This window comes from Calliphora vicina, chromosome 4, assembly GCF_958450345.1.
Source record: "Calliphora vicina chromosome 4, idCalVici1.1, whole genome shotgun sequence".
NCBI classification, from domain to species: Eukaryota; Metazoa; Arthropoda; class Insecta; order Diptera; family Calliphoridae; genus Calliphora; species Calliphora vicina.
The window spans coordinates 8,001,698-8,127,136 of NC_088783.1; the positions used below are offsets into that span (position 1 = coordinate 8,001,698).

At 29.3% G+C, this 125,439-nt stretch overlaps 3 protein-coding genes across 6 annotated transcripts; 1 reads left to right on the top strand and 2 right to left on the bottom strand.

Moving 5' to 3' along the window:
• The first annotated feature begins 19,882 nt into the window (after nucleotides 1-19,882).
• Nucleotides 19,883-110,426, top strand: Nt5b (5' nucleotidase B). Of its 4 annotated transcripts, none has more exons than XM_065506673.1 (9): nucleotides 19,883-20,146; nucleotides 20,288-20,391; nucleotides 101,554-101,627; nucleotides 101,689-101,902; nucleotides 101,975-102,121; nucleotides 108,453-108,573; nucleotides 108,644-109,197; nucleotides 109,342-109,786; nucleotides 109,852-110,426. In XM_065506673.1, the coding sequence occupies exons 1-9, from the start codon at nucleotides 19,898-19,900 to the stop codon at nucleotides 109,999-110,001; spliced, it is 2,058 nt and encodes a 685-aa protein (XP_065362745.1). In that variant the 5' UTR covers nucleotides 19,883-19,897; the 3' UTR covers nucleotides 110,002-110,426. The 4 variants fall into 4 exon arrangements, with proteins under 4 accessions (XP_065362745.1, XP_065362747.1, XP_065362746.1 ...); XM_065506675.1 differs by lacking the exons at nucleotides 19,883-20,146; nucleotides 20,288-20,391 and adding exons at nucleotides 36,106-36,236; nucleotides 44,126-44,342; XM_065506674.1 differs by lacking the exons at nucleotides 19,883-20,146; nucleotides 20,288-20,391 and adding an exon at nucleotides 43,864-44,342.
• LOC135956961 (uncharacterized) lies at nucleotides 89,431-91,002 on the bottom strand. The gene is made up of 2 exons (XM_065507597.1): nucleotides 90,588-91,002; nucleotides 89,431-89,719 (listed from the first exon to the last, which is right to left on the bottom strand). The coding sequence occupies exons 1-2, from the start codon at nucleotides 90,844-90,846 to the stop codon at nucleotides 89,463-89,465; spliced, it is 516 nt and encodes a 171-aa protein (XP_065363669.1). The 5' UTR covers nucleotides 90,847-91,002; the 3' UTR covers nucleotides 89,431-89,462.
• A 3,020-nt stretch (nucleotides 110,427-113,446) lies between the features above and the next one.
• On the bottom strand, nucleotides 113,447-118,576 carry Tsf1 (Transferrin 1). Its single transcript, XM_065510056.1, has 7 exons — nucleotides 118,406-118,576; nucleotides 118,076-118,318; nucleotides 115,125-115,403; nucleotides 114,894-115,051; nucleotides 114,434-114,795; nucleotides 114,090-114,374; nucleotides 113,447-114,018 (listed from the first exon to the last, which is right to left on the bottom strand). The coding sequence occupies exons 1-7, from the start codon at nucleotides 118,485-118,487 to the stop codon at nucleotides 113,532-113,534; spliced, it is 1,896 nt and encodes a 631-aa protein (XP_065366128.1). The 5' UTR covers nucleotides 118,488-118,576; the 3' UTR covers nucleotides 113,447-113,531.
• Between the last annotated feature and the right edge of the window lie 6,863 nt (nucleotides 118,577-125,439).

The following is a 125,439-nucleotide window of genomic DNA, read 5'->3' on the forward strand; positions in this document are numbered from 1 at the left end:
TTATGTAAAATGTTACGGAGAATATTTTTGTAGAATAACCCTCTAAATCCTCACAGCATGGGTCCTTTTTGTCCTTCTTTTAAAAATGAGAAAAAACACCATTAAAACAGGGATTTAAGGGGTTAAAATGTTCCGCAAAAATATTATCCGTGAAATTTTACTATAAGTCCCTGAATACATCAAAACGGAAAATTCAACCAGAAAATCAGAAATAAGTCATAACAAAAGAGAGCTTACGGTTAATTTCGTACAAAGAACATTTTAGGTATAAAATGTATTCAGCAAATTTATGTAAAATGGATCTAAGGGATTTAATTTATTATCCGTGAAATTTTACTATAAGTCCCTAAATAGAGGATTTGGATTTAGAGGGTTAACTTATTCTACAAAAATATTCTCCGTAACATTTTACATAACTTTGCTGAACACATTTTATACCTAAAATGTAAGGATCACATGGTTTCTTATGACGATTAACAATAAGAATGTGACAGAGTTGGGAAACTTTTTTTTTTGTCTCCTTTATCAAAATTTATTGGTCGGACCTCGTAATTTTTTTTCGGTGTTGTACAGTGTAATTAGCACCACTGAATTTGAAATCAATTCAACTAATCTCCGTTCCCAAAGATGACGCTTTGTATGACCTTTGACCTATAAAATCTGGCGTAGGTTTCAGAAGATTTGTGGTGACTTTTAGAAACATATCTATACAAAGATGTCTATTTGGAACAATTCTAGTTTCACTTTATATATTTCACAGCTGATTTCACAAGAATGAAGATGTATTTTTTACTTTACCAGACTGTATGACTTCAGAATTTTTTGCATCTAGTTGGTTAAGGAGTACTGTATTGAAAAAATATGTAATTACCCAACTATAGCAGTTTCTTATACAACAAAGGTCTAGTCATGCAATACCATCTTTATGGATTTCCTCTCTTCTTATATCCTTCAAAAATTGTTCAGTTAGATTATAATTAGGAAATGGACGTCTTCCGGTCATTCTAGTGTTTTCAATAGAAATGGTGACATGCTGATGTTGTCTGATGGAATGACAGTCTTATTAATTTATGACATAAAAGAACATCCAATTGACTTTCTGTTTTTTTGAAATCGACTTTCCTAAGCGCTCAGATATCTCACTGGAATATATATTTCATAATATTTTAAAATATTCATTCGAGAATTTTAATATTGAAAATCATGAATGAGTTATGACCAGATGATGCAAACAATCTTCAAAAAATAATTACTTTTAGAAATCATTACAAAACATACATTTCCATGATATAATACACAGAAAAGTCATATATAATTTCATTATTATCATTATTGAAATTCAGCTAAATCCAAGATATGTTAAATTCCATACTAAAGGGTGTAAAAGATTCGACTCAGCCGTATATGGCACTCCTACAAGTTTTTTTCGGTTTTTAAGCAACATTTAATGCGTGTTTTTATTGACGTTTAAGTGGTCAAACCTCAATCAAAACAACATGATGTTTGATGTTTGTCGTTAAGATTTCTTTGGGGAATTGTTTAATTTCATGTAATTCTTTCTTTCCCTACCTAATTTACAAACAGTGGTCTCATTGTTAATGGAGATAAAATAAGTCAACTTTTTAAAAATCTACCAAAAAAAATTCTTTAGTTTTTTGACAATAAATAAATAAAATTTTTCTTGAATTTTTCCTTTAAATCTTGAGGATATTTTCAAAGTTTGAACAGAGAGCTAAGGAAGTACTAAACTAGTCCTAAAACCTGTACTTATACTTATACATATGTAAATGTAAATTTATATAATTTCAAATAATTTAACTTTATTCCAATATTTTCTAAGAACTTCTACTGTATTTATTACACTGTTTTTGTTCGATTTATTTATGTTTTTTTTGCGATAGTCGTCATACTAAACCCAATTGTGGCAAGTATTTGTTGTACAAATGAAACACTAAACAGCAATGTATGTTGAAAAGCCAATGACTTGCTGCAAACAAAACTAAACTGCAGGACCACCTTATAAACTACATAAACTGGCAACAAAATCAATAGACTTTCAAAAAAAAAACTAAAATAAAATCAGATCAAATAAACTGTCTACATGGTTAGTAGAATGTCACAAAAATAAGGAAAAACTGAAATAATAACAAAAAAAAATAACTAAAATTGATACAAATATTTACAACACAGGGATAAAAACTGTTGGCAGGCCAACTGACAACTTCAACAAATGCGAACAATTTAATGATGACCAGCCCATGCTGACAGTCATTGTAACAACCAGTTATTGATTTGTTATTATTATTTTGCTTTAAGCATAACGCTTTAATGTTTTTTCAAATGCTTTAGTTGGTTTTATTCAAAAACAAAAAAACAAAAAACATTATACTTGCGGCTCAATATTAAAAAGTAACAACGCATTAATGATCATGCGTCTTATAAGGCAACTTTTGGCTGGTGTTTGTTGACGGATGGATAAAACCAAACAACATTCTTTATATTCCACAAGTTGGTTGGTAGTTTACATAGAGACAACAGACAATTCCAATAAGACATACAAACTTACATAGATGAAGATGAAAAAAAAATAACTTAAAATTAAATCAAAACAAGCCTCCACTGAGTTATTGTTATATAATAATTTAATTTGCAACAAATACAAAAGAAATAGATACAAATACTGATGCATATAGATACAGGAATTACACAGAAACATACATACATATATTATTGGAATGTACATAATCTGAAGGCGATACCCAAACATAGTTGTGAGTTGGTGAAATTACCTTTAGACTATCAGACCATCAGATGATGTTGTTAAATAATTGCATCGCTTTTTAATGGTATACCATCACACTACGCAAAAATCAATTTTTAAACAGGTCCAATTCAAATATTTATCAGATATTCAATTTGTTGTAATAATTTCATAATTGAATCAATTCAATTAAGTGCTCAAAAACGAATACTTAAATTTTAGTATGAACTTGATAATAAAAAAAAGTTATTGAAAATATATTTTTCGTAATTGATAATACTAAAAAACTAAAACCTAGCTGTTTAATGGCTTTGGAAACAGTGTGACGATGAACCTTCAGATCATTCGCTTTGAAAAGGCATTAAGTCTGTTGCTCCTTCCTGCCCGGTATATGCGGGACCAAAAGGCTTTAATCCTGTTGCTCCTTCCTGATCTTAGTTATGCCAGAACGACTATTGTTTTACGCTGCTGAATCATCTCGGCGTCTTCTATCGGTGGTGGGCGACTTCCATGCTACCGTGAATGTCGTCCAAATCTGCAGCGATCAAATGGAACCCGCACATATGTACCTCTGTATGCTTTCCTCGTATTGGCGTAGGTCCTGTCTGACGTGCCTTTGAGGAGACTCTAAATGTGTGATGTTGAAGTTTGTATGACTCCTCCGGTGACATCCCAGAAGGAACGTTGTGTTTCTTGACCGGTACAACATTGCTTTCCTCCTGATGGTGGTGTTCGCAGTTAATTTGAAGGCATCTTGTGACGGTCCTTAAGACAGCGTTTTGACAGCTTTGAATATTTCTCCACTGAGTATCACCGAACGAAGGCGACCACACTGGAACAGCATAGTTTAACACTGACTGACCAATCGTCTTGTAGGTAATAATGTAAAAAATGTAGTTTGTTCATACCCCAAGTACTGCCAGCTAATGCCTTTTGGATCTTGTTCCTATTTCGCAGTTTATGCCTGATTGCAGTGGCGTAAGCTGAGGAGGTACAAAGGCTATCAAAGGTGACACACAAGATTTTCGGGTGGTTCACTGTCGGATTTTGAAAGCCGTCGACCATGATGCCTAAGTTGAGTTTTACCTCCTTCATCCAGGTGGTAAAGAATGTTGCTGATGACTTCATTAGTGATAACTGCGGGTTACTTGCAGTGAAGAAATTGTGGATTTCATTGATATAACCATTTACCATACTGCAAAGCTCATCAACGTTGTGACCTTTTGCCAATATAGTGCATTCGACCGCATATGTGATTACCTCAACGCCCTGTGGGGGCTGTGGGAGTTTAGAGAGGTAGAAGTTAAGCAGGAGCGTCGACAGGACCCCGCCCTGAGGAACTCCTCTCCCCAAACTCTACGGGATTTTGAACATTCGTCCCTAAACTCCACGAACAACTGCCTACCACTCAGATAGTTGACTATCCATCTTTTCGTGTTGTTGGGCATTGTGGACTGCAGAATGTCCTGGAAGAGTGTGGCATAACTAACCATGCAGAAGGTCAAGTGCAACTAGGCCAGTCCGTTTACACGTCATCTGCTGATTTAAGCCCTGTGAGATCTGAGTAACTATGGCGGATAATGCTGTGGTGGTGCTGTTCATCTTACGTATACATGTTTGGTGACGAGCTGCTGTGTGTTGACGGGTCAGCTGGGGGAGAAGCAGAGCTTCGATGTATTCGCTACACGCGAAAGAAGGGTTATCGGCCTGTACGATTGTCCCTCACTCGCGATTTTCCCAAGTTTTAATAACGGGATCACTCTATCCATTTTCCAGGCATTGGGTATTATTACGCTCCTTACTGACAGGTTAAAAACCATTGTCATGTACTCGACTCCCCGCATGCCTTGTTGTTTTAGCATCAGCATGGAAATTCTGTTCTGCAACTTTAGTTGGCCTGTAAAGATGTGATGTGTCCGAGACTGAAATATCATGTAGTTTGCGGACAATACTTCTTTTTGCATTGTCTCTTTCGGGGTACTCAATAAAATGTCTCAATTGTTAGGGTCGGATATGGCTTAATCGCGACCCTATCATCCTTCTTTGTCGGGTTGGAGAGAGACCAAACTGTAGACCATAACATGCCAACTCTAGAACTTTATTTGCAGTTCTTCAAATGATCCAAATGATTACCAACCTGCTGATATCGGGGTTCAGCTGGTACTTCGGATGTCATTACGTTCATCTGAAAGTCCCTCTGCTTCAACTGGGAAGTTCTTTGCTTTTTTCTCTGTCCGCTTTGACCAAAATTAATGATTGAGAAACGATAATCACCTCTATTCTATAAGTCATTGTGGACACAATATCACGTACATATATTTTTGCTATCGATAACGACTTACAGAATAGGGGTGAATATATGATATATTTTTAAAAGCTAACATGATTAAAAAAATTATAATTTGTCCGGCTAAGGATAAGTTATGGCTGTAATATTGTGTATAAGTTTTTTCTGGCTCACTCTGTATTAAAAAAAAACTAAAATTAAAAAATCTATAAAATTAGTGAAAAAACTCTTGTAAGTTTTAAAGCATTTTTTTTCAACGATTCATAAAAATTGTTGATTTTCTTCATATGTATATGTTTTCAGACACTTTGATGAATTTAATAATGATGAAAATTAATTAATTTTAATCGTAAATTTATTATAAACGTAGCATAAGCCTGGATTCCCTGTTGTCAGCTTAATATGTTGGTCCTCTTTTATTTATTGCTGCAATTCAGATTCCATGCAAACCAGAAACCCAACAATGTCTAAACAATTTTGCGCTCGTAATTTCGAAGGCATGTTATGATTGTTTGCATGAGGTTTGGTTTGTTTTTAGCCCCATCTTTTCTGCCACTCAACAAATCTTTGTCGTTATTGTTTGGCAATTTATGTAAAGGAAGGATGGATGAATGGATGTTATGAATGATTTTGAATGGTTGAAACGATGATGGCTTTGGCCACCGACATCAGTGCGTGCTGTTTTGACTTGTGTTATACATAGGTTTGAATGTATGTCTACATAAAACTATGACAGTTTAATCCATATTTGTTGCTATTGAATTGTCAACAAAACAACAATGACAAAAAAAAGTAACAAAGTTTCTCAGAAAAACAACGCAAGAAAAAAGGTAGGAAAGTATAGTAGGGCAAAAACGACCCTGATATACCCTGCAACGATAGTTTCAGATCAACATTATATATTTGAGGATGATTATTAGACCCAACCTGTGGAAATGTGATATCCTTTTAGGTTACTCTGTTAATTTTTGTTAACTCAGGTAGGTCTTTCAGCTTAAGCTTTCAGCTTAATATGGTTACATAGATAACTGGACATTCACAAAGAAGATGAATAACTTTCTCCTCTTTCACAATATCTTGCTAGCTTCCAGAAAAGTTATTAAATTCTGAAATCCAAAAGAAAGTTTCTTAAATATTGGGTTATGACCTAATAATGCGAGATTTATAATATTTTTTGAACGTTTTTTGTTTTGTTTTTTAACGTTTTTTTTGCTACCAAAATGTTGAATTTTGTGCCAACATAGCTTCATATAGGGAAAGTTTAATTTGAATAAAAGGTGTCGCTGAAGCACACCGTTTGATCATCGGGTGATCATTATAGAAAACAGTTGCACATGTGATAAAGTATATTGTGTGTTGGGTATGTTGGATTTGGTCATGACCTATGTGACATGTTGTCATAATATTTCAAATAATATAATGGAAAAACTACAACCCAATATAAAATACAATGCCGCCCATGTATACTACAATTTTAAAGTAGCAATCACGTCTACATTTCTACCATTACCTCTACAGATAGCCCTTCTATCAAGTAATGTAAAGGGTGGTTGGTTCTGTAATAGATAGTTTATGCTGTAGAGATCCATAGAATCTATTGCCTAGAGGTCTTAAATTTCTGTTAAGGCAGGAAACTAAGTGGTCCACTTATTTCTCAAAGATTACCAAATGTCATTTATCACGTACAATTTCAAATTGCTACTACTGTTTAGGGATCTGTAACCTAATATCTGACGCATTGGCTTACAAATCGCGAATTATGAGGTCATCAAACTTCAATTTCTCTAAGAAACCACATAAGTGGTCCACTTATTTTTATTTACCCAAACATAGGGTTTGGGGTATCCCGGATAATTTTATGTCCCGGGAAACGTGAATGAAAAATTTTATTTTTCATTTTCCGGAATTTTCCGGTCGGGAATTTCCGAACCCCGAACACGAAAGGCCAATATCGCCAGGCCAACCAAAAAAGTTTGCAGACCAAGAACTGGAGGAAGTGCTCCATGAAGATTGTTGTCAAACTCAGCAAGAGCTTGCAAAATCATTGGGAGACACTCAAGCAGCAATTTCAAAACGTTTTCGAGCAGCAGGATTCATCGAAAAGCAGGGAAATGGTACGAATTGAAGGCGAGAGACCTCGAAAGACGATTTTGCAAGTTAAATAAAAAAAAACAATTTTTGCACCGAATAATTACTTGCGAAATCATATGTGAAGCCCAGCCTGCCAGCCGAATGGACAGCAAATTCAAATAGCCATGGTAATTATCTGTATTTGGTGGGACCAAAAGGATCCTATACATTATGTGGTGCTGAAATCTGTCCAGACAATTAGATGGAACCTGCAACTGATTCGTTTGAAGCCATCATTGGCCGAAAATTTTCCAGAATATGCGGCCAGACATGAAACCACATGTTGCGATACCTGTTAAAAGGTATTTAGAATGGTTGGGAAGTATTTCATCATCCGCTTTATAGTCCAAACCGTGCACCGTCCGACTACTATTTCTTTCGATTGATGCAGAACGCTCTCTCTGGGATATGCTTCTCTTTGGAACACAGTATCCGAAATTGGGTTGATTCGTTCTTGGACTCAAAATATGAGCAGTACTATTGGCTTGGAATCCAAAAAAATTCCGCATTTTTATACCCTTCACCTTCGTGAGAAGGGTATATATAAGTTTGTCATTCCGTTTGTAATTTCTACGTTTTTCATTTCCGACCCTATAAAGTATATATATTATGGATCCTTATAGATAGCGGAGTCGATTAATCCATGTCCGTTTGACTGTCCATCTGTCTGTCTGTTGAAATAAATTTTCTGAAGACCCCTGATATCTTCGGGATCCAAATCTTCAATAATTCTGTCAGAAATGCTTTCAAGAATTTGCTATTTAAAATCAGCAAAATCGGTCCACAAATGTCTGAGATATGAGGAAAAACAAGGAAATCCTCGATTTTTGACCTATATCTGGATTACTAAGATATAGGTATAGGATTATAGACAATATGGATATCTAATGACCGATATTTCAAAGACCTTTTCAACGACGTATTAAGTTGGTAAGTTGGACCTACAATATGTCAAAATCGGAAAAAATATTTTTTAACCCGAATTTTTTTTCACCTATTTAAATTTAAAAAAAGAAATTTTAAATTTAAAAAAAAAATTTAAATTTAAAAAAAAAACAATTTGAAAATTTTTTTTTTCCAAAAACTGAAAAAAAATGTTGTTCACCTAAAAATATTTAAATTTTTTATTTTGAAGTATAATTTGGTGAAGGGTATATAAGATTCGACAGCCGAATATCTAACTTTGAAGGCAACTAAAAATTTGAATTCGCAACTGGAAAATTCGGGCATTAATACCGAATCATTCGATTGAAAACAACTTCTGTTTCCACAACTTATATGTAAGGGAGGCTTTAGGAAATCATGGACCTATTTTAAACAATTTCAACAGACATCAATCATTCACCCTTATTCTACTTGGCGTAGTCGACATCGTCGTCAATATTGAGTCAAAAAATGGTATATGTTACGCCGATATCGATAACAATTGGTAACTTTTGACAGCGTTTTGTACTTTAACCCGACTTATAAAAGTATAAAATTCTGTCAAAAGTTACCAATTGTTATCGATTTCGGAGAAACATATACCATTTTTTGACTCAATATTGACGACGATGTCGACGACGCTAAGTAGAATAAGGGTGATTATTTAGCGACATTACATCCTGCAGCTGGATTAGAAGTTTTAAATAAGCGAATGGAAGGACCTTAATCAATTCAAAGAAAAATTCATTAAAACGTTACAAACACCTGGAAAAAAGAATACTACTTCATTATGCTAATGTGTACGATATAAATGGTCCATAGGAAATATGTGTATGAACGACTTTATACAAATTCCTTTACACATCATGGGATTGTTTTTGCTATAGCAGCAACAACAAATCTTTTTAGGCCTCATGACATTGATTCACAATTTTTGTTTTTTCATCATTATGTTGTTGTCTAGTCGAATGGATGAATGGAATGAATGAATGAAGACTTCAATCAACAAATAAATGACCAAATGAATGTCATTGTGTTTCAGTCCAGTTTAACATTAGTTGCTCATTTAATAAGCAGGATTTTTTGGTATTTTAGTCTACTTCCACTTGTTTTTTTTTAGTTTTTCTCTGTTTGTTTTGTTGCTTGGAGGGATAAGTTACTAAAAATGGGTCTTGTATCTCCAGTTTTTTTTTATATTTCTTTTATTATAACAAACACAATTTTACCCTTGTTATGACCATACCCAATCATATTTTTGTTCATTTTTTAAATCCAATTAAAGTAATACAGGATTTGATGTTTCTTTGTCACTTTAATTTTTCTTTGCCAACCAGTAAAAACTAAAACTAGTACTAACGGAAATCTCAAAATAATTCAATGAATGTAAAACGGAAATGTAACATTCACCTGAATTTGGCATTTAGTCAGTGTCAACATCCGTTTTAAAATCATTGCCATAACAAAAAAAAATTGCTACTGAAAATGTCTGGATCAACAAATAAAACTCATTAAATTTGTTGAAAATTAGTTTGCTTTCATTCATTCATTAACTTAAATGAGTTACTTAAAAGACATTTTAATACTTAAATATGTAAATAATAAATTATTTTGTTATTAAGAGTTTATTGAATAAATAAGTGCTAAGTTTCGGTCTCCATAAAAAAAATATGTTTAAGTGGGATTAAAGATTAGTATTGGCAAACGAATTTGTCTCCAATCGAATGATTTTGTTGTATAAACAGATGTTTCCGATTGTAGTAACAGAAAGTTAGTTTAGAAAGAAGAATTGCTTTTGAAACAATCAAATTAGTAACATGCCATCTACAATTTTGCAGCCACTACTGGAAAATTCGATCATTAAGACTAATACATTCGAACAGGCGCGGATCCAGGTCAACCATTTTCGGGGGAAAATTAAAATTTGTTCTACATTTCTCTTTGTGGCTCTCTTGCTGAAGAGCAAATAGTTTTAATTTTAGTTATAAGATTTGAATACTTATTGTAAGGTCAAAATAGACAGATTCAATAAATCAATAAAACGTTAAAAAAAAAAAAAATTCTCTTTTTTCATTGTTGGGGGGATTTCTATTTCATTCCATGCATTCGATTGACAAAAAATTCTGTTGCCACAAACAAATCTGCTTTCTCTGTATTACGATCGGACTTTGAGTAGAGGCGCAATACTATATATAACCAAAATAGGCGGCATAAAAACAATTTTCACATCTTTACTAATTTTTTTTCCAAGATTTAGTACACAATTCTTAACACATTTCATATTAGCGTCCACAAATAAAAATAAATGAAAAAGGAGACCTTTTTCATTTATATATGGGGGATTTCATGTCAAGTGAACCAACTTTTGAAATCGATGTCTTCCGATCGGGATGAAATTTGCACCAAGGTTAGCTCTATTGGATAGTAACTCAGACACAATTTTTCAACAACATCGGTCGAGAACTCTCTGAGTTATAGGGGGTAAAATTTTGACAATTTGGTCAAACAGGGGTTTTTTCTTATCCATGTAACTTATTACCTATTGTTCTTAGCAAAATGTGTTCCAAATAGTATAGATAGCTATTTCTTCGATCTTTCGAAAAAAAATATTTAAAAAAAAAAATAAAAAATTTTTAATATTTTTTTTCCGAAATCAAAAACTTTTTTGACTTTTTTTTAAAATACGCTATTTTTTTTTATTTTTTTTTTTTCTTAAAATAAAGTTTAGATATTTTCCTTGAACACCTACTTGGTCGCTTAGTGGGATGCGAGTGGGATATCTATCAAAATAAATATTTTGTAACTCAAAACATAAAATTTTTGACTTTTTTTGCAAAATCAAAAACTTTGTTGACTTTTTTTTTCAAAATGGACCCTTTTTTAATCTTTTTTTTTAGGTCAAACAAAAGCTTAGATATTATCCTTGAAGACCCTTTTGGTCGCTTAGTGGGATGCGAGTGGGATATCTATCAAAATAAATATTTTTTAACTCAAGACTTACAATTTTTGACTTTTTTTTTTGCAAATACGATTTTTTTCCAAATGGGCCCTTTTTTTAAATTTTTTTTGTAGTCAAAAGAAAGCTTAGGTCCATTCCTTTAAGATATTTTTAGTCCCTTAGTGGGATGCGAGTAGGATATCTATCAAAATAAATATTTTGTAACGCAAGACATACAATTTTTTAATTTTTTTTTGCAAAATCAAAATTTTTTTCCAATATGGGCCCTTTTTTAATTTTTTTTTTTTGCTCAAAAGAAAGCCTAGGTCCATTCCTTTAAGATATTTTTAGTCCCTTAGTGGGATGCGAGTGGGATATCTATCAAAATAAATCTTAAAGGAATAGGCCTAAGCTTTCTTTATAGCAAAAAAAAAAATTACAAAAAGGGCCCATTTTAAAAAAAAGTCAAAAAAGTTTTTGATTTTGCCAAAAAATCAAAAATTGTATATCTTGAGTTACAAAATATTTATTTTGATAGATATCCCACTCGTATCCCACTAAGGGACCTAAAATATCTTAAAGGAATGGACCTAAGCTTTCTTTTGACTAAAAAAAAATTTTTTAAAAAGGGCCCATTTTGAAAAAAAATTCGAATTTGCAAAAAAAAAGTCAATAATTGAATGTCTTGAGTTACAACATTTTTATTTTAATAGATATCCTACTCACATCTTCCTAAGTGACAAAATAGGTCTTAAAGGAAAAGACCTAAGCTTTCTTTTGAGCAAAAAAAATTTTTAAAAAAAAGTCCCATATTGGAAAAAAATTTCGATTTTGCAAAAAAAAATTAAAAAATTGTATGTCTTGCGTTACAAAATATTTATTTTGATAGATATCCTACTCGCATCCCACTAAGGGACTAAAAATATCTTAAAGGAATGAACCTAAGCTTTCTTTTGACTACAAACAAAATTTTAAAAAAGGGCCCATTTGGAAAAAAAATCGTATTTGCAAAAAAAAAAGTCAAAAATTGTAAGTCTTGAGTTACAAAATATTTATTTTGATAGATATCCCACTCGCATCCCACTAAGCGACCAAAAGGGTCTTCAAGGATAATATCTAAGCTTTTGTTTGACCTAAAAAAAAAGATTAAAAAAGGGTCCATTTTGAAAAAAAAAAGTCAACAAAGTTTTTGATTTTGCAAAAAAAGTCAAAAATTTTATGTTTTGAGTTACAAAATATTTATTTTGATAGATATCCCACTCGCATCCCACTAAGCGACCAAGTAGGTGTTCAAGGAAAATATCTAAACTTTATTTTAAGAAAAAAAAAAAAATAAAAAAAAATAGCGTATTTTAAAAAAAAGTCAAAAAAGTTTTTGATTTCGGAAAAAAAATATTAAAAATTTTTTATTTTTTTTTTTAAATATTTTTTTTCGACAGATCGAAGAAATAGCTATCTATACTATTTGGAACACATTTTGCTAAGAACAATAGGTAATAAGTTACATGGATAAGAAAAAACCCCTGTTTGACCAAATTGTCAAAATTTTACCCCCTATAACTCAGAGAGTTCTCGACCGATGTTGTTGAAAAATTGTGTCTGAGTTACTATCCAATAGAGCTAACCTTGGTGCAAATTTCATCCCGATCGGAAGACATCGATTTCAAAAGTTGGTTCACTTGACATGAAATCCCCCATATATATAAAAATGAAATGGTCCATGTATGTAATGGCATCACGTGGACGGCAGAACGGCTCGATCAATTTGGCTGATTTTTTATTTGATTTGAAATTTTCAGGAGATGGTTTGTAGAGAATAAGAATTTAAAAATTCCGGGTAAAATTCTGATTTTTTATTTATTTTTTTTTTGAGTCCAGTCAACTGTAATAAAAAAGCTCCCTAAAGTATGCAGTACAAATTTTGATATTTTATTTGCAAATAAATAAGAACAGGCAGGTGTATGTGGGTTGGAGAAATTTGAAGAACTAACATTAGTAAAATGCTACCGGGCGAAGCCGGGGTGGTCAACTAGTATTAAATAAAAATTTAATATAAACCGGTTAATCGGTATTTTGAAGACAAAAACCGAAACCTTTTAACAGGTTTTTTAAAATACAATAATCAAAATCGCTTTTTTCAAAAACACATTTTTACGGTTAAACCGAAAACCGGTTTTTCAAATTTGCCGGTTTTTTGGACACTCTAACGCCAGCCCAAAATCCACACCAAACAGTGACATTTTAGGGATCAATTGCGCGCTCATGGATTGCTATCGTCCCAAGTTCGACAATTCTTTTTATTAACAAAATGGCCTTATCGCTGAAGATGATTTTTTGGAAAAATTAACGGAAAAGAACATAAATTTTTATAAAACTATTTTATCCTATGCACGTGTTATTGAATGATATACATATGTGTCCATGGTGATTTGGCTAATAAACTAAAACATCAACAGATGAAGCTTTACTAATATGTCAACTGTCAAAGTCTCTATTGGAAGTCCATTTACATTTGAATAGATAACCTTTTAAATTTGAATTAATCTTAGAAATATACATTTATACGGAATATATGTATGTAGTTCTCAATAAATGTTACCATTGTATTGTCACTTACTGTATATCAAAAATTTTTATTGTCGAAACTTTTCAAACGGCCCTCCTATATACATATCTTATGATCTTTATAAAACATTTTACTCTAATTCACCACAAAAGCTCACACTGTGTCATGTGCATCAAAAAGGCTTTTTTTTCATGTTTAACACTTCCCTTTCTCATTCTTATGCATATGAGCAGCTGTCATCGTTTGTTTACAAACAGAAAAAAGCTTTTGACATTCGCCGGCTATTTGACAAACCACAATTTGTTTATATCAAGAAAAACAAAAACAAAAACAAAACACACACAGGAAAAATAGAACCGATAAAAGAAAAACAAAATTGGAACTGAAGCGTCTGCGCTAAAATTGTCAATAATTTTATCGAGCAGCAAAGAAAAAGTAGGAAGCAATAAAATAATTAAAATAGAAAGAAGACAGTAGGAAGTTGGAAAATATTGCAAAAATCAGCAAGAGTGAAATTATGAGTGGAAATTTTTAAATAAAATATTAACAATTCAGTTAATAAAGAACAACAAATAACAAAAGTATTAAAATTCTGGTGTTTTAAAATCCCATAAAAATTATAAAGAATAAAAGAAAAAATCAATTAAAAACATTGCCAATTATTTAAAAGTATTTTTCGCGTGTGATAGTGCCACTACAAGCTAAAAACCCATAATATTTAGTTAGAAATTAAATAAATTAAATTTGAGCTACTTGCAACGAACGTCATTGTATTTTTTTATTAACAAATTACGCAAGTAACGTGTGCAAAAACAAAACGTAGTATCGTTAATTAACTTAACAATTTGCATTTTTTTCTCTGTGTTTTAATACGTCGCCATCGATTTTCGATATTAAATTGGTAACAAAAAATTACTAATTCAAAGGTTTTTATTTCTTCAATAGGATTTTACAAGTCTCCAAGGTATTAGTCATCCATATTTAGTTTCATTGTGTTATATTTTTCACATATTTATTACATTAACAGCCGACTAGACAAGAACACACTACTATCTCCATTTACACAGTTTTTGTTTTTTATTTTCACACTCAGGGAATATGTTTAAAGACAGTTTTATAAATTTTTGATTTTAAAAAAGTTTTGGAATTAAATTTGTATGTTCTTTTTTTAATTTAAACATTCAGCAAAAATATGTATATTTCCTAAGAATCAAAACAAATAGATTTATTATTTCTATAATTCTGGAATATGTACCTCAAACTTGGACCATTTCCAATTACACACAGTTACTAAATTTTACGTACGATTTACTTTTTGGGACTTTTTTTAAAAAAATATATATTTAAAAATACAAGGCCTGTCTCATTCATTCACTCACTCACTCATGACTGATGAGTCAGTGAATGAGTGAGTGAGTGAATGAATGAGCCAGGCCTTGTATTTTTAAATATATAGACTTTTAAAAAAAGGCCCAAAAAGTAAATCGTACGTATACTTTAGTAACTGTGTGTATATTTCAGAAATTTCCAATTATATTTCAGAATTTCCTAATTGAATTAATGAATATTCCAATTATATTTCAGAATTTTCCAAATGTATTTAAGAATTTTCTAATTGTATTTCAGAAATTTCCATTTGTATTTCTTTTGTATTCCATTTGTATTCTGAAATACAATTTGAAATTTCTGAAATTCAATTGGAAATTCCTGAAATACAATTGGAAACTTCTCAAATACAATTGGAAATGGTGTAATTGAATTTCAGAATATTCCAATTATATTTTAGAATTTTCCATTTATATTTCAGAAATTTCCATTAGAAATGTATTTCAGAAATTTACATTTATTTTTCAGAAATTTCTAATTGTATTTCAGAATTTTCCAATTGTATTTCAGAATACAAATGGAATACAAAAGAAATACAAATGGAAATTTCTGAAATACAATTACAAAATTCTTACCCTAGGTCTCCACGTAGCAATATTTATTGCTGCAATTGTCAAATTTGATTGCGTCAATGAAATTTGCGAGTGTAGACGGCAAATTGCCATATGTAGCAATCCATTGCGCAATGATTGCTCTACTGATTGCCTGAGCAATTATTGCTAAGCAATAAGCTGTCATTTCAGTTGTCATTAATGTAAAATTTCTTCTTTCTATGATTCGGTGCGATTAATTTATACATATTTAATTTATTTAAGTACCAAAAGTAAAAAAAAACAAAGAAATTAGTGAAAAAAATCATCCAATACAGAATATGGGCAAAATACAACACAGTTTTTCATAGAACTTCTCGCGTTGAAAATTTTGTATTTGTGACGAACGTTTTCTCCACCTAAAGCAATCAGCAATCACTCTGCTGTTGTTCTGCCGACGTTATTGCTTGTGCTTAGCAATAAAAATTGCTACGTGGAGACCTAGGGTTAAATACATTTGGAAAATTCTGAAATCTAATTGGAATTTTCAGAAATATAATGACATATAAATTTTTCAATAACATCTTTAGTAATTTGGACCCACTCTTCCGTTAAAGCAGTTCGGAGTTCGCCTTTAGATGAAATGCTTCGTTTTCTAATATTCCGGTATAAAATTTCCAACAGCTGCTCTATTGGGTTAAGGTCTGGAGATTGAGAAGGTGAATTTAACTGCTTAGCTACTCTATAAAACTTACGGCGGTGTGCTTTGGGTCATTGTCTTGCTGAAAGATCCATGTAGTTACAAGTCCTAAATTTTCAGCACTTACTTTCCAATTGTCCTTTAGTAGTCTCGGCTGTTCATTGTACTTTCAATGAATACAAGATTGCCAGGTCCTGCTGCTGGCAAACGGCCCCACACCATCAAAGATCCACCGCCAAGTTTTACCTTTGCTCTAATGGTTTTCCCTGAAAAACAAATTAATATTGTAGAAATTAGAAACGGAATCACATTTATCCTTCATTATGAGGAATGACAAAAGATGTAAAAATATAATGTGCAGTCAGAGATTCGAGAATTCGAAAATTCTGAAATTTATTCCATAGAACCATTCCCAACCAAAGGAATTATTTAGTTTTATTAAACGAATTTTCTTTGAATAGAATTTATTCAACCTTTGAATGGTTCAACCATAGAGAACTCCGATTTGTCAAACAAAAATACAACAAATCATATGACTGATACAAAAACAAAATACATTGACTAGCATGTATTTTGTTGTTGCCAGAGATAGGGTTTTGACCACAGACTTAGGTTTCTGACAATTATGTTACCCAACTTTAACCCTTTCGGGATGGAGTTTTATTTTGAGAACCAAAATATACATATATGGTAGAAATTTTTGCATATTCTATAATATTATGTTCTGCATACTCAGAAATCCTGAAATCGTCGTTTTATCCTGAGACATATAATCCTAATAAGTGTTCTTGATGGGTGATTCGAAATAAAAAAATTAATAAAACATCAGAATATTATTCGAAATAGATGAAAATGCACATTCGCTTATTTATAGCATTTTATAACTGTAATTAGGGATTTAATTTGTGAAATGGTCCAAAAGACTTGTAAAACACGGTGTTGTTGCAGCTTGAGCATATCATCTTTGTACACTTTTCGATACAAAGTGAAGACCAGATGTTCTTCTGGTATACTGGTCTAATGCAACAAAAATGGAGAAAGTCGAGAAATATTTGGACCCTCTGATATCAAAAAACTCAAGCAATGTGGTTAAAAATGTTGAAAATTTTATTTTCGAATATACGAAATCAGAATCCAAACGAAGAAATAGAATCGTTTTAAAAATTTAACATACCCGAGATGACCAACTTTGGGATCCCCTGGCCGCAGCCCTGGTAGGTCCATGTGGTCCAAACTCAAAACTTGCACTCGACAGGACTTCCTCTTTGCGCATGTCAACTTTCTTTCAAATTGGACTATACGTTTACAAGTTACATATTTATTGCCGTCTTCCAAACTGCTCAAATTTCAACAAGGTTGTGAAATTCATTGTCAAGCTTCATGAATACATGTACCGTTATGTTTTTATTCAAATATTATAATGAACTCTTTAACATGGTTTATGGTTTATTTAGAAAAGAAATTGCATTAAAAATAAAGAAAATACGAAAGTTTGAAAATTGCTGGGACGTATTATCCCATTAGTCCCGAAAGGGTTAAGGGAATGGTTAACATTTTTAAAAATGATTTTAAAAATTTGGATTGAATAATTCTTTCGAACTTTTGCTTTAAATGAATACATATTTTGAAAGTATATAAATTATTCTGGGAACAAATCAAATTTTGTCTGTTCATAATTGTTCTCTGGGGTGTATCTATCGAACACCGGTTTCGCTAAAATCACTTTTTCTGTATATCAAAATTTTCTGAAGTACTATCATATAAATTCAAAAAGGAATTTTTGGTTAATAATGCTAATAAACAGTACCATATTATATATCATATTAAAGGTATTTTGAAGCACTATCAAATGATACCCATAATGATCAAACTATTTTCCAAATATATAAGAAATTTACTATTATATATGTATATTAACTTTAAATTCCTATAAATCTTGAACTAAGAGAGAGCGGGACAAAATTTTAATGTTTTTATAATTATGAGAGCTATCAACACCAAACAAATTATTAAAATTCAAGCTGTTTCGATGATCTTGATTTATGCCTACTTCTGTAATTCTGTTTGTAAAAATTACAAAGTAAAGTTTTAGTTTAATTAATTTCAATTTACACCATATTTTACCTTTAATCGATTGTCCCTGAGTGTGTATTTTATGTGTTTGGTTTTTGTTTTGCTGATTTTATGTTTTTGGTCTTTTCTTCTTTCTCTTTATTAATGGTACCTATTTCTTGTATATTTTATGTTGTTGTTTTACTTTGACACTTCATCCTTCAATCACATGATTGGCCGGTCGGTTTGGTCATGTTATTTTCTCATGTTTTGTTTCCAATTGCGTTTTTTTTTAATGACAATAACAAACTCTTGTTTCTTCATTAAAATTCGAAGGAATGGAAGGTTGTTTGTGGCTGAGATTTGCAAATGTTTGCATTTTGTTAAAAAAAAACAAGAAAATATGAATAAATTTTCCATAAGTTCCATTGATTGTTTATCATATTTTGTTTAAATGACAAGTTTTTTTTCTTGATTTTAGCATGTGTATGAGAGGTTTTGGCCAGTGGCCAAATTGGTATAATTTAGCAAAGTCATCTTCTAATAGATTGTTTACTATTTATTATTAATTTTTAAATATGTATTTTAATAGATAACATCTGTTTGTATTTTTTAACATACATATCGATTTTTGTTTTTTTTAGTAGTTTGTATATTCGTATGTATATGTACTAGATACCTATAAAAAATATTTATTTGTTTAAGTTTATTAATTTTTGTTGTAGGTAGACTATGCAAATAATGTTTAATAAACAATTAATCGTGTTATTTAGTTGTCTTTCTGTTTATTTACACTCATTCATTTAATAAAGTATTTTTAGTTTTAACGGTTTATTATGTGCGAATATTATTGCATATTTTTAGGCTTAAAATAATTACACTGGGAAAAACTTGAAATTATAGGTATAAATCTGAAAAATTAATAAAAGAAAGTATGTACGTCACAGTGGTTTAGAAAAAAAGAGTGAAATAAATCTGTAACTTCTAAACCCTTAGTCCGATTTGAATGCACAAAGAAGAAGTGTTCTCGAGTTTATGTTTTGAATTTTAACCCCATGGGCCAACCAGGGATCCCCAAAGTAGGACACCTCGGGCATGTTAAATTTTTAAAACGATGCCTATTTCTTCGTCTGTGTTCGAATTTCAAAAAAATTACATATCCTCGTCGAGCACTACAAAAAACCCTACTCCACTTTTTTGATAACAGAGCGATCAAATATTTCCCTATTTTCCTCATTTCTCTTTAGGGCAAAATATATGTAAAATTTTGTAAATAAAAAATTCAGTTTATTAATGCAGCCTTTCCTATGTTCTTGATTTTCTATACGAGGTAGATTTCGAGCCTTATAAAACTCTTAAGCTAGACTTACAATTTTCTCTATATTTTTTTTGTATTAACATTTGTAATTATATTTTTATTAATAAAACATTTTATCCCCTTTTTTTAATGTAAATTCAAAATGCTAAAACCTTATTAGTTTGCTTTATTTTTCTTTTTTCCCCCTCAAATTTTACTTACATGTACTCAAACTCCACAACAATCTCAAAAACACTGATCCATACAACACCCATCTCCATCCTTTATGTAAAATATTCTTAAATGCTTTTGATTTGTAATTAAACGAAATGGCTAAACAACTTTATGTTTTTCGTAATGTGCTGCTCTTGAATAATTGTAAAAATCTTAATAACTATTTTCCAAAATTTCCTCTAAAATCTTGCACTCAATTGTATGCTACAAATGTAAAAAAACACAAGCTTTTCTTTAGACCAACCTGTATCAGCACCATCAACGACAACAGAACTCGAAACATCAACAACATTTTCAATACTGAAATCATGTCACAAAAACGTTTTTTCCATGATGCTAATATTGTAAGTACTGGACAATTTTTTTTTTAAATTAAAATCAAGCGTATTTGTAAAATTTATTTCTTTAGTAAAGCAAATATTTTTCTATATATTAAATGAATTAAATTTATTTTGTCATATTAATATCGTATATTTTGTTTCTAGTTTAACTACTCAATGCAGGAACAATCATTTGAATACACCTCACCCACTTCACCTAATGGCAGCAGTATGCCGGTGAAGAAATATTATCGTAAAGCTGCTCATAGGTAAGTGAAAATTCTGAAGAATCTAAGTAACATTTTAAAATAATTATGTTTTATTATTAATATTAAAAGTATCATTTTTTGTATACGATTTTATTAAATATAAAAACAATTGTTCAAATACACCGCCATAATTTCTCCCAGTGTTTGAAACATATGTTTTATACGTTGTTTGAATCATAGAGAAACATAGAGCGGAAACTAGAAAATAACTCAAACAAAAAAATTACTCAAAATAATCCCACATACGAGTGTTGTTTTTGATTTCATATAGTTTTTCTACTAATACATACTCACCACTTAGGTTTTTGACAATTTAGTTAGGTCTTTAACAGGAGAGTTTCCGCTCTATGTCTATTCTCTATGGTTTGAATAATGTCATCGTATGGCAAATTTCTATATCAAAACAAACAACAAAAGAAAACTTTTTTTAATAAAAACAAAAAGAAAATGGGAATAAACGGTGCATACGTGACGACTGCGTCATAGATTATTTAAGTACGTCATACCATCAGTTGTTATTACGACAATAATCGATGCAGTGATCACGTAGCCAGGCATACGTTCATGTTTATATACAAACTAGCTGACCCGGTGCGCTTCGTAATAAAATAAAAAAGTTGCTAACATAAATTTGATTTAGTTTTTAAGGATCAATGTGTTACAACACAAGCCACTTCCAAATTGACTATAAACAGTTATCAATGGGTTGATCCCTCTTTGATAATAAGGGCTTGAATCAGAAACAAGATTATGAAAATTATTTTCCGGTCGTATTTCTGAATTACCGATTGACCTTATTTTTCTTAAAATCGTAGTATTTACAAAGTTATTAACAATTTAAGACATTTGAGTTTTTATACCCTTCATCTTCGAGAGATGGGTCATTCCGTTTGTAATTTTCAAAATATAATTTTCCGAAATATATATTTTGGATCCTTATAGATAGCGGAGTCTGTCTGTTGAAATCAATTTTCTGAAGACCCCTGATATCTTCGGGATCCAAATCTTCAATAATTCTGTCATACATGCTTTCTAGAAGTTTGCTATTTAAAATCAGCAAAATCGATCCACAAATGGCTGAGATATGTGGAAAAAACCAGGTCAACCTCGATTGTTTTACTAAGTCATTAATATAGACAATATGGATATCTATCTAATGATAGATATTTCAAAGACCTATGCAACGACGTATATAAGACCATAGTAGTAGTAGTTAGACCTACAATGGGTCAAAATCGGAAAAAATATTTGTTAAATCGAATTTTTTTCACAAAAATTTTTTTTTTAAATTTAAAAAAAAAAATTTTAAATTTAAAAAAAATTAAATTTCAAAAAAACAATTCGAAAATTTTTTTTTCCAAAAAATTAAAAAATAAATTTTGTTTACCTAAAAATATTTAAAATTTTTATTTTGAAGTATAATTTGGTGAAGGGTATATAAGATTCGGCACAGCCGTATATAGTTCTTTTATTTGTTTATAATAAAAATCGATTTTAGGTATGAGATATGAGTGATAATAGATTCTTAGCTTATTTTCCTTAAAATCGCAGTATTTACAAAGTTATCAACGATTTAAGATATTTGAGTTTTTTATTTAAAAATATCGATTTTTTATATGAAATATCAGTGATCACAGATTGACTTTCTTTTTCTTAAAATCGCAGTATTTACAAAGTTATTAACGATTTAAAATATTTGAGTTTTTTAATACTAAAAATCGATTTTAGGTATGACATATAAGTGTTCACTAGGGTGATTGATTCTGCGACATTTTTTAGAAACCGGTTTTCGGTTTCTTCGAAATATTGCAATTTAATATAAACCAGTTTCCGTTTCTGTTTTTTAATAATAACCGCCTAGAAATAAGAAGAAAATAAGTTTTATTTTATATTAAAGATCTCATACTTATAATAAAGAATATACATGTATTCTAATTACAAAAAACAAGCCTTTTTAAAACGCTTAAATACTTTTTAATTCTAATTTTGATTACTTCTTTTAAAGTTCACAAGGTCTTCGGATCAAATTCAAGAAAAATACGGTTTCTTCGATATTCGAAATGTGAACTTTTCAAAAAAACTGGTTATATCCAGTTATTAAAAACCGGGCCGATTACCCTAGTGTTCAGAGATTGACCTTATTTTCCTTAAAATCGCAGTATTTACAAAGTTATTAACGATTTTCGATATTTGAGTTCTTTATACTAAAAATTGGTTTTTTACAAAGTTATTAACGATTTAAGATATTTGAGTTTTTTATATCGTTTCGAAAATGAGAATTACGCTTTTAGTTTTGAATAGATTCCGATTAACCGAAACGAGAAATAAACAATTTTCAATTCTCTTTTGTTTTAAAAGTTCCCAATAACCAGAGCTACAAGATTTACTCAGGTGTAGTAAAGTGACACCATTACTTTTGTTGCTTTGTTTTCACAGGTGAATTTGTTGTTTTGTTTTTACAAGTGAGTCAGCACACCAATAACTTTGCAAGTATTTCAAAACTATATATTAATATATAACTGTGTATATCTGTGATCATAGGTCCAAAATTGATTTTTAGTTATATGAAGATTTAAAAAAATAGACAATCACTATTTCTAATTTAAAATCCGTTTTTATTTTAAACATTAATCATTATTAATATCTAAATAAGAAAGTTATGTTATGAAATGATCTGTATGATCGATGATCAGCTGGACATTGCCTGATTAATATTTCTGGTAATTTTTAATTGGTAATGGATTAAAATTTACTTTAGTATAACTGTCATACAATTAAACACAAAGTATTTATTTGTTTTTTTATATTTATTTCCTAATTTTTGTCAAATACAGATTTTATTTCATTATTATCAATTATTATCAAGTTCAACGATCCGCTGCTTACTAGGTGGTATTTATTTTTTGTCTGATTAAATATAAATATATAATATTTTCTTAATAATCTTTTTGTAAACAACTGCCATGAGAAAGGAAAAAATCATGAGATTTTTAAATAAGACAAGGTCGATATTTGATGTAAGCTACATTATTTTAGAGATTAAGTTTTACAAATTTCAATAGGGTTATGAAATATTACTTACTTTCTTTACTTATACATATATAATTAATAATTTATAATACATTTTGTAAGGGGAAGAAAGCATAGGGATATCATTGTTTGAATATCCAGCACCTAAGATATGGAGGTCATATAGATTTGGTAACACTTTCAAATATGTATGTGATGATCTTGATATTTAATAATGTGATCTTCTTAATTGCTCAGTTTTAAATGCTTTACAGACCTTATGACACGCTACCATTGTCTACAGTTGCTACAACATGATCATTTAAAATACAAATCTTGCGTCAATTTCTTTGTCTTATCAGCGCATTATTGTTATTGTTGTTATATATTTAAATATATTAAAAACAAATATTGTTTGCTATAAATTATTTATTAAAAAATATAACTTATTTTTACGGTTGATTAAATTCAACTTGTTTTTTAAAGTGCAATTTTTGAATTGAATTGATTATTGTTGTCAATGTTGTTACAAATTCTAATCTATTTTTGAAATACTTAGATTTAATAAAAACTACTTTTTTATGATTTTATTATTATTGAAAAAGAGTTTATTTTGAGACTAAAAATAAATTAGACAGATAAGTAGAACTCACGTATAAACAAAATGTTTTGTACACTAAATAATTAGCTGATGATTTGTCAATAGATTTTATAACCTCTAACACCTTTACTCGTGGTGAATGAGGATATAAGAATTATTAGTGAGTTAAGTCCGCCTGTTTGTATGTGTAAAACACGATCACTTGCAAAATATACAACCGAAATTAATGAGATTCTTACAAACATTTTTGCCATTGTCCTAAGTAGTTTGGTATTAAAAATTAGTGAAATCGTTTTAGTAGAAAAAAAGTTATGAACCAAAATATGAGACAACCTAAACACATTTGATGTATTTTCCCTAAATAATTTCCAACGGATTTATAGGCATCATTTTGTAAACGAACTTAGTTTGCGTAGTTCAAGATTTTGGTGAAGGGCATTTAAGATTCGGTCCAGCCGAATGTAGAATTCTAACATGTTTTATTTTCTTTATTTGGAATTAAATTTTTAATGTATTTATTGTTTTTCCCAACAATTTTATTAAATTGTTTTCAAAATTTATGCAAAATTCATTAATAATAAAAACAAATTATATATTTGTGGGTAAATGCAAGTTGAATGACCAGCTGAAAAGAAAAGTTGAAAGAACACAGAAATGTATTAAGTGAATTATTTTATTTTTAATATTGGGATGTAAATAAAATATTTTTTATATAAAATTTTTAAACATTTAATGATTTAAAATGTTTATTAAGAGTATGGTTTAAAAATGTAGTATTTACAATAGATGACCTATCTTTTGAACGCAGTATTTGTTTTTAATATCTTATATGTAATTTTGAATGCTAATTTTTTAAGTCGTGGAAATATAACCATATAAGGACACCAGCTCAAAAAAAAGACCCGTGTCTCCCAGTTTTGCCCAAAGTCATACACTTTTTTTATGGGCCCCCAAAGATTTAGGGCCTCGCACAGTGGATTATATAAGGTGTATGCATCTCATAATTGATTTTTGCAAATTATTGAAATTAACCATCAAACAACTTGTATCGTAAATTTAAGATGTCAAGCAATAATTATTTGCAGAAATTATAGTTATTATGTCAACAGAAGTATTCGAAAATGGCGACAAAATACACTACTTTCCACTTTAAAGATTTGGGGAGTTAAAATTATACCATATTTAAGGGTGTATTTTTAATATTTATAATTATTTTTTTCAGAATTGTTATACCTTGTTGGAAAGGCTATCTTGTTCAGATTCTATCTTTGTAATGAGTTTTGTATATATTGTTAGCAGATTTGAAATTTATTGATTTAAAATATATAATGTTTTTTGGCTTACCTTCGCAAATTCTACTAGGATTTTAACTATTGGCGCCGTTTGCCACAGATCTAGTTTTAACACAGAATTAAAGCCTAACTTATTGTCTAAAATATATATCAAAATTAGCTGCCTTTTGGTGCCTATAAGCAACTCTGAAGTTTAAGAAAAAAAATTATCAACTCTTTTTGATTTTAGTTACTTTTCATAGCATATGTTGTTATGATAGGTTATACAAATTTATAACTATATATAAAGTAAATTTAGTTCTTAACAAAACAGTGTTTTAATTTTCTTAACCGGATGAAAATGTAAAAGTTATTCAACTTCTCAAAAAAAACAAAGTATAAAAGTAAAGGTAAATTTTTTCGAAAAAGTTAATAATTTTTTTCGAAAAGTTTAATAAACTTGTTTTAAATTAAAATTTTTTGTTTTATATTTAAAATTAAAAAAAAATTTGTTGGTGAAAAAAAATTCTGGTTAAAAAATATTTTTTCCGATTTTGACCCATTGTAGTCCAACTTACTATGGTCTTATATACGTCGTTGCAAAGCTCTTTGAAATATCTATCATTAGATATCCATTTTGTCGATATTAATGTCTTAGTAATCCAGATATAGGTAAACAAGTAAGAGTGCTATATTCGGCTGTGCCGAATCTTATATACCCTTCACCAAATTATACTTCAAAATTTTAAATATTTTTAGGTAAACAAAATTTAATTTTTTTCCAGCTGTTTTTTTCATATTTTGGAAAAACATTTTTTCGATTGTTATTTTAAATTTTTTTTTTAAATTTTAAAATTTTAAATATTTTTTTTTTTGTTTTTTCAATTTTTTTTGTGAAAAAAAAAATTCGGGTTAAAATTTTTTTTTCCGATTTTGACCCATTATAGGTCCATCTTACTATGGTCTTATATACGTCGTTGGAAATGTCTTTGAAATATCTATCATTAGATATCCATATTGTCTATATTAATGTCTTAGTAATCCAGATATACAGTGACGGACAATACAATAGAATCACAACATATGAATTCGATGAAAGCGGTAAAACAAAAAATTTTATTTCAAAATTTAAAATTTGTTTATTATATATTAATGCTCATAACGTAAACAATAAATAGAAAAAAATAAAATAAAAAAATAACACATTCTTATGTTAAAAACGATGTCAAATCTAAAAGACTAAATAAAATATGCGACATTCAAATAGAATCAATCAGTCTTAAAATGATTAAAAATAAAAAATCATCATAAGAATTCGTTGTTTTCTTAATATTTTGTTGCATATCAATTATTTCTAATAACAGCATCAAATCTTTTCGGAATTGAATTTAACAAACTTTCGCATGTAGATCGGGAAATTGCATACCATATTTCCTGAATTTTCTGCCAAAGTTCTTCCTTGTTTTTCAATTTTTCAGGTCCGAGTTTGTCTTTTACTATTTTCCATAGGATTTAAGTCTGGTTATTGAGACGGCCATTCTATAACATGAATTTTCTTATATAAAAACCATTTTTTGGCAAGACCTGACGTGTGCTTTGGGTCATTATCTTGTTGGAAGAGCCATTTAAGGGCATATTCCATTCTGCATGTGGCTTTATAACATTCTCCAAAATATTTACATACAAGTGGTTATCCATATTTTCTTTAAACCAATAAATTGGAAAAACATCCCCATATAATAATATTTCCCCAGCCATGTTTAAAAGTTTTTGGTTTTTGCCATTTTTTGGACGTCTAACCCATGTCTTATCATCACTACCAATTAAATTAATGGTCGTTTCGTCCGTCCACAACACATTTTGCCACTTTTTTATATTTTCTGGAAAATGTCGAAATTACAAACGGAATGACAAACTTATATATATAAGGTAAAGGGTATAAAAATAGGGGGCCCATAAAAAAGTACATGACTTTGGGCAAAACTGGGAGACACGGGTCTTTTTGGTCTTTTATCTCGTTATGTTGTCCGTATATGGTTATATTTTTTCGTGTTGCACAGTGTTATTGAACATTATACTGTAAACAACATAGTTTTTCTGTGCGGTTCAGCAGTTGTGATTTTGATACGGAAGACAAATATCGCACAGGCCAACCAAAAAAGTTTGAAGACCAAGAATTGAAGGCATTACTCCATGAAGAATCATTGGGAGCTACTCAAGCAGGAATTTCAAAACGTTTGCGATTAGCAGGATTCATCCAAAAGCAGGGAAATTGGATACCATTGAAAAACGATTTTGTATGTTTGAAATGCTGCTTGAACGCCATAGAAGAAAATCATTTTTGCACTGAATCATTACTTGCAATGAAAAATGGATCTATTACGATAACCCGAAGCGTAAGAGATCGTATCCATGGCGCTAAGGTAATTCTCTGTATTTGGTGAGACCAAAAGGGTCCTATCTATTATGAGCTGCTAACATCTAGCAAGACCCTCACATGGCAACGATCAGCCACTTGTTGCAATACGTGTTAAAAACTATTTAGAATGAATTGGTGGAGTAGTTTTGCCTCACTCGCATTATAGTCCTGATCATGCCCCATCCGATTACTATTTGTTTCGATCGATGCAGAATGCTCTCTCTCGGATACGCTTCACTTCAGAATAGAGTATCCGAAATGGCTTTATTCGTTCTTGGCCTCAAAAGAGGAGCACTTCTTTTGGCTCGGAATTCATATGTTGCCACAAAAATGGAACAAGGTCATACATAGCTAACAATGACTATTTCGTTGAATAATTTTATATTTTAAAAATGTTTCATAATAAAAGCTACACCCAATACTTAACTTTATTAGTTTATAAATTTAAAGAAAATTTAGCTTAAATCTTCACAAATCCTCTCCCATTATCAAATACTCTGTAACACCATATCCATACACACTTTTCAATTATTTTAAATACAAATTTGTTTTGTTTAGAATAAAGTGCAAATAATAATAAAAAAAATAAAAATAAACAAACTTTCAAACAACTCGTTTATCTCTTGGTAACCATATGTATGTGTTACATACAACTCAACACACAGTTTGTGTTTGAATAAAACTTTTCAATACCAGCTACTTGCAAAGTAATCAATAACCTCAACATTTTGTATATTTGACAGCTTAATACTCGCTAACAAAAGAGACACAAAATTTCTACTCGTATTGGAATTGGGTTTTTATTAAAAATGATAAAATGGTATTTGAAATCAAATAAGGCATACAATAAAATCAATCTTTTTATGGTGTACAAAATCAAATTATTTATTAAATTTTCTAACAATAATGGAATATTTATACATGTTTTCTCTATTTATTTATACCCATATCAGTTAGCGAGTTTTTTTTAAATAAATATTTATAAGAATAATTAACACATTCTTTCACATGGCTGTTTGACATAACAATACAATACAATTTTATATTTTTTGTGTTTCGATAATTTTATTTTTGGGGCCAATGATATTTGGTATTTTTCTGCAAAAAAATGGAATACTAAATTTAGTTTTATAAAAAGATTAAAAAATCCGACAGATTAATTTAAGCGATTAGAATATTTTAGTGACATAGGTTATATATTTTTAGTTTTTACTAACATAAAATACAGATGTCTAGCTCACTGTGTCCCTTATCCTGGTTATATAACTAATGTTTTTAGCGCTTAAAATATGAATTTTTATGCTGAAAAATTCTGCCTGGCTTAAGTAAACTAAGTGCGTTCTCAAAAAATTATAAAAAAAAATCCCTTGTATGAAAATGTCTTTTTAGGTTTGTCGAGACTAAGAACTTCTCAGCTGTATACCCAAATTTGTCCATTCCCCAATCCCTAAGGTCAGTATAAATTAAAAGTATTCATCAGCAGATGACCCATCGTCATACAGACCATTCATTCCTGCTAATTTTAGAAAAACATGTATAAAGGGTTTTCCAATAAGGCCGCCATATTTTTATGGCGGCGCACAGTGCTTTGTTCAATGGACAAAAATCAAAAACAAGATCATGTCATTGATGTTAATGAAATTTATATTTTTGAATAGACAACTCATTCGTGTAAATTTTTTTTTTAAAAATATCTCTTTATGTCAACATAAATTTTATGGAGAAAAATATATTTTTTTATGGTTAACTTAAATAGTTGTTAAAAGTACTATGAATGTGGAATTATGGAAAATTACTGTTTTTGTCAAAAAAGTTTAACTGTTTAATCTGCGCAATTTTTAATAATTAACATTTTCTTTTATTGTAAGCCTGAAATTCAATATTAGTAAAATATGTGTTAATCAATTTTGATTATGTTTTACTAAATAATAGCCTTAAGTATTATATCTAAGAAAATGTAATCATTGTTGTCCTTTCGTATGAAAACTATTAAAACTTTGTTTTTGTTTAAATGTATAAATTCACATTTCGTAAATTTTCAATTTGATGGTTTGGGGAAATAGCTCCAGATTTTTGGTTTTTTATAAAATAATAACGTTTTTTAAATAACTAAGAAATTTTGCGTTATTTAATAAGAGTAGTTTTATGGCATAAAGTGTATTAATAGTTCTATATTTGGTTCTTGATGTTGTATGTTTTTTTTGCTGAAATCAAAAAAAAAAACAAGTAAGAGAGCTATATTCGGCTGTGCCGAATCTTATATACCCTTCACCAAATTATACTTTAAAATAAATTTGTTTAAATATTTTTAGTTAAACAAAATTTATTTTTTTTTAATTGTTTTTAAAATTTTTTTTTTTTATATTTTTTAATTTTTTTAAAAAAAAGTTTTTTCCAAATTTTTTTAAAAAAATTTTTTGATGAAAAAAAAATTCGGGTTAAAAAATAATTTTCCCGATTTTGACCCATTATAGGTCCAAGATACTATAGCCTTATCTACATCGTTGCAATGGACTTTGAAATATCTATCATTAGATATCCATATTGTCTATATTAATGACTTAGTAATTCAGATATAGATCAAAAATAGGTCAAAAATCGAGGTTGTCCCGGTTTTTTGCTCATATCTCCGTTAATTATGGAGCGATTTTGCTGATTTTAAATAGCAAATTATTGAAGATTTGGATCCGGAAGATATCTGGGGTCTTCAGAAAATTGATTTCAACAGACAGACAGATCCAGAATATATACACTTTATAGGGTCGGAAATGAAAAATGTAGAAATTACAAACGGAATGACAAACTTATATATCGTCACCTAAATGCAAAATAACGTAACATCACTTTTCATTAGTTTATAGGAGAAGCAAAAAACGATATAAAATGAAAACTACTTGAGATATTGAAACAAAATTTTCAAATCTGAATTACAGTAACTAGAAATATATTTTATGAAAAAAACTAATTTTTTCAAAGCACACTTTATGTTATGTGGCTTACGTTTTTTTGAATTGTTATTTTCTGAAACAAAAAAACGTATCATCAATATAAATTTTTATGAAAAAATAAAAACTTAAATAAAAATATTTTTTTTATTTTAAATAAAAGCAGTTTATATATACATTTTTATTAGTACATATTATGTTTTTTTAATTTTAATTACTAACAACTACTTTTTTAAACTAAAAAAGTTTCTTCATTAAATTTTCATTAAGACTGCAAAAAATATTCAATTGCAACAAATTTATTAAAAAAAGTTAGGATACTACCTAAAATAAGGTAAAAACGATTTATTAATCAATTACTAAAAGCGTATACGTTATTTTGTTTAAGAAAATCATATACTTGATGATACTTTAGTTTCAATTTTGGTTATAACTTGGTTATTTTTGATAGTAAAAGTTTAAAATTTTGCACACATATGTAATATGATGTAATTAATCGTAATCAATAATAAAATCAATTTCGAATTTTTTGATGATACGTTGTTTTGCATTATAGGTGACGATATACTCACGAAGGTGAAGGGTATAATGACAAAGTTTGATTTAATTTTGCAAAAAAATATTTAATAAATTTTATTTTTAAAATAAAAAAATGTCAAGAAAATATAAAATAAAAATAAAATTTTCTGAAAAATATCAATTAACAAAGAAATAAAATATTTGTAGTACTATATATATACTATATGATATCATATAAACAATAAATTTTTTTTCGAAACGATTTTTTTTGAAATACCGAGTATTGCCGTCTATAAATACCTTAACTAAATTAATGCTTGGTTCCAAAATAAAAAAACGATTATTACGAATTTTTTTAAAAAAATTTGATTTTATACAGGATATTGAAATTTCTGAAAATTAATCATTTTATTCAGGTTTATAGGTTTTTTAAGCAAAAGGATATATGGCAGCCACCCGAATCCTTGCTGCGATTGTAATAAAAATGTTCACAAACAACAATAACTTTATTAAAATTATTATAACCAAAATTTTAAAATGTTAGGAGTTTAACTGTAAATTTTATTCAAAATTATATGTTCAGGATATATGGGAGGTACCCGTGTCCTTGCACGGATTTTTTCAAGAATTTTATTTTTTCTTAATCTTACCAAAAGGTAATATTCTACTAATTTTTATTCGTCTCCAATAACTCCTTCTATTTTTGTCCATTGCCTATATAAAAACAAAGTACTGTGCGGCGTCTTTCAAATTTGAATACTTTTTCATATTTAGACACTGACCTTTTAAAAATAGAAATTCTAGGTACATCCGAAGCTTAAAACAGGTCAAGTATTGAATTTATCCGATTTGAACGCCAAATCTCGCTTCAAACGAATAAGTTGTTTTCGGTACAGGTGCCCCGTGATGATCTGGTCAGATTTCAGCAGTTCATAATACATAGGATCCTTTTGCTTCCATCAACTTTAGAGTATTGGCCAGCTGGTTGTCCGGGCTTCACACACGATCTCTTACAATTCGGCTTATTGTAATGTTTCAATTTTTCATCGCATGTAATTATTCGGTGCAAAAATGATTTTCTTTTAAAGCGTTCTAACATCATTTCAGATATGCAAAATCGTCTTTCAAGGTCTATTGCTTTCAATTCGTATGGTACCCAATTCCCCAGCTTTTGGATGAATGATGGTTCTCGCAAACATTTTGAAAGTGGTGCTTTAGTAGCTCCCAATGATTTTGCAATCCTTCTCTTCCATGTCAAAATCAGCACCGATGGAACACATTCAACATAAGCTTTGGTGACCAATCGGAGTGCTTCAGTGGCACTTTCTTTTCAAATTAAAGAAGTAAAGCAAAACTTCCTACATATAACTTGTTGTTGGCTCAAAATTCGAAGCAAAAAAGTTCGTAAATGATTTCTGGAAATGGGTCTTATGTAGGGATGCCAGATTCAGATTCAGATTCGCAAAAAGCTGGACGTTGGGTTTTAAAAAGATGGACAAATAAAAAAAAAACTGGACATTAAAAAATGACCGAGACAATGTTAATTTTGGTTTTGTGTAAATATTTTTTTAAAAATATATTTATATCCATTGTACACTAGGGTGGCCCTTAATAAACGAAAATTGGATTTTGGCCATTCTCACCCCCCCAGTTTGGTGAACATTAGTAAAAAAAATCATCCTGAAAAAATTTTAGGCAAGCCCTCTGAAGTTTTGAGTTGCATTTACAAGGGGAAAAAATTAATTTTTTTAATTTTTTGTAAAAATTTTGTCATTAAAAAATTACTTTTGCAATTTAATTTAAAAGAATAGAAATGTGTACGTAATTTTCTTTCTAATGTTAAAGTTATTAAAAATTCGCCAGGCCATTAACGTGTCTTAGGCAACTAGAACAAGAAATGTAGGAACAAAATTAACATTTTTTGATAAATATTAAAATAAAATCTAATTTTTACTTAAAACATATCCATATTTACTTGTTTATGAGTTTTGTCTTCGTAGGATACCGTTAACCTATTCGCAGGTATGACCAAAAAAATAAAAATTTTAACGGCAGTTTCAATACTCAATTTTCAAATTTTTAAAAATTTTGTTAAACAAATTTCAGAATTTTTTGATCATCTCATTGGGATTTATTGAGAATATAATAGGGAATAAAAATATGAAATTATAAAAATATCTCTTATAGTTTTTCCGTACCTGCGATTTAAATTTTGAAATTTTCGAGAAAAAACAATTATTTGGCCATTTTTTGGGGAATAAGCTCTATTTCCTTACTATTTACTTACTTAATTTCAATATTTGGAATTTCTAATGGAATGATAGCGAAATGTTATTTATTTTTGAGCCGATTTTGATAAAACTTACGAATATTGGGAAATTGGGCTCATTGCCAAAATATTGCCAACAAATTAGTTTTTCTCGAAAATCGCAAAATTTATATCGCAGGTACGGAAAAACTATAAGAGATAATTTTGTTCCTACATTTCTTGTTCTAGTTGCCCGAGACAAGTTAATGGCCTGGCGAATTTTTAATAACTTTAACATTTTTTGACCAATTTCTGTTTTTTAGGTCTCATTAGAACGACAATTACGTTCACATTTCTATTGTTTTAAAATATATCGCAAAAGTAATTTCTTAATGGCAAAATTTTTACAAAAACTGAAAAAATGCATTTTTTCCCATTGTAAATGCATCTCAAAACTTCAGAGGTCTTAACCCCAACCGATTTACCTAAAATTTTTTCAGGATGATTTTTTTTACCAATGTCCACCAAACTGGGGTTGTGAGAATGGCCAAAATCCAACTTTCGTTTATTAAGGGCCACCCTATTGTACACGGTGCTACAGTAAAAAACTAGGAAAATGAGCGAATTCACTTAATTGTGAAAAAATATTCGAAAAGAATCCATCAATTTTTATGATCGATATCTCATTTTGTTTCTATTACATGTGGCTTTGCGATAAAGCAATAAATCTGAACAATTTCTCCCGTTTTCGATTTTTTTAAAAGAAAAAAAAAAATATTTTCACGCAAAAAAATATAATTTTTGCTTCAACTTGTTATTACAACTCCGAAACTGATTGAAACGCAAGATAGGGAAAATGTTTTCAAAATTCAAGCAATCGAAAGAAGAACATTAGCTACTCAATTTTATGTCATACAAAAAAAAGTAAAATCTTTTGAAAATTATCGAATTTACTTAATTGTGAATAAATTCGAAAAGAATCATTAAAGTAATAAACCTGAACAATTTCTGCCATTTTAGATTTTTCGTGAGTTGTTTAAAACACAAAAATTAGCTTTTTCCACTTAAAAAATATATTTTTTCTATTTTTCTATTTAGCTGGACAAATTCAATTTTAGCTTGAAACTGGACAGGCATCAAAAAAGCTGGACAATCCAGCCAAGTCCAGCCCGGCTGGCAACCCTAGTCTTATGTGAGAGCTATGACCAATTATGGACCGATTGTCATGAAATTAGATGCCTTCATTTCTTTCAATATGAAACTTATTTTAGTCAAATTGAATTTGAATTAAAGCATTTTTATAAGACTTCTGCTCGTTAAAGTGATTTACATTTTTTGTTATCAATTGCCTTTAAATAAAACTTATTTATGGAGGATTCTGTGTGGATACTTATGTAAATCAGTGTTTCGGAAGGAAATGTGTGTCAAATTTAATCGACATATCTTTAAAACTGCGACCTGTACACATCGTCAAATCGGCTCAGAAAATTATTCTGCATCGATCGGTATACATCCTTTAAGGTTTGGGCGTTACAAACGTCAAAACAAACACCCATTATGGTGGTGTAGAGTATAAATGCAAGGGATACCCAACAAAATACTGAGTCACTAAAACGGCCAATTTTTGTATAAGTGAAATACTAAAGATGAAATAAAAATTTCTTTAGATTTGTTTTGGTTTTTTGTTTGTTACCTATTAATTGACTGTTTGGAAAAGTTACTTATTTTAAAAATGTTATGATCTTTCAAACGCATTAATGATTGAAATTATACATAGAAAGAGATTTTTTCGGCTTCGACCCAAATACCTAAGCCCATACCTATTTCCAATCAAAGGAAGTCTTAATCAAAATGAAAAATAAGCGTAGGAAAATATAATTTACGCATTTAGGAATGTTACCAATTTCGAATACAAAAAAAGGTACAATGGAAAATTTTCCATACAAAAATAACCAGCCAGTGGATACTTGAAATATTTTCATGATTTCTGGTTTGTTGTTATGTATGAGCGAGCCCACATAATAAAATGAAAACAAAAGCAAAATAAGGTAGAAAGAAGAAAGAACAAAAACAAAAGGCAAAACTCATGAGCCCCCACATCAACATAAAATTCATATCTGAAATAGGAAATAAAACAAAAACTATAAAAAAAAAAGAAATTAAAAATTATTTTCGTACACGATAGATACAGATACAACTGGCAACAACAAAAACAATAACAAAAAAACGGGTGTTTAACCAAGAGCAAGTGAGTAATTGCAAGAGCAAAGTGAGTGTAGCGGAGAGTCACCCTATAATCCACATTCGAATATAGAAGAAGAGTAGTTACTGTAAACAAAACAAAAGTACTCGTTTACTCTTCTTATTGTTGTTTGTTGTTCTTGTTGTTTTTATTGTTAATTCTTCTTTTTATGCCAAAAATGTACTACAAGTTTGTATCTTGTTTTAAATGTATTTTCATATTGTTGGTTTTGTTTTAATTTTTTTTGTTGTTGTTAAGCAAAAGAGTATTCCAACAAACCACTCACTGGGCTGCTCACGATCAGTTGTACCCAGTACGTTGACTGGTATTGATCACAGACCAAAATACAAAATTTATATACATTTTATTGTAATATTTTTATATTTTATTTAATTATTGTGTGTGTGTGTATTCAACAAAAAAAACCAACAAATCCTATAGTGAAAAACCATAAAAAATTTATTTTTGCAAAAAAAAAAATTACATATTCGGAATTTAGACATACAAAATATAAAAACACATAAATAAATATATATAATTTCTATTTTTAACATTCGGTTTTAATAATTATTTATTTATTCCAACAACAAGGTTGGTTTGGTGGGCTGTTGTTTACACTTACTTTGAAATAAGTGTTGTTGTTATTGCTGCTGCTGTAGTTGTTGTTGTTGTTTTTTGTATTACTAAGTGTGAGCAATTCATCGTTTGCAATTAAAATTTACATTGAATGTTAATGAAAAAAATAACTCAAACAAAAACAAACAATTTATTTTTATTACATGAAATTTTACACAAAAATATTTATTCTAAATATCATCGCCTAAATGTTGATATAAACAAAAACTCATTTTTGTTTTGTTATTGGAGCCTAATTAATTTAATATTTGTATCTCTAATTCGAAACTCATGTCTGTAGAGCTGCTGCAATTATTAGAAAAAGTTGTATGGTTGGTGTATTCTATTCGATTTATTTGATAAAAACCAGTGTTTTGAGGATTTTTATAGAACTAAACAACAAGTATTTTAATTACTACATATGTATTTAAATAATGGAATATTTTGTGAAAACGTTAATAAATTTTATACTTAGTTTAAAGGTTTATAAAATAAAATTGGTGTGATTATTGTGTTTTTTTAAACAAATTTTAAAATTTGTTTACAAGAAACTGTCCCAATATCCAAGAAAATTTCAATATAAAGTGTGTCTCAGTAAGAGTACACTTTTTAAATTTAATGTAAGTTTCTGTTGTGCCTGTCATCAGAGTCCCCACGGCTCTGATTTGACGGATATTTTATTATTTTATTTTAAAATTATGTAAAAGTGCATACTTACTGAGACACTCTTTACCTTTGCTGTTTTTTTCCCTTGAGTAATTCTAACTATTTTTATCTTAATCCTGTAAATTTGTCAAATAATTTTGAAAATATTCAATATTCAAGTTCTGATAATTTATTAAATTTCTTGAAATATTTTAAATTGATTTTCTAAATAATGGAATATTTTAATACTTTTTTCTTCAACTATTAAAAAAATACCCAACGGTTTTAATAATTTTAGAAATTAATTTAGTCGCAACAATATAAAACCGCTGTCAACAATTTAACTTGCTATCTTATCAAAAAAACAAACTAATTTAATCATTGTAACATTTTAAACATTTATCGGGTGACATATGTTCGTACGAAGGTGGCTGATAAAAATTGCTTGCTGTTTGTTAATTAGCATTAGCTGTTTAATATTATTGTAGTATGGAAAGACCTTTCAAAACAATAGAATTTCTGTTACATTGTAAAATGTACACATTTTCCCCAACATACCATTTTCTACCTAAATAAATACTATATCTACAATAGTAATTTAAAAAGAAATCAAATAAGGCTATCATTGAGATTTGAAAATTAAAGTTTTACCAATTCGCACAAGTTTTTTTTTATCGATTATTATCAAAATCCGAAATTGGGCTATTTTAAAAATTTCTAAGTTATGTTGCACTTCGTTAGAAAGACCAATCTTAGACGGCACCGATTAATATTTGTTTGCACTCTCAATATGAAAATTTTATGAAAATCGCTAATATCTCTGTCATTTCAATTAAAAAATTTGGTTAATATTGTTACGAAGTTGCACTAACGATTTGAATTTAACGGTCTGTGACGGGTGTTGTTGTGTACATTGGAATAAATAAAGAGTTGTTAGAATTTTAAACTACTAACACCCATTTTCTCAATATCTGGTTATTTTTTATCGTAACGATAAACTGACAGTTCTCATACAAAACAAAAATTTAATTGGAAGTATATCGTTACGATACACGATAACCAGATATTGAGAAAATGTGGGTAAATTGCTTTTATTTGCAATTAAAAGAATTCAGTTTAAATAAAGGAAATAAATCAACGTTTTTAAAAGGTAAAAACGTAACAATTGACCAATTCACAATTGGTGTCGTAGTGTTGTAGCGTTGTATGTTAAATATTAGTTAAATATTTTTTATATGAACCGGTTATTATTTCAATTTATTCTATAAGAAATGGTTTTTATTTCAATAATAACCATATGAACCTGTTATTATTTTAATGTATTCCTTAAGAACATATTATTATTTAATTTAACAGCTTCTTTTCAATATTTGCTAAAATAACCGTCTGTTATTTAAATATTTTTTATAAGAACTGGTTCTTATTTCAATACTTTGTATATTATCCGGTTGTTATTTTAATTTATTTCATTATGGTCTATTTCAATATTTTCTAAGAAACACCGGTTCCTATTTCATTATTTTCTGTAAGAACTGGTTGTTATTAAATACTTTTTATAAAAACCGTTTATTATTTTAATAATTTATATATATAAACCGGTTATTATTTTAATAAATTCTATAATAACCGGTTTTTATTTCAATATTTAATTATTTTATCTTCTTTATACGAAGCGGTTCTTATTTCAATAATATATATGAACCCGTTATTATTTTAATGAATTCTAAATACAATAACTGCTTCTTATTTCGATAATTCACAACATAAATAATTCGAAAGTATTTCTGACAGATTTCAGTACTATACCTTATCTGGGATCCTCCTCTTTAATTAATTTTTATACCCTCCACCATGAGTGGCAAGGGATATTGTATATAAGTTTGCAATTCTATTTGTAATTTCTACATTTTTCATTTGCGACCCCACAAAGTATTTATATTCTGGATCGCTATAGATAGCGGTGTCGATATAGTCATGTCCGTCTGTATATATTGAAATCAACTTTCCGTTGCATCCAAATAACTTACATACATTCTCTCGGCTCGGTTACTATTTAAAATCGAGACAATCGGGCCACAAATGGTAAGGAACCAGGACAATCTCGATTTTTGATCTATTTTTTATCTATGTATATCTGGATTACTAAGTCATTAATATAGACAATATGGATATCCAATAATAGATATTTCAAAGACATTGCAAAGGTATATTATAAGACCAAAGTGAGTCGGACCTACAATGGCTCAAAATGGGCAACATATTTTTTACCCCTAATTTTTGTTTACCAAAACAAATTTTTTCACTAAGACATTAATTTTCAAATTAAAAAAAAGAAATTTAAAAAAAAAAAAAATTTGCCATAAAATTTTTCTTCGCAAATAAATTTAAAAAAAAAAAATATTTAAAATTTGTATTTTAAAGTATAATTTGGTGAAGGGTATATAAGATTTTGTACAGCAAAAATTTCCGGTAAAAAATTGAGGTCACTTCGAAAAGCAACGGACAATTGCTCAATCGAGATCCAGGGGTGTTATTGTGTAATTCGATTCGAAAACATTCGAATTTTTTATGTTTTATACATGGAAATTCGAAAATGTTTTCTTTCGTATTGAATTATACAATAACCGCCCTGAATTTCTATACTTTTTAGGATCGCAAATGAATGCTGTTGGATTTCAGCAAAATGTGGCCAACGTACTGTCAGAAATCTTATGCAGAACATAAGTCAGATAAGGATGGATAGAAAAGTAATAAATTAGAAACAAATTGCTTTTCAGATCCTAAGAAAAGAAGAGTTTTATTATAATAAATAAAATTTCATACACAACCCTTGGCTGTTTTTAGATCGGAATCACTTAAACTTTAACATATTTAATTTTTGAAACCAGTAGGGTCATACCTAGAGTAAAGGGTACAGACACAGATTAATTCCTCCGGGGAACCGATTATATATCTAATACTTTATATAAAATCCAACTTTAGCATTTCTGTGACATGTCGGGGAACTAACCCAAAAGAACTTGTTCTCCTTTGGATGTTGCTGACTAAATCGAATGTAAAGTAATTTGTAATATTTTCTAAGAATTTTTTAAATTTTATTTTAAATCCTTTTTGACTCAAGTTACATGTGATATGTCCTCTTTTGACATGTCACGGGACTACTGCATTGAAAGCAATTGCACAAATTTCCCACAGGTTTGCAAATCAAGAGTTTTATTGTCTTAATTTAAAGTCTATTAATATTTATTTATTGTTTGAGTGATGGATGAATGCTCAAAATTAGATCAAGATTTTCACTTAAGTGTATAATATTTTATAATTACTTTGCTGATTCATTTAAAATTGACATGTCACGATTTAATGTACGGTTTTTGACCGATATTTTTCAACATTTATTTGTAACAACCAACTGCATTTGTTATACATAGTAGGACAAAGCAAAAAAATCATAAAAAATTTATTTGTCTAAACATAATATTAAACAAAGATATTGTGAAATATTCCATTTCGAAAATTGTCAATCATATGCTGAATAGTATCTAGACTTAAAATTTAAAAACTTTCCACTGATAAAAACTTAAACTGTATAGTATATAGTATATTTTTTTCAAAAATAGATAAACACCATACTAGATAAATGTATTCTACTACTTATTGTACATATTCTGCATTAGTTTACTAAATCTACCTTTATAATTTCACATTAACATTTGTAGTAGACTGTTTTAAGCGTGTACAAGTGTATTTATATTAAAATTATTTAATTTAGCATAATGACATCATACTTTTTTAACAGAATTATTTACGTCAAAGATGTCTAAGATTTTAAGAGCATTATTTCAAATTATACTTTTACTTTTCAACAATAATATAACAAATAACAAAATAATTATTTAACTTAATTGTATCAACTTAAATAAACATATTTCTTGCAAGTGGCATTTAAATTTAAAACTCGTAGATAAAAATAAAAGCAGCAACAGCTGAAACATTTTTATATTCTTTAAACATAAATTAACTTATTTAACTTAAACTTTTGATTACTTAAAATGGCATCATTATTATCGTGATGATAAAACAGCTTGAATATAGAAAATGCATTTGCAAATATTTGTTCTTTCTGTTTTTTTTTGTTTATCATTTCCTTAACTCAAACCTAAAACAATTCATAAAATAAGGAAAAAGAAAAAACGTAGCAAAACAAACTTTAAAAAATATGTCAACTCATAAATAACATTTGAAATGCAAATTTCTTTTATAAGAATGTATCTACATACTTTATATTATTATATACAACATCATTATATTTAACACACTTTGTATTCGAATGCGTTAATGTTCATGTACGTGGTCTGTGTTATAATTTTTGGCTGATCTAAATAATAATAATAAAGAAATTGACAGTGAATTTATTTGGTGGATGATTTCTTAAACGTTAGAAGTTTATTAATTTTATTAGAATTTCAAATAAATATGCTTTGTTCTACTTCCTACAAAAATTAGCATATATTAAGCATTAGAGGGTACTTTTATAAAAGTACTTTTTTTAAAAAGGTACTCTTTTAAAAGGACGTTTTTTTCTAAAAGAGTACTTTTTTAAAAGGGTATTTTTTAAAAAGTGACATTTTTTGAAAGAGTACTTTTTTAAAGTGGCACATTTTAAACATTTTCTTTTTGAAAATAGTAAATTTTTAAAAAAGGTAAAATTTTATAAAAGTAACGAATCAGTTGCGTAGGGTTCAGGTTCCCTGTGGTGATCTGGCCAGATTTCAGCAGCTCATAATAGATAGGACCCTTTTGGTCCCACCAAATACAGAACAATACCTTAGCGCCATGGATATTTGGCTTTGGTGTCGATTCGTCCGGGCTTCACATACGATCTCTTACTCTATCGGGTTATTATAATGGATCCATTTTTCATCGCAAATATCAATTTCAAGGTCTTCAATTCGTATGATACCCAATTTGCCTGCTTTTGGATGACTCCTGCTGCTCGAAAATGTTTTGAAATTGCTGCTTGAGTAGATCCCAATGATTTAGCAAGCTCTTGTTGAGTTTTACAACAATCTTCATGGAGTAATGCCTCCAATTCTTGTTCTTCAAACTTTTTTGGTTGACCTGGGCAATAGTGTCAAAATTACCACTTCTGAACCGAACAAACCATCTCTCGTACGTTGAAGCCGATGAAACACATTCAGCATAAGCTCGGTGGCCGGGCTTCACATACGATCTCTTACGCTTCAGGTTTTTCATCGCAAGTAATGATTCGGTGCAAAAATTATTTTCTTTTATAACGTGCAAGCAACATTTCGGACATGTAAAATCGTCCTGCTGCTCGTAAATATTTTGAAATTGCTGCTTGAGTAGATTCCAATGATTTAGCAAGCTCTTGTTGAGTTTTACAACAATCTTCATGGAGTAATGCCTCCAATTCCAGGTCTTCAAACTTTTTTGGCTGGCCTGGGCGATATCAATTTTGAAGATATTTCGATAAAATTTGGTACATATTATTTTTTCGGCCCAAGGACTATTGAAACTGGCTCAAATCGGTTCATTATTTCACCTAGCCCCCATACAAATGTCCTTCCAAAATTGGACTTTATCGGTCATAAATGTTTAATTTATATATGTATGTATCTCTACAAATTCCGCTCCAAGTAAGTTTTATATATACAAAATTCATGTCACCAAATTTTTTTACGATCGGTCCATAATTAGTCATAGCTCCCATATAGACCCGCTTACGAAAATAACTTTAACTGCGTCTTTAGGTGCGTTGAACAACCTTAAGGAGTGAAAATTTTCCACAAAAAAAGGACGCCAATATTTTTATTTACGCAAAAAGCTTCAAAAAAATTATGATACATTTTTTAAAACTTACCCTAATGTATATACACAGAAAAAAATGAATCGTGATAGCAACCGAATTTGTTGCCAATCGAATGATTCTACCTTAGTGACCGAATTTTACAGCTGTGGCTACAAAATATTGGAAAGGGTAACAAAAGTTTGGTTGCTTCAACTGAAATTCTTCTTTATCAACTTACTTTCTGTTGATAGAACTGAAAAATTCGATGTGTGCAACCGAATCATTCGATTGGCAACAAATTTGGTTGCTATCACGAATATGTTTTCTCTGTGTATGATTGAATAGATTTTAGTTAAAATTTTTATATTCGCCTCACTTTTTCCATTCTATTGACTTAACAATCAACTTAATAATCAACCCTCGTAACATGTCATAACTTATTAGACTACAACTCTGCGATTCTATTTTTATATTTTACAAATTCATCTTGACTTGAAAAACTGAGACGCATATAAACAAATGCGTTAGTAAATATTGTCTATATGGAAGCAATCAAATCAATTTCTAAGCAAAAAAAAAGAGAAACAGCAACAACAATAACAAAATAAAAATAACTCTACTGAAAGTGAGTGAATGACAGATCGAATATTTTCAAAATTAAATAATTTGAGAAATAAATGAAGAAAATAAACACAGTGATGTTTGTTTATTTAAGGGAATGATAAAAAAAAATATAGTAAAAAAGAGAGGCCATTTCTAATTTTATAAACACAAGCTCTTAAGTTATTTAAGCGAAAAAGAGCATTAAATTAATTATTTAAAAAACGCGATAAGCATTGTTCTTGTTTTTTTTCCATTTAACTGAGAGTGTGTAAGTGTTTCAGCGTGTTAGTGTTTTTTTTTTTTTTTTTTAATTTTCTGCTACTGATAAGATACGAAATACTACAATATAACAACAGCAACAACAACAACATTAATAAATAGAAAAACACATTTTTTTTTTGCAAATACAAATTAAATCAGCAATAAGAACAACAATTACAACAACAGTTATACCGCATAATTAAAACGTATCTTGGAAATATTTTTTGGTTCATAATAATTTATTATTAAATTTTTATAATTTTTACATCCACTCGCAGTTGTAAATAGACGTTCCTGCTAAACAAACGTTAAATTTAAAGAGTGACAGACAAAAAACGATCGTTACTTACTTAAACATACATAACAAATCTTAAAGTGATATTATTTAAAGTGAAACATTTATTTAAATCATTGGCGTGTTGTGAAAGACAATTAAGAAAAAAATTTAAAATTATGCCTGAAATATCCCAAGATGCTTTTGAAATCTTAAATCCCGGTTTCCCCACTATCTCCTCCACTGCTTTACGTTCTCGTTCAAATTCTATAGGTGTTAATAAGAAATTTCCCACAAAAACAAATCCAAATCAAACACAAGACACCAAAGAATCTGCCGTAGAACTTTTGAAAACAGAAAATACACGTGAAAGTTGTAGCAACATGGCGAGTGCGGAGCAAACACAAGAATTGGACCAACAATCCGTTATAAATGGACTTTCAGCTATTGATACAGTGGCTCAAAGTTATAAAAGAGTATTAGATCACAGGTAAATATATATGCAATTAAATGTTAGTAAATTAACACTAATTTCAACTAAATGAGTCATGGACTCATGTGGGTATGAGTATGGTGGGCTTGATCATTGTAGGAAAATTTTAATAATATTGTGAAATTTGTTGTATAAACAAATGAACAATAAAATACAAATTAAACAAAAAGTAACATTATTTTTTTTTTATCTACAAATACCACGCTTGACCTATAATTACAGTGGAAACTTTTATGAAACAAATTTAAAGTGATGGGCAAAACAGTTGGAATATTGACAAATATATAATCTGTGATTGATCAACCATTAATTATTTTTGGAAACTCCCAGTAATGAGTAAATAATTGATTTGGTGTGAGTAAACAGAATAAATTTAAAACAACTTCTCACTAAAAAATTCCTCAATTCGCCCATATAAAAAAAGAAAACTTTTTAAAAATATACAGTGGTGGGTCCTCTATATTATGTATAATAAACAACATCGTGCAAAACTTTTAATACTTAATAATCTGTATCAGAAAAGATGCATAAGGTGGCGATCGTGGACATAGCCGGTGAATTTTTAATAAATGTTAATTTTTATAATCTTGTTCTATCCTTTACCTTGAGGTAAGGGTATATAGGCATTTCCACGGTCCAAATGCGATATTCATAAGTGAAAACAAGTAAGAGAGCTATATTCAGCTGTGCCGAATCTTATATACCCTTCACCAAATTAAACTTCAAAATAAAAATTTTAAATATTTTTAGGTAAAAAAAATTTATTTTTGTTTCCAAAATTGTTTTTTTTAATATTTAGCAAAATAAAACTTCTGGTAAAAAAAAAAATCGGGTTAAAAAATATTTTTTCCGATTTTGACTCATTTTTAGAATTGTTTTTTTTTAAATTAAAATTTTTTTTTTAATTTTTTTTTTTTAATATTTAGCGAAAAAATACTTTTGGTGAAAAAAAAATTCGGGTTAAAAAAATGTTTGTCCGATTTTGACCCATTGTAGGTCCAACTTACTATGGTCTTATATACGTCGTTGCAAAGGTCTTTTTGAAATATCTATCATTAGATATTCATATTGTCTATATTAATGACTTAGTAATCCAGATATACAGTTACGAACAAGAAAATAGCAGTACCACTAAGAAATTTTTATGAAACGGCATACAACGTCTTTAAAAATTTTAAACTTAAAATTTTGTTTAATCGGTCAAGCCTGTACATTTTTTGTGAGATATTCTTTTTGTAAACATAATTATAATTTAGGAAATAAAGGCTCTTATATGTACAGTGCTGTTCGAAAAAATAGGGCCACATTCTTTTTGAAGAGTTTTTACATTTTAAATCTCTTAAACAAAGAGTTGTACAAAAACAAATAAATGCACTTTTTTTATTGATCTCTTATAAATATTATCCCGTTATTTTTAAAATTCTTTACGCGTCATTATTTGTAATTTAAATATAATTATGAATTTAGGCGTGAAAACAAGTGTGAATTAAAATAGGGACAGTTGTAAAAAATTGCAAAAAATAAGAATTTACAAAAAAATTTCTAATTGAATGGTAAGTTTAATACATATTTCATAGTTCCACAATAATTTAAAAACAAAAAATAACATTTAGAATAAAAAATGGGCAGAGGCAAACATTGTACTCAAGACCGCAGGGAAATAATAAAAAAACTACATAGCCAAGGTGAGAGCTATAGAAAAATAGCTGAAAAAGTCGGTTGCTCAAAGACAATGGTGGAAAATGCTGTAAAGAGTCAGTTTAAACCGGAAAATAGAGGAAGAAAATCAAAAATAACACCCCATTTGGAGCGGAAAATTTTGAGACATGTAAAAAACGATCCTTTTATTACCTCTTCTGCCCTTAAAAAAGAGCATAACTTAGATGTTTCCACCTCAACTATACGTAAGCTGTTACTTAAAAATAATTTGAAGTCGAAAAGTAGCAGAAAGGTTCCATATCTTACAAAAAAACACCAGAAGAAAAGACTAGAATTTGCAAAAAAACATTTAAACTGGCCCCTGAGCAAATGGCGAAATATTTTGTGGTCAGATGAAACAAAAGTTAATTTATTTAACTCTGACCGGAGCAGTCTTACTGTGCGAAGACCTCCTAACACCGAATTTCGTCCCCAATATACCACGAAAACTATTAAACATGGAGGCGGAAATATAATGGTATGGGGCTGTTTCTCTTATAATGGAACAGGGCCTATATTTCGGATTGAGGGAAGAATGGACGCTGAATACTACACTAATATACTAAAGGACATTATGTTGCCTTATGCGGAATGGGAAATGCCGCTTCGATGGGTGTTTCAACAAGATAATGATCCGAAACACACATCGAAGCGGGCAAAAAATTGGTTTCAGAACAACGGCGTAGAAGTTTTGAGCTGGCCTGCACAGTCGCCAGACTTAAATCCTATTGAAAACTTATGGCAAATTGTTAAAATGCGTCTTCGAGGAAAGAATCCATCGAATAAACAACAGCTATGGTTATTGATTGAAGATGCGTGGAGAAATATCCCAAACGAAACTTGCCAGAAGCTTGTGGACTCAATGCCAAGACGTTGCGCAGCTGTCATTGAAAATAATGGTTATTCGACTAAGTACTGAGGTAAACAAAATGTAATTAAAAAATAAAATCAAACTTTAATATATAAAATTTCTTTAATTTAGATAACTAGATTGGGTGTCCCTATTTTTATTCACACCAAAAAATGACTACCTGAAGTATTTTTACGTATATATATTTTTTTAAGATTTGAATTACCATATGATGTTTTAATTTAAGTTATTTGTATTAAAACCTAACAAAAATAAATGATAAAAGTGTTGTTTATAACGTTTATGTACATCATTTTTTGTCTTGAATATGTTGGATGAGGGTGGCCTTATTTTTTCGAACAGCACTGTATATGACAATATGTATTTTTTTTATTAACATTGAAATAGCAGTGCCGGATTATTGAATTCATTTTTTTTATTTTTTTTTTAAAGAAGTCAAATATTTTTTAAGATTAAAGTAAAATTTAGTTAAATATGCTGAATTTATTGTATTTTTAATGTTAAATATAGTTATTTTTTATATAATTCCTGTTTTAGTGGGTTGCGCAATACATAGCACAATTGCTTAGAGAAAATTAATTTTAAAGTTAGCAAAATAAGGAAAATCTTTTCCATATATTCAACTTTATTTCAAACGCTATTGAATAGAAAGAAAAAATAGAAAATAGGAACTCCAAACGGAAAACTGCACCTCAGGACGATCGAAATATCGTCAGAATCATCAAATGCAATCCATTTATGAAATTTAGAAGTTATTGATATGACAGTAAGGAGATGATTTCTAAATGCAAACTTCACCGAACGAAGTCAAAGGAAAAAGCCACTATTAACAAAAATACATAGTGGTACTTGTTTGGAGTACGCTGAATGCCGACTGGTTTACAAGCAATATTTTGTGAACTGGCGGGTCTAAACTGGTTTTATTTGGAAGTTCAGGCTGTAGTTAATATATTCGACGTCCACTCTCTTTTGTATGTCAAACACAGTACACTGTGAAAAAAGTTAAAATATTTCAAAATTTCGTGGTACTGCTATTATCTTGTTCGCAACTGCAGGTCACAAATAGGTCAAAATGTCAGCCATTTGTGGACCGAATATGAATCGTGTATGTAAGTTATTTGGGGCCTTCGGAAAGTTGATTTCAACAAACAGACAGACGGACATCGCTTAATCGACTCCGCTATCTATAAGGATCCAGAATATATATATACTTTATAAGGTCGGAAAATTATATTGTGGAAATTACAAACGGAATGACAAACTTATATATACCCTTCTCAACGTATTCCGATTACTCTTTCATCTTGAAAACCACATTTGTGATAATTGGTGGTAGTGACAAAAATTTAAATAGAAATACATCGAATATTTTCATAAAAAAATGTATTATTTTGAATTGAGCCTTTTTTCAAGTTAAAAATAATCAAATTGTTTTATTTAAATTTGGTTGTATTTTGAGTTGTTACTGTTTTTTTGATAAAATAATACAAAAAAAATATCGAGAAGTTCCAGAAAAATAGATTTTTTTGCAATAATTGCAAAAATTTTAAAGAAAACCAATTATTAGCTTACTATGATGTATTCGGATTTTCAAATTCTCTTAAATTGTAATCACAAACAGTTTTTGTCCTCTACTGAAAATTTTAAAATTTTGAGTTAATACAGTATTGTTGAACGAGTGCGATATGCATATGTACTATGTTTAGTGCAAAAAATTAGTTTGGTCGATTAGTGGTTCCAAAACGAGACATACAATAGAAACCATTTTCTTTCTACTGCCTTTAGATAAATTAAAAAATCAGCGAATTGGAAAATAACTTGAAAATCAAATTATTCGAATTTTCTCTTGTTATTCGAAAATGGTAATTTTTAAATTGTTAGAATAATTATTCGTAAGAAATTATTCGATTAATCGAATGAATACCCTACTTGGAACATAATTAAGCTATTTGATGTTGTCATGTTGAAAGGTTTGCATTAGTTTTTTTTATGTAACCTTTAGTATGATACTAAAGTTCTTCCAAAGAACATTCTAAAACGATTGCCTCTTTTTCATCAAAAATCTAATTTTTAACTAATACAACCAATTTTTCAACATTAAACTGAAAAAACAAAACAAAATTTTTCTTTTAAAGTAAATTAGCAGTCGGCAGCGGGAATATAGCAGCACTCTTGTTGGTGATCTTATATTCAAACACATTTAGTTAGGACACAATCAACAAGTAAGCTAAGACACACTACAGAGTAGCATAGACAATATTCAACATGATTTGAGGCAAACTTAGGCGTGATAAATTTTGTCCATGAGTAATGTTTGGAAAATCAAACATAATATTAAAGTCTACGACTTGAAAAACCTTTCTTACAATAACAAAATTTTATGAATTTATATTTACTCAAATTTCTCCTTTAAAGGAAGTATAAATCATAGATAAATACACATAGATCGGAAACTCTCCTGTGGAGACCTAACTCAGTTGTCAAAAACCTAAGTGGTGGGAATGTATGCCCTATGTGAGAACAAAAACAACATTCGTATGTGTGATTATTTGGAGTAATTTTTTATTTGAGTTTTTTTCTAGTTTCCGCTCTATGATTTAAATAATATACAGTTAATTTCTAGATCATGGCTATAATCTATTAAATTGTGCAAATTTAATGTAAAGATTTCAAAACAAAAGAATTTAATTAAAAGCTAAATTCGTGTTTAATGAGTTGTTTTACACTTAATTAACATTATGTTGTATTTAGTTGAACAATTAAACTGGATTTTAAATTTAAACAAGCACACAATCGAAGCATTTCTGCACTTCTTCACTTCTCGTAGTTGCATTAGCAGTCTAAACATTTTAAAACCCACCACAATTCACAGAAACTTTAAGGGTCAGTTAATGAGATTATAATTGTGTGCATTATTTGTATTTTGCCCCAGAACATTTATAGATGCTGGGAGTTGTGTAAAAGGAAAATGTGTCTTTATTCGTTCATTAAATACTTATAATTATGGACATGTTCAGCAACCAACTGTTTTAGTTGTTTAAGTAAATATAACTTTCCTCTAAGTTGAGTGTAGTGGCAGATTAAGGATGTAATAATTGCAAATTTGCTGCTAAAAGTTTAAGTTTTTAGTTGGTATAAAAAAAAAACTAATTTATAAAACTGTCAAGCATTTTCTTTAAAAATATTGAGTTTATTTTGTTTTTATTGTCTTTTAATATGTTAGGGCAGCATGTGCAGACAGTTAATGGTCTTGATAAGACATCAATTTGTTCACGCAGCGAAAATTGTTTGTCTGTACATGAATTTGTGTCGTGTGGACAAGTCTTGTCCATGTTATGATCTTGTTTGAACAACGTTGTCAGAACAATTATTCGCACGACTATGTCTAACTTCAAATATAATTTTCACATAAAAAGACCGCAATATTAAAAAAATACAAAGAAAACTGTGAACATGAACATCGCCACGTTTTCCCCACACCGAAGAACATGTACAAATTTGTGTCCGCACTTCTGCCACACAAAACGTTGGCTTGTCAAAACGTGGGAGTTAAGAGATTAAATGTTATTGCTCTACAAATCAGACTTGGGCGTTGCCAATTACTTTTCAATTACCAATTACATTACATGTAATTGGTAATTGAAAAATACCAATTACCAATTACTAGCAATTAGTAATTGAAATTTGCCAATTACAAATCCAATTACATTTTGTAATTGGCAACCAACAAATACCAATTACAATTACAAGTAATTGGTAATTGGCTTTTATCAATTACCAATTAATGTAATTAGTAATTGGTAAATGGCAATTACCAATTACATATAATTGGTAATTGGTAAAGTAATTGCAAGTAATTGATAAAAAAGTAATTCTAATTACATAAAAGGTAATTACATTTAAATTTTTTTCTAAATTTCTAAACAACATTAAATAATAACACTATGCTATAAAATAACACTTTTTATCAGAACTTGAAAATCGGCCTAATTGGGGTTGTAGGCCTAGGTTAGGACATACTAAAACCGTTTTAAAAGTTTTTGAAACACCCTCAAAGTTTTGAGTTATTTTGAAAAAAACTGTTTAGGTTAGATTCTAGTACTTAATTAAGCTTTCATAAATTATATATTTTTTTTTCGTAATTTTTCAAATTTAACAATAACACAGGCAACAAAATCTAAAAAAAATTAGTTATGGTCCAAACTTTAAATTCTATGGAAAAGTTTTTTGTAAAATCGTGAATTTTTTTAGACGTTTCTCCACATAATTTAAGGGTTAGTCCGATATTATAAAAATAAACTTAGAAACGTTTAAAGTTATATAACCTTTAATCCGCTATTTATTGCGTTTTAATCGGCTCAGTAGTTTCTTAGTTATAATAACAAATTGAGCAAATTAGTTTGTTTTAAAAAAATCGAAAACGGCAGAAATTGTTCAGATTTATTGCCTTATCGCAAAGCCTCAATTAATAGAATACACTTATTTTCAGAAAATTGTAATTGAAAATCATCAATATTTTGATCTAGTTGAAAGTAATAACCCAGCAGTTAAGAAAGTAGTAAATTTATCCCTTATAGACAAATGTTTGATGACTTGATTGACTCCAATTGATATATTTTGGGTCATTTGAAACGTATGTGCTATTTGTATTGCAGAGAGATATCAATTAGTTACTTTATGCATCCCATGTAATCTAGCGTAAAGACAATTGTCACTTAAGTGCATCTAAGTAATCTAAGTATTGCATTCGTCTCTATGTAATACAAAGGATCAATAACTAGTCACGTAGCTAGTTATGTAACTAGTTGTCACCCTAAATGATAGGTAAAATTACTAGTCTCATACAACTGCTGGGAAATGACTGCGGTAAAACTTTGTATCTATGTGAAGTTACAAAATCGTTCGATAACGAAATCTCTTAAAAATTAAAATTGTAATGAAACAACATAACTCTAAACTTTTTTGAAGCGAAATGTTTTGAAATGATAATTTTCAATTGTTCATAGAAATGACCCAGCAAAAACTTTGCTTACCTAGTAAGCCAGCAAGTATAATTGGAGCAAAGCGATAACTACTTATTATTTGACTGAAACACTAGTTACCGTTGTTCGAGATTTTTAAAAAATTCAGGGGTCAAGCTTACAAATGTACTTACAATCAGTTGAGAAATAAGTAGTAAATTCACAACAAGAATATGTAGCTAAAAAAAAACACACAAAAAATATTGCCTTGTGTGGGAATCGAACAGTCACATTATTTGCTTGTATTTGATAGTCAAGCTGCTAACTCACTGCTCCATGTACGAGTTATTTTATTGTAAGTTAACAATAGTTTTAACATCAACATATAAATGAATATGATATGAACAAAAAAATTAATGGCTTTGACAGGTACTTTGAACCACTAACCTCCCGTTTTCCAGTCAAACACACTAGATAGCTGTGCTAAATGCAAAAGTTCATTACCAGCCTGCATAAAAATAATTACTTATTCTAGTAAATAAAATAATGTGCTGCGTAACCACCACTCCTTACAAAAGAATGCATGAAATAACTAGTGGTCATTACAAAAATTCACAAAATTTTTCCTGGGGAAGAATATAGTCGACAACATTTGGAGTTATTTCTATAACAAATTCGACAAATATGTTGCCCATTGACGACAAAAACTTCTACTTTTATTAAAAACTTGGATAATATGCACATAAATATGCATTTTGAAATTAAATATAACTAAATATTCATTATTAATAAAATATGCAAAAATATGTACTAATAAATCAATGCCATTTTACAGCAAAATGTGCGATTCTAATAGATAATTGTCTACATTTTATTTGGACGTTCGAGAAAAAACATGCATTTACATATTAATCCGCCCCCTAGTAATAATATGTTTGGATTCCATTATTTTTTTTTTATTTTTGGTATATTGTGTAATGTACGAGTTATTTAATAATTACATTGTTGGTAATAAATACTTTAAAAGTAATCATTACACATTTTTTATCAATTACTTTCTATTTCAATTAATTTTTACCCATTACATGTAATTTGTAATTGACAATAACCAAATACTAATTACATGTAATTAGTAATTGGCAATAACCAACTACCAATTATATGTAATTGGTAATTGGCATTCACCAATTACAAATTACATTTAATTGGTAATTGGCATTTGTCAATTACAAATTACTTATAATTGGTAATTGGTTATTGCCAATTACCAATTACACGTAATTGGTAATTGGTCCTGTAATTAATTACAAAATGTAATTGGTAGTGCCCAAGTCTGCTACAAATAAAGCAAAATTAAACTTAAGATGATTTGTTAAATTAAGATGTTGTTTATGACCGAACATAAAGCGCACCTTATAAATAGAGGTTTAGCTAAAAACTAAAAAAAAACAAATTTCATAAATTGACTGAAAGATTATTGTAATTTTTTAAAAAATTATATATTTAAATAATCTTACATATACGTTAGTAAGTGCACCTTTAACTATTTCTTCCGGTATATTTTTCATTCATTCACCATATTTTTATTCTTTTCAAAACAACTTATGTTTTTATTGATTAGCATTATAATTGATATGAATAAGTTAAATCAATCGCCAATAAATGTTGATAAGATTGTTTCTTATTTTTTTTTAAATTATAGAAATTGTTATAAAAATATTAATAAAAGATTAAAAGTAAAAAGCAGCATGATGTCTAGGACCAGCCAACTAAAAAAACTGTCTCTGAAAATATTGATTAATTTTATATCAAGTGTTTAAATTTGTGGTGTTAATAAAGTGGGAAATGAAATAATAAATTTAATATGTAAGATTTTTAGAATAATTTTCTTAAAAAGGTTTTTCACCTCCACTATCTGACTTTTTTTATTTAAGATAAATGTGTGAACTAAATAAATAAATAAATTTTTATATAACTAAAAGAATAATGAAATCTGTTTTTTATTTGTTATTTGTATATTCAAGTATAAAATAAAGTCCTTTTTTCTATTGTTTAAATAAAGAGTGTTTTTTTAAGTGCGATAGAACTTACGAAAATGTTAACTGTCATACTGCTCGCACTTTTTGACATTTATCATCAGTATACTTTGGCAAATCATCGTAAATAGATTGACGCTTCAAATTCACTTAGAAAGTCAGTCATCGATTCACGCATCTTGTAGACGACTGTTTTATCGCAAAATTATCCTTAACGGGTTTGTTAATAAACAAAATTACCGCATATGTTGACTCCATTACATCCAGAATAACACTGTGTGTAATTATGGTATCCCTTTAAATAAGTTGCCACTTTAAATCCGTACGGATTAAAGCGAGCATAACTTTTAAATGAAACAACTTATGTTAACATTTTATACATGAAATTAAAGGTAATTTATTAAGCTTTAAAAAATATATAACTGTAGGTTTATGTGTCTTTATTGCGAATAAATTTTATGGCTTTTCTTCTTATGCCTCCCATTAATAGCTGCACAACTTTTCTTCCCACTTCTACCGTTATTCCACCATATTTATTCCACTTTGTTCTCATCAAAATCTGGTTATTTACTGTACCTGCACTCTTTTTCAATTTACGTTTAACAATTGCCAAATATATCTCGATCGGACGAAGATTTGGGCAATTTGTTTAATTGATGTGTTTTGGTAAAACATCAATATTATTCTCATTATACCACTTCATAGTTGTATTTGAGTAATGACAACTTGTCATTGAGTAATGACAACTTGCCTGAAACTTTGTATCAGATATGTGATGTCTTATAAATGACTGCAATCGCTTTTCCAAACTCTCTTTTTATATAAAATTCTGAAAATTCTTTAAAAACATGTCTGAAATTCTTGACTCTTCAAACCGCAACTGTGTATTGCCTGCCAAATTAATATTTTTGTTCAATTTTACGTATTTATATTTAAAGGCCACACAACCTCGAGCTGCCGAGACGTACAAATTTTGACCTGATATCTGCCGAAAATCAGATTTTGGCTATCTTTTAACCCGAAAAAGTCGGATTTTCTAGATATTTGTGCACAATTTTTTCTCTAGCTTAATTTTACATTGTGTCTACACTTTTTAGAACTAAACAATTCATTGTAGAATAATGGTAGATTTGTTGTTAAAAACGTATGTAAATCTTTTCCCGAAATTGGACTTTATCCGTGATAAATATTTAGTTCATATAGGTATCTACCACTTCCGAAAATCATTTACGAAAATAAATTATTGAAATTTGAAAACAAAAATGATTTTGCTCATTACTTAGTATAGGGTATTACATGGTCGGGCTTGACCGACCATACTTTCTTACTTGTTTTTATTATTTTTGTAATAGATAGCATAATATGTATCTCAATATTGAAGTTAGTGTTTATAAAAAACCGACTTTTTACAAAACCGGTTTGTCGGTTAACCGAAAATTCGCCTTTTTAAGAAAACCGGTTTTTCGGTTAACCGACATCGAAAAAACCGGTTAAACCGGTTAACCGTCATATATGTGTAGAAAACATAAAATGTCCAATAAAGTACATACGGCTTTAAAATTTTTAGCTTTTAGTAGTCAGAAATGGTTAATATTAAATAACTATGAATATATGTACTAAAGTGCTAAGTTAATTTTATTTTGTAAAAATTTCAAAATTATTATCTCAGTCAAATGCAATTGAGTATAAATATGTTACTAACTATATAATAGTTGTTTTAATTATTGGTTTATTCATTAAATTTTAACCAAAAAAATGTAAATTAATTTTTTAATTAAATATTTGACAATTTTGAAATTTATTATCACCTCGACTTTCTGATATGAAACAGAAAATATTACAAATCCCAAAAAAGGACCTATAAGATGCAGACGCACTTCTTCTTAGCTGTACTTATTTTAGAAAATTTTTTGTCTCTTCTGTAATATTTCTGAAAAGGACTTCGTACACTAAGCTAACGAATTGATTGAAAGAAGGTATGCACATCAAATTCAAATTAACGTTTGGTAAAATCATCACTAAGTTTATAATGAATCATTATTAAGATTTAGCTTAACTTCTAGAATTATGCGGAATTTAATTTTTAATAGTTTCATTATGTACAATTTATTCTGAAAAAGTTTTTAATAAACTCATCATCCTCTACTATTTTGAATCATTGTAATTTATAAAAATATCAATCTAAATGGGTTTGTATTGTAAATCAGCAGTTTAGGTTTCAAATCAGACCAATAATGAGATTTCCTAATTTTAGACCTTAATTTTAAAAACCGGTTAACCGAGTGATAAAAACCGGATAAACCGGTTAACCGAAAATCAACATTTTAAATTAACCGGTTCGCAAAAAACCGAGATTTCGAAGAAAAACCGGTTTTTCGGTTAACCGGTTAACCGGTTTATAAACACTAATTGAAGTAAAGAAAAAACAAATTAAATTAAAAAACTTTCCGAAAATGTTTCACTTTTGCGGCTACCTAAACGGTGTTAAGAATCATTCCTAGGAAGTTCATATGTTCTAGAAAGTTGTTTATTGAGATCTTAGGTACATTTTGGTAGTTGATTGTTGAATTGATTGACTGAACAGGGGAAAAAGGTAAACAAAAATAGAATTTTTTAATGTTTTTTGCGATTTTGATTTTGAAGATGAAGTGTTTTTGATTTTACATGTTCACAATTTTTATTCTTTATGACAAGAGCTACAACTCAGGGAGTAAATAAAAATTCCCACCGGTTTGCAAGATACGATCACTTTTTTTTGCAAAAATGACAAAGAGGCCCCAAATCTTTGGGGTCCCATAAAAAAAGTCTATGACTTTGGGCAAAACTGCATGACTTTAATTCCAATCAATGAAATGTCTGCTGTTATTCCAACAGTCTTTAGTAAAATTGTATATAAAAGTTAAGTTTTTATCAATATATTTTTTTAAACATACGATTTCATCCAAATCGTTTTTCATTGATTTTTTTGGCATAGCCTAGGGACAAATATAAAATTTACAGTCTTTCAGTTATAATGTAAAGTAATTTAAGTATCAGGGGCTTTTAAACCGCCTCGTCTCACTATTTCTTAAATTTGTCTAAAGTGTCACATTTTCTGTTGCCAGTATTCACCAAGTAACTCAATATTATTTTTCATGCTACCAGACATTTACTTACAAGCACTTAACATTCTAACACTCGAAACGTATCTGTATCTCAATAAGTGAGTGAGTGAATGAATGTTACTAAGATACTTTCAATAGCTGTTTGTTTGTGTCTTTAAAACATAATAGAATGTTTTATTTTTTTTCACTTTGTTGTCATCGTCTGACCTTGAAGCTTTAAGAAAGGATTATTCGTTTATGGATGTTTGTGTTTAACTTTTAATGTGGTTTAAATTTTGTTTTTCATTATAAAAAAAAACTCTGCTGTTAATGTGTTACAAAATGTCTCTATGTTTTCTCTAATGCACTTGCTTTTGTTTGAGGGACTTTTGAGATTTATTTAGTTCAGTTCGTAAGATTGTTTTAAAACTTCTGTATATTATAATACACACATATTTCTTATTTTATTTATTTTTTGGGGTTGTTGTTTATTTATGTTAAAAATGTTCTTTTTTTGTATTTTCTTTTGCAATAAATTTAATTTTTAAAGTTTTTCCCTTCTCATTTTAATTTTCCAATGCTGCAAACATGGTCTTGAATTTAAAGGTCATTAGGGGGAAACATAAAAAAGTGTGCAAAGGAACAGTGGTCTTAGAAAAACTAAAAATATCTTGTTACAGAAACTTTGACTCAATGAGAATTATTATTGGGTGTTTGATTAAAAATGTGGAATTTTTAAAATTTTTAGATTTGAAACGTATGTAAAATTTGTTCAAAGTATTGGCCATTGCTAGCTATGAACTTTTCCCATCTTTTTGGCAACATATGGATTACAAGCCAAAAAACCAAGAACGAATCAAGCCAATATCAGATACTCTCTTCCAAAGTGAATCGTAAGCCAGAGAGAGCATTCTGCATCAATCGAAACAAATAGTAGTTGATCGGGGCAAGGTCTAGAGTCTAGATTCTAGACTATAAAACAGTTGAGGTAAAACTTTCCAACCACTTCATTCTAAATAGTTTTTAACAAGTATTGCAACATGTGGCCGAGCGTTGTCATGATGGAATATAACGGTTTCAAGTTTTGCCAGCTTATTCTGGGTATTTTACGCTTCAAACATATCAGTTGCATTCGGTACAGATTCACATTTCAGCACCTCATAATAGATAGGACGCTAAGAATTACCTTAGCGCCATATATTTTTGGCTTTGGTGTCGATTCGGCTGGTTGGACGAGCTTCACGTACGATCTCTTGTATGTATATTGTAATGGATCCATTTTTCATCTCAAGTAATGATGCGGTGCAAAAATGATTTTCGTTTTTGCATTTCGGACATGCAAAATCGTCTTTTAAGGTCTCTCGGCTTCAATTCGTATGGTACCCAATTTTCCTGCTTTTTAATGAACCCTTATGCTCGAAAAATTTTTGAAATTGCTGCTTGAGTAGCTCCCAATGATTTTGCAGTAATGCAGTAATGCCTCCAATTCTTGGTCTATTTTTCACACAGAAAAACTATTTCTTAAACCGTTTCAATTCAAATATTTGTCACATATTAAACTGGTTTCAATTATTTCATAATTAAATCAAGTATTCATTTGCTCAAAAACTAAATTTCTTGATATTTTCTATTGAATTTTGAGTTTTGAATTTGATTATTTTGAGAATTGAATATAGAATTTTCGTTATTGGTTGAATTTCAAATACAAAAATTATTGAATAGATAATTTTCGTAATTGAAAACACATTTTTGTTATTTTTTGTGTTTCAATTACGAAAATTATCTATTCAATAATTTTTGTATTTGAAATTCAACCAATAACGAAAATTCTATATTCAATTGTCAAAATAATCAAATTCAAAACTCAAAATTCAATAGAAAATATCAAGAAATTTTGTTTTTGAGCAAATTATGAAATAATTGAAACCAGTTCAATATGGGATAAATTTTTGAATTGAAATATAATTTTTTCTGTGCAAATTAAAGAAGTAAAGCAAAACTTCCCGCATATGTCGCTGTGTTGGCACAAATTTTGACATTTTTAATGCAAAAAAAAACTTCGTTTTTTACATTATAGTGTTCAATAAATAAGTGGGAATAAATAACAGATTTGTACCCTTCAAAATGACATATAAGTTATTAAAAACAAAAACCACGCTCAAAAGATACGCCATCTATTGTAAATCCCGCATTTTTAACTCATAATAACCAAGCAGAAGTTTTTTAAACTATTAATTGAGCAAGATAAATTGATAAACGTATATAGAAAGTTTTAAATGCAGTGAAAATTTATTTTATGCTTTTCTTATTTTTTCATTGTTCGTTCCACTGTTCCTACTTAGACGTTTGATAGATGCTGTTCATCAAGGTCATTTTGGCAAGTAATTGCTGTAATTGATGATAGAAATTAAAAATAATATTTGAAATGTGAAATAGACAGGACAGGCACACACAGGCAAAAATCAAAGATAATTAAAAATATACAACTTAAAAACGTCTGGACTTTTTACATGAGAATTAAATTTTAAAACCAATTATCAATGAATGATATTTTGTATTTGAATGTAAATATTTTTTTTTAAATAAATTTACAAATAAAATGTTAAGATTCAAAGAAGATCATTGACCGTTTCACATTATATTTTAAAGAGCAAACTAAAAGTTTAGATAGCTGCGAGAATTTCAAATGTTTTTAAATAATGACATGGCATGACGAAGTCACATTTGTTTTAAATATGATAAATATTAACCCTTTCATATACTCGGGGTCAAAATAAGGCCAGAAGTACCCCAAGGTACATATTTGGTAGCTATAAAATCACTTGTCTCATATATATCAATTAGGTACTTAAATCAAAATATAAAAAAATAATTATATATGTACCTTTCCCACTACACCTAGCAACAATTGCCTAAATACAGCATTAAATGATTAATTCTCTCAAGTATTTATACTCCCCTCTAACAAAAAAATACTCGTCTTGATTAACCTTAATAATAATCTTCAATAAAAGTAAATTGTGATTATAATCATAATCAAATTGATATTGATAACACGGCAACAAATGATAATGATTTCAATAATGATGCCCACATTATTTGACAATTTATCAGTGTGCTAAACGGCGGCAACATTTGATATTTATAAATATTATAATGATAATTATAACACAGACAGCCGTCATAATAAAAAAATAAACACATTGAAGAGCATGTTAGAAAATACAATCTGTTTGAATAAAAAAAAATTCGGCAGAAATTCACTAGAATATTTTTGATTTTTTTTTATTATTATTAAAGGCATCATAAAAAACAGACAACACGCTTGCTTTCAATTTAATTAGGGTAGGATTTTATAAAATTGTATTTTTTTTTTTGATTTATGTAGCGGTTTTTTTATTAAGTTTTAAACACCATTAAATAGGTTCGTTAAAAGTTCGTGGAAATGGTATTCAAAATAAAATTGAATTATAAATAATTTATGCCAGAATGTATTCATTTGGATTAAGAGGACTAGTCTCAGAACTGTACCAACAAAGCGTCATATGAGGGAAGTTTTGCTTTATTTCTTTAATTTGAAAAAAAGTACCGCTGCACAGTGGGGCATAATCAAACATTTTTGTCATTTTTAAACGGCTGGTCCGAGTATTCGAGTTTATGTTATTAAAATGGGCGCTACAAATGCGCCAGGGCCTGCGCTATGGGCGCTCAAAGTAGGGTACCTTCGACATTTACGTTTTTAAACAATTGCAATTTTTTGTTTCCCATCCGATTTCAAAGATTTTTATATTTTTGGAAAGCGCTCTGCTAGGTTATTATCTCTTATAACTACCGAGTTGTAGGCATTTGAAAATAGATATTTAAAAATTTTGTAATACCTTGCTCCACTTTTATTTTAAATATAGGTCGTACTTTTGGACTCGAATTTTGTTAGTTAGATAACTAAATTACCATAAATATACAAAAGATTTCAGAGCAATATCAATTATGGATCCAAAAATAAACAATTTTCAATATAAGTTCAATAAACACATGGTCATGAGAGCATAGGTTCGACTCTACTAGCAAAGGGTGGTAAAACCCTATATTCAGTTTGGCGATTTTGGTGGCCAATTTGTTTTTATGGTCCTCCAAAGATTCTGAAAATCCGTGGTTCCTCAAAAAAAGGTGTCATTAGGTTTTGGTCACATATTTTAGAATAACTTACAGGGACCTCTTATTTTTCACTAACAATATTTAGCACAGTTCTAGCTACGGTAAAGCTGAACAGATCAATGCAATAGCTAACAAAGATCACTTTGTACCGTAATCGTTTTTTTACTATTTTCTGACGGGAAAATTTATGAAAAAACTTTATAATTTTTGAAAGGGGGCATGGTTTGTAGAGAGTAAATATAAGCTTTTTATATAAGTATTTGGTATTGGTGGAAACCTTAGGACTTAAAGATTGATATTTTACTTTTTATTTTCATATACAAATAAAGCAAACAATATATGAGAAGAAAATATAAAAAATAAATAAAATTTGCATAAAAACTTTAATAATCTACCTTATATACAAGAGATGTATTTAATATTTAAATTTAATATTTTAAATGAAAAGTATTAATAGACAGTATTATCATATACTTTAAGTACCATAAATTTCCCCCTTGTCAACAATAAAATACTAAACTTTCACTTACATAAGTATTGAGTTTGAATTACTTTGAAAATAAAATAAACAAAGATTTCTTTGTTTAAAAACTAATTCATTTGCTAATTAAAAACCAAACTGTATTTATAAATATCTGAATTTAAAAAGAATTTAAAACTTTGCTTTATTTATTAAAAACAAACAAATTCATGGAATCGGTATAACATAGAAAAACAGGATGAAACTTAATAAAATTTCTTTTTAAAATATTTAGATGACATGAAAGCAGAGAACTTAATTAATGGTACGGAAATTTCATTAACAATTTATATAAATAAAGAAGTCCATTTAACAGGAAAACTTCTCACATTACAAAACAAATTATTTCCATACATTAATTCTTACATTAATTCTATTCATCTAATTGCGTTCAATATTTTATTCACACAACATTTTTGAAATTAAAATATAAAAATTTTGCAATAACAAACAAACATTTTTCCCAACAACATCTTGTGAGCACTCGTAACAGGAATATTAAAATTGTAATCAAGCGAAATTCTCAAACGTAGATATGTGAACTATCACGTAGCGCTATATCTTGTGTCTTGCACATTCCAAGTTGCAGTATTTAACAGTGGTTGACTGGTTTAAATACACGACTGCACACAGACACAGTACACTTGACTAATTTATCCCAGCAAACATCAAGGTAAACATTTACAAGATTTTAATTTTTAATTAATAAAAAAACTACTTTGTAGACTTTATTATAATCTTTAAGTAGTGTTTAAAATACACCCTAAACTTTACACAGTTGCCAAATGGGTTTGACTTGAAATCACTCTAAATTTTTAGGGTTTTTAAGTTTTAACTTGAAACAGCAGCTTACATATAAGCAGCTCTTTAATTTCACTTCAGTCATTAGAAATTTTGTTGAACAAAATGTTTGCTAAAAGCCGAGAATACATTAAAATCCTAAACCTAAATATTTTGGTTTCATTTAGACACGTATAAGAAAATTCAAAACTTCATCTTCATGATCAAAATCGCAAAAAAACTTTAAAAAATTAGATTTTTTTACCTTTTTCCCCTGTTCAGGTCCATAGGTAGCAAACCGTTCAAAATTCAATGAAACAATCAACTAAAAAAATATACCTAAGATCTCAGTAAACAACTTTCTAGAACATATGAACTTCCTAGGAATAATTCTTAACACCATTTAGGAAGGTCAATATTAGTTAGTAAGAAAAAACGAAAGGAATTAAGTGTTTTGGGCCATGAAGTATTAAATTATTATAAACTAAAGCATACTTTAAGGCAGCTTAAAAATGTTTTTTGCTTTTTTCTTTATGACAATGGCTACAACTTTGCCTCAGAGAGTAAATCAAAATTCCGAACTGTTTGCAAGATATGAGCCTGAGAAAGTGATCACTTTTTTTGCAAAAATAACACCGAGGCCCCAAATCTTTGGAGGCCCATAAAAAAAGTGCATGACTTTGGGCAAAACTGGGAGGACACAGGCCTTTTTTTATTGGTCTTTATCACGTCCGTATATGGTTATATTTCCATGAAATGAAAATTACACACAGTATAATATAACAATTAAGTGGAACAAATTACATTGTACTGCCATAGAAACCCTACTTCTAAACTATACTTCATCAGTTTTCTTTCTGTAAATTTTAATTAATCTTTTCATCTTTCTGTTTTTCTTTTCAGGTACGTTTTAATTTAAAAAATACTTTCATTGTTATTTATTGGGTAAGATTGCCATTAATTATATTATTTATTACGAGTTATACCTTACAAAAAAATACAGTTTAGATTAGGATTAAGACGGATTATTTATTTTTTTTTAATTGTAAAATTTGGTGGAAAAAACTTTGGGAACAAGTCCCTAAAACCAGCTCTAATATTACTCATACGCTCGTTGTTTCAATTATTTTTAAATTTGCTGTAATTTTTGAATTCAGTATTCTACAGCGTATTGAATAAACGTCAACTCTTGTTACTTACACATCAGCAACAATCACAGCATGTGAACAGTGCACACATGTTCATCATTTATTACATTTATCAATTTGTTGTCATGTCAAAATAAGTGAAGTGATGTTTTGTTTTCATTTCATTTCTCTCACTCACCCACTCACTCCCTCTACGCGTCTCTGCAGAGCGACATAAAATTTAAAACATTGAGGTCTACAATGACAGTTAAGTTAAGAGTAGAAGAAATCTTGTGCAGCATCACAGTGACTGCTTTTTGTCAACTTTTGTTTGTGCAAAATTTAGTTTTTCGTTTGTAATTTTTTACAAGAATAAATGTGTAAAATGATGTTAAACGATGCATGGAAATGTTCTGGTTTATTGTATTTGAAATGTGAATACATTAAGTGTAAAGTAAAAGTCAACGTACTTTTATTTACAATTCAGTAAAAGAAATATCGATCATAAGAATCTATATTCTAAAAACTGAAATGTATGTGAAAGTTTATTATTTTAACACAACGATGTTACTGAAGATAACAACTTACAAATGGCAACTTATATAAGTCATTACTATGAAATCAGGACTTACGATCTATAACCAATCTATTAGGTTTATTACTAGTTACAATACGTGCAGTCAATTGACCCTACGTAGGTTAGACTGGATGGGATTCACATACCGGTTATATAAAATAACTTTCAACAGTGCTGTACAAAATAAACGTTTAAAATGACTACAATCGAGAATACTTAGAGACACTAAAGTGACGTTTGACTTCATGCTTGTTTACCTGGAATGTGCAATGTATCCAATTGCTTTCTCTCTGAACTACAAAAAGCAATTACATGTCAAATATCCCAAATATATATGTATAAATTGGAGTCAGCTAAGTGATCAGTTTTTTTTTACTGACTTTAAGGATGTTTTTTAAGCGTGATAGAACTTGCGATTATAAGAAATAGCACAAAAATTTAAATAAAACAAAATTTTTATTCGAAAGATCAATAGATTGAAAATGATTTTGTGCATATAGCTGTTCTTGACGAAGCGCATTCTGGACGTAAAATTTTGGGCCACTATTTGAAACATTGCTGGAGATTGTCACAAATAACACGAACTATGTTGGCATTCAAGGCGTCAATTGTTGCTGGTTTATTAGTATAAAACATTGATTTCACATGGCCCCTCAGGAAATAATCGATAGGTGTCAAATCGCACGACATTGGATGACATATCCATTTCTCGAAATCAAGTTATCGCCAATTTCAATAAATCAATGGTTGCCGTATTGCACGTAGCGCCATCCTGTTGAAAATACATCTTGCCCGGATCAAAGTCATCCATATTTTCAAACAAAAAAATCATTTATCGCAAATAATCATGAATAACATGATTATTTGCCAGAATAAATTGATTATAAATGTAAAAAAGTGAGCGCGTATGACAGGTTATAACGCATACATTACCAAACTACTTCTAAGTAATGCAGATGGTATATAGTAGAATAGAAAAGCATGTTCTAAAAACTACAATTCAAAGTTTTTTGTGTTGTAAATGATTTTTTAATTAAATGAATCAATCAAAGGTTCGAAAGAATTAATTCTTAATTCTCAAATTCAGATTAATTTGTATATCTTAAATTCATAACGAATTAGTTCATTACAATTTGAAATGTATTGAATTCATTCGTTTGAGAGTTCATTCTTTATAGAAATAATTTTTAATTTCTTATTGAATCATTCAAGATTTTAGTATCTGAGATATCATAAAAAATAAAACATCTTATTTGGAGTTGTTGTTAATTTGTTTTTGACAAAACAACTTAATTCGCAAAAACTGTTGAATTTATTATTTATCCTTTGTATAATTCTTTGAGACAAATAATAAAGTTCTTCAAGGACAAATAATAAAATATTAATCGATAAATTCAATAGTTTTTGAGCTCTCCTAAAAAATTTGAAAATTCCACTTAAGTTGTTTTGTCAAAAGTTCACAGTTATTAAATCATATATTCATTAAATTTGGATTAAATTGGAATTGACAAAAAATTAACTCCTTAAAGAATGAATGGATTTTATTATGAATCCAAAACACGATAGGAAAACAATTTTAAAATGTTTGTATGAAAAACACTCAGGCTTGTAATCAAAAAACTTCATCTTCAAAATCGCAAAAAAATTCGAAATAAATTTTTGGAAAGCTGCCAAAAATATGCTTTAGTTTATAATAATTTAATAGTTTATTGCCCAAAACACTTAATTCCTTTAGTTTTTCTTACTAACTTATATTGACCTACCTAATTGGGGGTCAGACGACATGTATTGCATGTGTATTGGGACATGTAGTCGATACATATGGAATTCCATGTGAATGTCAAAATACAAGTTCTACATACGTTCAAACGTACATATGCAATTGCATGTGACATAACCTCTATTAGTTTATATGTTTGTTGTTTTTAACAATATATTTATTTAAAACATTTTTAAATCACTATAAATATATTTAATGCAATGAAACTTATTTTGTAATGATTTTTCTTTAATCTGTTTTGTTTTGTGTTTTTTTATTTTGCACTCACACAGTGTTGTATTTCAAAATACAACACTGTTATACACACGAAAATAGAACATGCTCTAATTGCCAAAAATGTCACGAGTAATACACATGTATTTTACATACACAAAGTTTCATATGGATCACACGGTATGTATATGTTTACATGTGGAAAAATGTCCCAATACATGGCACAAAACACAAGCAATACATGCCGTCTGACCCCCATTTAAACGGTATTGAGAATCATTCCTAGGAAGTTCATATGTTCTAGAAAGTTGTTTACTGAGATGTTAGGTACATTTTTGTAGTTGATTGTTTCCTTGAATTTAGAACGGTTTGCTACCTATGGATCTGAACAGAGGAAAAATTTGTGTTCTCTATGACAAGGGCTTCAACTTTGCCTCAGAGACAAAATTCCAAACTGTTTGCAAGATATGAGCCTGAGAAAATGATAACTTTTTTGCAAAAATAACACCGAGGCCCCAAATTTTTGGGGGCCCATAAAAAAGTGCATGACTTTGGGCAAAACTGGGAGACACGGGTCTTTTTTTTTTTGGTATTTTATCACGTAGTGGTGACCGTATATGGTTATATTTTGTCGTATTGCACTGTTTATGAATTGATTTAACAATGAATGAATTCTATTCAAAAAAAATGGCTTTGAATGAAGCTAAATAATTTGTTTTTAATATTAGATACAATTTTGTATCATACTGTAGTTTACATTTCTATAAAATTTAATTCTTTATTGTTGCCAATTTAAGGTTTTGCTTTTATGATGCGTAACTACATATTTGTGGTGAAAATTTAACTGAAATTTAATTTTGTTTTTATTGCATGTATTTGCTACATTAACGTTTAGGAGATTTCTATAATTAATACTTTTTTTAAATTTAATATGCCTAATAATAAATTTAATTAAAAGCTTACTTTTGAAACTAGAAAGCTTTAATAAAAAACTAATAATTGAAAGAAATGAAACTAAGCACGTAATAAAATGATAAGGCTATGGAAGTGTCAAGATAATTGTCAAATTTGTGATATTTTTTTTTAATAAAAAAATTAATTGTATAGCTTTTTAAAATGTAGCTTTATTTTAGACTAGTTTTTAAGCTTGTTCATGTTAGAGTCACCCTACATTCTGTAATAGTAATAAAAATATATGGCTGGGTTAGGATTTCGAGTATAACATTTAGGGTTATAGCACCCAGAGAAAAAATATAGTTGTTTATGTTTACCATAACCATTTCAATATCTTTACAAGTTTTTTAACTATATTATGGTCACTGTAACTATGTATATGATTGCGGTAACCATAATATATTTAAGTTACAATTCACATTGTTATTGAGGGCAAGTACTTACTATAATCGCATAGCAATAAGTCATTACTTTGATATCACTAAAACTACTTACAAGTAATGACTATAATAACTCATTAATAGTTAGGTCTCGCAGAAGCCGATATCAATAGAAACAGAATGCGGTTAAGCATATTAATAGAAAATAAGCAGTTGTATAACAGATTTTAAATAAGTAATTACATGACTACTTCTAAGTAATGCAAATGGTATGCAGTAGTCATACAAAAGAATGTTATTCAGTTTTTGCTAGGTATTTTTAAAATGACAAATTTGTGTACCTTTTTTGTAAATTAAAACCATTTATTTCTAAAAAAAAATTTAAATTAATTTTTTCCCCCAGCTGCTAAAGTCACAGCTCACTCGCATGCACGAAATTCAATCATTCAATTAAACATTTAAGTGGCATTAATGTGTGTGTTTATTTGTCAAAAAATTAAAAAAAAATTCTAAACTAAACTGAACAATCATTTTCAAACATTGTCGTTGAAAAGCAGTTTGCAAATGTTAAAACCAACAACTTTCATTCATTCATTGATTAAAAAAAAGCAAAAGTAAAATAACTAAATTAAATTTTATAATAAAAATCTAATCAAAATAATATGACAGCCTACTATTACTTATAGTTGTAGTTGTTGTCTATCGTACTCATGGTGGTGCTGTTGTTGTTGTTGTTTATTGTCTAGTGGACTGGCCTGTTGGGCTTTTTTTTAACTGGCTGAATATCGTATAAGATTAGATGGACGTCAGGTTGTCTATAAGCGCCCACCACAGAATATCAAGTACAGAATAAACCAGTCTATAAATGTATTTTGGCATATACATGCTCACATTGTGGAAAAAGTACAACACCATTTCCAATAGGTTCTGGAAGACAGTTAAGAGGAGATATCTTGTGCACTGAGTTGTTCCATATTTAGTATTGTTAAGTTTTTACCCTTTAAAAACGGTGGTTTATTTTCTTTAAATAAGCCGTATTCTTTTAATTGCTAATCAAAGCAGTTTAGTAGTTTAAAATTGTAACAATTCTTTCTTTATTCTAATTTACACAACATAGACACTCTGTGTTTTAATACACACACTTATATTACTCTTTATAATGTACAAGAATACACTGTTAATGCAATTGACGTTAATTCTAACAGAGCCTAGATACTGCAATTGTCGGTTACTATTTATATACACAGTGTCATCTTCTAGTAGTTTCATGAATTATCTATCTAACGGACATAACTGGAAAGTTATATTTCTAGAGCTTTTAACAGTTATAATGTTGTTATATTTACAAACAATGTTAATAGCAGTTTTGTCCACTGGAAATGTTTATAAACATAAACAATGTTAAGTTCAAATCGTTAATGGGATACATTGACAGTATAGTCGTATATACCTTAAGCGATAATTGACTCTCCAATGGATTACTTCTAGTGTGTAAAATAATTTACTTTCTAAAGTAAACAAGTAAGAGTGCTATATTCGGCTGTGCCGAATCTTATATACCCTTCACCAAATTATACCTTAAAATTTTAAATATTTTTAGGTAAACAAAATTTAATTTTTTAATTTTTTGGAAAAAATTTTTTTTCGATTGTTATTTAAAATTTTTTTTTTTAAATTTTTAAAAATTTTTTTTAAATTTTAAAAAAATTTTTTTTTTTTGTCTTTTAAATTTTTTTTTTGAAAAAAAAAATTCGGGTTAAAATTTTTTTTTTCCGATTTTGACCCATTGTAGGTCCAACTTACTATGGTCTTATATACGTTGCAAATGTCTTTGAAATATCTATCATCAGATATAGGTCAAAAATCGAGGTTGTCTTGGTTTTTTCCTCATATCTCAGCCATTTGTGGACCGATTTTGCTGATTTTAAATAGCAAAATTCTCGAAAGCATGTCCGACAGAATTATTGAAGATTTGGATCCCGAAGATATCTGGGGTCTTCAGAAAATTGATTTCAACAGACAGACAGACGGTCAGACAAACAGACAGACGGACATGGCTTAATCGACTCCGCTATCTATAAGGATCCAGAATATATATACAGTGGTGGCCAGGAATTTAAGACAAAAATTGTTTGCTAAATTCCACGTGATTGTCAATTTTTTTTTCATATATTTCCACAAATATGTATGCATGAGGTCTGTTTTAACACACAAGTGTGTTTTATTCGACTGTGTCAATTCATACATATTCACCACAAACATATACAATTTTTCTACAACTTGACCAAAAAAAATTTTTTTTAAATAAACATATTTTCTCACATTTATATCATTATAATTTTATTATTATAAAATATTCGGACCAAATTTCGTATTTTTAGTTCCATTACTTTCGGTCATATCATGTTATTAACAGCGGATGTTCGCTGAGGTGGGTCAACGTATTTCCACATATCTTTGTTCATATATGTTTTACCGATTTTTCCAAACATTTTTCAGAAACTAGAAATATTAATAATAAATTTCATACCCTTAGAGGTACTTTTATTTTGGCTCTATCGCACTTAAAATTCAGTTGATGAAAAAAATTCAAGTATATGTCTTAAATTGGTGGCCACCACTGTATATATATACTTTATAGGGTTGGAAATGAAAAATGTAGAAATTACAAACGGAATGACAAACTTATATATACCCTTCTCACGAAGGTGAAGGGTATAAAAATAAAAATTTAGATTGAATTCATTCGAGATTAATTAGGGACACTAAAATGACAAGTGACTGCTTGATAGATTACCTGGGATGTATAAAGTAACCAATTCAGTTTCCTTTTGCACAGCAAAGAACACATACGAGCCAAAAATATATGTATAAAATGGAGTCAGTTAAGTCATTATACATTAATGAAAAGTACTGTCTATAAGGGATACATTGACTACTTTTGAAAGCTCATAAAGTACTTGATAGTGAATTTCAAAAGAATTCTTTATAAAAATTCGAATGTTCAAAAGCTTTTGCTTGCACAAGTTTTGGGTAAAATAAAAGTTTTTTTTCCAAATAAAATAAGCTTTTATCCAGATTCTGGTTAAAACAAAAGCTTTGTTCAAAGTAAATAAGCTTTTATCCTTGTTATTTCTTAAAACAAAAGCTTGTTCTAAAAGTTCGCAACCACTTAGATAAGTTGCTTGCAAGATCCTATACTTATTATGAGATTTTGTATTTTTTTAAGGAAATGGTGTGTTTTTATTAAAAAAAATAACACTTAATATCGTATCTACACAATACCATCAGCAACCCACAGATTGTAAGCTCTGTGCTGCAGTACATACTACATGCCATCAACATTTTTATTAAAAATTCTCACACAGTGTATGAAAATTGTAGCAAATATTTTTATTTTCTTTTAGTTTTTCACATATAATGTAGATGTGTTGGTAAATTTTGAAGTGTATTTGTGCCTTTTAACTAAATAACAATTTTATTATTTTCGCTTTATTTTTTTTATATTTTTTTGCTCCTATAAGTGTTTGCATGTTTTACAAGCCGGCTGTGAATGTCTGTCTGTCAGTTTATCGTAAGACTTTATAGCAAACACAACACGAAAACGTTGCAAATGTGTTACAATAGAAACACTTATTGAAAATATCTAAAAAAAACCAAACGAAAATTATAATATTTATTCCAATATTGTGTGCTAAATTCAAATTTCTATATATTCTTGTGTAATAACTCGCTGTCGTGTTCTAAAATAGTGATTTTTTAGTAACTTTGTTGATGTATCTTTGGAATGTTATTCAGCTGTCATTGCTGGCTCAGGAAAAACAAAAATAGAATAAATAGTTTATACAATATTTGGCGCTTAAATGTACAAAATTATTTATTAATAAAGGCGTAATATTTTATTGCTTGTTTTTTTATATTATTTTGTTATCGATTGCATGAACCAAACTTTTTGGCTTATGTCAGAGTAAAAAATGGTTAAAATGTAACAAATACTGTGACGTTAGAAAATACGAGAAATAACACACAACAAAATTATAATTTGAGGGGAAGTATAACTTAGAAACTAAGAGGATTTTTATATATTATTAAAGAAAATCTATTATGATTAAGAGCTTTAAGCTTTCACAAAATTGTATTGGTTATACATAGTTGCTAAATAAAATGCATTTTTCTGAAATACATAACTTTTTCCAAAAGTTCATATCACAATCTTGGCTTTTTTGAAAGCTCTTCCTTGGACTCTAGAGAACATTTTAAAACCATCGAACTTTATGCGAAAGTTTCTCTTACAAACATTCGAAAACGACTATCGCAAACGATTCGAAAAATGTTCACCCCTTGCTCAATTTAAGACAACAAAAAATAATTTTTGAAACTTCGAGAACAATATCAATAATGAATATTTTGCTATTATACAGATTCGTTATTTAAAAAAAATCCTTCGAAAAATTTTCGATAATTATTCCCATTTTTGTTCAAGAAGTTTCGCAAAAACTAATAAATATTCGATTGTATGTTTAGGGTGCAAAAGCTCCTAAACATATTCAAACTTATTTAGAAAGTTACACAATCTAAAGCTATTTCCATTTGTAATTACTGTCTTCCTGTAAGACTTCTTTGGCAAATCCACTAATGTTGTAAGCTCATACTTCCCTCATTTTCATAATATGAAAAATAGAAGAAAAAAAAAATACCGAAACAAAAACCTTGAAAACTATGTATTTATTAAAAAAAGTGCTGAACTAAAATAAGCAACCATCCACATATTTATTTAGTAGTAAAGTTTTCTTTACTACAAACGCGTGTACAATTGTTTGTGCGTAAAAATGTGATAACAAAAAAAGAATATAAGAACAAACAGTTAAATAACAAATTAAATAATATTAAGCCCTTTAATTACCATATAAAAAACAAAAGTTCACACTCTATTAAAAACACAAACTCAAACAACTCAGAGTGATTTTTTTTTATGAAGTGTCAAAGTGACAGGCCTTTTCGTACGCGAGCGAGAGTATTTGTTTGCCATAAAATGTTAATTGAGCGAGAGAAATAAAAGTAATTAAAGCAAAAGTTGTTATTAAAAGCCAACAAAAAGTGTGTAAAGTAAAATTATACATGCAAATTTTACATGGTATTAATTTTTATACACACACACATGAATGAACACAATTTTGCGAGGATGTGATTACACATTTTATATTGTTATTGATTTACAAATATCGATTATATATAATTACAATACACAGCACTGAAAAGTTTATACGTAATACATACATGTGGATATACATAAGTACAATTATTAATACAGTGGGACAGGAATGTTTTGTGTAATTTTTCGATATAATTTTATATACAAAAATTTAAAATAGCTTTTGAATGCTTTCTGAACATATATATTCTGAAAATGAAAATACCTTTTAGTTTATCTTTAACACTAACAGGACTTTATATTGGGTTTGAGAGAGAGTTATAAATATACCTAATGACAAGAAATTATATTAAAAGTCTGCTTATTGAATAACTTGTTTATCTGGATTGAAGTAATTTGAAGATCATTTTTCTAATGTTGTATGCATCTTTATAATTCGTAAATAAAAATCTCCCAACTAACTTTATAAATTGTATAATTTAATAAATTATGTTGATTTCATTTAACTTCATTGAAAATTCTATAAAAATTCAGAAAAATTTTGATTTTTTTGTTTCCTAATTTTCCAAGATCGAAATTCGAAAATGTGGAAAAAGAGCTAAAATCAAACAAAAATTGTTTTTTTTTAATATTCTTAAAAGGTGGGGATTATTTTGGCTGCTTTAAAAAATTTTCGAACTTAAATTCGAATTTTCCAACATATCTTAAAAACTTATATTCTGAAACTATATCGAACATTTTTAGGTTTGATTTAATTTAACTACATTAAAAATTCAATAAAAATGCAAAAATATTTTGATTTTTTTCTAATTTTTCAAGTTCGAAATTCGAAAATGTGGGATAATCTTAAAATCAAATAAAAATATTTTTTTTAAAGATCATTTGAGATTATTTTGGCTGTTTTTAAACATTTTCGAACTTAAGTTCGAATTTTCGAATTTAAATAAAAATTTTTCTAATATTACAAGTACGAAATTTTAAAATGTGGGATAAAGTGTTAAAATCAAACCAAAATAGTTTGGAGATTATTTTGACTGCTTTAAACAATTTTCGAATTTAAACAAATATTTTCGAACATATCTTAACAACTCATATTCTGAAACTACTACTACGAAATACTTTAACCCCCATATGCATAAACAGTTTATAAATTTATCAAAGGTTTATAAAACTGATTTTGTATGGAAATTTTGTTTTATAAACCTTTGATAAATTTATAAACTGTTTATGCATATGGGGGTAAAACTCTAGTAAATTTTTAAATTTTTTTACAAAATATTTAAGATCGATTTTGTAAAATGAAAGAAATTGTCATAAAATTGTGTAAGGATCTCATGAACCAGATATTATTTTAACAGCTTTAAACATTTTTAGAACACAAATAGGATTTTTATCCCGGGAATTCCCGGTACAAATTTCCCGGGAATTTTGCCAATTTTTCACTACCCGATTCCCAGGATTTTTAGTCGGGAATGCCGGGAATTAAAAACTGACATAGAAAACAAGTTAGAACTCTATTTTGTTCACCAAAAAACAGTGAAATGTTTTTTACAGTTTTTTGCCTATAACTCGGCAATAATAGACCGCTTATTATAATTATATATTTGGGGTTTTTCAAATGAAAATTTAAAAAGAGAATTCAATATTTATAGAATTTATTTCTTATTGAATCTTTCTAATTTCTTTAAATTTCTTCTTCAAATTCATAACAAAATATGTAGCTTCAAAAATGTATTAAATGATTAAATTGTTCTTCAATTCAAATCTAGTACAAAAAGGCTTAAGACAATTTTTTCAATTAATTTTGTAAATGATTTGATTTGACAAAAATTTAATAATTCAAAGTTGGAATAAATACTATTATTAATCAACTTTAAAATTAATTCAGTTTAAACAATGGCATTGGAATGAAACTACAAAATTAAATATTAGGAATGGATTTATGGAATGAAAGGCAGACATTTTTTAATTACGAATTAAGATTTTAGTGGATTAAGCTCAAATTGTATTAATTAATTTCAAGCTCTGATATTTAATATTTATAACACTAAGTTTTTATATGAAATTTGGCTATAATATTCCTAATTTACAGTATCATTATATATTTCGGGAATAGCCGGGTACCCGAGAATGTATAATAAAATTTCCCGATTCCCGGGAATCAAAAAAGGTCGGGAAATTAAAAACGTTAAACACAAATTAAAAATTTCGAACATACATATCTAAAAACTTATATGCTGAAACTATGTATATCGAAAATACTTTAAAACACAATTAAATTTGGAATTTTTTTCCAATAAAGGCGACATTTACATGTTCATTTAAAGTCATGGCTTTTGTTTTGGTTTCCCTTTTAAAAACTCTACGAACCGATGCCTCCTTTCAACATGTTTGCCTTTTTTTGGTATAATAATCAGAAAAGAGCTAAAAGCTAAATATCAAAAAAAGTCCCGAAAAACAGAAATCGTGCCTTTTTGTTTGACGTCACAATTTGCCAATACAAAAAAACCCATGGCTTTAAGTCGTGACTTAAATTCTTAATGTAAATAGCCCCCAAATATAATATGTCAAATATAAAAAACTACGACTTTTTATAAAAAAGTCTAAGGTATTGCAAACAATGTTCAATAAATATATTGACCGACTGTAACCCTTTACAAAGAAAAATAAATTACAACAACACAAAGAACAATAGATTATTGCCTCAACAATAATGTGGCCAACAATATGATGAAAATGAAAACAAAAACAATTTCAAAATTTAATTTCATTACGGAAACAATATTTGTACATGTGTGTGTGCTGATGACTGACAATTTCCCAACAGTTAAGCAAGTAGTCAATGTATCTCTTATACACAGTAATTGTCATTAAATTCAGACTCCAATTTATATATTTTGGGTCATTTGACAAGTATGTGCTCTTTGTAGTACAGAGATAAGTCAATTGGTTACTTTATACATCCCATGCAATCTAGCGTGAAGACAATTGTCACTTAAGTGTCTCTAAGTAATCTAGAGTGTAGTTACTTTAAACAATTATTTTGTAATGCACTTTAGAAATTAGTTATTTTTCCCATTAGAAGTAATCTGTTGAAGAGTTGTCGGAGGAAGTTTACCTAACTGGTTGCTTGCCGCTAATCAAGTAACCAGTTAGGTAACTGGTAAGTTAACTGACTATGTAACCGGTATATGAATCCAATTCGTTGACTACTTCGGACCAGCTATTAGACAGTATATTTTTAATCTATGTAGAGTCAATTGACCCACTTCATTGGGCACGCATATGTTAAAATAACTAGTTCGGGACTGTCACCCAGAACTTCTGGGAACATAAATGTAAATAATTGTTAATACATTTACATGTAAAGGGATTTAAAATTGAGTATTTATACGCAATAATTATTGTCATAATTGTTTAACAAATTTAGTTAATTAATCTTTTTGTTTGGCCTGCGTAAACAATTTATATATCCATTCATTCACATGTCTTCCTATTTTTTTTTTTAAATTTGTTTTCCATCAAAACCAATTTGCTACACAAACAAATGGTCAACGCAACTTTTGTTTGTATTTTGTGTAAATGTTTAATGTGTATCTGTGTGAGCATTTGTTTACAAAACAACTTTTAATTAATTTCATTGTATCCTTTTTTAAAACAAGCCTCCCACTATTTGTAAAGGACTGGTGAACTCTGTGTTTGCTTTGAGGTTTGTAACAATTTGAAAGGGTTTGTGAAAAGTTGTTAGTTTGCTTAAACTATAAAACAATATTGATAAATTTAAGTTTGAGATTTTTAAAACAATACTGTTTTTAATCTTAATACAATATAACAATATTCTTTAGAAATATGTTCATAAAAATGTCCTCCCTCAATGTCTTTAATGCAAATATTGAAAGAGAATACAATTTCAATGACACAAGTGCCAGCAAACCATGTAATAATTAGATCTCTTGATTTCAAATTTCCCAATTAGATAACTGACTGCTGTTATTTGTGCATGCACTGGCAAATGAATGAATTTTGAGGCAACTTGTTTGTTTTAATACTAATTGAAGAGCCTTTCAAGTTTATTGCTGTGAGTATTTTGTGGCTTTTACAATGTCAATAATGAATAATCTCAACGATCAATACAATTAAGTCATTATTATCTTTACAGTCATTAGTACACAATAAGCTTAAATATGCTTTATATGTCATAAACACACAAAATGTTTAGCAAAACATTTTTAGTTGTTAAAAATTCATGGTCTGCTTTAAATACATTTTCTTGTCTATTAATCCCATGAGCTTTAGGAAATATAAATATGTATTTAAAATAATTTCGTAAATATTTAATTTGATAAATTTTTATGGGTAAATATTGATTTTCTTAAATGTTTTCATAGCGTTAATGAAAGTTATGCTAAACCATTTCCAATTGTAGTTCATTGTTTTTAGATTTTATTCATTCCATAAAACCATTCCCGAGAAAATAAATTCATTAGCTTCATTCAAATTCCCATATTTATAAAAAATGTATGTAATCTTTACCATGAGTGGCAAGGGTATTCCGTTTGTAATTATATATACTCTGGATCGTTATAGATTGGAGTTGGTATAACCTTGTCCTTCTGTATGTTGAAATCTAATTTCCGTAGCCCCCAAATAACTTACATACATAATTCATACATCAATATATCCGCTATAGACCCGGTTCATTTGCTATTTAAAATCGATAAAAATCGGCCAACAAATTGCTGAGATATAAGGAAAAAAACCGGGAAAACATTGATTTTTGACCTATTTTCGATTTATATCTGGATGACTAAATCATTAATGTAGACAATATGGATATCTAACGATAAATATTTTAAAGACCTTTGCAACGACTTCTATAACGTCATAGCTAGTCGGACCTACAATAGGCCAAACTCAGGAAAAATATCTTTTAACCCGAATTTTTTTTCACCAACAACATTTTTTGTTATAAAATCATTTCACTTATAAATTTAAAAAAAGAAATTCGAAATTGTTTGCTATAATTTTTTTTTTACTATTTTACAATGGACGTTAATTAATGGTATGATTCAATGAGGAATTAATTCTATTAAGAATGAATTCTCAAAGGAATGAATATATTTGAATAGAGATTTAAGCCTATGATTTAATTCGTAATGAATTAATTAATGGTTAAGATATACAATTTTATTGGATTTTGAAAATTTAATTAAAAATTAGTTCTTTCTATTAAGAATGAATTCTCAAAGGAATGAATATATTTGAATAGGGATTTAAGCCTATGAAATAATTCGTAATGAATTAATTAATGGTTAAGATATACAATTTTATTGGATTTTGAAAATTTAATTAAAAATTAGTTCTTTCGAACCTTTGTCAGCATATCAATAGTGGACCAGATTTTTCTGGTCTAGCAAGTAGGTTCTCTCAATAAGATGAAGTTTGTGTGAAATCTGCTGTTTAACCTTCAAGAGAGGAATGTCAGTATCACGTCTGACTTCATTCCAATTGATGGTGAACCCGGTTTTCTTCTATGTCTTGCTACCCGACATAATTGGACAATTTTTGATGTGATATACACACTCTCAAGGGGTCTAATGGCCACTTTACTCTCAGTAATTATATGGATATCCCTGTTCCGTTATGCAGTCAAAAATTCAGTCTCAAATTCAGCTGACATCCGACATCCAACCTATTCGTATGGTCTTGGTCTGTCTTTTCAATAATTTTTAACAAAATTTTATGAATAGAATGTAAGACACCCTAAAGGGATTCAAGAATTGAAAAGAGAATATTTGTTCAGTCTGTAATAGAATGAAAGAACCCAAAAAAAAGGAATAACTGTTACTTAGCGCATCCATAGAGCTAATTCCGAGGGTGACAATTTCAGGCCAAAAAGCATTTATTATCCATAACGCTTCCGTAAAACTTGTATAGAAAGTGACAATTTCAAACAAAAACCATTGGTCGTAACGCCAAACTAGAACGGATTCAAACTATATGCATGCGTTGTGGGATTTTTCTATTTGTTTTTTAAAATCAATATTCTGAAACACAATTGGAAATGCCGTAGTCATGTTTAAGGCTTTTATATTGTAGTTGAGTTAGTTTACAATTTGTTGAACCTAGTTTTAATTACTCAAAGTCATTACGTGGAAAATGTTTAAGTTGTTTATACTAACAACATCAAATATTTGTGCAAAAGTCTAGTCTAGTCTTGTCTACACTCGTTATTTTAACAAGTTAATAGATAATTAAATGTAATGACTTCTAAAATTTGACCTTTATTTCTAGACGAAAGCTGGCTTACTATTTGATTTTAAAAAAGAACAATGCTCAGCGTGTAATTTTGCTTATTAAACTCATTAATGTATGTATTCCTATTCTATTTATAGTTTTATTTTCAGTTTATTCTGTAAATTTTAACAACCTAATTACTATTACAATAAATTCTATCACATTTGATTTGCTTCACAAAATTCTTGACACGCCAATTAGCTCAGTGTAAGTGAAAAAAAACGATTGAAATATTTGGTGTCAAGTTACAGCAGTGGTCGGCAAAACCACAACACTCTAGTGAATGTGTTGGAATGGTACATAAAACGAATTTTCTGATTGTGGTTTTGATGCACAATCTCTAATTTGTTCCCCTTTTCATAATTTTGATGAGTTTAACACGTTTAGCTCCTGCTGGCTATGAGTGCCGGCAACTGATTTACAGTAAAATTAGGAAACAAAACATTAAATATGTGTGGCATAAAGCATTTTATAAGAAGAAAATGCTTTATTTCTTATGTTAAACCAATTAATATATTAGGTGTATGACTTAAAATTGACTTTCAAATCTTTAAATCCAAGCCAAAAGAACTGCTAATATTTGAGTCCAAAAACGAATCAAGCCAATATTGGATACTTTGTTCCAAAGTGATGCCTATCCCAGAGAGAGCGTTCCGCATCGATCGAAACAAATAGTAATCGGATGGGGTACGGTCTAGACCATAAAGCGGGTGAGGCAAAAAAGGTATTGATTGCTACATGTGGCCGAGCGTTGTCATGATGGAATATTACGCTTTCATGTCTGGCCGTATATTCTGTCCGTTTTTAGGCCAATGCTCGCTTCAAATGAATAAGTTGCTTGGTACAGGTTCCCTGTGATGGTCTGGGACCCATACCACATACCATCTCCTACGCTTAGGGTCATCGTAATGGATCCTAATGCTATTTAGTGGGAAGTTTATACTGTCAACCTTTAAGGAAGCTCTTTGTATCCACATTTTACGTACGATTTTTCTCCCATTTTCTTGTTTTCTATAGAAATTGGTCTTTGGTGTAAAAATATGATATTGTATATTTTTTCTGATACATTTTATTTCCCTATAACAGCTAGATTTTGTGTTTTATGTCCTTATTTTTTACTACGTACACTTTCCAAATCCACGTCATTTGCATTAGAGTGTTATACCATAAAGAAAATCCTAGAAATGTATGTACCCGACAAAAAAATCCACAAATAATTCCATTCCATTTAAAACCATTGTATTGAATAAAAAAAAAGAAAAAGAAAAATTGTCATTTACACCCTGCAATTTATTTCTATTATTATTTCTTTATAATTCCCTTGTGTGGTTGTAGTTTTTATTACCATCTCAAAAAAAAAGCTAAACACAATGAGCAGCAGCATTTCATTCAGATTCATTCAACAATTGTATAAATAAATACTTTTATATATTTGTAAAAAAAATACACTTTTTCTCTTGTCCATGATATGTATAAAAAAAGAAACCAAAAATTTTCCATGTCAAGTGCACAATACTTTGGTTATTTTTTTAAGTTATCTGGCGTTTAAATGCCGCCTGTATAATTGTGCACTTGAACTTATAAAAATACGGTCTCTGCTGCAGTTTAATAGGTTAACTATAGTTTTACTATATTTTAATTGTCTCAATCAAACGGATTAATGTTTATTTGAGAAATGTTTAAATTATAAATTTTATTCATTACCCATAAAAAAAAATAAGAAATTAAGTTTAGAATCCCAGATTAGGCCTTACAAAGTTAAAAAGAAAAACAAAAGTTGAAAATTTCATTTCAGTTTTTTTAATAAATATATTTGAAATATAGTATTTATTTACACCATTTATAGTTCCTAATAAAAAACCAAAAAAATATTTAGAACCCAAGAACTGAATTTTTAAAATTTTTAGAAAACAAAATTGACGGGGAAATTGAAAATTTAAATTTCATAATTCTTGTATTTTTAATAAAATAAAATGTTCGTAATATATTATTAATTTACCTCATTTGTAATTCGAAATAAAAAACCCCAAAACATATTTAGAACACAAGAATTAAATTTTTAGAAAACAAAATTGGCGGGGAAGTTGATTTTTCAAAAAATTTTAAATTTTAGTTAATTTAGAAAATAAACTGTTTAAAGGACAGTATTTATTCATACTATTAATAATTAAAAAATAAAATTTAAGAAATATATTTTGTACCCAAAATATGGATTTTCAAAGTTTTCAGAAAACAAAATTGGTGGGGAAGCTTCAAATTGAAATTTTTAAAATTAAGTTAATTTAAAAAAAAATAGATTTAGATTATAGTATGTCTTCATACTATTAATAATTCACAATAAAAATTTAAGAAATGTTGTTTAGAAACCAAAAACATTATTGTCAGAGAAGTTGAAATTTTAAATTTCGAAAAAATAAAAAATTTAATTTATTAAAAAATTGTAATGCTTGACTTATAGTATTTATTCATGCTTAATTAATTCATTAGCTAGATCTAGAAAAACAAGTTTTGATCCCAAAATATGGACTTTTAGAGTTTTCAGAAAACAAAAGATAGGGAATGTTAAAAATTTAAATTTCAAAATGGTTGTCGTTAATCGATAATTTTTTTGTTGGCTGAAACTAAGATTTTGTCATAATCCGAAACCAAAAGCAAACATTGTGTGGAACTATAATCAATAAGTTCCTATATCCAGGCTCAATCATGATTTCCAATTTCAAATCCGTTAAGATTGTCTTAGAATTTGAAATCCGTCTTTTGGGGATTCGTGTAATTCCATTAATAAGAATTATTAAATCTCTTTTAAAATCTATTTATTTTTTTTGCATATTCTTATACGTTTTCTTGTTTAATCATGCTAGGGTTCTTTTGTGGCAACACATGTTGCTTTTTCGCTTTATGGATTTATTTCTTCTATACTTTTTCTAAGTTTTCCTTTAAAATAAATGATTAATGGAAATTTCTCTTGATTTAGTTGTTCATCATTTCAACCATGTTATTTGCATATTAAATTTTATATTAAGACAAGATAAGTTGCACATGTTTTGTACTTTTGCACCCCAATTCATCACCCTAGTAAGTGCAACACATGCAGGAGAAATAAGCATTGAAATGTGTGTTTAAAGGGAATAGTTAAGACAGTTATTTTAAGCAAACATTTTCTATTGCTATTTCTACAGAAATTTATGTAACTACTGTTGCTAATTTTGTGATTTTATCAGGCTCAAATTCGAAATTGTGTGATATTTTTGAACAGATCAGAAATTTTGATACAAATATTCATCATATAGTAGTATTTAAGTACAAAATTAAAAACAAATTCTATTTAACCTCAAAAAACACAAAAACTGATTTTCAAATTTATCAGATTTTCAACACATGCCAACATTTTTGTCTGTTTACAATAATTTTAGCACCTAAACGAAAAGAAAAAATTATATGTGCTCTTAAATCATTTTTGATAAATCAGCAATTGTGTTTAAATTAAAACGAAAAAAAATACACACAATTATTAGACAATGGCCCTGACATTGTAAAATTTATTAAAAAAAAAACACAACAGCATTATTAACAGTCAGCAGTCGACAAAACTAGACAATTGTTTCATCTAATTAAACATTTTATTTAGCTGTAAACACCTCAATTGAATACAAAAGAAATGAAAAAAAAACTTTCTCGCAATAAAAGTATAATGACCTTTTAATTATACATGCAGGTATTGAACATTTGAAAAAGAAAATCACAATGTAGATTTCTAATTAAATGTAAAATAAAAAAAAGAAAGCAATTTATAATTATTTGTTGTAAAATACTTTAAAAGAAGATTAAAGTTTAATTTTTGCAAATGAAAAAATTTTCATTGACATTTGTGGAAAGTTCTCTGAACTTTCAATGCCTTATTTGTTTTCAAACAAATTTTAAAAAGTTTAGAAAATTTACCAAACTAACGTCATCATTGCTTTTTATTAAACTTCAGATTTATATTTCACTTACCCTAAGGAATTTAAACAGCAACTAGTGAATGCTTAATAGATTCATCACTTGGTTATCTACAGCTCTTTCCAATAAACTAAAAATCACTATAAGTAGTTCAAGAAAATCCCATAATCTTGTTGGGTTAATAGTATTTCTCAAAGTTCAAAGTTTACTTTAAGGTGCAAGAATTCTTAGTTAATATTAGCATACTTTAAGGTGGGCCAATAATGCTTCATAATAGCGATTCCTTGAGTCTTGAGTTTAATAAATAAACTATACAATTTTGTACTAATTAGATTTGCTTTAATAATTTTATTAACTCTATCAATAACTACATGTTCAAATGTATGTATTTATTATCAAGAAAATACTCAGCAAAACCAAAAAAAAAACCAAATAAATAAAAGTGTAATAAATGTGTAGGTCTTTCAAAAGAATTATTATTAAACGTGTAAAAAAACATTTAATTAAATACAAACAACAAGAAAAAATCAATAATTATAAATAATTAAATCAACGATAACAGCAACAACAGCAACCAACATTTACCATTGAAACAACAACAAACCTGATACAAGTATTTACCAGTGCTGTGGTAGTCAGTCCAGCATTTTATATTTAAAACATTGCCACAAACAAAACAACAACAACAGTAATTCACATGCAACATGGATTTATCTACGGATGCTACTGGTGCACGACGGAATTCATTTACATCGCAACAAAATATTGCCCATGATATAATCGCTGATATTTATGTAGCATCCGATGGGCCGGATGAATTTAGTACATTTACCACGGATATTTCATTAATCAAAGGTGTTGGTCTAGGTGTTGCTCATACTGCGGGTGCTGCAGCAACAATACCAGCTACCACCACCACTAGCAGAGCCAACAATAAACGCAGCTATTCATTCGATACGATTAAATTTCAATTTCCACAATTGCAACAGCCCTCCTCAACCTCCGCTCGACCACAACAGCAATTGCCACCTACCCTGGCCACAATAGCTGCTCGTAAACAACGCCAGCGCAGCCAATCTGCTCAATATTTAAATACGACTTTAGTCAAACCAGCACCACCAACACCAACCTTCACCGACAGCCACCAAAATTTCAAGAGCGACGAGGATTTGAATGAGGAAGAATTCATAGATTCTTTAATTGCTGAATACAGTTTTTCGCAGGACGATTACAACAACAATAACAACAACAGCAGCAATAATAATTTCCATAATGACGGCAATGAGGGTGATGACGAAAACGAGGAAAATATCGAAGATGATGAGGATTTAACACAAGTCTCTAGTTTCGATGACGACTGTTATGTGCTGGATGTGCACAGTTCGATGCGTAAAGAGTAAGTGCAAGCAAGTGTTAAATATTTGCTCATTTAAACTTTATTAAATTGCTGAAAATTAGTATTGAATATTTTTTAAAAATTTGTTCATTAAATAGTAATGTTTAGAGGGTTATTTTGCTAAAGTTATCTGTAATGAAAGAAAGTACTTACTTTATCAATAAAAATTCCCAAAGGAATCCGGAAATATACTGTAAAACTATAAATATGTTCTAAAAACAAACCATTTCATTCTAAATACTTTTTAACAAGTATTGCAACATGTGACCTAGAGTTGCACAGTGGTATAGAAAAAAAATAGAGGGAAATAAACCTGTAACTTCTAAACCCTTAATACAATTTGAATGAAATTTAACATGCGCAAAGAAGAAGTGTTGTCGAGATTAAGTTTTGACACCTCGGTTATGTTCAATTTTTAAAACGATCCTATTTTTTCGTCTGTGTTCCGATTTCAAAAAAATTAAACATATAGAATCTCCTCGTTAAGCTATCAATTATATTTTATAACTTAAGAGATATTCGCATCTAAAAATTAAATTTTCAACATTTTTACCCACCCTACTTTTTTAATAACAGCAGATACAAATATTTTCCGATTTTCTCCATTTGTCTTTTATTTTACTAGCATCAAAAAGAATTCTTTAAAAATCGGCGCTGACTCCAAAGTTATATGCATTTAAATTTGAAAATTTTAAAAAGGTGATTTTTCGCTATTTTTTTCCACAAAAGTAATTTTTTTCTTTTTAAGTTATCTAAAAAATTTCTAAGAATATGTAATAGGAATTTATACTTTTTGATAAGCTAACTTTACATTAAATGCTCAAAATGAAAACAAATTTGAAAATTGTTGATACTGAGGGGACTAGGTCCATCCAAATTTGTTTATGTAAAATTCAATTTTAGGGCAAAAATTCTCAAATCGCATATTCGATATCAAAATATAGTAACCCATTTTAGATGGCCAAATATGTACTTAATTATTTTGTAAAGGTTCCCCTAACCCCGCCCCTGGTATGGATATTAGAGCTAAAAAAATATCTAAAAAATCCCATATTTTGGATTTTTCAACACTTTTTTGGGAATTGCAAAAAAGATACAAATTTTTCAAATTGAAATTAAATTTTTATTTATGAATATTTTTTAATAAAATTTTACGGTTATATAGATTTTTCTATTGAAAATGGAAAAATAAAAATTAATTTTGAAATTTGCTTTTTTGGGCCAATGATCTCTTCAAACGAATCCGTTGCATTCGTTACAGGTTCCCATGGACACCAATTTGGCTTTGGTATCGATTTTTCATCGCAAGAAATGATTCGATGCAAAAATTATTTTCTTTTATAGTGTTCAAGCTGCATTTCGAACATGCAAAATCATTTTTCTAGGTCTCTCGGCTTTAATTCTTATGATACCTAATATTCCTGACATTGAATGAATCCAGCTGCTCGAGAACGTTTTTAAATTGCTGCTTGTGTAGCTCCCAATGATTTTGCAAGCCCTTATTAAGTTTTACAACAATATTTAAGAAAGTAATGCCTACAATTCTTGGTCTTCAAACTTTTTTTGCTGTCCTTTGCGATCTTTGTCTTTCGTTTCACTATCACCACTTCTGAACCGAAGAAACCATCTCTCGCATTTAACACATTTACCATAAGCTGTGATGAGCAATCGGTGTGCTTCAACAGCCTATTTGCAAATTAAAGAAGTAAAGCAAAACTTCCCGCATATGACGCTTTGTTGGTATTCGATATTTTCGAGACAAAAAAACTTTGTTCTTTACTGTATAATGTTCAATAACTAAGTGAGAAGAAATGACAGATATATACCCTTCAAAATGACATAAATGTTATTAAAAACAAAAGGCGGTTTCAAAAGATACGCCATTTGAAAGTTTCAAATTTTTATGTCTTAAACCCATTAATTTATTTCTTTTTCATCCCATATACCAATGCCAATATCTACAATGCCTAAATATTTACATTATTATTTTACCATTTTTATTAGATTACCAAATTACAAATGATATTCGTTTCCTGGTTTGCTTATCCCCCTCTTAATAAAATATAAATTACATTAGTTTTATTAATAATTAGCAATAATTTAGGCTCAATTAATGTTTTCATATTTTTGTTTCAAATTCAAAACATGTGATTATTAATGGTGGCCTTTTCCTATATTGATAAATAGTATAAACTCAGGGTAGATTATTGGCAACATTTTAAATGTCAGCCAAGCAATTAACAAATGGCACAGTTTTTCATAATTTTAAATAGATTCAAAAATAAATAACAAAAAAACAGGGTAGGCAAATAGCAAAATAGAAGCAATTAGAAATATATTAAATAAAAATAATTAAACGTTTTCACAAACTCTAAATTAAAAAAAAAAAATATTAAATTTTTAAAAATAATTTATTAAACATTGTTTGTTTTCACAAATTCACTTAAATATTAAACAAGTAGTTCATTTCTTAATATAGAAAATATTTTTTTTTAATTAAAAATAGACCTGAATAGTCATATTTATAATAAATATAAATTGTCCCATTTTATAAATTTATAAAATAATTTTGATCAAGAGGGGGGTAGGGATTTATTTTTCTAGTTTTTTTGCACAAATCTATATCTGTGTAAACATTTGGCCGCATGCCGGCACTCGCCAAATTTAACCTAATGGCGTTTAAATAATTATAGACAAATTCTATTTGTTAAACACAAAAACCTGAAATAACTTAACAACAAAAAAACAGAAAGCAAATACAAAAAATGAATTACAACATTTAAATGCATCATGAAATAAATAAATAAAAATAAACTACAAACTAAATGAAATGTTGAAATGCTCTTTTTTTTGTTGTTAAATTTCTCATTACGCTGATGTCTCATTTTGCAAAATAGTCTATAAATTTATTTAGAATAGTGTAGAATTTTGTCGTTTATTATAAATTTAAATTGCTGCTGAGTCGTGTAGTTGTTCTATATGCACGGCCATGGTCAAGGTTTTGAATTAATCTTTAGCATAATTTAAATGTTTCTTTCAAAAATTTGCTTGATTTATTAGCGTAGAAAAGAAATATTAAATGTCTTTTTAATTTTAATGACTCAGGTGGTCTAATTGATGATGGTTGTTGTTTTAAATGAGAAAATTTTTGTTAATTTCAGGTAAATACCGTTGAAATGGTCTTTTTAATATTTACATATTTGTTTTGATGTTGATTTATGATTATTAATTTTGAAAATATTTGTTTGTATTGAAAATATATTGAAATGTAACATTGTAATCAAATTGTTGTATCAATGTAATTAAATTATTAATTAATCAGTAATCAATTTTAGCATTAGTTATTAGTTTAACTTTATACTACAAATAATTTCTAAAAAATCTGCAACAGATTTCCTAAATTCTGCAGAACTTATTAAATACTTATTCAACACACATCCCACAGCCATTGTGTTTGATTAATTCTGTCACCTGTAGCCGATCAATAGCCTCTAATTCCATAATATATACAATATGATCTGTCGTGCGTTTGTGTGTCAATCTCTCTTTGAGCGAGTCGCAAGAAACTTATTGTTCGAATCATTAATGCTATGCTTCATTGCCTCAATCTCCGACGCCAGGAGCCTTCCAATTTGTAAAGCATATCAGTCGGTTAATATTCTGCTTCGCCCATTTTTGAAAATTTTTGGATATTTTTATTGGATGTATGACTTAAAAATGCGGGATTTTTTCAAATTTTTAGCTTTTATTTTCAAACATTTGTACAATATAAATTTATTCAAAGTATTGGCCATTGTTAGCTATGAATTTTTCCCTTCTTTCTGCCACATATGGATTCCGAGCCAAAGTGAAGCCTATCCCAGAGAGAGCGTCTGCTTCGATGGAAACAAATAATAATCGGAAGAGGCAAGGTCTGCACTACAAAGCGGGTGAGGCAAAACTTTCCAACCACTTCATTCTAAATAGTTTTTACCAAGCGTTGTCATGATGGAATATTACAGTTTCATGTCTGTCCGTTTTTCGGCCAATGCTGGCTTCAAACGAATCAGTTTGATACTTGCCAAGGTTAGATATTTTGCTTTGGTGTCGATTCGGCTGCTTGGCCGGGCTTCACGTATGATCTCTTACGCTTCGGGTTATCGTAATGGATCCATTTTACATTGCAATTAATGATTCGCTGCAAAAATGATTTTCTTTTATAGCATTCAAACATCATTTCGGACATGCAAAATCTTCTTTCATGGTCTCTCGGCTTTTGGATGAATCCTACTGCTAGCAAACATTTTGAATTGCTGCTTGAGTAGCTCCCAGTGATTTTGCAAGCTCTTGTTGAGTTTGACAACAATCTTCATGGAGTAATGCCTCCAATTATTGGTCTTCAAACTTTTTTGGCTGGCCTGGGCGATCATTGTCTTCCGTGTTAAAATCACTACTTCTGAACAAGTCATCTCTCTCACGTTGAAACCGATGGAACACATTCACCATAAGCTTTGTTGAGCAATCGGTATACTTCAGAGGCACTGTTTTTCAAATTAATGAAGTTAAAAAAACTTCCCGCATATGACGCTTTGTTGGCACAAAATTCGACATTTTCGAACCAAAAAAAAAAACTGTTCTTTACACTATAATGTTCAATAGCTAAGTGAGAATAAATGACAGATATGTACCCTTCAAAATGGCATATAAGTTATTAAAAACACTGCCTATTAATCACTGCATATTAAAAGCTAAGTCTGCTTTTACATACAGCAAGTTTACTTGAAGCAAGTCTCTTCGATTCCCTTTTAAACTTGCTCGACTGTTTACACACAGCAAGTCTGTGTTCAATTTTGTATGTCAAAAACTAATAGACGCCATAGTGAAAATGAGAAAACAAAAGAGAATTGAAGAGACTTGCCAGTACAAGACACTTGCTACCCCTCTTCTTTCTTCTGCCTCTCTCTCCTATAAACTCTAGACTTGCGGCAAGAAAACTTGCCCTGTGTAAAAGCAGACTAATATTTTAATATTAGAACAGAAGCCCTAATGAGTATGTGCCACTTCCTTGATTTTATGTTTGATGGGTCTTCAGTGTATAACGATTGCCGGAATAAATTCCCATTTAAACTCATTGTTTCTATTTAAAATTATCAATTTTACCCCTTTTAACAAAGAAAATACATAAAGTTATTCCTACAATTAATTGTTTATTTCATAACTTAATCTGAACCATAAATATGAATATTATAAGAAAAACGTTCAGTTTGTGTTGCCTCCAAAACAATGGAAATGAAACGCTGACCAATACCACCGGCCACCACATAAGCATTGCCATCGGTATTATCTTGCAAACAATTGATATCGACGGATGTAACCACACTACCGGTACCGGTTTCGGGATAAGTCACCTGTGTAGAAACATCTTTTCTGGCGGGATAAAAGAATGTATCAGCATATTGTCCCACCATGCGGTCACCTTAAAAGAGCAAATAAATAATGTAAAAAAAATTGTGTATGATGCTTTTAGGCGCTTGTAGAAAATACATAAACAAATTTTTTTCATTTAAAATTGGGGGATTTAAAATTTATAAATGAAAAGTGATAAGATTGTTTATTTGAACATGTTATTTAAGTTTTTTTTTTATAAATTAATTTATAAGTGATGAGTGATTTTAATTTGTTTACGTTTTTCTTAAATTTAATGAGTTGAAATAATAATCTGTACCAAAAAAAAGGCTCGTAATATGATGAAGCATTTATTGTAACCTTGATCAATATTAATCAAGACAAAATGGAGGAAATAAATTATAATTGTTTGTGAAAATATAGCAATAAATAAAAAATATGTTCAATGATTCTATGATTTCATCATAAAAAAAATATTTTTTGTTCAAAAAACACTTCAAAATGTTAATAATTCTTCTTTGGCATAAAACATTGATCCTAAGATTTATGAAATAAGAAGTTATTATGATTTGATCTTAAATTTATTCAATAGTGTTGTACTGTTGACTTTGTTTTTGCTCAGAATGATCATAAATTCAATCAGCAGTAGAATTTGTAGCTTCTTTTAGCTTTTTATTCACTATATTTCCACAAATAAATAAAAGTAATTTTTGAATTTTTTTCCAAATTAAACTAGTTGATGAGCTAAAGTTTTCAGATCAGAGAAAGTCACCAATTTTTTAAATTTTAAGCACAATATTTAGACAGTCTGGCTCTTAATAAATCAATGAATAGAGATCCAGCCTGTGCATTTCTTAAACTATATTTGATATTAATTAAAATCACTGCACTTTTCACCCAGAATTCCCTTTTTATTACACTTTATTTTTATATCTCACCTGACACTCGATTGCCTAAAGTGTATTTGACCGATTGTGAGCGATGATTCTCTGGAGTCTTTTTATTCAGACGTATTAACTGCAATTGTGGATGTTGCTTGATAAAGGCTTTAATGTCTTGTACAAGTTGTATATTTCTCTCTTTAACTCCAGTTTCTTGTTGGGGCATGGGTGCTAAGGGCACATTAGCGGCCTCCAATTGATGGCTTAAACACAAAACTGCCAAAGAGGCCAATAATAAAGTAATGAATTTATTCATATTAAAAAAAAGGAACTAATTTGTCTGAATAATAATTTCCGTTTCACCGTTTGAAAACAAACTAAATTGGTTTGAAAAGATTTACTTGATTTTATACATTCGCTAACAAATTCTGTGCTCCCGGGTTCTTATCACAATTTGAATGAGTTTGTTATTTTGATTGGTAGTTTTTTTTTTTTTTTGTTCCAAAGATTTCTGTTTAGTTGATAAGCCCCTGTACAGCCAGCCGCCTTTTTAATAGTTAGTTCTAGTGGAGGTGCTTTATGTGCTGATTATGACAAGTAGCTGTAAAGTGCTACATGTTGTAGATAAGCTTGAATTTAATGGGAAATATTGTTAATGAAATTTCATAATTAGTTTATGGTTTTCGAAAAAAAAATGAAGCACTTGTTGATAAAAATTAAAATAAATATTACTGTTTTATTTGATTTGTTGTATTGCCAATTTATTTATTTATTGTGACTATATTAATATTTTATCGATTGTTTTTATTGTCTGCTTTAGTTTTATTTTAAATATTAGATTATAAATTCTGGGAAACCACCTGTTAAACACTCCTTGCTTTGATAACAAAGTGAATCATATTTTTTATTTTAAGAATTTATTTACAGCTAAATTTGTACTTTTGGAAAAGAAGTTTTAATATGAAATTCTTACTCAAATAACAAAGTACTGTCTTTAATCATTTCTGGAATCTTGTAATTATTGTCCCTCGAAGGTATTACTAACAACTTGTTTGAGGCTTCATGAAGTCAATGGTACTGATAGATTTTTGTTTCTTATAACACAGTTATTCATATTTTTGGTTCTTGGATTAGCACTCATAATCGCATTGTGTTCGGACTAGGAAAATATGTTATGGGAGGAAGGAAAGAGGAAGTAGTGCTTGCGGACATTTGACTTTAACTTTTCTACATTAAAAGTGACAGGAAAGACTTCTGCAGGAACTTTTACAGAATAGCTAAAGAACGAATTTTCCCTGTAGTGTTTTGTGCGCTCCACTAGCCAATCGAACACAAAGAGATGGGTTCCAAATCGAGCGGGCGTTGAAAATCCATACAAGACCCCATTCAGAGATGGTCACAAGATCCTGATTAAGCGAATCATTCATGTTTTGCTTCATTACCCCAATCTCCAACAAGCTTGGTCTACAATTGAATGAATATGAATGAGAAATGTTAATAGCATCTGAAATGTTAATAGATAGGATTGGAAGTTTGAAAAATAAGGATTAGAGTAGGAGAAAGAACGGAGTCTTGCGTTACTCCTGGATTGATCTTGAATTCGTTTGATGAGATCTCATCTACAATATAAATATAAAAAATATAAATCGAGAAATGTTATTATCGACACCAAAGCCCTATCGAACGTCTCGCAAATATCTAAAGGCATCAGTTTACTTTCGCCAAAACGATGAATGGAATGACACCATTTTTCCGATAGAAAGACTAACAAGTCTCCCATAGAGTATCCTCTATGAAAGTCATAGATAGTAGTCTGCCATACTCTCTATAAGTTTGGAAACAAATTGATATTGCGCTTATTATTATCAGCCTTTCTCTGTTTAGGAATTGCCGTTACATTAGCAATCTTTCAACAATCTGGAAATTTATACATTTCTGTATATAGGTTAGCTAATGGACGATTTAGCGTCGAAGAGCACTATTCCAATACCAGACCAGGTATGACGTGTAGCTCAAGAGATTTATTTACTTTTATCTCGAAAAATATATTTGGTGCAGTCGCTAATACTCTTTCGAGTTCGGGCAGTGGTTAATCGCTTTACGGCATGTGTAACCGGATCAGTGACTGTTTGTCCATCCTAAATTCCATCCTTTACTTTTTTATCGAATGATTAACAGTTTTTATTGTCCCGGGGACTAGTAAGATCTTTAGAACGAATGCGTTTTTTGTATAAAGCTTCTTCGCTAAATTGTTCTTCTGTATTTAATTGAAGATTCGAATATTTTCGCGAACATTTTTGCAATGGCGAAAATAAACAAAAAATTTTAATTTGAAATTTATGACGGATGACATTTTCTTAAAAATTTAGAAATCTATCCCACTCGCATTCCACTAAGAGACCAAACAGCTCTTAAAGTAATAGGACTAAGCTTTCTTTTGAGGAAAAAAGAAAATTAAAAAAAGACCCCATTTTGGGATTTTGCAAAAAAAAAAAATGTATGTCTTCAGTTACAAAATATGTATTTTGATAGATATCCCACTAAGCGACCTAAGCTATAGAGAACATAGAGCGGAAACTTCAAAAAAAACTCAAACAAAAAAATTACTCAAAAAAGTTACACATACGAGTGCGGTTTTTGTTTTCACATAGTTTTTTTTACTAATACATTCTCACTACTTAGGTTTTTAACAACTGAGTTAGGTCTTTGACAGGAGAGTTTCGGCTCTATGACCTAAGCTTTCTTTTGAGTAAAAAAAAATTAAAAAAAGGGTCCATTTTGAAATAAAAAGTCAAAACTTGTATGTTTTGAGTTACAAAACATTTGTTTTGATAGATATCCAACTCGCATTCCACTAAACGACGATAGGTCTTCGAGGAAAACATCTAAGCTTTCTTTTGAGAAAAAAAGGCCCATTTGAAAAAAGAAAATTTTTTGAAAAGAAAAAAAATTTTTGATTTCCGAAAAAATTTTAATTTTAATTTTTTTTTATTTTTTAAAATTTTTTTTCGAAAGATTGAAACTATTTGCGACACATTTTTCTAAGGAGAATAGGTACTAAGCTACATGGATGAGAAAAACACCTGCTTGGCCTGACCCCCTCTAACTCAGAGAGTTCTCCACCGATCTTGTTGAAAAATTGTGTCTGAATTACTATACAATAGAACTAACCTTGGCTAGTTGTTCCAAACGGAAGAAATTGATTTCAAAAGTTGGTTGGTTCACTTGATATGAAATCCCCCATGTTGTTAGTCGAGATAAATGTTAAAAATCTATTTAATATCAGATTCGTATTTACTCGGGTAAATTAAAGGTAGCTTAGGTAAGGTGTAAATGTAAATTAAAAAATATTCACAAATTATGTATATTACTGAGAATATAAGATTCTATCATGAATTTAAGAAATTTATCTTGAGCTTGGTAAACTTTAAAATACTTTGTAAAATATAATCCACCATAAGTTAATCACAATGAACGATTTTGTAAAACTATATTAAAATTACAACCTTATTTTCATTTCTTACTTAACCTAAGATATTTAAGGATTTTTAAAAGCTTAACTAAAATTTCAATAGAATTTTACCAATGAAATTTTTAATGTTTGTAAAAGCCTACCCTTTTTGTGTTTTATGCAAAGAAAACACTTATATGAGTTTAAGGTATAAATGGCTCTTTTTTAGTACTTTTTTTTTACCCCATTTACATTTTGTTGGGGAAAACTAATTTGTAACAAATTAATTTTAATTGAAAACAGGATTTCTGTTGTTTTCATTGAGTTTCTTTTTGAGGCTTTTTGTTTTAATATTAAATTAGTTTAAGGGGGTTGCTTTTTTAAAATTATATATTTTTTTATTATTCATATTAAGTGTGATGATAAATATCACAGTGTAACACGAAAAAAAACAACTATGTGATCAAAGACAAAAAAAAATACCAAAAAAAAAGTCATGCATGCACTTTAAAAACTTTAAAAAATTCGATTTTTTTACCTTTTTCCCCTGTTCAGGTCCATAGGTAGCAAACCGTTCAAAATTCAAGGAAACAATCAACTACAAAAATGTACCTAAGATCTCAGTAAACAACTTTCTAGAACATATGAACTTCCTAGGAATGATTCTTAACACCGTTTAGGTAGGTCAATATAAGTTAGTAAGAAAAAACTAGTGTTTATAAAAAACCGACTTTTTAAAAAACCGGTTTGTCGGTTAACCGAAAAATGGACTTTTTAAAAAACCGGTTTTTCGGTTAACCGACATCGAAAAAACCGGTTAAACCGGTTAACCGTCATATATGTGTAAAAAACATAAAATGTACAAAAAAGTATATACAGCTTTAAATTTTTTAATTTTTAGTAGTCAGGAATGGTTAATATTAAATAAATATACAAAAGTGCTAAGTCCATTTATTTTGTAAAAATTTCAAAATTATTATCTCAGTCAAATGGAAATGATTATAAATATGTTACTAAATATAAAATACTTGTTTTAATTATTGGTTTATTCATTAAATTTCAACCAAAAAATGTAAATCACTTTTTTAATTTAATATTTGATAACTTTGAAATTTATTTTCACCTCTACTTTCTGATATGAAAGACAAAACGTTCCAATTCCCAAAAGAGGACCTATAAGATGTAAACGCACTTCCACTTAGCTGTGATTATTTGTTATTATAAAAAACTCCATTATCAGATTTCATAAATATTTCAAATAATGAATTTTAGAACGTTTTTTGTCTCTCCTGTAATATTTCTGAAAAGCTAACGAAGTGATTAATAAATTAAAATTTTAAGAACAAAATACACTAATGAAGTCAAATTTATTGAAGGAAGGTATGTACATCGAATTCAATTTAACGTTTGGTAAGATCATCACTAAGTTTTTAATGAATCATTAGTAAGATTTAGCCTAAACTTATAGAATTATGCGGAATTTAATTTTAATTTTTAATAGTTTCATTATGTGCAAAAAAGTTTTTAAGTAAACTCATCGTCCTCTATTATTTAGAATCATTGTAATTCTTAAAAATATTAATCTAAACAGTTTTGTATTGTAAATAAGCAGTTTAGGTTTCAAATCAGACCAATAATGTGTATACAATGAATATTAAAAATGCACAAAAACGTGAGATTTATCAATTTTAGTCCCAAATTTTAAAAACCGGTTAACCGAGTGATAAAAACCGGATAAACCGGTTAACCGAAAATCAACATTTTAAATTAACCGGTTCGCAAAAAACCGAGATTTGGAAGAAAAACCGGTTTTTCGGTTAACCGGTTAACCGGTTTATAAACTCTAGAAAAAACTAAAGGAATAAACTATTAAATTATAATAAATTGATGCATACTTTTAGGCAGCTATAAAAAAAATTATTTCGAATTTTTTAAAGTTTTTTGCGATTTTGATCTTGAAGATGAAGTTTTTTTGATTTTACATGTTTACAATTTTTGTTCTTTAAGACAAGGGCTACAACTTTGCCTTAGAGAATAAATCATAATTCCGAACTGTTTGCAAGATATGACCCTGAGAAAATTATCACATTTTTGCCCCAAATCTTTGGAGGCCCATAAAAAAGTGCATGACTTTGGGCAAAACTGGGAAACACGGATCTTTTTTTTATGGTATTTTATCACGTACTGGTGTCCGTATATGGTTATATTACCATGACTTAAAAAATTACACAAGGTTTATCAAAAGGAAATTTAGTTTTAGTTTGTCTTAGAAAATAAACGAAAATAACAGTGGAATATAAGGAATTTGTTCAAATAAATTGTTTATACAACCAGCGATAAAATTAACACATACGTATAAATAGCGTATCAACCCCGTATGTGCACAAATCGTACACGATCAGTATAAATTTGACAACGAAAAGGAACTCGGACTGAGACAATAGTCCGAGTTTCTTTTCGCATGGTCTAACGTATCTATCGACTGTAGATGTCATGAAGATAGATTCATTTATTCGAGCATCGGCACCGAACCCCATACCCACAGGTGAAGGACCTGTTCTGAAGACCTCAACATGATATTTTAGGTTAACACAAGGGGACCAATTCAAGAAAACAAATGAGCTGGTGTAACTGGCTGTTTTTATAACCTAACCATCCATGTTTCCTTAATTAACTACACAAGTCTAAAATAATGTCAGTGTTGAGCTACTAATGATATCAACATATTTTTTGAGGCTATTTTATGGTTTTCGTTTGTGGCTGAATTGGCCCAAATAAAATGCAACCAAAAGAAAATTAACTGTGCTAATTACAACAGCGGCCCTAATTTTCCTTGATTTTAACTAGATGATGACGATGATGAGACAATGCCCTGCAGGATATTTCATATAATTTATCATACATTAACGTATAATGTGTTATTTGGCCTTTAGTTAAAAAATATAATAAAAATAATAAACTAGATGTGTAGTTTTTTTTTAAAACAAAAATAAAATCTTTTTATTACATAATGAGGTCAACCGCAAAATTGTTAACAATAACAGTTACATTTCCTTCCTTCCTTTTATGGCTTAACTGTTGGTGGTAACCGAATTGTAATGTTTTCCCTACCAGTTTTAACCAAAAATACAAGAATAGAATAAAAACCAGCACAGTTTTATGTTGGAAAAGAAGGATCTCTCTTTTTATTTTAATTTTTTTTTGTATTCTTAAAGTTTATTTATTTAGATTGAAATCTAAACATGAGTATGACATTTTAACAGCAACAACCATGAAGAAAAATATATTTTGTTTAAGAATATAAAACGTAATAAGAATTTATAGTAGCATATCTATGTATATATCTCCCCTCCTAGAAATAACATATTTTTGACTTATTTCGTTTTATATTTTCATTTATACGAATATTTATGTAGATATATTCAAGGAAAGTTACTTTAAAATTGCTTTCTTTTTTAAAACATTATTTTAAATAAAAAACCATTTTTTCATATTAATCTAAATTATAGTGTCATTTTCCTCCAAACAAGTTTATTTTATAAATTGCTTAGACGTTTGCCATTTACAGAGATTACTTTATATACGCAAGTTCAGACACATACTTTATTAGCCTGTGTTTTGTGTGAAAAAAATAAATTAATTTAACAACATCCCATATAATAAATATGTGAAAACACTGATGAGAACAAAAATTTTCCAGAAAAAAAAACGTGTCAGATTCATACAAAAATTTAGGAAATAACTTTTTTCTCAGTCACAGTTATATTTTTCACATGAACCATGTCAGCGTATGAGTAATATTGATTAATCACAGCAAGTATACTCAGGAATAATATGATAACACAGTGCAACTCGAAAAAAATAAAAAATCTAAAATTTTTTACCTTTTTCCCCTGTTCAGGAAACAATCAACTTCAAAAATGTGCCTATGATCTCAATAAACAACTTTCTAGAACATATGAACTTCCTAGGAATGATTCTTAACATCGTTTAGGTAGGTCAATATAAGTTAGTAAAAAAAATTATTAAAAACTAAAGCATACTTTTAGGCAGCTTTAAACAAAATTATTTCGAATGTTTTAAAGTTTTTTGCGAATTAGACCTTAAATATGAAGTTTTTTTACTCTTTATGACAATGGCTACAACTTTGCCTCAGAGAGTAAATCAAAATTCCAAACTGTTTGAGAAAATTATCACTTTTTTGCAAAAATGACACCAATGCCCCAAATCTTTGGGGGCCCATAAAAAAAGTGCATGACTTTGGGCAAAACTGGGTCTTTTTTTGGTCTTTTATCACGTACGGGTGTCCGTATATGGTTATAATTCTAACACTTAAAAAATTACACATCCCGTTTAGGGATGCTAAACGGGACTAAATTTTTCAATACTACAATTCGGAATTATATAAATGTAAATCCCGAGAGCTCGGTTTTCCGATATTTTTGTTTCATATTCAAAAAACAAAACATTTTGTAGTGAAAAAAAACGTATTTTATAATTATATTTAAATATAAAAAATATAAAAAATTGGTTGAAAATTCAATCACTTTTTATTCTCCACACTAGAGTTTCATGTTCAGTTTTAACCAAAACCGCTATTCTAACTATTCTTCATGTTTGAAACAAGTAATAGAAAAGCTGAGATTGAGGGTATAGAAGAAAAAAACTGATGATTCAAGGAGCATAATTTCTTTAAAGTTAAATCGATTTGTGTATGTGTTAATGTACAGTTTGATTTCACCAAATTGTTTAAAAATGCGTCACTGGAATCATAATAATAAATCAACTGGAATTAATTTTGTTTTATTTACACATAATTGGGGTATTCACACGGTCTACTATTTGGTCATATTGTCATAATGTCTTAATATATTATGATAGTTTAAACATATTTTTGTTGTGTTCCAAACAAAAAAGTTCTAAACTAATAACACTATTTGAACTATGTTTATAGTTTTGTCATGAAATAATATTTTTTTTGTTTAAAACACAACAACAACAATTATAAAATATTAGGACATTATGACAAATAGCAGACCATGTGAATACCCCAAATATTATTAAATCTGTCCATAAATATGGACTCTATTAGGACTACTCCCAGAAATCGCTTTCAAATTATGGTAACAAAATAAACTTCAGGACAAACAAGTTTCATGTAAACGTCCAAATTTGACTTAAAAATATCGGTATCGAGATAAATTTTCGGTACACAATGTTATTTAGCCACATGGGAAAATGAATTCGTAAAAAAATCGATTTTTTTATAAATCAAAATTAATGCTATTTTTATACTCTTCACCTTCGTGAGAATATAAGTTTGTCATTCCATTAGTAATTTCCACAATATAATTTTCCGACCCTATAAAGTATATACAGTGGTGGCCACCAATTTAAGACAAATACTTGAATTTTTTTCATCAACTGAATTTTAAGTGCGATAGAGCTAAAATAAAAGGACCTCTAAGGGTATGAAATTTATTATTAATGTTTCTAGTTTCTGAAAAATGTTTGGAAAAATCGGTAAAACATATATGGACAAAGATATGTGGAAATACGTTGACCCACCTCAGCGAACATCCGCTGTTAATAACATGATATGACCGAAACTAATGGAACTAAAAATACGAAATTTGGTCCGAATATTTTATAATAATAAAAATATAATGATATAAATGTGAGAAAAAATTTTAATTTAAAAAAAAAATTTTGGTCAAGTTGTAGAAAAATTGTATGTGTTCGTGGTGAATATGTATGAATTGACACAGTCGAATAAAACACACTTGTGTGTTAAAACAGTCCTCATGCATACATATTTGTGGAAATATTTGAAAAAATAATTGACAATCACGTGGAATTTAGCGAACAATTTTTGTCTTAAATTCCTGGCCACCACTGTATATTCTAGTTCCTTATAGATAGCGGAGTCGATTAAGCCATGTTCGTCTGTCTGTCCGCCTGTCTGTCTGTTTAAATCAACTTTCTGAAGCTCCCAAATAACTTACATACACGATTCATGCATCAATATCTTGGAATTCTTCCGGTTCGATTGCTATTTAAAATCGAGAAAATCGGTCCACAAATGGCTGAGATATGAGATATGAAACCTCGATTTTTTACCTATTTTTTACCTATATCTCGATTACTAAGTCATTAATATAGACAATATGGATATCTAATGATAGATATTTCGAAGATCTTTGCAATGACGTATATAAGACCAGAGTAAGTTGGACCTACAATGGGTCAAAATCGGAAAAAATATTTTTTAAGCCGAATTTTTTTTCACCAAAAGTTATTTTCGCTAAATATTAAAAAAACAAAAAAAAAATTTAAAAAAAAAGAATTAAAAAAAATTTTTTTTTACAAAAAATGAAAAAAAAATTTTGTTTACCTAAAAATATTTATAATTTGTATAATTTGGTGAAGGTTATATAAGATTCGACACAGCCGAATATAGCTCTCTTACTTGTTTTTTTTTTCAAATAATTGAGTGATGAAACAAAAAAAAAAAATTAACTGAAGTGAACGATTTTATTTTTTGTCTTTATCACTGATAATAGTTTCATAAAATATATTTTATTTCTTTATTAACTCAGAATTTTGTATTTTAAAGTTTAAAATCAATCCAATTGCAATCGTTACCACAGTTGTTACACAAATTATTTTTAATTAATATCAATCATACGCCCTAATGGTTATGGTATTAATTAAATTTATTGCAGTTAAATTTAAATCTACATAAATCCAATTATATTGAAAAGAATAACATTCTTCATATGAAAACTATTTATGTTGGCTGTTTGACCATATGTTTTTCATAAATTTTTTTTCCATCCAAAACAAGTTAAATTAATATAATATGATAATGGATTAAAATAATTTTTATGTATTTTGCTACAATAAAATATTCCATAATCTCTGTAAAACAGCCTTTAAATTTAATTGTGATCAAAACTAAAAGTGAACAAAAAGCTACCCATCTTAATGCAATATTATTGTCTAAACTGAAATATTGTTCAATAAAATAAAGACCTCCAATAAGTAAAATTGGCGAATGTTTAAAATTTGTCCTCTAGTTTTTATTTTAGTAAGCGTTTGATATTTTTAATTCCAAATTTTGTTTATTATTTCATTAAAGTGCATATAAAATATAAATACATAATTAATTTGTCTCAGTTTTTTTTTAATAAATTAATTACGATGCAAATCATTATAAACTTTCTATAACATTAATGAATAAGAAATTTTAATGTATTTACAAAATATTGCAAATTTCATTTTATATTATTTTAAAACTGATAAACTAAATAACCTTTCAGCAGAATACAACTGATTACAATAAACAAAACAAACAAAATCACACGTCGAACACATTTATTTCATTAACACTAGACAAGAAATTGACATCTTAGTTATTTCAGAGATAATAACAAATTTCGATTTTAGAAAATAAAGCAACTTAAAATAGGCTTTAAAAATTTATAAAATAATAAACTTTTAACATATTAAAAAAACAGCCCTAAACTATGCTAAGATTTTAATTAAAATTTTTCTTTCTTTTCTTTATAGAATTTTTGTTAACCGTTCGCTACATTTGGAAAATATTAAATTCTATGGCTTCGATATGGATTACACTTTGGCCGGTAAGTTTCTTGTTTTATTTAATTAGCTATTTATAATATATTGTTTCATTTTATTTTAAAGAATACAAATCTCCCCAGTATGAACAATTGGGTTTCGATTTGGTCAAAGAGCGTTTGGTTAGCATGGGCTATCCCAAAGAAATCATGCAATTCGAATATGATCCCTCCTTTCCCATTCGTGGTCTCTGGTTTGATACTCTGTACGGCAATCTATTAAAAGTTGATGCCTATGGTAATATTTTAGTGTGTTGCCATGGTTTTGAATTTCTAAAACAGTAAGTTTGCTATTGAATTTTCATAAAATTTTATTTATTGGTTTTAATCATTGTTTATTTGTTTTTTTCCAGTTCTCAAGTTTATGAATTGTATCCAAATAAGTTTTTAAAATTAGATGAATCCCGTGTTTATGTCTTAAATACTCTCTTCAATTTACCAGAAACTTATTTATTGGCCTGTTTAGTGGATTTCTTTACAAATAGTTCGGTGTACACAGAGTAAGTGGTTAATTTAATTTTTTTGTTATTTAGTAAATAAGGAAGATTAAAAAATACTGAATACTCAGTATTACTTTCAATTTATTTTAATAATGTTAAAGAATACATGGATAAATCAAAATTTTTTGGAAATAAATCTGGCATTTCTGGTTCGCTTTTTTACAAATATAGGGCATACTTTTGAATTGAATGGGCTTGCATTTGTTTTGTTAGTTAGACAACTAAATTTTCAATAATATACTCAAGATTTCAAAGCAATATCACTTATAAATCCAAAAAAAACGATTTTCAATTTAAAAATTAAAAAAATAGATTTTTGCTGTTTTTTGGCCGAAAAGGTGACTTAACTCTTTTTTATTAAAAAAAATTCTTTAAGAACCTATAACAATTTTATGTTTTTCTGTAAGTGATCTTTAAGGAGAACAGTTTGCTAAAAAACAAGTAAGAGAGCTATATTCGGCTGTGCCGAATCATATATACCCTTCACCAAATTATACTTCGAAATAAATTTTTTAAATATTTTTAGGTAAACAAAATTTATTTTTTTTTGCAGTTTTTTCGTTTTTGAAAAAAAATTGTTCGAATTGTTTTTTTAAATTTAAAAATTTTTTTTTTGTTTTTTTAAAATTTTTTTTAATATTTACCGAAAAAAAAAAATTTGGTGAAAAAGAAAAAAAATAGGGTTAAAAAATATGTTTTCCGATTTTGACCCATTGTAGGTCCAACTATGGTCTTATATATGTACGTCGTTGCAAAGGTCTTTCAAATATCTATCATTAGATATCCATATTGTCAAATAGGTCAAAAATCGAGGTTGTCCTGATATTTTCCTCATATCTCAGCCATGTGTTTACCGATTTTGCTGATTTTAAATAGCAAACTTCTCGAAAGCAAGTCTGATAGAATTATTGAAGATTTGGATACCGTTGATATCTGGAGTCTTCAGAAACTCCCTTCTCACGAAGGTGAAGGGTATAAAACAGGGAAGCGCAAAAAGAGAAATTGTAGTTTGTGTGCATGTATGGGTTAAAAATAAAAAATCCGCAACAACATCAAGCAACAGAATGAAATATTTGTATTTTTACGCTCTATTGTTTGCAACTAAATGAGTTATTTGTATTTTTTACGCTCTTGCTGTGTGTTTTGTTTACTGTCGGGTTGTGTACGTGTAAATCAGTGATGTTCAAAAATAAAAATGATAACAAAATTAAAATAAGAACAAAATAAAGAATGTTTAGATTTAGAATTTTTGCCAGATATAACCAATTTATTAAATGAATGTGATTTAAATTTTAAGGATATAAAAGAATATACATTATACGGTAGAAATTCTCTCAAATTTTGTATTTATTTCTGACTTTGTTGTTTTGTGTTCAATTGTAATTGAAACGCGTGTGTTTGCTATGCTTCGTCCAAAAACCAACCAACAACAATGCTTAATGAATTTCTTAAAAAAATGAGACATTTGTTATGCTCTTTTAAATAGAATAAGAATATGTGTGTTGTTACTCAGCGCGAAACCACAATGAAATGAACATCATTGGTGTAAATTCACGAAAATGTTCGTAATCTCAACAATATGAACGCCTACCAATGGTATAAAAACATGTCCTATTTTTCAAATATGCCCCTACGCCCTTCGGAATTTGACCTATTTTTTACATTTGACCTATTTAAAGCAGCTTTGAAAACCTTGATTTATCCCCAAAGTCTTTTCCTAGCCCCGAAGGAAATGTAGCCCTATGAGCAAAATTTTAAAAAATACCATTTTTGGAATTTTCGCTCCAATTTTTAGGAATTGTTGGATTCCCTTTGACAAGTTTTTTTCTAAAAACTTAAAAAAATATATCAAATCACCACTGTTCAGAAGTTGTCTTCAAAAGATGTGCAGTTCTTTTGGCTCGGAATCCATATATTGCCAGAAAGATAGGAAAAAGTCATAGCCAACAATGGCCAATACTTTGAATAAATATATAGTGTACAAATGTTTTAAAATAAAAGCTAAAAATTAAAAAAAAATCCCACATTTTTAAGTCATGCTTTTGTGAAGTTTTTACGAAAATTTACGATTTGTTGCTACATTATATTTGATTTAAAAGAACTCAGATATTGTATGAACTTTGAAATTTTTATAGGGAAATGGTGTGGGAATCACAGTTTTTTTTTAAATCTTTACAATGCCGTAAATCATGTTTATACTTTTATAATAACAAATATTTATTGTATTTGTATTTTATTTCCCCTATTTTCCATTAATCCTTAAAAACAACATATGACCACAATCATATTGAAAACATTTAATACCGGAAACAATACAAATTTCAAATTAAACAATGGTTATGTTTTCATTTGCTGTTTGTTCTTCATATCAAGGTGTATAACAATGGAAGTTGAAAGGTCAATATAAAAATTTCCAAAAAGCAACAATTACGTGTTTACTTTAAGTCTTAAATATATTTATTTATTTTTTGCCAAATAAAGTTCCTAAGATTTTAGGCTTATTTATATACTTAATAAAGAAAGCATCATGTTTTCAACATTGTCCTTATTGTTTGCTGGATTTCATTCTTTGCCATTGTTATTAAGTTTTTAAGCATATTTTTGGACAATTTGTGAGAATTTTTTTTTATTGATTTATATGTTTTAAAAGTTACTTATAAATATTAGAAGATAGCTAAAGTTTGCACAAACAAACAATTAGAGTATGGCCAATGATTTTAAGCCTAAGGAAGTTATGTATATTTCATTTAATGAAGCTTATAACAATTTATTGTAAATTAAATATAAAACATGTTGATACCTGGAAATGAATTCCTTAGATTTATAGCAACTCCTTAAATTTAATACCTTTTTTATTACAATTATCAAAGTCTTAAATTGTGGCAATAACTTTTAAGATATTAGATTAACATTAATAAATTAAATTGCCACAATTCATGTTTAATTATTAAAAATTCGTTATTAAATAAGGAATTCTTTAATATCTACTTAAGTGTCTGTTGCTTTTATTTTATTTGGAAGCTGCGTAAGTCTATTCATTCATTTAGCCACTTACCATTAACATGAATTTTCATTGTTTGTTGAAATAACAAAGCAAATTATTATTCTTTTTATTGTTATTATTATTATTATAAGCCTCCATCTTTTGTTTCATATTCTCTGTAAACTGCTACTTTTAGCAATAATGATGAAAACCAAACCCCCAAAAACAGTGTTTATATTTTCATTTACATTTACGAAGGTTACTTCAAAAGTCTTTGAAAAACTGTCAAAAATAATTTTTTTTTTCATTGCGCCAGTCAGTACGTCCTTGTGATTCCTTATTTTAATGAAATGCCACCAATCGATTATTTCTCATTCAGCAGCGATTGGCTTCTAGTCTTTCGATATACTGTTGGGTGTCTCTGCAGCTCTCGGTTAAGATGAACTACGACGCATTTGCTGAAGCCATGATTCGCGTTCTCTTTCTGTTTCCGCGTCTCTAGACGTATATGATCTTTCCCTATTCTCCTAAAAAAGTTATTAAAATAATTTTTTTTTTAGTAGATTCACATGGAAATTTTTTATTCATGCACCTAATATGCAAGAGTAAACAAAATTGTTGTGTTGTGTAAAAATTGGAGTTTGCCACCCCCCTTCGCCCACAATCCGAAAATCATAATTTTTTAAAGTGTCACCCGCTAAGCTATTATGAAGATTCCCGGCCTTTTTGAGGCCATACGGAACATACATACTTGGGTATTCAATCGACTAACCGTTAATCGGTTAACCGATTAATTTTGGACGGTTAACTGTTCGAATAATTTAAAATTGCCGATATTCAAATAACAAATAAACCGATTAATTTGTGTCGATTAACCGAAATTTCTTTTTTTTTTGCACTTTAAAAAATTTGTTTGTATTTTTCCCTTTCAATTCAAATACAAATAGATATTTTTGAACATCCAATAAACATGATTAGTGAGTATGTATAACGACTGACATATTTAATTTACACTAGGATCGCCTGGTGGCCGAAATTCGACCACTTTTAAAACGCTTTTTACCACTTTTATGGAAAGAATTTTTTAATAATTTTTTATATTGTGCATATCTAGAGAAAGAAACCTTTTAAACCATATATGTTTCATCAATATTGGTGGTCACTAACATACTTAAAAGTGTACCACAAAAAAACGTGTGGCCTATTTATATATAAGATGTCTTTGCAACTTTGTTTGTATACATGTATAGACGAAACTTATTTTTGAAATGAGTCTTTTATCATAACTAAACGAAACTATTAAATTAATCAAAATCTAAAATCATTTGCTGCAACAACGTCATAATTCAAAAAAAGTCGTTTCGAGAAAAACGTCTTGGAATGTTTTATGACATTTTGCTATTTCTTAAATAAATTGCCAACAAATCATGCGATTTCCGAAATATAAATAGTAGATGTTAATATCTTTCTAATCTGTATTTAACCCAAATTTTTACTTATCAAATATACGAGAAAACATGAATTTAAATTTTGATGTTTACAACAAAATAAACTCTCACACAAAAAATAATTGACTTTTTTGAAAACTGATAAAACTATATGAAAGATTATACAACGGCGCATATTTTGTATTACTCAGTTCAAAAAACACGGATTTTGAGTTATGACGTTGTTGCAGCAAATAGGCGATATGTTTACAAAAATGATCTCAAATACCTTATTTGCCGTTTTTTATGTTTTTGTACACAAAATTCGTTGTTGTATTTTCAATTTAAAATTAAAATAGAAATTATTCGGTTAATCGAATAATTTTAAATTAACCGATTATTATCCGAATAAATCTAAACCTCGATTAATTATTTGTTCGATTAACCGATTAAACCAGAAACCCGATTAATTGAATACCCTAATACATACATACATCCATTTTTATACCCTACACCACCATAGTGAGGAGGGTATAATGCATTTGTGCAGATGTTTGTAACGCTCAAAAATATTAAAGTATACCGATCGACTTAGAATCACTTTCTGAGTCGATTAAACGATGTCCGTCCGTCCGTCGCAGAGTACAGGTCGCTGGTTGGCCGGGCTTCACATACGATCTCTTACGCTTTGACTTATTATAATAGATCCATTCTTTTATAGCGATCAAGCAGCATTTAAGACATACAAAATCGTCTTTCAAGGTATCTCTGCTTCAATTCGTATGTTACCTAATTTCCCTGCTTCTTGTAAACTTTTTGATGCTTGAATAGCTCCCAATGACTTTTCAAGCACTTGATGAGTTTGACAACAATTTTCATGGAGTAATGCCTCCAATTCTTGGTCTTCAGACTATTTTTTGGCTGGCCTGGCGATCTTTGCCTTCCGTGACAAAATCACCACTTCTGAACTGTACAAACCGTCTCTTGTATATTGATACCGATGAAACACATTCACCATAAGCGGCACTTTGTTCCAAATTAATGAAATAAAGCAAAACTTCCCGCATTATATGACGCTTTGTTGGCACAAAATTCGACATTTTTGAAGCAAACTAAGCTGTATTGTTTCCACTATAATGTTCAATAACTAAGTGAAAATAAATGGCAGATATGAACCCTTCCAAATGACATATAATTTATTAAAAACAAAATCCGCGTTCAAACAATATCACATTTAGATCTTTCTACCAACTTTTGTGGAGATATCCATTGGATATCGTTCAAATATCCAAATCGGCCTCGCATGATGTTATGGATCTTAAAGTTACAATTTTCAATGACACTGCCGTATAGATTCGGCTGAATTTGAGCCGTGGAATGGTTTATGTCAGCTTTGAGAGCATCGGTTGCTTGCGACTTGTTGTCATACACCTGCGACTTCAGAAAACAAGAAATGATTAAACCTAGCAGCGTAAAATCATAGGATTTCAGCGAGAGATAAATATACCCTCAAATCGTTTATGCAAATTATGGTGTGGAATATTACCCAGTCTTGCTGCAACCACATGACGTTGAAAGTTCTTCCCTGGGGGAAAACTTCCGATTGAAACAGCTGTCGCAGAGTTGACAATATTTGGCCAAGTGAGACTTGGGTCGTTTGGGAGCGAAGATCCAATTGGTTCATTGTTGACGGTTGGCCTAACCAACGCCATTTTCGAAAAGTACGTTAAGATTATGCCTCGCAACTAATGATGATTCTGATAGCTTAGATCTAAGTAAACACCCTGATATCCATACAAAAAGCAACGAATTTATAACCATACACTTTATTCAATTCAGCTTTAGTCTTCCTTATTTATTTTCTAGCATGTTATCTTGTTTTTTATCTATAATTTCTAAATTTCCATTTGTTTATCCACAGAGATCGCACTGGTGTCAAAGCTGGTGAATTATTTATGTCTTTCAATTCCATATTCCAAGATGTCCGCCGCGCAGTGGACTGGGTGCACATACAGGGCGATTTAAAGAAAAGAACTGTAGAGGTATGTTTTAAACTCAAATAAACTTTAAAGCCATTATAAAAACCATTAATATATTAATTTCATGTTACAGAACCTCGATTACTATGTTAAGAAAGATGCCCGTCTACCCATGGTCTTGGCACGCATACGCGAATCGGGCGCCAAAGTTTTCTTACTAACTAACAGCGATTACAATTTCACCAATAAAATTATGAATTATATTTTCGATTTTCCACATGGCGCCAAGCCCGAAGAACCACATCGTGACTGGAAGACCTATTTCGATGTTATTGTGGTGGATGCCCGCAAACCTTTATTCTTTGGTGAGGGTACCATTTTGCGTCAAGTTGATACCAAAACGGGAGCTTTGAAAATTGGCACCCACATTGGTCCCCTACAGCCGGGTCAAGTTTATTCGGGTGGTTCGTGTGAGGTCTTCACAAATTTCATAAATGCCAAGGGTAAAGATGTATTGTATATTGGTGATCACATATTTGGTGATATATTGAAGTCGAAGAAGATTCGTGGTTGGCGTACGTTTTTGGTGGTGCCGGAATTGGTGCAAGAATTGCATGTATGGACTGATAAGTGTCAATTTTTCGCAGAGTTGCAGCAATTGGATTGTCAATTGGGTGAAATGTATAAGTAAGTGTAATGTTTTTAATATTTTAAAGTAGAAGATTCAACAGAAGCTTCCAACAAAACAGTTTATAGTATTTTATTGGAACGTAATTTTGCATTTCTCTCAATATTTTAAAAATTTCGAAATTAATTATTTTCTTTTTACAGAAATCTCGATTCGAGCACCAAAGAAAAACCCGACATTTCCAAATTGCGAGCCTCCATTCGCGATGTTACCCACAAAATGGACATGGCTTATGGCATGATGGGTTCTCTTTTCCGTTCCGGTTCTAGACAAACATTTTTCTCCAGTCAAGTGGTCAGATACGCAGATTTATATGCAGCCACATTCTTGAATTTCATTTATTATCCATTCTCCTATATGTTCCGTGCCCCGGCCATGCTGTTGCCTCATGAATCGACAGTGGCCCATGAGCAAAGATTCCATCAAGAGACACCCATGATACAGAGAGGCAGAGGAGGTAAAACCGAATCGAATACAACGATTGCAGCCAGTAACAGCTCGTTGACTGAGGCTAAAATTAATGAATTTGTAGCGGCAGCCACGGGAACACAAACAGAAGATGTTAATAAAGTTGAAGCTGAAGATAAGGTGGGTATTTATTTTTTAATTTTTTTTTTAAATGTTTCTAAACATCCCTTTATTATTAATTTTAGCCCGCCACTGTGCCTCATACCCGCCCCAGTACCCCTCGCACTGTTACCCATACCCACGATGAAGATTATTCGGAAGAGGAATCTGATCCCAACAACAAAAGTGATGGTGAAAATGGCCAAGATGCCGAGCCAAAGGAAACCAAAAATTAATTCACTTTAAGAATCTTTTGCAAATAGCAAAGAGATTAGAAAAGTTGCAGCTGGTTGAACCAGTTGTTTTTCCAAAATAAAAAAACAAAAAAAACCCAACAAAATAATTATTAATTACCAATGTTATATATAACCATGTTTATTAGGAATTTTTTTGAAACTGAAAAGATTTTAATGTTTTTATTAACGATTTTATTATTATAATTATATGTATGATGTATGTATTATGTACAATATTTTTATTTTATTAGTCTATTTTGTATTGTTTTATTATTTTATTTTTATTTTTTTAAAAAATTTATGTTAACTTTTTTATGTTTCCATTAAAATTAAAATTGAAATCGTTGATAATTTTTACACATGTAGAGCTTGACATTTAATAACAAATAAAAAGAAATATTTAAAATTATATAAAAGAAATCAAATGTCTGCTTTTTTGCCAATAACGGATCCAAATCTTTCCCGATTTTCTTGAAATGTCTTTTTTAAATTAACAACAAATTTGTTAATATTCCTTAGATAGAATTGTTTAAAAACCCCTACTGAGTAAAAGTTATGTGCATTTAAATTAAAAACAATTTTTTTTCGTGATTTTTGTCTCGAAAAAATACTTACGTTAATGTTTAGGTTTCCAGGCAGCCACAAAGTGAAGAAAGAAGAGCAGCTGAAGTGGGTCCAGACAATAGCACCCTTTGTGTTACCTGAAAGTAGAAAGGCAGAAAAAGAGGGGCAGATAGAAATGAAAAAGAGAAGGGGACAGTCAGATGTGATTGAAAAGTGAAGAGAAGAGGTCCGAAAAAAGAGAGAGGAAAGGAGATTATTATTTGCGTACCAATGAATCGGCGGTTATTAGGTCACTCTATGAAGATCCCCATGTCTGGTCTGGTTAGCCAATTACAATTCCTTAGAAAGGCATTAATGCACTCTAGCCTCATTCGCGAGCTCAGAAAGACTATTTAGGGAACGATGTCCCAGAAACCTTAAGCGTAGATCTCCTAATGCCGGACAGTGGCAAAGAAGATGAAAAATGAAGTGGGTTCACAACCCCATCTTCTCTGAGCTAGCTCATAGTAGAATTTACTAATGTGAAGCTTGCATTTGGATAACGGAATCCCACATAGGAAGTCTATGTCTCCGTCAGGCAGCATGGCGCTTTTTTTCCCGAAATCACCAACAACAAATCACCGTAGTATCTCCGTGTCCACGTACCCACTTGAGTACTACTGTTGAATGTCTCGCCATCCTGTTTAAGGATGTCCGGCATTCCTGGACCAAATTAGATGTTATGTATACACCTGTTAGAGATTTTATTGCGGCCTGGCTATCAGTATATATACGAATATCCTTGCCTGATATCTTGTTATAACTGAGCCAGTTAGCCGCCCTTTTAATGGCTGATATTTCAGCCTGAATAATGCTACATTCATTTGGAAGTCTAAAAGATAGCCTAGTTTCGAATTCCTGAATATAGACACCTACGTCAACTTGATCTCTCTTCTTAGAACCGTCCGTATAGACTGAGAGACACGTTGTGTCCTCGCCATGAAGGGCCTACTTTCAATTATTTAAAGCATCTTTTGTATGACAAAAAAAAAATATTTCTAAATATTTTGAAAGGGAATTTATAGTACGAGACTCGGTAGATTTTAGACTTCAAAATACATACAGTGAATGTCACTTAAAATCGTACACCATCGTAGTCAAATTTTATTCATTAGTTTTATAAAGTTGATGTTTTGGAAATATTTTAAAATGCTATTTTTATATTGTGTGTGCTATTATCTATCAGAAAATTGGGTATAATTTTAATTGCCCTTATCCACAAATAAAAAAATTGGGTAAGACTCTCAGTGCCCAGAATATCAACGCTTCATTTAAAATCGTAATGGCACTAAAAAATAGCAAATGATACCCTACAAAGTATTAGGATTATTTAATATTAACATTTTTTTTAATTTATAAAGTTTTAATTATAATTTAATATAATTGTACGAATTTAAGTGAAATATGAATTTTGTGATGTTCTTTAATTTTCATCAATATTTTTTTAACGAATTGAGGTTTTGTTAACTTTTTTGTTGAAATACATATTTTTTGTTCCAATTAATAAAATTACTTTTAATTTTTTATATAATCACCTATTATTGTCTGTATAATTTCATAATATTTTAAAAAAAATATGTTGTACGATTTTGAGTGACACTCACTGTATGTACATAACTCTCATTAATTGATTTATTCGGTTCAAAAGTGGTGATTTTAACACGGAAGACAAAGGTTGCCCAGGTCAGCCAAAAAAGTTAGAAGACCAATAGTTAGAGGCATCCATGAAGATTGTTGTCAAACTCAACAAGAGCTTGCAAAATTATTGGGAGCTTCAAAAACTGGGAAATTGGCTAACAAACGAATTCAAGTCGAGATTTTGCATGACAGAAATGATGCTTAAGCGCTATGAAGGAAAATTATTTTTGCACCGCGTAAGAGATCGTATGTGAAGGTGGCCAACCAGCCGAACCGTAATTCTAAAGTAATGCTCTGGCTTTGGTGGAGCGAAGGGTGTCTGTACCGAAAGCAACTGAATCATTTGAGGAGAGCATTGGTGTAATAGGTTTTCTTGTTTCGAAAATATCGAATTTTGTGCCAAAAAAGCGTCATATGTGGGAAAATTTTTTTTACTTCTTTAATTTTAAAAAAAAATCCGCACACCGATTGCTCACAAAAGCTTATGGAGAATGTGTTTCATCGGTTTTAACGTGCGAGAGATCATTTGTTTGGCTCAGAAGTGGTGGCCCAGGCCAGCCAAAAAAGTTTGAAGACCAAAGAAATGGAGGCATTACTCAGTGATGATTGTTGTCCACTCAGAGCTTGCAATATCATTGGGTGATTTCAATTTCAGAACGATTGCGAGCACCAGGATTTATCCAAAAGCAATAAAATTGGATACCATACGAATTTAAGCGAAGAGACCTTGAAAGGCGATTTTGCATGTCTGAAATGAGGTTTGAAAAATCATTTTCCCACCGAATCATTACGATGAAAAATAAATCCATTACGATAACCCGAAGCGTAAGAGATCTTACGTGAAGCCAAAGGATACTATCTATTATGAGTTGGTGAATTCTGGCCAGATCATCACAGGGAAACTATACCGAACACAACTGATTCGTTTGAAGCGAGTATTGGGCGAAAAACTGTAATATTCCATCATGACAACACTCGGGCAAATGTTTCAATACCTGTTAAAAACTATTTAGAATTAAGTGATTGCGAAGTTTTACCTCAACCGCTTTATAGTCCAGACCTTGCCCCGTCCGACTACTATTTAATTCGATTGAAACAGAACGCTCTCTATAGGATACGCTTTACTTTGGAACGGAGTTAGCAGGATTCGTTCTTTGAAAATTTCTGCATTTTTAAGTCATAAACCCAATAAAAGAAATATATGTATTTTTTAATAATTCACGTGTTTTTTATTGTTTAACTTTACATGTAAAAAAATAATTTTTGCAAAAGAATTACAACTAAAAAAGTTAATTCTTTTTAATGGCATTCGTATCACATTTCAAACTGTTGTAAGTCTGTTCATTCGTATTGACATTCTTCAGTTCGGTGGTAAATTCAACGGCATCATCGTCGAACAAAATATCCTTTTCATTTTCCTTGTATTCACCGAACAAAGCAAAGACATCAGCCAACTTGCCAGCTTTACCGAATTTCTGCGACAACGACAAGAACAAATGTTTCATGGTCTCTTGTTCGACAGGGGTCATTGCTTCTCTAATGAAAACGGCCACTGGAAGATTAGCTTCCAAATTGCAAGATTCCCATTCGGTAACGGGTTTCTTTTCTAAATTGCTGCACAACAATTGTTTGTTCTTGTATTGTTCCAAATCTTTGGAGTTGACAATCATGATGTTCTTTTCGGAGGAGGGAGTGGTTTGACAGGTGTTAATGCCTCTCAACTTGTTAAGATAGGCGGCGGCCTTTTCGGCTCTATGATCTTGGCCATTATAGTGACTAGAGAGAGAGATGAAATAAATTTAATTAGTTTTTTTATTATTTAGAATATTTTGTCATATCGAACTTACACTGGCATGTTTTGTATATTGTCCTTGGTTAGAGATGTTTCTACTACAGCTACATAGACATTGTTGGGGCCATAGCCCTCATAGACAATGGGTTTGAGTTTGTCTTCTCTGGCTTCTTTGTAGTTGTTGGCATGTACAGCTACCATATCAGCCTTGCCCTCCTTAACAGCCACAATACAATCCTTCTCTTGCACACATTCAAGTTCTGGACGAATGTCACGGGAGTAAGCAGCACGACGCATGGTATCGCATTTCTTCATTTCAACATCAGTTTGGGCACACATTCTAAAAAAGTTAAGGTTATTGGTTAATTTGTAAATTTTTTTTATTGATTTCATACTCACTTCATTTTTCTTATAGCAGAGCCATCACGTTCAATCACATCTTTGTAGCCAGCCTTTTCCAAATATTCTTTGGGATCTACTGCCTTGGGTTTGCTGTGGTATACGGCATTTTCATTGATGAGCAAGTGAGAAGCGGCTTCCTTGTTTTCAGCATGCAAACCATTTTCAAAGAATTTCTCTAGACGATGTTGCAAATTGTGTAATTTCTCATCACCACTAACAGCATCAACATTGGAAATATAACCGGTCCAAGGACGTTGAGCCCAGGAGCAAGCCGGTCCGGTAATGGGACGTCTGGAGCCATCTTCACACAGGTATTCGAATTCGGAAGCATCACCTTCAGCAGTAGTACCGGGAGTCATCTAAAATGGTTAGAGTATAATAAATCTATTAGAATTGATTCAAATATTCTATCGGTTTAGTTTTTATATTTATTTTTTTTTATAAAATTTATACTTACACCAAAGTATTTCTTAATAAATTGCACTTTAGTAAAGGCCACTTCACCCTTGCCCTTGTCCAAACAACGAATAGCACCATCGTAGCCCGAGAATTTATCAGGATAATTACACTGTTCGGGATTCTCACAGAGAGCACACAAGTTAGAGTATTTTTTCTCTATAATAAAACAATAACAAAAATAAGCAATCTCTTAAGATAGAGAGAGGGAGAGAGTGATAAAGTCACTTACTCAACAAACGATCAGTTTCGGGATATGGTGAATAAGTGCCCACCAAACAGGATTGCGAGAAGAATTCGGACAATGCTTTAAGTTCACGTTCGGTAGCTGTCAATTCAGGATCCATGGAGACCTTCAAAATGTGAGAGTTCTTCAATTTGGTGACGGGAATCTTGAAGCCAACATTACGACCGAAACCAGTATGACAAGATTTAGCACCTCTCAATTCTTTAAGAGTGTGAATGTTGGAGTTCTTTTTCACCAAAATGATGCCTTCATAACGGAAATCAGCTGAAAATGGGCAATGCAAGAATAACAATTTAAAATAAAGCAACAATATAAACTAGGATAGTTCTATGACATCGATATCATGTATTTAATTTTATAATTTATTTATTCTCTGATTTGTTTAGTGGAATAAGTTTAAGGCATAGATAAATATACATAGATCGGAAACTCTCCTGTCAACGACCTAACTCAGTTATCAAAACTTAAGTGGTGAAAATAATCAGTAAAACAAAATCAACACTCGTTTGAGTAATTTTTTGTTTGAAGTTTTTTCTAGTTTCCATTCCATGTGCATTTCTCTATGGTTTAGACTAGTCTCCTGAATTTATTTTATAATTCATAGTACACAAACTAATAAAACCGGCTGAATAAAATTTAAATTAACTCAATATAGAACAAATAGAAACATGTTTCAATTACGAAATTCGTTGAATCGATTAAAATAAATACAGGTTGATTTAGCGTATGCCACTTTAAATTAAATAAATAAAAATGTTTAATTTCAGTTAAGAATAAGAAACATGTTAATTTAGTACAATAATACTAGTTGAATAGCTGAGTTATAACTTTAGTTCCCATTCATCAGCTGATCCAATTTATATAATTTTTAGTCAATTGAAATGTATGTGCTCTTATGCAAAAAGAAGTAAGTAGGATACTTTGTATATACCAGGCATCTGGCTTGAATTCAGTAGTCACCTTAGTATCTCTAAGTAGTCTATTGCAGAGCCAATTGTCACTAAGTGTCCTTTTGTAATCCAAAGCATTTGCATTATTGACTATGTAACGACAATTTGACACCCACATATTACAAATAAGAAAGTATGATCGGTCAAGTCCGAAAAATAATTTTTTTAATTTCAATAATTTATTTTCCTTAAAGATTTCCGGAAGTTGGCCTTATATGGGAGCTATGACTAATTATGGATCGATCGCCATGAAATTTGGTCGTGTGATTCTAGATGTAACATATTTCTGTTGAATTCTATGTCGATACAAACATTTTTAAGAGATTTATGCTTTTTGAAGTGATTTTCGGAAGTGGGCCTTATGGCTAATTATGGACTGATCATCATAAAATTAGGCGACATGACTTCCTTATATACAAAACTTATTTGCAGCAAAATTTGTGTAGATACCTATATAAATTAAACATTTATGACCGATAAAGTCCTATTTCGGGAGTACATTTGTATTGGGGCTAGGTGAAATAATAAACTGATTTCAGCTTCATCCTTTTGCCGTTTTAGTAATTTGCTAATTTTAAATAGCAAATTACTAAAACGGGGAAAATACTAATTTGGGAAAAAAAAAGTAAGAGAGCTATATTCAGCTGAACAAATTAGGTAAAAATTTAAATTTAAAAAAAAAAAAAATTTCTTATTGTTTTTTTTTAATTTTTTCCAATTTTTTTTTAATTTTTTAAAAAATTTGTTTAACATTTATTAGTGAAACAAATTTTATGAAAAAAAAATTTTTGTTAAAAAAAAATTCGGGTTAAAAAATATTTTTCCCGATTTTGACCCATTGTAGGTCCAAATTACTATAGCCTTATATACATCGTTGCAATGGACTTTGAAATATCAATCATTAGATATCCATATTGTCCATATTAAGGACTTAGTAATCCAGATATATATCAAAAGTAGGCCAAAAATCGCCATTTGTGGGTCGAAAATTGATCTCAACATACAGACGGACATGGCTATATCAACTCCGCTATCTATGATATGTAAAAAAAATTAGAAATTACATTGTCACTCATGGTCACTTAGATTCTCTGTAGCCACAGGTGTCACGATTTCGGTAAAGAACGACACTTCTAAATATTTGCTTTCGATCATTTAAGTGCAAGTCCACAATTTAACAGCACTCTTACGTTTAGATTATTGTTTAAATTATACATTAAAAAGAACATTTAATAATTTTCATTTCTGAAGAAATTTAATTTGAAATAATTTCTAGTTTGTATTTATGTATTTCTTTTGAATTTGTATGTATAATTTACGGTATTATTTGCTTTAGTTAAATGAAATTTACTGATTTTCTGATCTTTTTGAATACACCAAAGACCTGATAACACTCACTGAATTTCTCATAAATTTTGGTCTAATGTCTGACATCAGTACATCAGGAATTCATCATTATATTACTCTATCAAGAAATATAATGATCTTTTTTTTGCCAACAAATTTATTTTAATATTTATTCTTTTTGGTATTTGTTTGAATTTTCATTTTAATACTTTTGACTTTTTGCCGAATTTCTAATAAATTACTTGCTATTTGTCAGCTGGACATTATTTTTCTAGGAAATAAAAGGCCACTGGTTCAAATATTATTCTTGAAATGGATGGCAATTAATCATAACTTTTTAAATTGTTCGTTTTGAAATCACTCGATTTTCACTCTGATTTTTTATTTTTCATAATATTTCACTTTAATTTTGTAGTTTTTAGTTGCTGAATATTCTTTAGAATTTAAATAATTAAGACTTTTTTCAAAATACTTTATATTAAACTAAATTAAACCCTATTTCTTTATCACTTTTTTTAAATTGGTTATTTTAAAATTCATTTGAACTTTCAAGATCACAGATCTATTAAATAATATATTTTCTAATGCACTCATCTTAATCACAAATCACTTTATTTAAATTATTTTCATTCTACTCACCATCCTTATCTTCCTTGGTTCTGATTTCGGAAATAACCCGGTAATCGGCATTTTTGGTATGATAAGCCACATACATATCCTCAGGTTCCGAAGCCAAGACATCAGCTTTACGTTGATTGATCATGTCCAAACAATCGATGCGATCTCTACCGGCCACACATTCCATGCGTATACCGGCCTCCGAAGGATCCTTAAGCAAATTTAAGCAATCGTTATAGTATTTATGAGGTACGCACATACGATCTGGAAAAATATTTTCAAAATTACATTTATTTTTTTATAAATAAAATTCCAGCTATTATAATCGAGTTCTTGTGTTATAAATCTTACAGATTTGATCGTCTGATTTTGCCTGGGCTAGAGCTAATACTCCTAGCACAGCTGCTAGTTTGATTAAGTTAATTAAAATCATTATTAAGTTTAATTAAAGCTGTTTATGAAATGCGAAAAATTTAAGAACCTCCTCTCAACCTGAGATCACTTGTTAAACTGCTTATTGTTCAAGTGCAGCCAGTTTCTTTATATACCCACCACATCTAAACTAGAGCTGTATGCGATTTTTTTTTTGTTTTTTTAAACTGACTATACAAATGTATGTACTTACTTACTATCTGTATCTATACTATGTATCTGTAGCTGTATCTATGACATTTTTATATAATAGTGTGTGTTGAAGCTAAGTTTGTGTATGAGTCCACTTCCATACATCTGTTGCTTTGCGTTTGGGATTCACCTATTATAATCAATTTTTATTTCTTTTTTTTATTTATGAAAAGAAATAAAAATAATGTTTATTTTGTCAGTCTTGTTTTTCTTTGATTTTTTTTTTTTGTGATGAGTTTAAATGCTTATTAAAGTATCTGCAATGCAAAATGTTTTATGCATGTTTTTTTGGTCAATCTTTTTCTTTCTTCATCAGCTTCTTGTTGTTGTTGATGATATTTTAATTTTTCTTAATCCTACACACAACTTTTAAACAATTTAAATATGTTCTAATATTTGTTAAATCGTCGTAAAATAAAACCTAAAAAATAATAATTCCCATAATAAAAATTAATTTTTAAATTTATCGAAGGTTTTTAAAACAAAGTTTGTATGGAAATTGTGGTTTAAATTTTGATAAATTTAAAATTCTTTTATGATTAGGGGGTTAAGTATTTAACAGTCACAGATTTGTCAACATTTCCCTCGAAGGTCGAAATACATTCTGACTTTTAGTTTTCGTTCTGCCAGCTGTCAGAGTGATTTCATAATTTTAGAACGTGAAATTTTGTGTGAGATTTTTTGTTTAAATCAAAGTTTTACTAACTTTTAGTCGCCCGATCTATTCGAAATATTTAAAGCGGCAACAATGCCCTGAGGCACTCTTCACCATTTGGCACCTGAGTCATAATTACCCCAAAAAAAATTATTCGACAACTTTTTTTAGCTTTTTAAAGTTTGCAGGTTAGAGGGTTAAGATAACTTATTGGTAATTTTGGATAGATATTTATGGAAAATTGTATGTTGATTCTTAGTAAAAGACCATATCTGAGGTAGGGCCTGAAAAGGGTCCTAGCTAGCAATTTTGAGACGATACTCACCACACATACACAGAGTAACAATGCAATTAGAGATGCCAATCTGGGGAATTTCTTAAATCCCGAAGCCCGGGATTTTTTAATTTCATACCCCAGGATTTTCCAAATCCATGTTTTCCTTTAGTAAATAAGGGAAATTGTAATTTTAATGTGCCTTTTATAAGTCAAAATGAATGATGTATTTTTGGTTTTCATTAGAAAATCAATTTTTCATCATATTTTTTATAAGTTATCTAACAAAACTCATCTTCAAATGAAATTGATTTTATCTCAGATGATGAGTTCGAACAAAATGAAAATATTTAGATTACTCAAAGAATTAATAAATGTAAAAGCCCACAAATAACAATAGCGAAACCAAATTATAATGTAGATATGCAACTTGCAAAAGAAATAGATCATTTTATTTCTAAAGGATCAAGAGGAAAATACATGCAGATTTGTTACAAGTATTTGCATTTTGCCTATGTGAAAGATGTTTTTCGGCATCAGAATATGTCGGAAATAAAAAATCGTTCCAGAATGACAGATGAAACCATAGAAGCTATTTAAAATAAACACTAATTTTATACTAAGGTACTGCTTTTTACCAGTGCGTACATTATTTAGTTAATTAATTAATAAATAAAAAATTTACTTTCAATTGTAAAGACATACATATGTATGTAGGTTTCTTTTTTATAATTTTCGGTTTTAGACTTCCCGAAAATCCCGAAATTCCAACCCGGGGTTTCTTTATCAAACCCCAAAACCCGGGATTTTCAAAACTCAATCCCGATTATCATCTCTAAATGCAATTAAAACTTTTTTTGAAAACTGTATTCCGGAATTTCAGTTTTCAACAACATGACCTTTTACCAAATATAAATGTAAATTTCGAAGATAAATTAAAATTTACTATGTTTTCTATATATACAGTAATTTTGACTTACCTTATAACCAAATTTGCACGATATTTTGTGCAGGTAGTTAAAAGTGCAGTTAACATCAGTTAACTTACCTGGTCATTGATGCTGGTAAGTGCATTTAAGTTTACTGCCCAAAAAAACAGCTTTTTGTTTCTTTCCCTTTAAAAATAACGACAAATTTTGTATTTTAGCTACTTTTAAAATTATTAAGAAGTTTACAACACAATTTTTTATTCAAAATCGTATTTTTCTTAGTCTGCTTTTACACAGGGCAATTTTTCTTGCGCAAGTCTAGAGTTTATAGGAGAGAGAGGCAAGAAGAAAGAAGAGGGGTACACACTTGCTTGTACTGGCAAGTCTCTTCAAATTTCTTTTGTTTTCTCATTTTCAATATGGCGTCTATTAGGTTTTGCCATACAAAATTGCTCACAGACTTGCTGTGTGTAAACAGACGAGCAAGTTTAAAAGGGAATCGACGAGACTTGCTTCAAGTAAACTTGCCCTGTGTAAAAGCAGACTTATGTTGTTTTAATTTAATTTTATATTAAGCAGCCAAATGAAATTTTTTTCATGAAAACAAGTTATAGCTCCCAAAAGTATTATGCACTTATCTTAAATGTGCAGATATGAACAATGCACTTAAATTAACGAATTTGTATGGAGTTTGATAAATAAATATACAAAACACAAGTTTTGTGCACTTATATGCAAAATGCTCTTAAGTGAATGGCAGGTAAGTCAAAACTACTGTAGTAGCATTTACAAAAAATGTCGTTATACTTTTTAGCATTGGCAAAATACTATCCGTGATAAATAGTCAATTAATAACTCATCATTTTCAAAAATTTTTAAAACATATCGTGATACAGGTACTGTAAAAACTCAATATTTGGGAGGAAGTTCTCTTAAACTATTACTTCACGACAACACATTTAATGGCAAATAGATAAACTAAAATTGGAAATGAGCAAAATTGGTTACCGTTACCCCTAAAATACCTTTTCAGCTACCGCGGTAACGGTATACCGTTACCGACATAACTGCAATTACCGTTACCTCTTAAAAACCGCCACCGATAAATAGCGTTAACTCTAAATACTGTTACCGCTATTCTATCAATAACTTTAAATTATGAAGTTGATTTCAATAATTGAGTTTATTGAAATATAGAGAAATTATAGAAAATTTAATTACTTTTAATTCTGGCAAAACTTAATTCAGACCGAAATTACCGTTACTGTGGAGCTACCGTTTCCGAAATAACAGCTAATACCGTTACCGCTAAAATATTGTTACATGGCAAATGAGGACTGTCTTGGTTGATAGCCCCACGAAAAAACTCTTAATTCTAAAAAAACATACTACTCGTATACAATTTGAAAAAGAACATTTAAATTGGTCGAGACTAAAATAGAATAATGTATAATACCGAGGGAAAATAGCCTGGATCTTGCGTATAAAAATAAGACAGTCAAATTTTCTGTTGGCATTATTGTGGTGTGGTGCTGTTTCAGGACAAAGTATGGATACAATTCATATCATAAAATACTCTAAAGATCCATACTAAACGATGTTATATGGTCAAACACTTCCCTAGTTTGGAGATTTTGACCCCAAACTCATTTCTAGGCTTGTAATCGAGTGAAGTGTTCTGCCCAATCGTTAGATCTCAATCTCATAGAAAATCTATGGGAAATTGTAGATCGAAATTATACCACGAAGAAAGTTTTATCAGAAACGGTTATAAGAGAATAGCAAAATATTTCAAAGAAAGACTGAATAAATAGCTATCTAAACAATTTGGGATAAATTTTGATAAGAACAAAAGTTATACGGATGAGAAAAAACACCAGTTTGGCTCGCTCCCTCTAACTCAGAGAGTTCTCTTGTTGAAAAATTGTGTCTGAATTACTATCCAATATTTCAAAAGTTGTAATTGGTCCAAAACAAACCTTTCCTACTGTGATGATGTAGGGTATATTTAAGTGAAACACTTTAAAGTATTAAGCAGTCGAACTTGAGAGTTTAACAAAGACGTATATTTAAGGAGTGCGTCACTAAAAGAGTTAACATGTAAAAAGTTGCAGATGGGGTAAGAGAGTATTAAGAGTAATTTATTTATATTTCAAGCATTAAGTGTGATTTTCTAAAATTTACTTAATGTAACCTCCATAAGCAATTTTACAAACCAATTCCTAGTTCGTAGACATATACAGCTTTTGGTGGATTTGGACAATAGTATTGTCGATCCTTTTTATATCGCTTATGGCCATAGTATCTTTCAATAGGTCTTGATTCTGGGTAGTTTGATGCTTTGAACAATTTTTTAACATAAAATATATGTTTTCTAACACTCCTTGATCCTAAATTTGGTCAGTAAAGTGTTGTTGTTGTAACTCAGAACCCTCTTGTTATCTAATTCTTTGAAGTTTATATATACGTTTTATTCGAAAGAGTTTATTTGTGCACTAACAATTCAACCAATTTTGTGTTTCACTTTCAAACGACTCACTCCTTAGTTTGAAAATAAACTTATGATATTTATGATAATACATATAAGAATAAGTGGTAACTTAAGAAAAATGTTTTCATAAACAACAATTAAGAATGACATAATCGTTTAAGGAATTGAATCACAGTGCACAATAAGGTCATCTACATTTCATATGTAATCATTTTTCAATAAAGAAATGAAAAAATTTTTTCATAAGTCTGCGTAGGTTGTGGCGGGAGGGTGTATACAAATTGTGGGCATGGCACCTTCTATTCAAAACAAATATTAAATGTTCAATATCTACAGATCTATTAGAGCTACAGCCTCAAAACTTTGCACGAGTTATTTTATTATCAACATACGGACATTTTGTTCCAAATTGCTTTTGGTTGTACCGATTTAGCCCATTTACAATAGCAAACCTTAGTGATCAACAGACGATATTTCATCACCCTAGGTCCTTTCCTTTAGGCCCTATCGTGTCTTCACAGACATGCTAGATCATCTTCAAATTGTATAAGTTCCCAGAATACATTTATATACGTTTGTGGATCTGTGACCAATATTTTGATGTGTTACAAACGCGATAGGTATAAAAATTTAAATTTTAAATATTTTAAAAGTTTTTTTCATAGTAGAAAACACTGTTCTGTTCTTAAGTTAAAAATTGAACACATCTAGCCAGTTGTTATATTCACATTAGTTTGTTTACTTTTATTTCATTTAAAATTTATTATAATGTATTCCTTTTTGCCCACTTTATATCTATATTTTTTATAAATATTAATTTCTATATACCACAGGCAAACATAAATACACTGTATAAACTGATTATTATTCCAGAAATGCAATATTAATATTTTATACTTGTTATATTCATTCATATACATGCAGTTTTTATTCATTAACTCCATCGATATTTTAATTTATTGGTAACAGGTTTTCAGCTTATCTAAAAATCTCATAGAATTTATTAAACAAAAGAAAAGGATTCTTTAGAGTTTTAAATGAAACAGCTGCTTATAGAATAAATTATATACATATTAAAACTTTTTCGCAAAAGGCTGTACATAATAAAATAAACGATAATATTTAATATTTTGTGTCTCCGACCAGCTGAAATACAATTCCTTTTCAAAATATGAGGAATATGATGAAACAAGAAAGTTAAAACGTTAGTTATAGTATACAACTTTTTGTTTTTGTATAAATCGTTAGTTAGTTTTAGTATAAAACGATGGTTTTAGTATAAAACGGTGGTTTTAGTATAAAACGATGGTTTTAGTATAAAACTGTGGTTTTAGTATAAAACGGTAGTTTTAGTATAAAACGGTAGTTTTAGTATATAACGGTAGTTTTAGTATAAAACGATGGTTTTAGTATAAAACGGTGGTTTTAGTATAAAACGATGGTTTTAGTATAAAACTGTGGTTTTAGTATAAAACGGTAGTTTTAGTATAAAACGGTAGTTTTAGTATAAAACGGTAGTTTTAGTATAAAACGGTAGTTTTAGTATAAAACGGTAGTTTTAGTATAAAACGGTAGTTTTAGTATAAAACGGTAGTTTTAGTATAAAACGGTAGTTTTAGTATAAAACGGTAGTTTTAGTATAAAACGGTAGTTTTAGTATAAAACGGTAGTTTTAGTATAAAACGGTAGTTTTAGTATAAAACGGTAGTTTTAGTATAAAACGGTAGTTTTAGTATAAAACGGTAGTTTTAGTATAAAACGGTAGTTTTAGTATAAAACGGTAGTTTTAGTATAAAACGGTAGTTTTAGTATAAAACGGTAGTTTTAGTATTAAACGGTAGTTTTAGTATAAAACGGTAGTTTTAGTATAAAACGGTAGTTTTAGTATAAAACGGTAGTTTTAGTATAAAACGGTAGTTTTAGTATAAAACGGTAGTTTTAGTTATACATTATATAAGTATGTATATCAAACTTATTATACACAAACATATCCAAACACCTGATGATATGAAAACCAGTCTAACATCTAGTTAAAAGAAAATATCTCAAGATCAAAGGCATTTTACTTCTGATTCAGATATTATCTTGAACAAAAGTTTATTAGTGTTACATTAAACTTTGACTTGCAAATCTGTAAATCAAATTCAAACTGACTTGTAGTGGGGATTTTTAAATATCAGTTTACATTGCTTTAAATAAATAAGTAATTGTGAAAAAAGTGTAAATAACTACTGCCAGTTATTTGTCAGTTAAAATATGAAACTACAAACTCCTGCCACTTTTTTTCAAATAAATATTATCTGCTGTCAACTTTAGTTTATTAAAATGGCAGTTAAATGTTATTGTTTATTTATTATTATTATTTTTTTTGTAATTATTTCTTGCGAATTGTTGAATTGAATTCTATTGTTT

Bases quoted from the DNA above. Each gene is read 5' to 3' on its own strand.
- Nt5b (XM_065506672.1), top strand. From the start codon at position 83,573: ATGGATTTATCTACGGATGCTACTGGTGCACGACGGAATTCATTTACA. The intron at 84,265-101,553 runs GTAAGTGCAAGC...TTTTCTTTATAG, and splicing joins CACAGTTCGATGCGTAAAGA to AATTTTTGTTAACCGTTCGC. The intron at 102,122-108,452 runs GTAAGTGGTTAA...GTTTATCCACAG, and splicing joins AATAGTTCGGTGTACACAGA to AGATCGCACTGGTGTCAAAG.
- LOC135956961 (XM_065507597.1), bottom strand. From the start codon at position 90,846: ATGAATAAATTCATTACTTTATTATTGGCCTCTTTGGCAGTTTTGTGT. The intron at 89,720-90,587 runs GTGAGATATAAA...TGCTCTTTTAAG, and splicing joins TTTAGGCAATCGAGTGTCAG to GTGACCGCATGGTGGGACAA.
- Tsf1 (XM_065510056.1), bottom strand. From the start codon at position 118,487: ATGATTTTAATTAACTTAATCAAACTAGCAGCTGTGCTAGGAGTATTA. The intron at 115,052-115,124 runs GTAAGTGACTTT...GTTTTATTATAG, and splicing joins CGAAACTGATCGTTTGTTGA to AGAAAAAATACTCTAACTTG. The intron at 114,796-114,893 runs GTAAGTATAAAT...TAACCATTTTAG, and splicing joins TTATTAAGAAATACTTTGGT to ATGACTCCCGGTACTACTGC.